This window comes from Aquarana catesbeiana, linkage group LG04, assembly GCF_042186555.1.
Source record: "Aquarana catesbeiana isolate 2022-GZ linkage group LG04, ASM4218655v1, whole genome shotgun sequence".
Classification (NCBI taxonomy): domain Eukaryota; kingdom Metazoa; phylum Chordata; class Amphibia; order Anura; family Ranidae; genus Aquarana; species Aquarana catesbeiana.
In genome coordinates, this window is record NC_133327.1 from 205,568,282 (window position 1) to 205,712,460 (window position 144,179).

The following is a 144,179-nucleotide window of genomic DNA, read 5'->3' on the forward strand; positions in this document are numbered from 1 at the left end:
ATAGCAGCAGTGCGATCTGATGCTCTCGTCTCAAAAAAGGCCCACACCAAAGAACTTTTTGAATAACGCGCAGAGACTGCAGCGCCCTGCACATGTGGAGCTTTGGGGTGTGATGCAGTCAAGGTGCTGCCCTTAGGCTGGCCCCTGGAGGGCATCCTGCCTCGTTGGTGATGTGCCGCCTCCTTCACATCCTCTCTCCTATCAGGCACCCACGTTGAGTCAGTGACCTCATCATCCCCTCCCTCCTCATCACTGGAGCAAACCTGGCAGTATGCTGCAGCAGGGGGAGCATGACTGCCAGATTGCTGTCCTTCTTGGGCACCCCCTCTGTCCTTGCTCATGTTACTGCCTTCATTGAGCTCAGTATCATCATCAGAGCCTTCCAAACGCTGGGCATCCTCCTGTAGCATGTACCCAACACTGTGTTCAAACAGTTCGAGGGACTCCTCAGGAGGACATGATGGGGCTAGGGAAGGAGTCACTGATGACATTGAGCCAAGGGAAGAGGCCGCTGCTTTGCCAGACAAAGTACCCTGGGCATGGGTGAGAGAGGATGAGGAGGATGAGGACGGCTTGGTCATCCACTCGACCAAGTCTTCCGCATGTTGCGGCTCAACACGGCCAGCTGCCGAAAAAAAGGCCAAGCGTGTCCCACGGCCACGTGCTGATGAGGATGCACCGTCTCCACGACCAGCACTAGACACAGAGCCTGCTTGCCCTCTCCTATTGGCTTGTGACTGTCTGCCTCTCCTTCTTCCAGACATACTAATGGCCTCTAGCTGCACTAAGCTGGGATATATATATATATATATATATATATATATATATATATATATATATATATATGTACTGATACTGCAGCTAGCAAAATCAACTGCCTGCCTGTAGTATGAGAACACCACCAACCTTCTACAGGTAGCTTTAGCTGAACACTGTGTAGAGCTCGCAAAAAAATAACTTGTAGCTTTTTTAGCTGCCCGCGGTAGTGATAGGATCAGGAAAACACCACCAACCATCTACAGGTAGCTTTAGTTGAACACTGTGCAGAGCTCGCAAAAAAATAATTTGTAGGTTTAGCTGGACACTGTGAGGAGGACGCACCACACTAACTTGTAGTTTTAGCTGAATACTGTGAGCAGGACGCACAGCACTAACATGTAGGTTTAGCTGTACACTGTGAGCAGAACGCACCGCACTAACTTGTAGGTTTAGCTGAACACTGTGAGGTGGACGCACCACACTAACTTGTAGGTTTAGCTGAACACTGTGAGCAGGATGTACTGCACTAACTGTAAATAGTCTAGCTGCCTGACTGTGGTAGTAATAGGATCAAAATAACACCAGCAATTTTCTTCAGGTAGCTGTAAATACTGTAACAAGACAAGCCTGCCTGTCAGTAAGAAGATAACAGGAACGGATCTAGCTGAACACTGTGAGCAGGACGCACTGCACTAACTTGTAGCTTTAGATGAACACTGTGCAGAGGTCTCACTAGATTAACTTGTAAGTTTAGCTGAACACTGTGAGCAGGACGCACAGCACTAACTTGTAGTTTTAGCTGAACACTGTGAGCAGGACGCACCCCACTAACTTGTAGGTTTAGCTGAACACTGTGAGGTGGACGTACCCCACTAACTTGTAGTTTTAGCTGAACACTGTGAGCAGGACGCACTGCACTAACTGTAAATAGTCTAGCTGCCTGACTGTGGTACTAATAGGATCAAAAGAACACCAGCAATTTTCTTCAGGTAGCTGTAAATACTGTAACAAGACAAGCCTGCCTGTCAGTAAGAAGATAACAGAAACGGATCTAGCTGAACACTGTGAGCAGGGTGCACTGCACTAACTTGTAGCTTTAGATGAACACTGTGCAGAGGTCTCACTACACTAACTTGTAGGTTTAGCTGAACACTGTGAGCAGGACGCACAGCACTAACTTGTAGTTTTAGCTGAACACTGTGAGCAGGACGCACCGCACTAACTTGTAGGTTTAGCTGAACACTGTGAGGTGGACGCACCACACTAATTTGTAGTTTTAGCTGAACACTGTGAGCAGGATGTACTGCACTTTACTGTAAATAGTCTAGCTGCCTGACTGTGGTACTAATAGGATCAAAAGAACACCAGCAATTTTCTTCAGGTAGCTGTAAATACTGTAACAAGACAAGCCTGCCTGTCAGTAAGAAGATAACAGGAATGGATCTAGCTGAACACTGTGAGCAGGATGCACCGTACTAACTTGTAGGTTTAGCTGAACACTGTGAGGTGGATGCACCACACTAACTTGTAGTTTTAGCTGAACACTGTGAGCAGGACTCACTGCACTAACTGTAAATAGTCTAGCTGCCTGACTGTGGTACTAATAGGATCAAAAGAACACCAGCAATTTTCTTCAGGTAGCTGTAAATACTGTAACAAGACAAGCCTGCCTGTCAGTAAGAAGATAACAGGAACAGATCTAGCTGAACACTGTGAGCAGGATGCACTGCACTAACTTGTAGCTTTAGATGAACACTGTGCAGAGGTCTCACTACGCTAACTTGTAGGTTTAGCTGAACACTGTGAGGAGGACGCATAGCACTAACTTGTAGTTTTAGCTGAACATTGTGAGCAGGATGCACCGCACTAACTTCTAGGTTTAGCTGAACACTGTGAGGTGGACGCACCGCACTATCCTGTAGTTTTAGCTGAACACTGTGAGCAGGACGCACCGCACTAACTTGTAGGTTTAGCTGAACACTGTGAGGTGGACACACCACACTAACTTGTAGGTTTAGCTGAACACTGTGAGCAGGACGCACCCCACTAACTTGTAGGTTTAGCTGAACACTGTGAGGTGGACGTACCCCACTAACTTGTAGTTTTAGCTGAACACTGTGAGCAGGACGCACTGCACTAACTGTAAATAGTCTAGCTGCCTGACTGTGGTACTAATAGGATCAAAAGAACACCAGCAATTTTCTTCAGGTAGCTGTAAATACTGTAACAAGACAAGCCTGCCTGTCAGTAAGAAGATAACAGGAACAGATCTAGCTGAACACTGTGAGCAGGACGCACTGCACTAACTTGTAGCTTTAGATGAAGACTGTGCAGAGGTCTCACTACACTAACTTGTAGGTTTAGCTGAACACTGTGAGCAGGATGCACAGCACTAACTTGTAGTTTTAGCTGAACACTGTGAGCAGGACGCACCGCACTAACTTCTAGGTTTAGCTGAACACTGTGAGGTGGACATACCCCACTAACTTGTAGTTTTAGCTGAACACTGTGAGCAGGATGCACTGCACTAACTGTAAATAATCTAGCTGCCTGACTGTGGTACTAATAGGATCAAAAGAACACCAGCAATTTTCTTCAGGTAGCTGTAAATACTGTAACAAGACAAGCCTGCCTGTCAGTAAGAAGATAACAGGAACGGATCTAGCTGAACACGGTGAGCAGGACGCACCGCACTAACTTGTAGGTTTGCTGAACACTGTGAGGTGGACGCACCACACTAACTTGTAGTTTTAGCTGAACTGAGCAGGACGCACTGCACTAACTGTAAATAGTCTAGCTGCCTGACTGTGGTACTAATAGGATCAAAAGAACACCAGCAATTTTCTTCAGGTAGCTGTAAATACTGTAACAAGACAAGCCTGCCTGTTAGTAAGAAGATAACAGGAACGGATCTAGCTGAACACTGTGAGCAGGACGCACTGCACTAACTTGTAGCTTTAGATGAACACTGTGAGCAGGACGCACCACACTAACTTCTAGGTTTAGCTGAACACTGTGAGCAGGACGCACCACACTAACCTGTAGTTTTAGCTGAACACTGTGAGCAGGACGCACTGCACTAACTGTAAATAGTCTAGCTGCCTGACTGTGGTACTAATAGGATCAAAAGAACACCAGCAATTTTCTTCAGGTAGCTGTAAATACTGTAACAAGACAAGCCTGCCTGTCAGTAAGAAGATAACAGGAACGGATCTAGCTAAACTGAATACAGTGTATTATATATATGCAATACCTGGGATGCATATATATACACAATACACTGTAAGTGCAGCTAACTGACTGACTGTTCTGCCTAATCTATCTAACTCAAATCAAATGACGCTGTCTGTCTCTCTCTCTCTCTATCTATGAACGCCGGAACACACACTACACAGGGCCGCCGTGCAGGCGGCCTTATATAGTGTAGGGCGTGTGCTAAATCCCCTGAGCCATAATTGGCCAAAGCCTCCTTGGCTTTGGCCAATTACGGCTCTCTGTTCAGACGGCGCTGTGATTGGCCAAGCATGCGGGTCATAGTGCATGCTTGGCCAATCATCAGCCAGCAATGCACTGCGATGCCGCAGTGAATTATGGGCCATGACGCGCCACACGAATTTGGCGCGAATGGCCCATATCGTTCGCAATTCGGCGAACGGGCGAACATACGATGTTCGAGTCGAACATGGGTTTGACTCGAACACAAAGCTCATCCCTAAAGAACATTTTTGGTTCTGGGCACCGCCAGTCCACCCACCAGTGCCTAAGGCCCAATTTTTCAGCCCCTGTTTAACAGGGGCATGTAATTACAATTTTTGATGCAATTCTTTGCAGCAGGGCTAGTTCCTGCGCTCCAACTAAAGTATCTGTGAGGGGTTGCAGTGTTGTGGCACCAGCACCAGTGCCTAAGGCCCAATTTTTCAGCCCCTGTTCAACAGGGACATGTAATTAGAATTCTTGATCTAATATTTCACAGCAGGGCCCGTTTCTGCACCCACCAAGAGCATCTGTGAGGACTTACAGTGTTGTGGCACCAGCACCACCACCAAAGGCCCAATTTTTCTGCCCCTGTTGAACAGGGGCATGTAATTACAATTCTTGATCTAATATTTCACAACAGGGCCCTGTGAGGGCTTACAGTGTTGTGGCCACAACAACACCTAAGGCCCAAATTTATGCTGAGTATATAGGGAAGGCCCCTACTTTCAAACATCCAACTTACAAATGACTCCTACTTGCAAACAGAAGGAGACAACAGGAAATGAGTTAATATGGGAAAAACTTTTCTCCTTTCCACTGATGCTTTATCACCAATCCTTGTTTCACAAAAAAACCCAAATTTTCAAAAAACATTTGTCATTGGGACAAAAAGTGAGGTGAAATCTTCTGAAGAGGAGCACAGACAGCAAAACAAATGTCACAGGGGTGATAACCCTTCCCTAGGTTTTCCAAAAAGCTTAAAATAGATTTTTTGGTTGGAGCTAAACACGTTAAAAATGTACCACTTCCGGTTCCGGCGCCACATGAGGAGGAGGTAGTAAGCTCCAGCTCCCGCAGCGCTCCTCCATAAACTGCCTTCTAAGCCGGCTACAGCTCTGAGGAGACCCCCCCCCCGCACTACTGACACAAAGTGGGCTCCTATGGATCGCTTTGTGGAGCGATCGTACGCCCGGGCGGTGACATCCACGATCCCCACCGGAGGAGACACAGCGGCAGACACAGCCAAGATGGCGGCCGCTCCAGGCATGGTGGAGCAGACACGCATGCAGCCTCAACAGCAGCCACAGCTCCCCTCAGCTCCAGACTTAACAGGTATGGACCCTACCTCCCCTGCTGGAATCGCACAAGCAGTAGTTACACTGCTGGGTCCCACTCTTACAGCTACTGTTGATGCAGCAGTCCATAGAGGGTTAGAGCAGCTGCACATTGACTTACAAGCACAGGCACAGAGAATTAACCAGGTGGAGGATAGAATTTCCTCCCTGGAAGATGAACTCACAGCCTCATCTGCAGCAGTGGCACGTCTCACAGCTACTAATAGGGACATTTGGGACAAACTCGACGATCTCGAAAATCGTTCGAGGAGAAATAATTTACGCATCATTGGTCTGCCTGAATCTATATCCACACCGCAGCTAACAAACATATGCGCAAAAATCATCCCAGAACAACTGGGCCTTCGCATACCGTGCACTATTGAACGCGCTCACCGCATAGGCCAATTCTCAGAAGCTCGCGCCAAACCCCGCCACGTCATCGTCAAATACCTCAACTACGCGGACAAGAACGCCATAATGCAAAAGTTTCGCAGTTCACGTTCCTTAATGGTCGATGGCGCTAAACTCCTACTCTTTGCAGATTACTCCATTGAGGTGATGAAACAACGTAAAGCGTTCTCACCAATCTGCTCCACCCTTCATCATAACCAAATCCGGTTCTCCTTAGCCTACCCAGCTGTCCTCCGCATCCAAACACATGAAGGAGAAAACCTCACGTTCCACACACCTGAAGAGGCGGAACATTACCTCGCCACCCGTGGAAATGAAATGGAACATAGCAACACTGAAGAAAACCCACTATCGTCCTCGCCATCGGCAGTAAAAGCACCACCCAGGCACCAACGCAGTCCCACTAAACCCCCATACAAGCGCAGCCGCTTTATCAACCAGGAAGATCGATCTCAAATTCGCTGAAGGACTCCAGGAACTTTAAATAATCAATCGTTCTCGCACGGATGGGTAATATTACCCCCCCTTTACCTCTAACCTGGCCTCTCCCTATTATACCTGTTAGCCTGTTTATTTGTACAGTTACATACGGTTGCATTTAATCATTAGCTCAAGGTCTGGTTGTAATGCCTCTCAGCCTGATTTATAACCCCCCAGCTTCCACTTTTTGTATGCTCAAAGGGTCAACCTACTACCTTAGGTGATATCTACGGCTGTTAACCACCCACCAGTTGGGCCCTTTGATTTAGGCCCCTTTTATTTACTTTTATTTTTTCTTCACCGAGCCTATTTTATGGCACGGATACAAGCGGACATTTCCCTGACCCTCCCTCCCTGTCTAACCCCCTTCCACCAACCCCTACATACCCCCCCTCCCCCCCTTCCTTCCCCCCCTTCCCACCTCTTCCTTCCTTCCCCCACTCCTCTTAGCCGAAATCATGCTCATATCTGAGGAGCTAGCGGGTCGCTGAGAGGCATTATGGTTAGTGGAAACTCATGTGGAAAAAAGTGAAGTACACTGTTTGTAGTTTGTTTTGTTTTAACCGAAACGTTGTTTTAATACAGCTCTTCTCTCATTTATTAATAGCTATGCAATTCATGTTTGCCTTCCTAGTACCTTTACTTATATATAACCTACAACATTCGGGTGATTCCAGTATGGTTGACAATGTACTTACCAGGTGGCTCTCGGACAAGCCTCCTACTCATTATCTTTATTATCTCCAGTCATGTCTCTCTCAGCTGACAGGAATCACCTGAAATTTATTTCGTGGAATGTTAAGGGGCTCCGATCCCCAAATAAACGTATGTCCATTCTCAGACACCTACGGCGTCTCCGGGCAGATGTGGCTCTATTGCAGGAGACACACCTGTCCGCAGATGACTTGGTACGCCTTAAGAAAATGTGGGTGGGATCTGTATACGGATCACCTGCCATGGGCCGTAAAGCTGGTGTAGCTATTCTTATACATAAAAACCTACGACACTCCATCAGAGAAGTCAGGGCTGACTCCCTAGGCCGCAAACTGACTATACATATGACTATAGGAGACAAAGCGGTGGCTATCACCAATATCTATGCCCCCAACTCCCCAGACGTTTCCTTCTTCCAAGACATGGTACAATGGATTCTTACTGCCCCTGAGGTTTTACATTTAGTAGGCGGAGACTTTAATGCTGTCATGTCCACACTAGCAGACCGCACATATCGCCCTACACAAAGGACAGGTGCCGATTCCCCTTTGACACCAATCTCTACCCCCTTAACGCACTCCATTGACTCTATGCATTTTCTTGACATCTGGCGACTGAGGCACCCTACAGACAGAGAGTACACTTTTTTCTCGCCCCCACATAATACCTTCTCTCGCATAGATTACTTTTTCGCCTCCCCAGCCCTAGTTTCTGTAATAGACACCCCAGACATTTATGATGCCAGAATTTCAGATCACAGCCCCATTGCAATTCATATGACCCAGACCACGGCCTCAACTCCTTCCCCTACATGGCGTTTCCCTTCATATTTAGCGGACAATGAAGACTTCCAACACATATTGCACCAAACATGGGAAGAATATATCTCCACAAATGGAGCACATATATCTGACCCAAACCTCTTTTGGGAAGCGGGTAAAGCCTTCCTGCGGGGTAAAATTATCTCCTACACCGTTCAATTTAAAAAGCACACCCGACAACATTATATGAAAGCAAGTGAAGACTTGCGTCTAGCCCATGAAAAACTGACACTGAACCGCACTCTAACTAACATACAGGAATGGAGGCAAGCCAAGGGCGCCTTTGATCTCTGGGCAGAGCATCACGAAGCTGCTAAAACTTCATACTCTACTTTACACTTTCACAGGTTTGGCAACAAGGCAGGCAGATTGCTTGCTAGATTATGTTCGGGACCAAGACGTCCTACACATATCCCAAACTTGAAAAATGCCTCCGGCTCGCTAGTAGCCTCGCCTGCCGAGGTCAGCAAACTACTTGCAGACTATTATACAGATTTATACCGAGCTGACCCAGCAGATCAAACTGCCACGGAAGCTCTTTTAGCCAAGATTCCTCTGCCCAGACTTCAAATGTCGCAACTGGAGGCACTAAACGCACCTATCACCCTAGAAGACATACAACACACGATCAAATCTATGGCCTCTGCCAAAGCTCCAGGTCCAGATGGATTCACTGCTGAATTCTTCAAACTCACAACTGACTTTATTCCCCACACCCTGAAGCATGTCTATGCAGCCATGTGGGATGGAGGTCCATACCTCCCCACAGGAACACAGGCCCATATCAAATTAATTGCCAAAAAGGGGAAAGATCCTCTACTCCCAGGCTCCTACCGTCCAATTTCATTAATAAATGTGGATGTAAAAATCCTATCTAAAATAGTAGCGTCACGCTTAGCTCTCCTGCTCCCGTCCCTACTACACCCAGCCCAATCTGGCTTTGTCTCAGGACGATCAGCTACACTAAACATCCGTAAAGTCTTAATGGCTCTAGAATATGCTAAAACCCACCCCGACCAAGACGTCGCAATTATGTCCCTAGATGCCGAAAAAGCCTTTGACAACATTGGGTTCTCATGGCTATTCACGGTAATGGAGAAATTCGGCTTTTCAGGACAAATCACAAAATTCCTATCATCAATGTATGCTTCCCCAACGGCGCGCCTTGTCACTCCGGACTTCATGTCAGACACCATCCCTTTAGCAAAGGGAACACGACAGGGATGCCCACTATCCCCATTGTTATTCAACATCGCGATTGAACCCCTGTCTAGAATCCTCAACTCAACCGAGGGAGTTAGTGGTATCACTATGGGTAACCAAACACTTCGCTCTGCGTTATTTGCGGACGATATTTTATTGTTTTCTACTGACCCCGTATCAGACTTTGACAGACTGAAACAGCTCTTTGCGGCCTTCCGAGTTTGCTCGGGCTTTCGAATAAACTTTGATAAGAGTGAAATCTTAGCATTGCACCCACGCCTCTCTACTAAATGGGCACACATGTCCCCGCTGGCCATTGCATCCCAATATATTACATACTTGGGAATAAACATAGGGCGTGACCCATCCTCATTATATGTACTCAACTACCCTCCCTTGGTTACCAAAATAATCAGGGAATTGGAGGCTTGGGGTGCCCTTCCCCTCTCGCTCTTTGGGAGATGCCACCTTTTTAAAATGGTCTCGTTTGCACGTCTGCTGTATCCCATGCAGACCATACCCCTATTACTGAGGCACTCAGATGTACAGAAACTTCAGAAGGCACTGACAGCCTTCCTATGGTCGGGCAAAAAACCGCGCATTGCGCTTCAAAAATTATGTCTCCCGAAGAGCGAGGGGGGGGCAGGGCTCCCTAACATTCGCTTCTATAACTTAGCTTGTTTACTCAGACAGGGCCTAGATTGGTTAACGGGAAGTTCCAAATATTCTAATCACGACCTGGAAGATTCTATGGCTTGCCCCTACAATCTTACAGGCATCCTCCACTCTAATCCTAACAACCTGCCTTGTCACCTCAAAACTAGCATACTTTTCAGAGATACTGTCATCGCCTGGAGAGAGGTCAGAAAATTACTTGGACTCCCCTCTAGCATTTCTAAACACCTGGCAATACAAGGCAACCCTATGTTCATACCTTCTACTCTACATAAAGCCTATACCCAATGGCAATCCAGAGACCTCATAAAGATAACTTCAATGTACCAAGATAACCCATGTTCATTCAAGCCGTACCAAACCTTGATGCGAGAATTCTCCCTGCCGACAACTCACAGCTTCTACTATCACCAACTTACGGATTTTCTGAGAACATGCTGTGCTCCTGATTCAGACCCCTTTAAACCATCCTTTATTGACAACATAATACAAAGCAAAGAATACTCTATCTCCACCATCTACTCTCATCTCATCCAACACCAATCGCGGAAATATTGCCTCGCACCCTTCCAAAAGTGGTCTCACCTCCTGGGGGATGAAGACCTACCCGACAAAATCCTTGACGGATATAGGCTCACACGTAAGCTTACAATTTCTGAGACCCGGCGTGAGACCCAATTTAAGATCATCCACAGAGCATACTTCCCTTTCCGTTTTAACAAAGAAGACCTGTCTCAAGCGCTTTGCCCATGGTGCTCGCTGCCAAGACCCACACTGCTACACAGGCTCTGGTAATGTCCTGTTGTTACCAACTATTGGAATGATGTGATTGCCTACATCAACAAAATCAGTCATATCAACCTTCACAGAGACTGCCTACTATGCCTATTCAGCATTACGCCTTCAGCCTCCTCCTCGTCCTCACTGGACTCTCCTAACATACCACACTGGGCTCATATCTGTCTTCTTGTAGCCCGCAGGACGATCATGTCCCACTGGATTACGACATCACCGCCTAGTCTACCTGCGGTTATAAAAGCTCTGACATCATTATTTTATTTGGAAAGATTGGATCTCATCACGTCAAGCCTCCGATTTACCCCACGATTTTTCAAACGATGGAGAAGGTTTCTAGAAGCCACATTTCCTCAACGGACTATCCAAGACATAATGCATCCATTTCGTTACACAGAGTGGTACCTGACAAGAGATATTTCTAACTCGCTTGGAAAACTTAAACTACCTCCAGTGTCAGACCCTTCTTCATTTAAACCACCTTAAGCTGTCTAAGCTGTCTACATCCGCCTACAGCTCCTTAACATCCACCAACTTCATATATTCAGCCATGGGACTTTCTTCACCCGAACAAATTGTCTTGACCAAACCATAATGTAGGTTATTTAGTTAGACATGTTTAAAAGTTGCCTCCATTCCCTAAAGGTACAAAAGTTACGATAGACCAGATCTGGCAATTCCTGCCTAATGTTAGTGATAGGCCGGTAAGCGTGACTTGCATTTCCCCTTCCCCCTTCCTTCCCCCTTCCCTCTCCCCCTTCTTCCCTATAATTGTCTTTAGATATAATAGCCAATATGTATCAAGAACAGCTGTATATCTCTGCCTTATACTTGCATTGTAAAATGTTGTCTATGTAAATACTTTGAAAAATTCAATAAATATTTTTCAAAAAAAAAAAAAAATGTACCAGTTCAAAATTACAAACAGATTCTACTTAACAACAAACCTACAGTCCCTGTCTTGTTTGCACCGCCTGTATACTGCTGTTCAGAGTATATAGGGCCTGGGGGCCCCACACCTTTCCTTTTTTAATTTGGGTGCGGGGTTCCCCTTAATATCCATACATGACCCAAAGGGCCTGGTAATGGACTTGGGGGTACCCATGCCGTTTGTCTCACAGATTTTCATCCATATTGCCAGGAACCGACATTACATTAAAGTCGCAAGCAGTTTTAAATTACTTTTTTTCCTTTAAAAATGACATTTTGTGCAGGGAAACATGCGCCACTTTACAGGCATACTATAGACCCCCCCCCCAGGTACAATATTTAAAGGAATATTTCACTTTTTTTTTACTTTAAGCATCATTAAAATCACTGCTCCCGAAAAACGGACGTTTTTAAAAGTTTTTTTTGCATTGATACATGTCCCCTGGGGCAGGACCGAGGTCCCCAAACTCTTTTTAGGACAATACCATGCAAATTAGCCTTTAAAATGAGCACTTTTGATTTTGTACGTTCGAGTCCCATAGACGTCAATGGGGTTCTAACATTCGTGCAAATTTTCGGTCCGTTCGCAGGTTCTGGTGCGAACCGAACCGGGGGTGTTCGGCTCATCCCTAGTCATGGACCTACCTTTTTGATATTCTAGAATGCTGGGGATTTGGAGACAAATTTCTTAACCACTTTAGCCCCAGAAGGAATTACCCCCTTCCCGACCAGAGCACTTTTTACAATTTGGCACTGCATTGCTTTAACTGCTAATTGCGCGGTAATGCAATGCTATACCCAAACGAAATTTGCGTACTTTTTTTTCCCACAAATAGAGCTTTCTTTTGATGGTACTTGATCACCTCTGCGGTTTTTATTTTTTGCGCTATAAATGGAAAAAGACCAAAAATTTGGAAAAAAAATGATATTTTCTACTTTTTGTTATAAAAAAATCCAATAAACTAAATTTTAGTCATACATTTAGGCCAAAATGTATTCGGCCACATGTCTTTGGTAAAAAAAAATGTCAATAAGCGATTGGTTTGTGCAAAAGTTATAGCATCTACAAACTACTACATTTTCTGGAATTTACACAGCTTTTAGTTTATGACTGCCTATCTCATTTCTTGAGGTGCTAAAATGGCAGGGCAGTACAACCCCCCCCCCCCCCAAATTACCCCATTTTGGAAAGTAGACACCCCAAGGAAATTGCTGAGAGGCATGTTGAGCCCATTGAATATTACATTTTTTTGTCCCAAGTGATTGAATAATGATAAAAAAAATGTACAAAAAGTTGTCACTAAATGATATATTGCTCACACATGCCATGGTTATATGTGGAATTGCTCCCCAAAATACATTTAGCTGATTTTCCTGAGTATGGGGACACCACATGTGTAGGACTTTTTGGGAGCCTAGCCGTGTACAAGGCCCCGAAAACCAAACACCGCCTTCAGGATTTCTAAGGGCGTGAATTTTTGTTTTCACTCCTCACTACCTATCACAGTTTTGAAGGCCATAAAATGCCAATATGGCACAAACCCCCCCCAAATGACCCCATTTTGGAAAGTAGACACCCCAAGATATTTTCTGAGAGGCATGTTGAGTCCATGGAATAATTTATATTTTGACACAAGTTGCGGGGAAATTACAAACTTTTTTATTTTTTGCACAAAGTTGTCACTAAATGATATATTGCTCAAACATGCCATGGGCATATGTGCAATTACAACCCAAAATACATTCTGCTGCTTCTCCTGAGTACAGGGATACCACATGTGTGGGACTTTTTGGGAGCCTAGCCACGTACGGAGCCCTGAAAACCAAGCACCACCTTCAGGATTTCTAAGGGCGTAAATTTTTTATTTCACTCCCCACTACCTATCACAGTTTTGAAGGCCATAAAATGCCAATACGGCACAAACCCCCCCAAATTACCCCATTTTGGAAAGTAGGCACCCCAAGCTATTTGCTAAGAGGCAAGTTGAGTCCATGGAATATTTTATATTTTGCCACAAGTTGCAGGAAAATTACAAACTTTTTTTTTGCACAAAGTTGTCACTAAATGATATATTGCTCACACAGGTCCATGGCATATGTGCAATTGCACCCCAAAATACATTCTGCTGATTCTCCCGAGTATGGGGATACCACACTTTTTGGGAGCCTAACCGTGTACGCGGCCCCAAAAACCATTCACCGCCTTCAGGATTTCTAAGGGCGTAAATTTTTGATTTCACTCCTCACTACCTATCACAGTTTTTGAAGGCCATAAAATGCCCAGATGGCACAACCCCCCCCCCCCAAATGACCCCATTTTGGAAAGTAGACACCCCAAGCTATTTGATGAGAGGCATGTTGAGTCCATGGAATATTTTATATTTTGACACAAGTTGCGGGAACGTGACAAACTTTTTTTTTGCACAAAGTTGTCACTAAATGATATATTGCTCAAACTTGCCATGGGCATATGTGGAATTACACCCCAAAATACATTCTGCTGCTTCTCCTGAGTACAGGGATACCACATGTGTGGAACTTTTTGGGAGCCTAGCTGCATACAGGTCCCCAAAAACCAATCACCGCCTTCAGGATTTCTAAGGACATAAATTTTTGATTTCACTCCTCACAAACTATCACAGTTTCGATGGCCATAAAATGCCAAGATAGCACAACCCCCCCCTTTGGAAAGTAGACACCCCAAACTATTTGCTGAGAGGCATGGTGAGTATTTTGCAGCTCTCATTTGTTTTTGAAAAGGAAGAAAGACAAGAAAAATGTATTTTTTTTCTTTTTTCAATTTTCAAAACTTTGTGACAAAAAGTGAGGTCTGCAAAATACTCACCATACCTCTCAGCAAATAGCTTGGGGTGTCTACTTTGCAAAATGGGGTCATTTGGGGGGGGGGTTGTGCCATCTGGGCATTCCATGGCCTCCGAAACTGTGATAGGCAGTAAAGAGTGAAATCAAAAATTTACACCCTTAGAAAGCCTGAAGGCGGTGCTTGGTTTTCGGGGTCCCATATGCGGCTATCCCGCAACTTGTGTCACAATATAAAATATTCCATGCCTCTCAGCAAATAGTTTGGGGTGTCTACTTTCCAAAATGGGGTCATTTGAGGGGGTTTTGAACTTTTCTGGCATTTTATGCACAACATTTAGAAGCTTATGTCACACATCACCCACCCTTCTAATCACTTGAAGACAAAGCCCTTTCTGACACTTTTTGTTTACATGAAAAAAATATTTTTTTTGCAAGAATATTACTTTGAACCCCCAAACATTTTATATTTTTTAAAGCAAAGGCCCTACAGATTAAAATTGTGGGTGTTTCAATTTTTTTTCACACAGTATTTGCGCAGCAATTTTTCAAACGCATTTTTTTGGGAAAAAACACACTTTTTAAAATTTTAATGCACTAAAACACACTATATTGCCCAAATGTTTTATGGAATAAAAAAGATGATCTTAGGCCAAGTACATGGATACCAAATACGACATGCTTTAAAATTGTGCACAAACGTACAGTGGCGACAAACTAAATACATTTTTAAAAGCCTTTAAAAGCCTTTACAGGTTACCACTTTAAATTTACCGAGGAGGTCTACTGCTAAAATTACTGCCCTTGATCTGACCTTCGCGGTGATACCTCACATGCATGGTGCAATTGCTGTTTACATTTGATGCCAGACCGATGCTTGCGTTCGCCTTTGCGCGAGAGCAGGAGGGGACAGGTGGTGCTTTTTTTTTTAATATTATTTTTTGTTTTTTATCTTATTTTTAAACTGTTCCTTTCATTTTTTTTATCATTTTTATTGTTATCTCAGAGAATGTAAATATCCCCTATGATAGCAATAGGTAGTGACAGGTACTCTTTTTAGAAAAAATTGGGGTCTATTAGACCATAGATCTCTCCTCTGCCCTCAAAGCATCTGACCACACCAAGATCAGTGTGATAAAATGCTATCCCAATTTCCCAATGGAGCTGTTTACATCCGGCGAAATCTAAGTCATAAAATGCTCGTAGCTTACGGTTTCTAAGGCCATAGAGATGATTGGAGCCATTCTGGTCTCTGATAGGCTCTATGGTCAGCTGGCTGAATCACTGGCTGCATTCTTAGGTTCCCTGTTGGGACAGGAGAACCAGAAAAAAACATGGAAGATGGTGGGGGGGCATTCCCTCCCACTGCTTGTAAAAGCAGTCTAGAGGCTAATTAGCCGCTAGGATTGCTTTTACATGAAAGCTGACCACTGGCTGAAAAGAATGATACCAAGATGATACCTAAACCTGCAGGCATCATTCTGGTATAACCACTCAAAGTCCAGCAACATACCAGTATGTGGCTGGTTCTTGTTGGGCATATATTGTAAACTTTTTTTTCATGCAGCCTATGGGCTGAACGAAAAAAAGAGATTGATCAGTGGATATGCCCACCATTAGAATACCTCCCTTCATCCACCCACTTCTAATGATGGGCATACATGCACCGTTTATATATGCCGAAGCATGGGGGCATCCGCCTCAAAAGGTAGGAGCAAATCGCTCCTTCACTCCTGTTGCCTCCATGCTTCGGCATATATGCTCTTTTTTTTAACTGTGGTGGTGAAATCACCTCCTACAGCGCTGGAGTCATGGCTTTATGTATCGTGGGAGCAAACGCTGGTGCTGTCAAGATAAATAAATCCACGCTGCCACTGAATGGCGTACCTGTTAAGCAAATGATGGTTAACAATAAAACAAAGTAACATTACAGTATAACAGTAAGACTTACCATACCTGCAAAGCATATAAAAAAAAGCAAAAAATAAAACATTTTTTAACGCAACCTGTGCCTAAAATATATATATGCCGAAGCATGGGGGCATCCACCCGCAAAAGGTAGGAGCAAATCGCTCCTCCGCCCCTGCTACCCCCATGCTTCGGCATATATGCTCTTTTTTTAACTGTGGTGGTAAAATCACCTCCAACAACGCTGGAGTCACGGCTTTATGTATCGTGGGAGCAAACGTTGTTGCTGTCAAGATAAATAAACCACTCTGCAGCTGAATTGCATAGCTGAAAACAAAAAATTGGTTAACAATAAAACACAGTAAACAGTAAAGTATAAAAAAATTGCATACCTGAAAAGCAAATATGATAAAAAATAATAACAATAAAACATTGCAGAATAGAATACAGTAAAAAAGAGCAGAACAATAGAGAGAGAATATAGAGAGAACAATAAAACAACAACTATTTTTGTTTTTTTTTATTTAATATATTTTTTGTGTTTTTTTAAATTTATTTATTTATTTATTTTTTACACTTTTTTTGTAACTGTAACTTTTGTAACTGTAACCAGTTCCAGGTTCGGGTCTCTCAAAATGCGATGGCATCTTGGGAGACCCTGTGAAAGTGTGTCTAGTCTGTGCAGTGCTGTACCCTACGCTAACACTCAACTAGTGTATGGTAGCGTTCAAAACATTCACCAATGCAAAGACCAGGATTGTCAGGACAGGAGGGACAATAATAGCGGGTGTCACGTCTATATCTGCACTTGCTGCAGACACAACATCTTTTTTGGGGGGTTCATTGGGTAGGGGTACTCGGGAGGACATAAAGAAAATGCCTCTCATGAAGCCTGCTTACTGCATTTGGTTGGGGAAGGTGAGGTGGAGCACCGTCTGGAAACAGAAGGGCTCTGATGATCTCTTCCTGGAATTTAAGGAAGGATCCAGTCCATCCTGAAGCTCTGTCTTGCACATGAGTGTTCAGCAAAGCCAATTGAAATAAATAAACAGACACTTTCTTGTACCAGCGTCTGGCCTTACGGGCGATTAGGTACGGCACCAACAACTGGTCGTTGAGGCCCACCCCTCCCATATTATGGTTATATTCGTGGACACAGAGGGGTTTGTCCACAACACCAGTCGCCGTAGTAATTTGGACCATCATGTCTGAATGAAGGGAGGTAAGAATGAAAACATTCTTATTATCCCTCCACTTCATAGCGAGAAAGTTATTACACTTGAAGCAGGCTCTCTCCCCAGCCTAAGATGGGAATCTACAAGCCGCTGGGAAAAAGCACCGGCGATTAGGTCGCACGGTGCCACATTCTCCAATCTGCTGATCAAACAAGTGACTAAAAAGTGGCACGCTCCTGTAATAATTGTCCATGTGCAAGTGGTGTCCCTTTCCGAATAAGGGTGACACCACCAAGTCCCACACAATCTTGCCAGCATTTCCTATGTAGTCAGGGCAGTTTGTCGGCTCTACGTGGCTATCTTTTCCCTCGTAAACCATAAAACTATATGTATAGCCTGTGACCCTGTCACAGAGCTTATACATCTTGACCCCGTATCTGGTACGCTTTCTGGGAAGGCACTGTTTGAATGACAAGTGGCCAGAAAACATAATCAGGGATTTATCAACGTAGACAACTTGATGGGGAGTAAACAAGTCTGAAAAACGTTGGTTGAACTGGTTTACGAGGGGTTGAATTTTGTAGAGCCGATCGTATCCAGGGTCTCCACGAGGACGACAGAGTTCATTGTCAAATGCCTGAACCGCAAGATCTGCTCATATCGTGCCCTAGTCATGGAGGGAGAGAACAAAGGCATATGGTGAATTAGGTCAGTGGACCAATATGACTGCAACTCACTCTTTTTAGTTATGCCCATGTTGAGGGAAAGGCCCAGAAAGAGCTTAAATTCGGAAACCGTATTTGGTCTCCAATCTCTGGCAAGGGAGGACTGGGGAATAGTGGTGATGTGTTGACCTGCGTACAAATTGCTTTGGTCCACAATAGATCTATAGAGATCTTCGGTGAAAAACAGTGAATAAAAATCAAGTGATGTAAAATCAACTGTTTACACCTGAATGCCGGGTTGGCCAGTGAATGGGAGAAGTGCTGCAGAAGTGGTGGGTTCCCAATTAGGATTGGCAAATGCAGCAGGAAGGGCACTATGGGCACGACGGGCCTGTGTTCGTCTTCTTGGTGGCAGCGGGACACTACTTGTGCTTGCCACCTCACCAGCTTGAACTGCACTTATGGGACTCGCCATGTCACCATGTGACACTGTAGTGCTGGATGTATGGCCAGGGTGTACTAGGCCGCTGGTGCTTGCCAGTTCACCAGAAGGAATAGTGGCGCTAGTACTGCTCTGCTCCATACGAGGGACCTGTGGTTCTTGCACATCAAATCTAAATTTAGTGGTACACTAGTGAGACTCACAGGCTCCTGACTGTTAGCGACTGTATCAAAACGCTACCAAAAAAACTCCCCAGACAAATCCAACCACCCTGGCTTGAAATTTAGACAGGACAGATTTTGTAATTGGTATAGGGTTTCAAAAGGGCGGGATTTCCATTATTTATGCCTCCCTGGCGGATAGGACTGACGCCCCGGCATATGCTCGATCCTGGGAGTTAGATCTGGACATCCAGCTAGACCCTGATATGTAGTTCCAAGCCTTCGGCAGATCAGCTATAGGTATCTTAAACATTGCTTTGATAGAAGCTAACATTAAGGTTTTCACTAGGTGGTACTATGTCCCCGCCAGGCTCTCCAAGATATTTTCAGATGCCTCACCCCTCTGCTATAGAGGCTGCGGACATATAGGCACGATGCTTCATATACGGTGGACGTGCCCCCGCATAGGAAGCTACTGGAACAAATTTCTTCACCTTCTACGAAAGGTCACTGGGATTGATGTGCCTCAAGACCCCACATATATCCTACTAAACCACAGAGTGCACAACACGCCTAAGGCCACACAACATCTCATTTTCTTCATGTGTCTGGGTGCCAAGACCACATTAGTAAAAGCCTGGAAAACTCCCACAGTGTCAATCCTAGCTGCCAAGTGGAAAATTTTGTGGATCATGTCACAGGAACAAACAGTGGCGAAACTGCGGGACGCAGGATGCGGTACAGTGCTTTGAGGGGATCTGGGAACCATGGGCCACATATATCAAGATCCCACTTTACCAGGGTCATCTATTAATGTGAAGGATTTCTGGAGATGACACTCCTCTATCCTACTTCCTGCCCCACTCCCTCCTCTTTGCTCCCCACCTGTCTCTCTTTTTCTGCCCTGCCTCTCTCTTCTCTCTTTCTATCAATAGATACTGGATTGACAGAGTGTATACCATTCAGTAGACTCCACACGGATGGACCTCAGGAGTAAGTTAGATAACCCAGCACAGGGAACAGGCAATCACTTTTGGTCGACCCCTCATGGACAGGGACTCGTCTGCTCCATCCCGGAGATGTATTGCCCGGGGAGCTTCCTGGCTGGTGCATCTTCTGGGAGGAGCCGATGGTCTATAGGCAGGTGGCCCTGCCGGGGGTGGTCCTGGACCTCTCTCGCTCCACAGTGTGCACCCATAGGGGTGGGGTGATGATCTCAGGGGCTTGCCTGGGGAGGCATTCCTGTTGAAATTTCTCTAATGCTGACCATTGTCTGTAGTAGCACACTTGGGTAAAACTTCCATCTTGGCAACGGATGCGGAGGGACAGGATGCCTTGCCTTCCCCCAGTCTTACGACTCCTTGACACTAGCAGGAGCCCACTTTCAGTTATGCAACATGAATTTACACTACAAGGCACATTTTTGGGAGCCATTATATTCTGAGATGCACTGTTTTCTCTAGTTCTTGCTGTGTTATCTGCCTTATTATCATTCCCCCCTTACCAGTTATATTTCCTCAGTTACAACATGGGTGGGTATTTTAGGACTATAGCACTATATCTGTAGACATGTCAGTGCCTTACTGCTGTATTACCCATGTTAGAGATAACTATTTTGATTCCATGTATTTTCCTCTTCTGGCTATCTTGGCCAGCGAGAAGTATTTTTTTTTTATGTTTGGAATGTCATTGTTGCCATTGTATTGGAAAATGCTTCAATAAAAATATTGAACAGGAAAAAAAAAATTAAAAAATCTAGAGACAAGTATTAATTTGGTTAAAGCCAAATTAGCTCCCTTTGAAGGTACAGCAGAGTTCAAAGAAAAAATGAAACATCTACAGAACTTTGTTGCTAAAGTCGACAAAGAAACCCAAAAGAAAAAAATGAAAAAATAGTCAACATTAAGAAACATTTTAGAAAAGTAGTACACAAAAAAGGACAGGAACCGTCTGATTATGGTCATACTGATCTGAGGAATAACTCAGTTTTTAATCCCAGGAATGCTAACAGTCACTTTTTAGAGATGCTCAAATCCTTGGTCCAGCAGGACTTAGAAGGTTTGTCAATTAAACCTAGTAGGCGCAAAACAGATATTGAAAGGGGTATAAAATCCCTAAAAGAAAATAAACAGATTGTCATCCCTAGTGCAAATAAAGAACTTAACAGACTTGTCTATGATGCTGAAACATATGAAAAACTGAGAGGTAATCCTACCAACAAATTCAAAGCTAAGCTGAGACATCTGGTTAAAGATGCCCAAGATGAAGGTATTGTCACCAAAAAAGAGGCTAGATATCTGATACTGGATGCCCCTCGAGTGCCAGTTATCTACCAATTACCCAAAATCCACAAGAACCCAGCCAAACCTCCTGACAGGCCCATAGTGAGTGGGGTAGACTCTTTGTTTGCCAGAATTGGTGAATACATCGATTGTTTTCTACAGCCATTGGCACAAAGTTGTCCATGATATCTCAGGGATGGTAGACATCTTATGGAATTACTACAGCAGGTAGAAGTTGGTGATGGTCATATACTAGCTAGTAGGGATGAGCCGAACACCCCCCAGTTCGGTTTGCACCAGAACCTGCAAACGAACTCCATTAAAGTCTATGGGACTCGAAGGTTCAAAATCAAAAGTGCTAATTTTAAAGGCTAATATGCAAGTTATTGTTCTAAAGAGGGCTTAGGGACCCAGGTCCTGCCCCAGGGGACATGTATCAATGCAAAAAAAAGTTTTAAAAACAGCCGTTTTTTTGTGAACAGTGATTGTATTGATGCATAAAGTGAAAAAAAAGTGAAATATTCCTTTAAATATCGTACCTGGGGGGTGTCTATAGTATGCCTGTAAAGTGGTCCCTGCACAAAATGACATTTTTAAAGGAATAAAAGTAATTTAAAACTACTTGCGGCTTTAATGTAATGTCGGGTCCCGGCAATATGGATGAAAATCAGTGAGACAAACTGCATGGGTACCCCCCCCAGTTCATTACCAGGCCCTTTGGGCCTTGTATGGATATTAAGGGGAACCCCGCACCCAAATTAAAAAAAGGAAAGGCGTGGGGCCCTCAGGCCCTATATACTCTAAACAGCAGTATACAGGTGGTGCAAACAAGACAGGGACTGTAGGTTTATTGTTAAGTAGAATCTGTTTGTAATTTTGAACTGATACAATTTTAAAGTGTAGTTCCAGCCAAAAAAAAATCTATTTTTAAGCTTTTTGCAAAACAGAGGGAAGGTTTTCACACTGTGCAGAGGACACAGTACACTAACTGTAAATACTGAAGCTGCCTGCCTGTGGTATTAATATGATCAGAACAACAGCAATTGTCTTCAGGTAGCTTTAGGTGCACACTGTGCAGAGGACACAGTACCCTAACTGTAAATACTGTAGCTGCCTGCCTGAGGTATTAATAGGAGCAGAACAACAGCAATTGTCTTCAGGTAGCTTTAGGTGCACACTGTGCAGAGGATGCAGTACACTAACTGTAAATACTGCAGCTGCCTGCCTGTGGTACTAATAGGATCAGAAGAACACCACCAATTTTCTTCAGGTAGCTTTAGGTGCACACTGTGTAGAGGACACAGTACACTAACTGTAAATACTGTAGCTGCCTGCCTGAGGTATTAATAGGAGCAGAACAACAGCAATTGTCTTCAGATAGCTTTAGGTGCACACTGAGCAGAGGACGCACTACACTAACTTGTAAATACTACAGCTGCCTGCGGTACTAATAGGATCAGAGGAACACCACCAATTTTCTTCAGGTAGCTTTAGGTGCACACTGTGCAGAGGACGCACTACACTAACTTGTAAATACTGCAGCTGCCTGCGGTACTAACAGGATCAGAATAACACCACCAATTTTCTTCAGGTAACTTTTTTTTTTTTGAAAAATATTTATTGATTTTTTCAAAATATATTCATAGAAAACATTGTACAAAACAATTGTAAGGCATGGAAATACAATTATTCTTGGTACAGAATGCATGTTATACCTTAACACAGGTAAAGGGAACACAGGGGAGAGGGGGGGGAAGGAGAGGGGGTAAGCAATTCACATTCACCATCTAGTCATGAACATTTGGCAAGAGATTGCCAGAGAGGGTTTATCTTAAACCTTTGTACCTAGGGCTGCTGCCGGCTCCTCATCTCCAAAGACTCGCCGCCATCTTGCGGCCTACGGACCCTCATCATCCCCAGGCTTAAACACTGCAATTGGCCAAACACAGAACAGCTGAATTGCCCCCATCTGCTGCGGCTGTTACAGGGGAAGGTCAGATGGTGAGCGGTCACTGTGGATGCTAGCAAACACGGAAGGATTAGCTCGGAGCGCTCGCGGCCCGCCGCCATCTTGAGGCCTGTGAAGCCTCCAGCATCCCCGGGCTCGAGTACCGCAATCGGCGGTACGAGCGATAACCAACCCGGCCCAATCCAACACCATCCTACGATTCCCATACCTGGGTGAGCCTCCTAACTTCCCACATAAGTCACTGGACACCTGATACATCTGCCCCTGGGGAAATTACTGAGTCTCGTTGGCCGATTGAGTTGCTATTAGGCCGCGGCCGGCTCCTCACAACAGAGACTCGCCGCCATCTTGCGGCCCACAGGCCTTCACCGTCCCCAGGCTCGAGTGCCGTGATCGGCCGATTTAAGAGACAACGAATCGCCAAAAGCTACTAATATTCTCCCGGGGGAGGATCGGTAGGGGTACAGACACAGTACAAGCTGGTAAATATAGTGAAAAATACCTCAGACCACTCGCGGCCCGCCGCCATCTTGAGGCCTGTGAAGCCTCCAGCGTCCCCGGGCTTGAGTTCCGCAATCGGCGGTACGAGCGATAACCAACCCGGCCCTTCTTATTTCAGACACATCCGGATGATAGATGCATGCTGTAGAGACCCTGAAGGCCGGAAAAGATTAGGAAAAGCTGATCTCGGACACCCACAGCCTGCCACCTTTCCTTCAGACCACCACCTAGGAAAGGCTGAGGCTCTGGCCTACCTATAGCAGACAGTGGCCATCTTCCTAACTCAGGGACACCTTAATTGCTTTTTCTTCCACCCTTCCTAATACCAAGTGGACTTTTCTTCCACTAAACTTGGTGAGCCACTTTCATTAACCTTCATCTTTCGGTGTGGCCTGACCCTACATGAAGATGGCAGCTTAACTCCTCAGCCCCCGCCATCACACGACCTACGACCAGTATAACGGAGGTTAAACTGAGCTACAACCTTCTTAAAACATGGGAACCGCATCCAGGAACACATCCGCATCCCGTTCCAGATCGCCGAGGGAACAGCCTGACAACCCCGGGCACAATATCCCTGACATGTTCCGATCGAGCAGAGGAAACATGGCGTCTTCCCGCCACAGAAGCGCCCAGGCCGCATCTTCCTCACAGGGCACACCACCAGTAGCTCTACCTAACAGCCAAATAGGGGAGAATGCACAGAAGAGCTCCCCCAGCATCATTTAAACATAAGCGACTTACGGATGATCGCCACGGACATAAAAGACGCCCTCGCAGCAGCCGTATCTGAACTCCGTTTAGACATCCGTGCCTTGACGGACAGGGTAGCGCTGACAGAACGAACGGCAGAGCAGCAAGACCTTCAAATCCGCAAAACCACCAGACAAGTAGACACACATACCCTCCAAATGAGGGATATGCAGAGGCATCTCGAAGACCTCGATAACCGGGGCAGAAGACGGAAGGATACGGGGGCTCCCTGAGACGATTGAGGGGGATCAACTCTTGCCCTCAGTAACTAGCCTGTTCAATGGCATAATGCATAGGCCGCAGCAGACACCGGTTGAATTTGAACGGATCCACCGTGCCCTGAGACCCAAAGGAAAAGCCACTGAACCCCCCAGGGACGTGATTTGCTGTCTGGTGAACTACAAGGTTAAGGAAGACATCTTACGCCAGGCCAGGAGCATCCCGCAAATCGTCCATGAAGGAAAGACGGTACAAATCTTTCAGGATCTTTCTGGCATAACCCTTCAGCACCGCAGAGACCTGAAGCCGCTCCTAGACACTTTACGTACCAGAGGCATACCGTACAAGTGGAAATTCCCCTTCTGCCTCGCGGCATCCTCGCAAGGGCGTTCGGCGTTCCTCAGAGTACCTGAGGATCTTCCCCAGTTCTGTGAAACCTTGAACATCCCCGTTGTGGAGGTACCGGAGTGGTATGCGGATTTTCGCTGCTCGGCTGTCCGTAGAGAACGCCAGCCTGAAGAACCTATGGAGACCCTGAATGCAGGACACAGGAGGAGACGGTCGCCTTCTGCCCCGACCTACCATGGCACCTCCCGCTATCATCGTCGGGAATTCAGTGCAGCAACCTCGCCCACCTCGGGAAGGGCCAGACGGGACCGTTAACAGGTCAGAGAAGCGCCTAATGTCACAGATGCCCAGCCACGTAGTTATGCCATGTTAGGCGAACAGTTATCTTTATCTTTATTAAAACTGAATAGTGAGTGCTTGTGCTCAACTGCTGACAACTTTCCTAAAACGGTCATCACAGGGCGAGATTTACTGCGTAAGCGCAGACCGTTAGGCCTTGTATAGAATCTGCCAATGGGACTGTATGCTCCCCCTTAGCGGCCTACCCCATGCCTAGAAGGATTGAGGTATGAGCAGTTGCCTACAACCCCCATAATGCCTTTAGCGCTGATTCCGGAAATGACCACCTGCCTTCCTGTTGGCAGCGGAAAGAACAAGTGCTCCCTGGTCAGCGCACCTCACAGTCCCTGTCTCAACAAAGGTAACAGATCTTCAAGTTCCGGATTCCCACTATGCACTGAAGTCATGTTTCCCCCTGTGAGCCACCACCTTCTAAGAAGTTCGGGATGAGTTCATCCGATATACGGCTCAAATGCAGCATACACCGCAGTACACGTTTGTACCGGACCTAAAAACTAACGGCTAAGAAAAAAATGACCACCATGTCCTACAGCCTTGCTTGCTTAATCTCCTGGGAACCCTGATACCACCAGACCGACCGGCCGATGGTCTGCAGATCCCTAATACTGAAGGACATCCCACCTCACACTTTGATCTCAGAATATCAGCGGATACTCGAGCTATTGTGATCTTCTGGGAAATAAGGACACACAATGTAGCCGAAGATGCCTACTATCAAAGCCGCTGACTAACTACTGATGATTCCGCTAACCCCTTTTTCTTTACAGGTATGCCTCATAGAGTACTTTACCTGAGGCATCCACTACTGGCATGGACTGCATTTTGTCTAAATTCTAAAGTTCAACTAAGGTTTTTCAAAGGTATGTTTAGCCTTATACTGTAACGGTTAGTAGACTTAAGCATAGAATAGGTCTTAAGCTCATTTACTATACTATATAGATTATATCTTATGCTCAGTCTCACACCCTGGAATCTTTGTTGCATATCCCCACAGACAATGCTGCGATTCCAGAGGTCTGAGTGATTCTTAACGAAACAAGAAAACATGACACCCTACCTTGAGCAAAGCACATACTGGTTGTTCTTCAGGGTCACTGAGGTGATTCAACCATCACCTCTTTTGCCCATCCCGTTGAACCCCAACGTCAATAGCTAGTGAACTATTAGTGTACCCCTCCTTCATTTAACTTTCATGGTCACGTGATGGCGGGGCCTACACCCCTCTCACTCACACACCACCTCATTCGTGTAAGGTCTACGCCAACCCCCGCACAGCAACGGTGCAGTATAATAACCCGTTTCCCACGGGATAGGCGCTGCACCCACGCTGTACTTTTCCGATCCCTTTTCTAGACTCGAGAAGGCGGGGTAATCAAGGTATTGATTATCTCCGTAATCTCTTCGGATAATCAAAAAACCCCCTTTTTTTTTTTTTGTGATTGATGGCTATGGATCTTAATCACGCACCAGATGATAAGGAGCTATCTCCCGCTCTTTTAAATCTTCGATCCATCAACATACGCGGTCTAAACACACCAGAAAAACGTTCCCTCTTACTTTCCACTCTACACAAGTCCCGGACCCATATTGCTCTGATCCAAGAAACACATTTCAGAACAGACACAATTCCCAAATTACAGGACCGGCATTTCCCGACAATTTATCATGCATCTAATGATGAGGCCAAATCGAAAGGGGTGTGCATCCTCATATCTAAAAATTGCCCACTTATTGTTTCAGATACCCATAGAGACCCCCTTGGGAGATACATTTTCTTAAAAGGCACTCTACATCAGCAACCAATAACTATAGCAAACCTGTATGCTCCAAATTCGCGACAAGTCTCCTTTTTCCGCGACACTCTTCAGACACTCACGTCCTTTCGATCAGGTTTGTTAATACTTGGAGGTGACTTTAACGTCCCGTTAAACCCTAACCTTGATACATCCAATGGTCACTCTTCCCTCACATACAGAGCCCTTCGGGCCATAAAACAGCAACTGAGAGGCTTACTATTGCACGATACCTGGCGTACTCTGTACCCTAATGAAAAAGATTTTACCTTTTACTCCCCACCACACTCTAAATACTCATGGTTAGACTATTTTTTCATTTCCCAAGACGAACTACCAATGGTCAAAAAATCCACCATTGAACCCTCGGTCCTATCAGATCACAGTCCCATATCATTGACTTTACAACTGCCTGCTAAAAGAATGCACTCCCCGATATGGCGTTTAGACAATTCCCTCCTATCCGACATTGCTGTTACAAACTCGATTTCCCATCAACTCACCAAGTACTTCATGGAAAATGGCGAGGGAGAGTCCACACCTGAAGTGGTATGGGCAGCCCACAAATGTGTGGTACGAGGCATACTCATCTCTGCAGCTGCACAACGCACCAAACTTCGAAAAGCAAAAATAGAGGAACTGACTAAACTTATCGCGCATTTAGAACAAAAACACAAGCAATCTTTAGCTTCTGAGGCACTTACTGGCCTAACGCAAGCCAGAAATGATTTATTAGCAGAACTACACAAACGATTAAAGCGCAAATACATTTTACAAAAACAGAAATGTTTTTATGAATTTGGTGATAAGTCAGGAAAGCTCCTCGCAAGAGCACTGCAGGCCAAGAGAGCAGCACATACCATACACACAATCAAAGACCCTTCTGGTATACGTCATGTTACCTCTGAAGCCATAGCACATCAATTTGTCCAATACTTCACAAAATTATATAACTTACGACCCCCCCATACGCCAAACTCCCTAGAGGATAGACAGGAAGCTATCAACCAATTCCTAGCCCAGTACGCCCCGACCCCACTAACGGCAGAGGACGCAGAGGCACTAGACTCTCCTCTAACGACAAAGGAGCTTACACTAGCTTTACAACAGATGAAACCAGGCAAAAGTCCGGGTCCAGACGGACTTACGGTAGGATACTACAAAGCCTTTACTGACATTTTAATCCCACCTCTAGCTAAAGTGTATAACAACTTCCCACCTTCCAGTATTGCTACCAGAGACACATTAGAAGCACACATCTCCCTTATCCCGAAACCAGGTAAAGATGAAACCATGGTCACCAACTATCGCCCTATCTCACTATTAAACGTAGATATTAAAATGTTTGCCAAAGCCATCGCCAATCGTCTATTACCTCTACTTCCCAAACTAATATCCACAGAACAGGTAGGTTTCGTCCCCGGTCGCGAGGCCCGAGACAACACCATTAAAGCGCTAAACGTACACCATTGGATCACTACCTCTAACTCCAAAGGCTTCCTCTTATCCCTCGACGCGGAGAAGGCGTTCGACAGGGTGGCATGGGACTTCATGGAAGCTACCCTGCGCTCCATAGGAATACCTCCACATTTACTCCAAATGATCATGACACTGTACTCCTCCCCCACAGCAAAAGTGAGGGTGAATGGTCGCCTGTCGGGCGCCTTTTCCGTGTCCAATGGTACTAGACAGGGATGCCCCTTATCCCCACTAATTTTCATTATCACTCTAGAACCATTCCTCCGCAAACTTTGGGACAACCCGAACATGAAAGGGTTGGAAATTGACAATAAACACTTTAAAATAGCTGCTTATGCGGACGATATCCTGCTGTTCCTCACTGACCCGCACACTACCATCCCTAACCTACTTAAAGAATTTACTCACTTCAAATTTCTCTCTAACCTACAAATAAATTTTTCTAAGTCCAAAGCCCTAAACATATCTCTACCTGATGACATAGTCACACAATGTAAACTTAACTTCCCGATTGAATGGGAACCTCATGCGCTTACGTATCTTGGCATCAAAATACCCTCTAAATTGACAGACCTATATAAACTAAACTTTTTACCCATCTTACAAACCGTCCAAGCAGATCTACAAAAATGGAGCTCGGGACCGTTTTCCTGGTTCGGAAAGACGGCGATTCTAAAAATGAACATACTTCCAAGATTGCTCTACTTATTCCAAACCATCCCTATACAACTCCCTCCTTCCTTCTTTGGCATACTTAAGAGAACATGTAGGAATTTCGTATGGTCTTCCAAACAACCCAGACTGAACTGGAACAGATTGACGTCTCCTAAACTCCAAGGAGGCTTACACATACCAGATATACAAAAATATTATTGGGTCTGTCACCTCGCTAGGATAGTCGACTGGCACAATAACAGGCCTAACAAAGACTGGATACATGTAGAAAATGCTTTTACCGCAATACCTCTAAATCTTTTACCTTGGATTAAGCAAAATAAAATACCTGACGGGGCTACACATAATCAATTCATCAATGCAACTCTAAACACTTTTAAAGCAGCCTGCAAACTACTCCAATTGACACCCACACCGGGTCCCTTGACACCTCTGGAAAACAACCCTGACTTCGTACCAGGAATACATACCAAGACCCCAACAACGGATATGAATCGCCCCAACCTTAAACTACACCAACTGTTCCAACAGGGTACTTTCATGTCTTTCCAGACCATGACTCGGACATTTCCAGACTACCACATTCCCTTTTATAAATACCTGCAGATACGCCACTTCGCTAATAGCATCCAACCTATTACAGACTTACACGGAGATCTTACACCCTTTGAAAGCTTTTGCAATAACCCAGAGCCCCAAAGACACCTTATCTCGTCTATATATAAACTCTTATTCACATCACAAGAAATCAAATCTGATAGCCTGATTTTACAATGGGAAAGGGACTTACATCTAGACCTCACTGCTGAAGACTGGCAACACATCCTTACTCACATACACAAGGGTTCTCTCAATATCTCCACACAGGAAAACAGATATAAAATCTTTACAAAATGGTACAGAACTCCAGATAGGATACACAAATTCCACCCAAACCTTCCCCCCCTCTGCTGGCGTTGTCACACATCCAGGGGCACTCTTCTACACATATGGTGGGACTGTCCCCTCATTCAAAACTACTGGATAGACATACATCGACTAATTTCACAGATTACGACTTACTCGCCTGATTTCACCCCGGCCCAATACCTACTTCATCACACCTCACTTCCACAACACACCTACAAGAAATCTCTGGTTCTCCACCTCATCAACGCAGCTACCTTATGCATCCCTGTCCACTGGAGAATGGATCCAGAGAGTAGACAGAATAGCTGAAATGGAACACCTTATCCATCAATCCAATGACACACCATCCAAGTTTGAACATATATGGGCCTGCTGGACCCATTTCAAATCGACCCACGTCCCGCACACTTCCACTGACCCCACCCCTCAAAGGACTGGGGAGACAGTGCAAACACAATCGGCTGCTTAACCCATGGAATTCTCTTTGGGCCTACATTGTTCTTCCATCATTCTTTCCCCCTACCCCCTCCCTCGTAGGACCCTCTCTACCACCCAAGGGATCACTAATGATCTGAAGGATCCCTCGCTGCTGTTCTCAGACCTGATAGGTTTCACAGTAACACCTTTTTTCAAGCTAACTAGGCAGACCCGACATGCTTTTGTCTCATATGTCCGCATATGTCCCACAATGGGCACAGATTGCTCCCAATAGGGGTGCCCAGAGGTGGAACTGAGCAAACAAGGTCGGTTAAGGATAAGGAAAGACTTTAGGAAAGAATGCAGGGGAATAGAGAAGGGTGCAAACGGGATGATAAGGAGAAGAGAAAGGAGAAATTGAAGATATGAATTAATTGAAAACAAAACAATATGCCTTAACAACGATTTTCATTAAAATTGATACTTTAAATTCCAATTATAACGACCTTAGTCACACCCTGATTTGGATGTAAATATAATTGCATTGTACTGACATAATTCACACTTTGCCTTAATTGTAGATGTAAATGCATTACTATCTATAGCATCTGGGATGATAGCGTACTATGGTTTATTTTATGGTTTTTTTTTTTTTGTTTTGTTTTTTTTTTTTTTTTTCCTTACCAAACTGGCAATGTATTTTAACGTCAAGGGAATCTCACACAGATATAGTTTACCATAACTTAAGGCTTATTCCCCCGCTACGTAGGAAACCACCTACAAAATCTCTGAATGTAGCTCCCTTGTTCTTTTGTTCATACTATGTTATTGTACTTATAATGTCGTACAACATTCCGTACTGTTTTACTTGGCTATGGGTCAATATGTGACATTTACTTACATGCTTTCATTTCTGTAACCTATGTGTAAACCCAATAAAATTATACTTAAAAAAAAAAAAAAACCTTTGTACCTTTAGGGAATGGAGGCGACTTATGAACATGTCTAACTAGATAACCTACATTATGATCTGGTTAAAGCAATTTGTTTGGGTGAAGATAGTCCCAGGGTGAGATAAATGAAGTTGGTGGATGTCAAGGAGCCGTAGGTGATTGTAGCCAGCTTATGGTGGTTTAAATGAAGAAGGGTCAGACACGGAGGGCATTTTAAGTTTGCCAAGTGTGTTAGTAATGTCACTCTTCAGGTACCATGCTGTGTACCGAAATGGATGCATTATGTCTTGGATGGTCTGTTGAGGGAATGTGGCTTCCAAAAACTTTCTCCAGTGCTTGAAAAAACGTGGGGTAAAACGGAGATTTGACGTGATGAGGTCCAATCTTTCCAAATAAAATAATGATGTCATAGCTTTTATAACCGCGGGTAGACTAGGCGGTGTTGTCATAATCCAGTGGGACATGATAGTCCTGTGGGCTACAAGAAGACAGATATGAGCCCAGTGTGGTATGTTTGGTAAGTCCAGTGCGGATGAGGAGGAAGCTGAAGGTGGAATGCTAAACAGGCATAGTAGGCAGTCACTATGTAGACGGATACGGCTGATTTTGTTAATATAGGCTATCACATCATTCCAGTAACTGGTAATAGCAGAGCACTCCCAAAGCCTGTGCAGCAGTGTGGGACGAGACAGTGAGCACCATGGGCAGAGCGCTTGAGACGGGTCTGCTTTGTTGAAATGAAATGGGAAGTATGCTCTGTGGATAATCTTAAATTGAGTCTCACGCCATGTTTCAGATATTCTGAGTTTTCGGATAAGCCTATATCCCTCAAGGATTTTGTCAGGTAGATCTTCGTCCCCCAGTAGGTGGGACCATTTTTGGAAAGGAGTAAGGCTGTACTTCCGCGATTGGTGTTGAATGAAGCGGGAATAGATGTTGGAAATAGAGTAATCCTTGCTTTGAAGTATGTTATCAATGAAGGATGGTTTAAAGGGATCAGACTCAGGACCACAGCAGGATCTCAAATAATCCGTGAGTTGGTGATAGAAGAAACTGTGAGTTGGTGGTAGGGAGAATTCCCGCATCAAGGTGTGATAGGGTTTGAATTTACATGGCTTATCTTGATATATCGAAGTTATCTTTATGAGGCCCCTGGATTGCCATTGGGTGAAGGCCTTATGTAAAGTGAAAGGTATGAACATAGGGTTGCCTTGTATTCTTAGATATTTAGAGATGCTAGAGGGCAGTCCAAGTAGTTTTCTGACCTCCCTCCAGGCGATGACAGTATCTCTGAAAAGTACACTATTTTTGAGGTGATGTGGCAGGTTGTTAGGATTAGAGTGGAGGATGCCTGTAAGATCGTATGGGGAAGCCATAGAATCTTCTAAGGCGTAGTTGGAATATTTGGATCCTCCTGTTAACCAATCTAGGCCCTGTCTAAGTAAGCAGGCTAGGTTATAAAAACGAATGTTGGGGAGTCCTGCCCCGCCCTCGCCCTTCGGGAGACATAGTTTTTGAAGCCATAGAATCTTCTAAGGCGAAGCCATATGGGGAAGCCATAGAATCTTCTAAGGCGTAGTTGGAATATTTGGATCCTCCTGTTAACCAATCTAGGCCCTGTCTAAGTAAGCAGGCTAGGTTATAAAAACGAATGTTGGGGAGTCCTGCCCCGCCCTCGCCCTTCGGGAGACATAGTTTTTGAAGCGCAATGCATGGTTTTTTGCTAGACCATAGGAAAGCTGTCAATGCCTTCTGGAGTTTTTGCACATCTGAGTGCCTCAGTAAAAGAGGTATCATCTGCATAGGTTAGAGCAGGCGTGCAAATGAGACCATTTTATAAAGGTGGCATCTACCAAAAAGCGAGAGGGGAAGGGCACCCCAAGCCTCCAATTCCCTAACAATTTTGGCAACCAAGGGAGGATAGTTAAGTGTATATAAAGAGGATGGATCCCATCCTATATGAATACCTAAGTAAGTAATATGTTGAGATGCAATGGTCAGCGGGGACAAATGTTTCCATTTAGTAGATAGGCGTGGATGTAGTGCTAAGATTTCACTCTTATCAAAGTTTATACGAAAGCCAGAGCAGAGTCGAAAGGCCGCAAAGAGTTGTTTAAGTCTGTCAAAGTCTGATACGGGGTCGGTAGAAAATAAAAAAATATCGTCCGCAAATAGTGCAGACCGGAGTGTTTGGTTCCCCATAGTGATGCCACTAACCCCCTTGGTTGAATTGAGGATTCTGGATAAAGGTTCAATCGCTATGTTGAACAACAACGGGGATAGGGGGCAGCCCTGTCGCGTTCCCTTCGCTAAGGAGATAGTGTCTGAAATAAAGTCCAGGGTGACAAGGCGTGCCGTTGGTGAGGAATACATTTGTGAGAGGAATCTTGTGATTTGACCAGAAAAGACAAATTTTTCCATTACCGTGAAAAGCCATGAAAAACCAATGTTGTCAAAGGCTTTTTCCGCGTCTAGGGACATGATAGCGACGTCTTGATCGGGGTGGGTTTTAGCATATTCTAGAGCCATTAGGACCTTACGGATGTTTAGTGTAGCTAATCATCCTGAGACAAAACCAGATTCGGCTGGGTGTAGGAGGGCTGGAAGCAAGAGAGCTAAGCGTGATGCTACTATTTTAGACAGGATTTTTACATCCACATTAATTAATGAAATTGGACGATAGGAGCCTAGATGTAGGGGATCTTTACCTTTCTTGGAAATTAATTTGATATGGGCCTGTGTCCCTGTGGGAAGGTACGGACCTCCGTCCCACATGGCTGCATACACATGCTTCAGGGTGTCAGGAATGAAATCAGTCGTTAGTTTGAAGAATTCCGCAGTGTACTCGTCGGGGCCTGGAGCTTTAGCAGAGGCCATAGATTTGATCGTGTGTCGTATGTCTTCTAAAGTGATAGGCGCATTAAGTGCCTCCAATTGCGCCGTTTGAAGCCTGGGCAGGCGTATCTTGGCTAGCAAAGCTTCCACGGCAAGTTGATCCGCTGGGTCTGCTCGGTATAAATCAGTATAATAGTCTGCAAGTAATTTGCTAACTTCGGCAGGCGAGGCAACTAGCGAACAGGAGGCATTTCTCAAGGTTGAGATATGTGTAGGGCGTCTTGGTCCTGAGCATAATCTGGCAAGCAATCTGCCTGCCTTGTTGCCAAACTTGTGAAAGTGGAGAGTAGAGTACGAAGTTTTAGCAGCTTAGTGATGTTCTGCCCAGAGATCAAAGGCGCACTTGGCTTGTCTCCATTCCTGTATGTTAGCTAATGTGCGGTTTAGTGTTAGCTTCTCGTGGGCTAAGCGTAAGGCTTCACTTGCTTGCATATATTGTTGTCGGGTGTGCTTTTTAAATTGAACGGTGTAGGAAATGATTTTACCCCGTAGGAAGGCTTTACCTGCTTCCCAGAAGAGGTTTGGGTCAGTAATATGTGCTCCATTTGTGGAGACATATTCTTCCCATGTTTGGTTCAACACGTGGCGGAAGTCTTCATTATCCGCCAAGTATGAAGGGAAATGCCAAGTAGGGGAAGGAGTTGAGGGTGTGGTCTGAGTCATGTGGACTGCGATAGGGCTGTGGTCTGAGATTCTGGCATCATTAATGTCTGGGTTATTGATTACAGATATTAGGGCTGGGGAGACAAAGAAGTAGTCTATACGAGAAAAGGTATTATGTGGGGGCGAGAAGAAAGTATACTCTCTGTCTGTTGGAAGCATCAGGCGCCAGATGTCAACAAAATGCATAGAGTCAATGGAATGCGCTAATGGGGTAGAGTCTGGTGTATGGGAGGTATCGGAACGTGACCTTTGCGTAGGGCGATATGTGAGTTCTGCCAGTGTAGACATGACCGAGTTGAAGTCCCCTCCCACTAGATGTAACACCTCAGGGGCAGTGAGAACCCACTGTACCATGTCCTGAAAAAAGGAAGCGTCTGGAGAGTTGGGAGCATATATATTAGTGACAGCCACTGCTTTGTCGCCTATGGTCATATGTAAAGTCAGTTTGCGGCCTAGGGAGTCAGCCCTCACCTCCCCGATAGAGTGTCGTAGGTTCTTGTGTATTAAAATAGCTACACCTGCTTTACAGCCTACTGCAGGGGACCCGTATACAGATCCTACCCACATTTTTTGAAGGCGTGCTAAATCGTCTGCGAAGAGGTGTGTCTCCTGTAATAGAGCCACATCTGCCCGGAGACGTTGCAGATGTCTAAGAATGGACATACGTTTATTCAGGGATCGGAGCCCCTTAACATTCCATGAGATAAATTTCAGGTGACTCCCATTGGTTGAGAGAGACATGACTGGAGATAATAATTGTTTTGAGTGGGAGGCTTGTCAAGAAGCCTCTTAATATGTACAGTGTCAACCATACAGGAATCACCCGAATGTTGTAGGTCACATAAAAGGAAAGGTACTAATAAGGCGAACATGAATTGCATAACTGTTAAGTAATAAAAATTGAGCTGTAACAAGACAAATTTTCGGTTAAAGCGAAACAAACTACAAACATTGTACTTCACTTTTTTCCACATGAGGTTCAACTAACCATAATGGCTCTCAGCGGCCCGCTAGCTCCTCACATATGAGCATGATGTTGGCTAAGAGGAGTGGATGGAGGTAGGAAGAGATGGGGGAAGAGGGGAGGGAAGGGAGGGAGGGGGGTAGGTAAGGGTTGGTAAAGAGGGGTAAACAGGGGAAGGAGGGTCAGGGAAAGGGCTGCTTGCATCTGTGCCATAAAGTAGGCTCAGATAAGATAAGAAAAAGGGCTCAGTCAAAGGGTCCGCCCAGTGAGGGGTCGATAGCTGCGGAAATCACATGCGTCCCTGGGTTGACCCTTTGGGCAAGCAGAATGTGGACGCTGGGGGGGTTGTAACCCAGGCTGGGGAGCATTAGGACAGGGCCTTGAGCTAGCAAGTAACAGCAACAGTGTGAAACATTAAAAATAAACAGACTAACAAATAAAATAAGAAGAGACCAGGTTAGAGACAATGGGGGGTAATATTACCCATCCGTGGAAGTGCGATTGGTTAGATCAAGTTCCTGGAGTCCTTCAGCGATTTTCAGAGCGGTCCTCCTGGTTGGTGAAGCGGCTGCGTTTGTATGGAGGTTTGGTGGGGCTGCGTTGATGTTTGGGTGGTGCCTTTGCTGTCGATGGCGATGACAATGATGAATTCTCTTCAGTGTTGCTATGCTCCATTTCGGTGCCTCGTGTGGTGAGATAATGTTCCGCCTCCTCAGGTGTGTTGAATGTGAGTTGTTCTCCTTCGTGCGTTTGGATGCGGAGAATAGCTGGGTAGGCTAGGGAGAACCGGATTTGGTTGTGATGTAGGGTTGAGCAGATCGGTGAAAAAGCTTTACGTTGTTTCATCACCTCCATTGAATAATCTGCGAAAAGTAGGAGTTTTGCGCCATCAACCATTAAAGAAAGTGAACGGCGAAACTTTTGCATTATAGCATTCTTGTCCGCGTAATTGAGGTACTTTACAATAACGTGGCGAGGTTTGGCGCGGGTTTCTGAAAATTGACCCATGCGGTGCGCGCATTCAATAGTGCAGGGAATGCGAAGGCCCAGTTGTTCTGGGATGATATTTGCACATATATTTGTTAGCTGTGCTGTGGACACTGATTCAGGCAAACCAATGATGTGTAGATTGTTTCTCCTCGAACGATTTTCGAGATCGTCAAGTTTGTCCCAGATGTCTCTGTTGGTAGCTGTGAGACGTGCCACCGCTGCAGATGAGGCTGTGAGTTCATCTTCCAGGGAGGATATCCTATCCTCAACCTGATTGATTCTCTGTGCCTGTGCTTGTAAATCAATGTGCAGCTGTTCTAATCCTCTATGTACTGCGGCATCAACAGTAGCTGTGAGAGTAGGGCCCAGCAGTGTAACTACTGCTTGTGCAATTCCAGCAGGGTAGGTAGGGTCCATACATGTCACGTCTGGAGCTGAGGGGAGCTGTGGCTGAGGCTGTGGCTGCGTGTGTGCCTGCTCCGTTATGCCTGGGGCGGCCGCCATCTTGGCTGTGTCTGCCGCTGTATCTCCTCCGGGGGAGATCGTGGAAGTCACCGCCCAGGCGTGTACGATCGCTCCACAAAGCGATCCATGGGAGCCCGCTATGTGTCAGCAGTGCGAAGGGGGGTCTCCTCAGAGTAGTAGCAGGCTTGAAAAGCAGATTAGTGAGGAGCGCTGCGGGAGCTGGAGCTATCTACCTCCTCCTCATGTGGCGCCGGAACCGGAAGTCACCTCTTCAGGTAGCTTTAGGTGCACACTGTGCAGAGGACGCACTACACTAACTTGTAAATACTACAGCTGCCTGCGGTACTAAAAAGATCAGTAGAACACCACCAATTTTCTTCAGGTAGCTTTAGGTGCAAACTGTGCAGAGGACGCACTACACTAACTTGCAAATACTGCAGCTGCCTGCAGTACTAATAGGATCAGAAGAACATCACCAATATAACAGGAACGGATCTAGCTAAACGGAATACAGTGTATATATATATATATATATATATATATATATATATATATATATATATATAACACCTAGGATGTATACATATATATATATATACACAATACACTGTAAGTGCAGCTGAATGACTCGCCTGCCTACTGTATCTAACTTAAATCAAATGACACTGTCTCTCTCTCTCTCTCAACGCTGGAACACACTACACAGGGCCGATGTGCAGGCAGCCTTATATAGTGTGGGGCGTGTACTAAACCCCCTGAGCCATAATTGGCCAAAGCCACCCTGGCCAAGTGCATGCATAGTGCATGCTTGGCCAATCATCAGCCAACAATGCACTGCAATGCGAGCCATGATGCGCTAGTCGAATTCGGCACAAACGGCCCATATGGTTCGCAATTTGGCGAACGGTCGAACATGCGATGTTGGAGTCGAACATGGGTTCGACTCAAACTTGAAGCTCATCCCTAATGGCCACCTATCGAATGCCTTCTCTATCTCAAACGGTACCAAACAGGGCCGTCCTCTCTCGCCACTTCTATGTGTTCTAACGCAGGAACCTTTATTATGTCCCCTTAGAGAAAATGATAACATAAAAGGAATCAAGGTCACAGAATGCACCTTTAAAATAGCGTTGTTTGCGGACAATATTCTATTGTTCCTATCTGAACCACTGACGTCCATTCCCTCACTACTGACAGATTTCACACATTACAAAAACCTCTCTAACATGCAGATCAATTTTGCTAAATCCTTCACTCTCAATGTGTCGCTAACAACACACAGGGTGAACACATGCAAATCCAGCTTTCCTTTTGTGTGGCAGAAGCAATCAATAACCTACCTTGGGATGCAACTCCCTATGTCCTTATCGAACCTTTACACACTGAACTACCTGCCTTTACTAAGAGAAATCCAAAATGGCTAATGCCCTGTACACGCGCTCGGATTTTCCGACGGAAAATGTGCAATCAGAGCTTGTTGTCGGAAATTCCAACCGTGTGTGGGCTCCATCAGACTTTTTCCATCGGATTTTCCGACACACAAAGTTTGAGAGCAGGCTATAAAATTTTCCGACAACAATATCCGATCGCGTCAATTCCGACCATGTGTGGACAATTCCGACGCACAAAGTGCCACGCATGCTCAGAATAAATTCCAAGACGGAACTGCTCAGTCTGGTAAAATTAGCGTTTGGAATGGATATAGCACTTTCGTCACACTGCAATGTTTTAAATTGTTTAATGCAGCGCACTCTGTTCTTTATAATGCTAGAAGAATTAAGGTGTTTTGCTGCTCATATTCACACAGACTTCTCACAAACTTCTTTCTTTATTATTTACTCCAGAATAGTTTTGGGTGTGTTTTGTGTGTCAAGTTACCACAAAACGATTGTTATCTTGTATTATTTAATCTCAAGGAGATTGCTTGGTGTTGGTGTCTCTTGTTAATTTCACATTTTTGAAATGTACCTGCCTCCTCACAAACAAACTGTCCTTTTTGAAGGAAAACACACATAGGCAAGTATAATAAATCAAAACAAAAATTTATTAAGGAGTCCTAAACAAATAAAGAGGGAGACAACGCTGGAGAAACAGCAGAAATTGGCAAAGCCTTTGGCCACCAGGGCACACATCAACTATTTTACTGCAAAATTGGTGGCCTGAGGAGTCCATATCTAAGGGAGTACAATCTGGTCCAGAAGTCCAAGAGATCATGAGCAGCAGCAGATGACATACATGTCCCCAGGCTGTGGTCATACAAGAGCCTGCATCTTTTGTCAGACCAGACTGAACCCAGGGCCTTCACTCTCTTGTCTTCCTTCCATGCTTCCTTCCACGCTGTGTCTGTGGTGGTGGAGTTGTGGCAGGAGGAGGAGGAGGATGATGCAACTCACTCAGGTGGGTATTGGGTGTGATTTCTCCCCTCAACCCCTTATTTAATGTTTGATAAATGAGGCGTTGGCCCTCCTGCATGTCCTGCAGTTTGGTGGCAGCCATGGAGGCAAAGGCCTCTTCATGAGTGGGGGTGGCTCTGAGGGAAGCAGAAGCCTCCTGAATCAGCCTGAGTGCTGAATCCTGCACGTTACTCCCATTCCTAGGTCTTTTGTTCGGAAGGCGGAGGGGAGGAACCTGTGATTCTGTAAGGCTCCTACTGGGCCTGGCCTTCTCCTGGCTGCCACTTACCCCCGCCTCCTCCTGGCTGCCACTAACCCCTGCCTCCTCCTGTCTGCCACATTCCACAGCCTCCTCCTGGCTGCCACATTCCACAGCCACCTCCTGGCTGAGGTCTTCCTGTGTATGAAAAAGGGACATCGTTTTAGTTTTTTTTTCATCAATCACACACAATTTTCATCTCATGACTGTTGCAAATTGAATGTTAACAAATATAACAGATTATCATTCTGAGCCCAGCATTTTTAATTCTTGTCCCAATTATTTTTGCCCACTACTGTCTATTGATATGTAAAACACTTTATTAAATCAGCAATTAGTGATCAATAAAAACATCTAGTAAACATAATTTATTTATTGCCCAGAAATCTGTAGAACAATGCTATAACTGGCTCAAGCTGGGCTCCTCCACCTCTTCCTGGCTGGAAGTCCCAGGTTGGACATCGGAGGCCTCAGCTGGGGTGGAAGATAGGGTGGAAGGAAGAGTGGAAGGAAGGGTTGAGAGGGATTCCCTGACTTCAGTCTGGTCTGACAGAAATCGAAGTCTCTCATAGTACCAGAGCCTGGGGACTCTGCAGCTCCGGATCTCTGGGAATCCTGGACCTTCTTGCGCTCCCTAAGATAAGTGCTCCTCAGGCCACTAATTTTGGCTTTTAAATAGGGGATGGTTGCCGTGGGGACCACCGGCTTCACCATCTCCAGCAGTTTCTCCAGTGCTGCCTGCCTCTTTTGTTTACGATTATAATGTGGCTGTTTCACCTGCCACAGACAGGGCAGCTCCCTGTACTTGTCTATGAAGAGGGGGAGGAAGTTGTGGTCATTGAAGCCATCCATTTTCTCTGCAAGACACAACACAAGACAAACCATAATGTCAGGCTAAACTCTCCTAATCTTGTCCCAATATAGGCCTCAGTCTATAAGCAGTATAGGCCCAAGTTTAAATGTTACCTTCGTTATCACGATCGGCGCTTCCGATACTCCTTTCTCCGCTCACAGATCGTACGTACTACACACGCGTGTTACGCTTTATATACACTGCGCATGCGTGAAACTCCGCCCGCCCCTGACATTCTTTCTAGTCTATTCCCCGCCCCTTCTCGTTCAGCGTAGTGGGGAAGAGCACATGGCGGAGACAGAGCAAGTGCGTGCTAATTACAGCAACAGCGAGGAGGAGGGAAGCCCGGAGCCAGAAACGTCACGATCCCGGAGGAGACAATTTAAGGCATAAAATATGTCCTTTGTGGAGATGGTGGAGATGGACAACATCCTGAAGAGGGCCGACGATGACGGGAAGTATGGACCTTACCCCAACCCCAATTCCAGAAAAGCCAAGATCATGGCCAAAGTTGTGAAGAGTCTGCACCGTAATTTTGGGGTACGTCGATCCAAGGATCAACTGAGGAAGCGGTGGTCGGACCTCAAGTTAAGGGAGCACGATCAGTATAGAAGGATCAGGAGAGTGCTGCAAAAAAGTAAGTAGTTGTCCTGTGCTCCTATTCATTATTTTTATAACGTTCATGCTGCTCCATGTGCTTTTGTTTACTGTTGTACAGTTTAAAATGTCAACTTTCATGTTCATGGACACATTATTTGTTCGTAGGAAACATTGTTCGTTTGGCCAATAAAACACCATGTTTTGTCCGGATGCATTTCAATACATTTTTTCTGGCCTACTTCTCTTAAAATAATTTTGTTGTCTAGATGGGTTTGTAACTAGAATGAAATGCAAACTAGATTCTGTTTAAGGAGAGGACACTCAGCAGCTGTTTACACATCTGGATACTGGAGCACTAGTGTGGGACACCAGAACACCCTTTTTATTATAGGGCCCACACAGGTACTCCAGTGGATAATATAGGGGTGACTCCATCTGTGAAGCTTGTACAAAACAGGTAAGTGTTCAAGCTGGACAAAGTGACAAAATATTTCTTCATCTTGCCAAAATAGACAATTGTACCCCACTTCCAAGCAATGTTTCATATTCCTATTTCTGTCATCAAATATCTGTGTGCTAAGTATACCTATTTTTTTTACATAGGGGAGAAAAGACTCGGAGGACACCACTCATCAGAGGAGACAACAGACCCCCACCTCATGAAGAAGTGGAAATGCCACAAAGCCAACAGGAGGAGGAGGAGGGAGACGTGGTGGAAATTGTCACCACAACAGGTGAGTGTCTGCAACCACAGGCTCAGGTAAGAGATGGATGCCTGCATATTAATAATACAGGGTGTGTTTTTGTTTCTATATTTTTAGGTGATCGTGATGTTGTGGATGAAGGTCATTTCACCGGTGAAAGTGCCCAGATCCTGATTGGGGAGATCATGGGGTGTAATAGGGACTTGGAAAACATCAAGCAAAACATCAATGATGTTCAAAACAAAATGAAGAACATCATTGATGTTTTAGGGATAGTTTAAAACCCCTCAAAATCCCTAATTTTTTCCGCTTTTTTTCCAGAAAATATATTTCACATTTTTTGACATATTCTCAAAAAGCCAAATTTTGAAGATGCACACAGTGTGTCATCATGTGCTATCTGCCATCACGGGAGATCAATGTATGCGTTTTTGGGGTGCAATCCCTTCCTCAATAAAAAAGTAGCTAAGAGGAAGGGGTTGCACCCACAAAACATGTCCATTGATCCCCCATGATGGCAGATAGCACATGTTGTCATTCGGCAATTTGTGTGCATCTTCAAAATTTGTCTTTTCCAGGGGTGACTTCACCCCATCTGAATGCAATATCAAACACAGTTTATAAATACTCATGTCTGATATTGCCTTCAAGTTCTACAAAAGTTGAACTTTTTAAGTTCCAGATTTGTGTATTTCTTGTTGGCTTTAAACATGCCTGTTTTACCTTAAAAAGACATTTCTTGTTAATTGTTATACAACAAACATGTTGGTTTGTTTTAAAAAACCTTTTTATAAATGCACATGTGATTGTGCTTTGATTAAAAAGATTGGGATTAAACGATGTGTGGCTTCTTCTTTCAATGCTCAAAAGCATTTTTGTGTTGTAAAATTGGTGCTTTCAGTGACAGTGGGTGTTATTTACTAAAGGCAAATCCACTTTGCACTACAAGTGCAGTTTCAGTGCAGTCTTTGCCTTTAGTAAATAACACCCAACAGTGCTTTCTAATTTGACACAATCACACCATTTTCAGGACTCCCAAAATTTCAGTCAGGGTCAGCTAAAAGAAAGACAAGCAGTAAATCTAAGCAAATATTTGTTCAGTTTAAAATATTTTTTTATTTAAAAAATGTCTCAGACATTGTCTGGCATACTGATGGCCCCCCTACCCGCAAAGTATTCCATGTATCTTAGACGGAACTCACGGGCACTCTGGGGGGGGGGGCAAGCCAGGACGGCCATTCTGGAGATACCTGTAGAACTCCGTGTGGGTGATGACTCCACCATCTGACATCTGGCCATTCTTGCCCACGTCCACATACAGGAACTCGTAAGTAGCCGACACCACCGCCAACATCACAATACTATTGAACCCCTTGTAGTTGTAATAGTATGACCCCGAGTTGGGTGGTGAGAAGATGTGGACGTGTCTCCCATCAATTGCCCCTCCGCAGTTAGGAAAGTCCCACCGCTGGGCAAAGTGGGAGACCACAGTATGCCATTCCTGTGGGTTGGAAGGAAACTGTGGAGTCAAACAAGAATAAAAAAAATAATCATTTTGCACATAAACATGGAAAGCAGATTAGACACAAACATTCTTGGCCAACATCAGTATAACATTTATTTTAGGGAGTATTTAAAGACAAAGGTATAAGGTCTACTGATCAGATTCCCCCCCCCCTCTCTTGGGCCATTTAAGACATTTTATGGGGGGAGATGTTTTGGACAGGTAACCCTCTCCACTTCATTGAGAGATGAATGCCTAAATAATGTGTGTTACTTTGGCCAGCCCCTCCTTACTTACACTATTGGCAGCACAATGGACAGATGAGAAGTGTCACAATACAAAGAGATAAATACACACTGTACACATTTTAGCACATTTTTACATTCTGCTATTACCTATCAAGATAATAATAGGATACAAAAACTTTGAACATTACCATTTGAAAGTATTCAGGCAGGCCCTTGCATTAAATGCTTTGGGGAATTCATCCATAACTATGATCACAAAAGAGGTGGGTATAGTGTGTATGTGTTTGGAAAAGTCAGCAGATAGAGGATTCAGGATAGATAGAGGATTGGTATCAGTTGAGTTAGCAGCTGGGGGGAGGGAGAGTTCCAAAGGATTTTGGGACCCAAAAAAAAACCTCTGGCACTCTGTCTGAATTTCAAGCACAAATCACAATTTTACACATTTTAGGGGGTATTTAGGGTAAAGCACTACTATTGAGCTGACAAATTACATTGTTAAGTGACTACACAGGGTGAATATATGCCCAAGAGAGCATGCTGGGGAGGTAAGTGAAGGCAAATATGTATGAAGAACAAAAAAATTACATAAAAATCCAGCATGCATGAGGACAAAGGGGACATTCACAGCATATTACAATCATGTTAATTGGTGAATGATGAAAGGAATACAATACATTAGCAAACATTCTATACAATAAAATGTGATGTTAAAGGATAAAAATCTTACCTTCATATACTCCTTCTGCAGGACCTGGATGATGGCAGAATAGGTTTCTGGGATAATGATCCCAGAGCCTGGGGGGAGATGCCTGTCGAGAACTTGAGGTCCTGCAGGCTTCTCCCCGTCTCCAAGTACCGCAGGGTGGCGACTAGCCTCTGCTCCAGAGTGATGGCTTGCCTCATGCAGGTATCCTGCCTGCTGATATAGGGGGTCAGCAAAGCCAACAAAGTTAAAAATGGGGTCCGTCATCCGGAGAAACTTCCTGAAATCGTCAGGATTATTTTCACAGATCTCACAGAGGAAAGGCATGTGACAGAACAGTTCACGCTGAAGCAACCAATTCTTGGTTCATGAACTCCTCCTCACCCTGTTCATGGACTGGGCTTGTGTCAAAGTAAGAACCCCAACACCAAGCCCCCGCACAGCACGAACTCTACGATGAGTACGTACACGCAACATGGCTAGAAAACGGTCGGCTGCTCAGAAAGGAGTAATAGAACGCACTGAAGAACAGCAAGGCCTGTGAAGAGCAACCTGAAAATCAGTAAGGAACGAACAAGAACACAATGACAAGTCAATGATATCTCGCTGCACGCACTGAAGACCAGATACAAACCCACAAGCACAAACTGAACATCAGAAAAACAAACTGAAAACCACAAGTCTGAAAAAGCGCGAATCGTCTCTCACCAAACTTTTACTAACACGAGATTAGCAAAAGGAGCCCAAAGGGTGCCGCATTTGGTACTGAGCTGCCCTTTTATAGTCTCATCGTACGTGGTGTATGTCACCACTAGGGATGAGCCGAACACCCCCCTGTTCGGTTCGCACCAGAACATGCGAACAGGAAAAAAGTTTGTTCGAACACGCGAACACCATTAAAGTCTATGGGACACGAACATGAATAAACAAAAGTGCTAATTTTAAAGGCTTATATGCAAGTTATTGTCATAAAAAGTGTTTGGGGACCTGGGTCCTGCCCCAGGGGACATGGATCAATGCAAAAAAAAGTTTTAAAAACGGCCGTTTTTTCAGGAGCAGTGATTTTAATAATGCTTAAAGTCAAACAATAAAAGTGTAATATCCCTTTAAATTTCGTACCTGGGGGGTGTCTATAGTATGCCTGTAAAGGGGCGCATGTTTCCCGTGTTTAGAATAGTCTGACAGCAAAATGACATTTTGAAGGAAAAAACTCATTTAAAACTACCCGCGGCTATTGCATTGCCGACAATACACATAGAAGTTCATTGATAAAAATGGCATGGGAATTCCCCAAAGGGGAACCCCGAACCAAAATGAAAAAAAAAAAATGACGTGGGAGTCCCCCTAAATTCCATACCAGGCCCTTCAGGTCTGGTATGGGTATTAAGGGGAACCCCGGCCAAAATTTAAAAAAAAAAATGACGTGGGGTTCCCCCTAAATTCCATACCAGACCCTTCAGGTCTGGTATGGATTTTAAGGGGAACCCCGCGCCAAAAAAAAAAAAAAAAAACGGCGTGGGGTCCCCCCAAAAATCTATACCAGACCCTTATCCGAGCACGCAACCTGGCAGGCCGCAGGAAAAGAGGGGGGGACGAGAGTGCGGCCCCCCCTCCCTCCTGAACCGTACCAGGCCACATGCCCTCAACATTGGGAGGGTGCTTTGGGGTAGCCCCCCAAAACACCTTGTCCCCATGTTGATGAGGACAAAGGCCTCATCCCCACAACCCTGGCCGGTGGTTGTGGGGGTCTGCGGGCGGGGGGCTTATCGGAATCTGGAAGCCCCCTTTAACAAGGTGACCCCCAGATCCCGCCCCCCCCTGTGTGAAATGGTAAGGGGGTACATAAGTACCCCTACCATTTCACGAAAAAAGTGTCAAAAATGTTAAAAATGACAAGAGACAGTTTTTGACAATTCCTTTATTTAAATGCTTCTTCTTTCTTCTACCTTCCTTCATCTTCTGGTTCTTCTGGTTCTTCCTCCGGCGTTCTCGTCCAGCATCTCCTCCGCGGCGTCTTCTATCTTCTTCTCCTCGGGCCGCTCCGCACCCATGGCATGGGGGGGAGGCTCCCGCTCTTCTCTTCTTCTTTTCTTCTCTTCTTCTCTTCTTCTCTTCTTCATTTTCTTCTCCGGGCCGCTCCGCAATCCATGCTGGCATGGAGGGAGGCTCCCGCTGTGTGACGGCGCTCCTCGTCTGACAGTTCTTAAATAACGGGGGGGCGGGGCCACCCGGTGACCCCGCCCCACTCTGATGCACGGTGACTTGACGGGACTTCCCTGTGACGTCACGGGGAATACCACAGGGAAGTCCCGTCATGTCCCGTGCGTCAGAGGGGGGCGGGGTCACCGGGTGGCCCCCGCCCCCCGTTATTTAAGAACTGTCAGACGAGGAGCGCCGTCACACAGCGGGAGCCTCCCTCCATGCCAGCATGGATTGCGGAGCGGCCCGGAGAAGAAAATGAAGAAGAGAAGAAGAGAAGAAAAGAAGAAGAGAAGAGCGGGAGCCTCCCCCCCATGCCATGGGTGCGGAGCGGCCCGAGGAGAAGAAGATAGAAGACGCCGCGGAGGAGATGCTGGACGAGAACGCCGGAGGAAGAACCAGAAGAGCCAGAAGAACCAGAAGAACCAGAAGATGAAGGAAGATAGAAGAAAGAAGAAGCATTTAAATAAAGGAATTGTCAAAAACTGTCTCTTGTCATTTTTAACATTTTTGACACTTTTTTCGTGAAATGGTAGGGGTATAAGTACCCTCTTACCATTTCACACAGGGGGGGGGGCCGGGATCTGGGGGTCACCTTGTTAAAGGGGGCTTCCAGATTCCGATAAGCTCCCCGCCCGCAGACCCCCACAACCACCGGCCAGGGTTGTGGGGATGAGGCCCTTGTCCTCATCAACATGGGGACAAGGTGTTTTGGGGGGCTACCCCAAAGCACCCTCCCAATGTTGAGGGCATGTGGCCTGGTACGGTTCAGGAGGGAGGGGGGGCCGCACTCTCGTCCCCCCCTCTTTTCCTGCGGCCTGCCAGGTTGCGTGCTCGGATAAGGGTCTGGTATGGATTTTTGGGGGGACCCCACGCCGTTTTTTTTTTTTTTTTTGGCGCGGGGTTCCCCTTAAAATGCATACCAGACCTGAAGGGTCTGGTATGGAATTTAGGGGGAACCCCACGTCATTTTTTTTTTAATTTTGGCCGGGGTTCCCCTTAATATCCATATAAGACCTGAAGGGCCTGGTATGGAATTTAGGGGGACTCCCACGTCATTTTTTTTTTTTAATTTTGGTTCGGGGTTCCCCTTTGGGGAATTCCCATGCCGTTTTTATCAATGAACTTCTATGTGTATTGTCGGCAATGCAATAGCCGCGGGTAGTTTTAAATGAGTTTTTTCCTTCAAAATGTCATTTTGCTGTCAGACTGTTCTAAACACCGGAAACATGCGCCCCTTTACAGGCATACTATAGACACCCCCCAGGTACGAAATTTAAAGGGATATTACACTTTTATTGATTGACTTTAAGCATTATTAAAATCACTGCTCCTGAAAAAACGGCCGTTTTTAAAACTTTTTTTTGCATTGATCCATGTCCCCTGGGGCAGGACCCAGGTCCCCAAACACTTTTTATGACAATAACTTGCATATTAGCCTTTAAAATTAGCACTTTTGATTTCTCCCATAGACTTTTAAAGGGTGTTCCGCGGCATTCGAATTTGCCGCGAACACCCCAAATTGTTCGCTGTTCGGCGAACTTGCGAACAGCCAATGTTCGAGTCGAACATGAGTTCGACTCGAACTCGAAGCTCATCCCTAGTCACCACGTTCTTGGCGTTCGGAAATTCCGACAACTTTGTGCGACCGTGTGTATGCAAAAGTCTGAAAAAATCCATGGATTTTGTTGTCGGAATGTCCGATTAATGTCCGACCGTGTGTATGGGGCATTACAGACCTGGAACAAGCAGCTATTCTCATGGTTTGGAAGGGCAGCCATAATATAAATTAATGTACTCCCCTGTCTCCTTTATATACTCCAAACGGTGCCTATCCAACTACAGAAAGCATTCTTTATGGCGTATTGCAGAGCCTGCGCGCTCTTCTTTTGGGGGCGTAAATGTTCTAGACTCAGTTACCCCATGCTTACTTTACCCAAACTAAAAGGAGGCATAGGGCTGCCTGACATCCACAAATATTATGTAGCATGCCATCTACCCAGAATTGTTGACTGGCATCTCCATCAACACATAAAAGCATGGATACGTATAGAACAAGCAAGCTCCTTGATGCCTCTACAAGTGATTCCTTGGCTAGACAAACAACAGACACCTACAGAATGTAACGCACACCCGATGGTAGGCCCATCTCTACACTACTTCTGCACAGCATGCACATCTTACGCTCTCTCGTCTCAGCCAGGCCCACTTACCCCCCTTAGACACAATCTCCAGGTCTCTCTATTCAATTCCTGAAGGACGTTTGGCCCTATGAACAGGTATGCACTGAATACTTTTTTACAGAGTGGCCTTTCTATCCTATGAAGCCCTACAGGCGAAGATGCGAATCTCCACCTTCCCATTATGGATTTCCGTTCAGTTACGGCACTTTTTCAGATACCCGAGATCCTCTCCAGATTGGTTCCGCATCCATACTCTGTTTGAAGCTATCTGCTTGGGAAATTTTACACAACAACACAATATTTATTTTATACTCCCTTCTGTTTTCCAAATGCACCCTGAGTACCAATAAAGTATGTCAGACATGGGAGACACAACTTGACCTCAAACTCTCTGATGAAGATTGGAATAGAATCCTCACCCACACGCACAAAGGGTCAGTACGGGATACAAACGCTTCTCAGGTGGTACAGAACCCCTGTAATCCTCCACAAAATTTTGTTTTTGACAAATCCCTCTGTGTTGGAGATGCGGATCTGCACCTGGATCCTTATTACATATCTGGTGGTCCTGTCCGAAAATACAGGAATTCTGGAAATACACAATGTATTACACAATGACATAATTAAAATAACCACCTTCACCCTTAACCACTTAAGCCCCAGACCATTTGGCTGGCAAAAGACCAGAGCACTTTTTGCGATTCGGCACTGCGTCGATTTAACTGACAATTGCGCGGTCGTGCAACGTGGCTCCCAAACAAAATTGACGTCCTTTTTTTCCCCACAAATAGAGCTTGCTTTTGGTGGTAATTCATCACCTTTGTGGTTTTTATTTTTTGCGCTATAAACAAAAAAAAGCAACAATTTTGAAAAAAACGCATTATTTTTTACTTTTTGCTATAATAAATATCCCCAAAAAATATATAAAAAAACATTTTTTTCTCAGCTTAGGCCGATACATATTCTTCTATATATTTTTGGTAAAAAAAAATCGTATCAAGCATTTATTGATTGGTTTGCGCAAAAGTTATAGCGTCTACAAAATAGGGGATAGTTTTATGGCATTTTTATTAATTTTTTTTACTAGTAATGGCGGAGATCAGCAATTTTTATCATGACTGCAACAATATGGCGGACAGATCAGACACTTCTGGAGCTATTTTGGGACCATTCACATTTATACAGTGATTAGTGCAATTAAAAATGCATTGATTACTGTGTAAATGTGACTGGCAGTGAAGGGGTTAACCACTAGGTGGCACTGTAGGGGTTAAGTGTGTCCTAGGGAATGATTCTAACTGTTGGGGGGAGGGGCTATGTGTGACATGACACTGATCACCGCTCCCTATTACAGGGAGCGGTGATCAGTGTCAGTGTCACTAGGCATAATGGGGAAATGCTTGTTTACATCAGCATTTCCCCATTCTTCCTCTCTGTGAGACAGTCTCGGTTATCCGGACATCGATTCCACGGGACCTGCGATCACACTCACGGAGCTTGCAGCACACCCGCAAACTGCTTCTTAAAGGGCAATGTACAGGTACCTTAATATGCCTGTACATGCCCTTCTGCTGATGTATATCGGCGTGAGCCGATCAGCAAGCGGTTAACTTTACCCTGACACAATAATTGCTACATCATACCTCCCTTCCAAAATCTACATATCACAAATTATTGGCTCTCCATCTAGTGAATGCTGCCAGACGATGTATCCCAGCAATATGGGGCACCACTACCGCTCCAGCGTTAGAAGATTGTTATTGTCAGATTAGTAATATGGCTGAAATGGAGGAGCTGATCAGTGTCACACAAGACAATCCTTTTAAATTTTCCCGCACTTGGGCATGTTGGCTCCACTTTCACAAAACATTAAATGCAGTGACACCTCAACTGGCCTCATTGATAAACTGTCTTGAACACAACACAGTTAGAAGTGGTTTGGGACCCTAACAACTCATGTCCCATCCTATGCTTACCTTCTAGTATATATGATATGCGGTACACTCTTCAGGTTGCTCGAACTGTGGATCTATTCCTCACTCCCTTTGCAGTTTTCCCACTCCTAAACCTTCCCTTTGACTCTTTCTATTCACTCATCATATAGCTGCAAGGTTACATATTTCCATATAGATAACCTCAACTTAATTACAGCCCCTTAAGTTGTTACCTAGACACCAATACCCTAATGAGATGCAATTGCACAAGAGCTGTATCAATTCACTTATATAAACAGATGTAAGACAACGTATGTAACACTCACTAGTCTCTTCCATTCTATGCGACTGGATTTACAGTTAGTCAGCCCGCCCAGTGATGGATGATACTGGAACCAGTTTAAAGTTGTACAAAGTTAACAGTTTTGTTTATTATTCACAATGAATAAGATCATTTTGGCAATATTATACTATTTTATACATGACCATATTGTTTTACCTCTTTATATTTCATTACAAAAACCTAATAAAATTTCTTGGAAAAGAAAAGAAAGAATTCAGATTGGTCAAAAAACTATTGACCAATTTGAATTCTGTGGGAAGAAATAGCTGGTTATTAAGCAGTGGGCCAGGAAGCTGGCTGTCCGCGTCCTTAACAACCATGAGTCATCATCTGTCAGTGGACTTCCCCACTCACAGGTGAATGTAAAGAAAACAATGCCAGCATCCCATGCCAAAATTTAAAAGAAAACAGCATGGGGTTCCCCTGAAAAATCCATACCAGACTCTTATCCAGAGCATGCAGCCCGGCAGGTCAGGAAAGGGGGGAGGATGAGCAAGCGCCACCCACCCTGAACCATACCAGGCCACATGTCCTCAACATGGGGGATGGGTGCTTTGGGGCACCCCAAAGCACCTTGTCCCCATGTTGATGGGGACAAGGGCCTCTTCTCGACAACCCTGGGCTGTGGTTGTCGGGGTCTGCGGGTGGGGGGGCTTATCGGAATCTGGAAGCCCCCTTTAACAAGGGGGCCCCCAGATCCTGCCCCCCCCCATGTAAATGGGTATCGGTTACATAGTACCTGCACCCATTCACCAAAAAGTGTCAAAAAATAATAAAAATACAGAGAAAGTTTTTGACAAATCCTTTATTAAAAAATAAAAAACTGTGCCCCTTGATGTAGATCCATCGTCAGTCATGCCGCCTGCTGAACTGGCATTGTTTTCTTTACATTCATCAGTCAGTGGGGGAAGCCAGCTGACAGATGATGAGTCATGGTTTTTAAGGACGCAGACGGCTGGCTTCCCGGCCCGCTGCTTAACAACCAGCTATTTCTTCACAAATAATTTGAATTGGTCGATCATTTTTCTACTAATCATTCTAAAAAGTTGGAATTTGTAAGAAAATAATAAATTAACTGAATTTTAATAAAAAGGAAATTAAACTAAATGAATTCCAAAATCAAACTAAACAAATTCCATAACAAAATAAAATTAGTAACATAACAAATCTATAGGACACTAAACAAAACAAATTTTTACATTCTGCATATGTCTACTAGCTTCCCTTGACAGCACTTGGTTGACCTTTTCTCCAAGCACTCACAAACATGAAATTGCCACCCAAACTGTTTATTGACCATAATAATTTATTTTTTTCTTACCCAGTCTAGGCAACACCAGTTATTACTAATAAAGCAATAGAATCAATAGAATAGAAGTTACTTCATACTGATCAAGAAAAAAAAAATTATAGTTGTCGATAGTGCTTATGGCAGGTAGTGCAGATCTTTGGATATCACCATACAGTACCATCAAAAAATGTCTGAATTTGTTTAGAAAATATTATACAAAGATACCCTATTAAATGTTATATTGATCGTACTACTTTTTACAGTTTGTAAAAAGTATATCACACAGAAGCATGATTACCTTCCAATATAAATGTATGTGCTGTCTACATTCTTTAGATAAATTGTTATTCTATCTCTATTTAGATTTTGTCTCCTTGCAGAATTGTCCCCACAGACATGAAAAATGTCATCATCCATTCAATACATCAATGACAAGGCTGTAATTTAACCTGCCATACTCCTTGTTACCATTATGATAGATGACACTTTAGTTAGAAAAAAAAAATGAAAGTTTCATCCATAGCACAGGTTTGTCCTTCAGTCTGGCAATAAGTCGCACCCAAACTTCAGAACTCTCAGAAATGACAAACAAATGGTTTGTTTCCTTTTTGCGCCTCTGTGTAAAAACCCGACATACTTGTCATTTAACAAACAGCTTAATCATATATCTGAGACTTTCATTTTTTAAAAGCAGTATAGCCAGACCCCAATCATCGAAGCACAAATTGTCTCTTATTATAATGCCAAAAAAAGACAGTTTTCATGTGATAAACCGGCAGCCTGGCAAAATAATCAGGCATGAAAGGAAGTGTGACCACAGCAAAGAAATGATATCCATCGAGTATTGTAATGCACAAAGGTACAGCAGATCTAAATCATTTGCAGACATAATTATTTGTGATAAGAACAGTCCTTGGTGCTTCTTCACTTATCAAAGCATTTTTGTTGTAGTAAGTATACCCAGAGCTGTTTACTGTTATGTGGTAATCTGTTGCTATGTTTTAACATGTGCTCAATTCAAGATATTTTTGAAAATACAACCAAATGTTAAAATTATGAAAAATCCCTGGGAGATGGCAAGCTTTGTCTGTTCAACACGTATTTATGTGGATGACAAAATATGATACTAACAATGGACAATCTGGAGAATTATACAGTACAGGGCAAAGATTATTTTTCAGAACCTAGATCGGTGCAAATACCCTGCTATTTATATATACAGGAACCGGGGTCTTTTCTAAGTATAGAAAAGTACAATTCACAAAAGTTGTCTTAGAATATTTGTTCATATGAAAGTCTTCTACTTCCAGAATGCAAAACTTTTGGTGAAATACTGTAATTCGGGTAATCAAGAACTATATAAAATATAAAGCCATCCCATTTTGGTCAGAACTGCAACTGTAGTACATATCATAGGGTAGTTTGCCATGGAAGTGTTTGCAGTGGGAGTGGTGACATATCTTTCCAAACCTACCCAGCCCTTTTCCAGCTTATGTTTTATCCAGTTTAACCAATTCCCGACCGCCTCATGTACATATACTTGGACAGGTTGACAGCCCTGCGCAAAATGTCGTAAAGGTATATCGGCTCCTTAAAGAGCCTTAGCAGGTGTGCACGCCTGCTGCACGGTGGGGAACCCGATGCGCGTGGCCGGTGGTGGCGGTGCCTGCCAGCCACCCCTGATCACAGGCACGAGAGCCAGAACAGGGATCTGTGTGTGTAAACACACAAATTCCAGTTCTGTCAGGGGAGGAGACAAATCGTCTGCTCTTAAAGATTAGGAACAGTGATCTGTCTCCTCCTCCAGTGAGTCCCATCCCCCCACAGTTAGAAACACCTAGCAGGGAACACATTTAACCCCTTGATCGCCCCTAGTGTTAACCCCTTCCCTGTCAGTGACATTTACACAGTAATCAGTGCATTTTTATAGTACTGATCGCTGTATTAATGGCAATGGTCCCAAAAAAGTGTCAAAAGTGTCTGATATGTCCGCTGCAATGTCGCAGCCCCGATAAAAATCACTTATTATCACCATTACTAGTAATAAAATAACTAAAAATGCCATAAATCTATCCCCTATTTTGTAGACGCTATAACTTTTGTGCAAACCAATCAATATACTCTTATTGCAATTTTTTTTTGCAAAAATATGGTATGTAGAAGAATATATATCGGCCTAAATGAATACATTTGTTTTAAGAAAAAAAAATTGGGGGATATTTATTATAGCAAAAAGTAAAAAATATTGTTTTTTTTTTAAATTGTCACTCTTTTTTGTTTATAGCACAAAAAATAAAAACTGCAGAGGTGATCAAATAACACCAAAAGAAAGCTCTACTTGTGGGGAAAAAAGGACATAAATTTTGTTTGGGTACAGCATTGCACGACTGCGCAATTGTCAGTTAAAGCAAGACAGTGCCGTATTGCAAAAAATGGCCTGGTCATTAAGGGGAAAATCCTTCCGGGCTGAAGTGGTTAATGTACAGGACATAAGAACCGCATAAGATTTAAAGGGGTCTGGTAAACCAATGTCCCCTCTCCCCTTGGGCAGGACATGAAACCAATGTAAAATACGCTTTGTTTTGTGGTCCCAGGGAACGTTTAGGAACCCCAGTTTTGTTGCGCAGAGAAAAGAACATGGAATGGGTACTGGGAGGGTTTGTAAAAAAAAATATAACATTTTCACAGTGCTGTTACACCAAAATCAGGTGAATGTTTGCTGGTACCACCTTTTCAGGTCCACCCTGATCAAAGCTAGTGATGGCAGAACATTTTTCTTTGAAAATCTCCAACAGGCATGAGGTAAGACGTACAGTACTGTGCACAGGTTTAGGCAGGTGTGAAGAAATGTTGTTAAGTAAGAATGCTGTCAAAACATATATATATTTTAATTGTTTATTTTTATTGATTTACAAAATGCAAAGTGAGCGAACAGAGGAAAGTCTAAATCAAATCAATATTTGGCTTGACTACCCTTTGGCTTCAAACTAGCATCAATTCTTCTAGGTACACTTGCCACAGTTTTTGAAGGAACATTGCAGGTAGGTTGTTTTAAACTTCTTGGAGAACTAACTACAGATCTTTTGTGGATGTAGGCTGCCTCAAATCTTCCTGTCTCTTCATTTAATTGCAGACAAATTTAATGATGTTGAGATTAGGGCTCTGTGGGGGCCAAACCATCACTTCCAGGACTTCTTGTTTTTTCTTACAGTTGGCCAAGGAAACTTAATGCAGCAGATGAAAGACACATCATGCTTACTTCCTTTTCACATCGGAAGATATCCAGCAGAACTGGTGGAAACCAGTGAGACTCAGGTACACACATCTACAGTACTGTCCAGGGAATTCTGGCCAGAAATGATCTTCATGGAAGAATTGTGCCAAAAAAGGCATACCTCCGAAGTGGAAACAAGGCTAAGCAACTCAACTACGAGTAAAAACATAGAAACTGGGGTGCATAAAAATGTCAGCAGGTGCTCTGGACTGATGAGTCAGATATTTGGAAAAACCTACCTGCTGAGTTCCTGCAAAAACTGTGTTCAAGTGTACCTAGAAGAATTGGTGCTGTTTTGAAGGAAAAATGTGGTCACACCAAATATTGATTTGGATTTCTCTTTTGTTAATTAACTTTCCATTATGTTAATTGATAAAAAAATAAACTATTCTGGGCGTGGCCTGGACGGAGACCGAGATGGCAGCATAATCTGATAGCTCCTGCAAACCGGGGACCGAATCCTGCCTAAAGGGGAGCCTACACCTCACCATTATTATGAGCAGAAACACCCGGAGCTCCTCTGCATCCCGTGCTGCTATGGAACCAGGTACACAACTGAGCAGAAACATCCCGCTCACAAAAGCTGTCCGCACATGTGGCATCACAGGCCCAGACCCCGAACTCGCCTAGCGTGATGCCTGACATGCAGACCTCGGGAAGTTCTACTTCTTGCCTCGGACGAGCGCAACCACCTAGTCTATTTGACCTTGAGAAAGTGGCTACAGATATAAAGAATACAGTAACGGCTGCGATCACCGACTTAAAATCAGACATTCACGCGGTTGCCCACCGCATTGATACCGTAGAGCGAACCGCTCAGACTCATGTGCCCGCCATTCGTCAGGTGCAATCCACCTACGACTCTCAACTTTCCCAACTGTTCGACCTCCACAGACATGTGGAAGACCTCGACAATCGAGGCTGGAGGCAAAACATTAGAGTACGAGGGGTCCCTGAAAATGCCGACCGAAGCTCACTACAGCAGGCCCTGTGTACAATATTTAATGACCTGATCGATGGCCGACTCTCCTATTGTCATGGAAAGGGCCCATCATACTTTACGCCCCCAACCCAGGGAGAACAAGCCACCCGGAGACATTATATGTTGTCTGGAGAGAAAGGGGACAAATTCTTTACAACGGTACTGAAGTGAAACTGTTCCAAGACTTGTCTCAGATAGCACTCCAAAATAAAAAAGCTCTGCGCCCCCTGCTGGATGCTCTCCAAGCCAGAAACATTCAATATCGATGGAAATTCCCCTTCACACTATCTGCGTCTGCTAGGGGCCGCTCTGCCCTACTACGCACACCGGAAGACTTAAAAGGCTTTTGTGACCAACTTGATCTTCCTCGGGTTGAACTTCCAGACTGGTATGAGCTCTACTCCCCATCTGAACCATGGCTCCCGGTCACTCTCAACCCATCGCCAAAGGCTCCAAGCCAGAGATCGCGTAGACACGAAATGGATCCGATGTCTCCGAAAGCACACTCATCACGCTGCGACCTTTACCAACGTAGCCCAGAACACTCACCTTTGCCTCCCGTGAGACTGGACCATCCGGAGGCCTAACTCACCTTGCTACAGCTATACACTGCCACTCATGAGTAAACTCCTCTACATATGACTCCTTCTTCCTCCTGCTGTATGATGTACATCCTGTCATGCTTTGCTCTCTCTTGTTGGACTACCTACCGGGCTTTCACCCTGCCTGCTTCACCCTTCATCCCCTAGCTGCAGTCACTTTGCTCTATCTCCTAGATGGATACGGAAGAGGATTTTTTTTGCTCCACACATATTGCCCGGACGCACCTGGACTGCAAAACCCCATTCTGTGATGATTACAGCTATCTCATGATCACCGAACATAATCTGGTTTGCATCCGTAGGTCTTATCCTACATGAGTTAATACTATCCCTTTTATACTCACACTGAAGATGACTCTGCCCACAGGTTAATGATCTTGGTGGATTCAACTGATCTCCTGCACACCAGTTCCCTGCAAATTTCTAGGGGGATTTCCACCTTTATTCACAACCCAATACTACAACATGTTGCCTCATGGGACTACTCTTTTACATCTTCTTTAGAAAGTGTATCTATAGGAGCAATGATACTCAATAATGTTTTACTTTAAACAAAGTTGTGGATTTGTGCACAAGACCATAATTGATACTTACCATCTTGAATACCAGGGATGTATCATTAGGATACTCTCAAAATACTTATAAACCCCTGTCTTACGTTGCTGGCCGGGCATACTAATTTTTGAAAAATATCCACCTAAGGCACCTAAAGGAGGTTATATGCTTTTAGCGATCTGGTATGACATCCCTGGTTTTCAGATACTTATGCAAATGAATCAGAGATAATTACACATTATGCCGCATACTTACTTTGCTACTGTTGCACAATTGATCCCCTAAGGGTCTAGCAGGTAATTTGAACAACATGCTCCCATGTAGTACCCTCCTACAGACCTGCTGAATAGGTCTCCCCTCCTACCCCCTTTTCCTTACCCCTCACCCCTTTTCTATCTCCCGCCCACTGACATATTTTAATAATCATATGGGGGGGGACACTAAATAATGGTGAAAAAAAAAAACGCCCCTTCCTTTCCTCCCCTCCAGACCCCCCTCTCCTTCCCTCCCTATTTCTCTCCCCCTCCACTCCTCCCCTCCTTCCCCTTCCCCCCTCCTCCCCTTCCTCAATCCTCCCCCCTCCTGAGAGAGATCCCTTTTGCCCCACATCTAAATTTGGTTTCGATACACTAGAGGAAACTGAAGGCACAACCTTTTTCTATCTGCTCACTCTTTGCTTCAGCGATGGAACTAGGCAAAAGCAATGTATGGCTGGTCTGCTATAAATGTTATAAATGTTAATACTAATGTTTCTACCTCTCCTATTTTGGTTACTGTGGTAGCATGATTATATTGTTAGTAGGCTCCCCACGTAACTATAATTTTTTACACTTCATGTGTATTTTCACCACAATTTTATGTTTGACCCCCAGTTCGCAAACACCCTGAGGTCACCCCCCCTTTCTTTCACCCTCACACAGCAGTCCCATTGGGATGTTAGCTGACACCCCAAGCTTTTCCTTTCTTCAGGTGGTATAGAGCAACTACTACCACCTCTGGTTTGATCTCATCCCTCTCTCTTCTATCTATCCCTCCCTTTATTCTTGTTTTCTTTCCCTCTATCTTCCATTCTGTCTTTCCTCCCTTTCTCCTCCTCCTACTTCTCTCTCTCCTTACCTTAAACCCTTCCCCTCTTCCCCACTCCTCTCCCCTTCTTTCTCTTGGTTCCGACACCCTTCTCTGGACTGGGTCCACACCCACCCCTCCCGGCTGACTACTTGAGTCATCCAAATTTTTATTAGCACAGTCCGTTCTTGATAAAAGCAGCCACAAAGCAACTCTTTGGTCCCATTATGCAAACCAAATTACCAACTAATTTATCCCTGATGTTGAAATGCATATCCCTTAATGTGAAGGGCCTTAACTTGCCGGAAAAAGGATCTCAGGTCCTGTCCTCCCTCACCAAACACAGAGCTCACTTCATCTTTCTACAAGAAACTCACTTTTGTTCAGATGCCATACCTAAACTCTCCAACCACATATACCAAACAGCCTTTCACACTACCAACCCTGAAGCTAAGACGAAAGGCGTCTGTCTCTAACTTAATTTCCAAACACGCAAATTTTCACCTGTCAGACTCTCTTATTGACCCAGAGGGTATATTTATTTTTCTCAAGGGCTCCTATGCATCTAAATCAATAGCATTAGCAAACATATATTGCCCCAATGATCATCACCAGGTTACCTTCTATAGGAGTATCTGTGACCTTCTGGCTTCCTTTCAGGAAGGCTTAGTCATCCTGGGTGGGGACTTCAATGTTCCCCTGAACCCACTGTTGGACTCCTCTACAGGAACTTCAGCTTTAACATACAAAGCACTGCGCCAGATCAAAATTCAACTGCAAAACCTTACCCTACATGACACATGGCGCACTCTGTCTCCTTCAGTTAAAGATTATACATTCTATTCGGCCCCACACCAAAAATATTCTAGGATTGATTACTTTTTTCTTTCCCAATCAGACCTGCCCTTCCTACAACAGTCCACCATAGAGCCAATGTTCTTGTCCGACCACCACCCAATAATGGTCACAATGTCTTTCCCTGAAACCTGCTCGAGAACAAAGATCTGCTGCTTAAATGCCTCCCTACTCAAAGATCCAGTCTCACTTGAGCGCATACGCACAAGCATACAGCATTACTTTATCGAAAACTTGAGTCCGGACTTTCTCCAATATCCCTTTGGGAAGCGCATAAATGCATGATCCGGGGTAAATTGATATCCCTAGCAGCAAAGGCCAAGAGACTAAACCAGGAAACTATAAATGCCCTTCTTGAGTCAATTAAATCTCTTGAAATAACTCACAAACGAACACAGGCACTCTCCACCTTACAGGACTTGGTCCATACCTGCTCCCTCCTTAGGGAAGAATTAGACAAACACACCAGAAGGTGATACATTCTTGGCCAGCGGATATTCTACGAACATGGTAACAAATGCGGCTGCCTCCTGGCACGCACTGTTCAATCCACTAAACCATCCTCTATTATTCATCATATACGCAATCCAAGGGGAAATCTTCTGGTCAAGAATGAGGATATTGCTAAAGAATTTGAAGACTTCTAATCAAAGCTCTATAACCTCCACTCCAATCATATGACCCAGACTGCCCTAAAAACGTGTACCAACCTCATCAAAGACTTTCTTACCTGATATATCCCGAAGCTGATATCTCCCCAACAAGCATCTGATCTTGATAGCCATTTATCTGCAGCAGAACTGGATGTGGCCATCAAACAAATGAAACTAGGCAAAAGCCTGGGGCCTGACGGCTTCACCCTCCAGTATTATAAAACTTTTGCTGAGATCCTTTCCCCCAAACTTATAGTCAACTTCAATGCCTTATCAGAACCCCAGAACAATCCATCCAGAATGTTAGCTGCCCACATTTTCGTAATACCCAAAGAGGGCAAAGATCCCTCGTTAGTTGTGAATTACAGACCAACATCCCTATTGAATGTGGACATTACATTTTACGCAAAGATTCTAGCTAATAGATTACTCCCCATTGCGGGACCTTGTCTCCTTAGACCAAGTGGGTTTTGTCCCTGGTAGGGAGGCCAGGAACAACACCATTCACACACTAAACCTGCACCACTGGCTAACATCCTCCAAAACACAAGGATTCCTCCTTTCACTTGACACCGAGAGGTCGTTCAACAAGGTGGCCTAGGACTATATGCATGAGGCTCTCCTGGCTATTGGACTCGGAGACCGCATGCTTTCCTGCATAATGGCCTTGTACTCAGGACCTTCAGCCACAGTTAGGGTTAACGGCCACCTGTCGAACGCCTTCTCTAATAGTAACAGCACACGTCAAGGATGCCCACTCTCACTGCTGATTTACATTCTTACTTTAGAACCATTTCTTAATAAGCTACGGCACAACCCAGACATCCAAGGAATTACTGTAAAGGGGAGAGAATTTAAGGTTGCGGCGTGTGCCGATGACATTTTGCTCTCTTTGCAAGCACCCCGTGTCTCCCTTCCAAACCTCCTTCACGATATTGAGGTTTTTGGTAAAATATCCAATCTAAAAATTAACCATGCAAAGTCTCAAGCCCATTGAACCTCCATGCGGCCCTACTCAAAGTCCAAAAACTTCTTAAAGATTGGAAGGCCCTAAATGTCTCATAGTTTGGGCGTGCAGCCCTGGTCAAGATGCTCATTTTATCACGTTTATTATACTTGATACAAGCAATCCCGATAGCCCTGCCATCCGGCTTTTTCTCAACTTATCAAAAGGCCTGTTCAGCTTTTCTATGGAGGGATTCTCCTCCACACATCAAATACTTCCGACTCACCCTATCTAAACCCAGGGGTGGCATTGGGTTGCCGGACTTACGTAAATATTACATGGCCTGTCACCTTACAAGGATCGCAGACTGAAATATCCACGCTTACAAAAAGTCCTGGATATTCCTTAAAAATGCTTTCTCGTTTGGTCCTCTACACCTTCTCCCATGGTTACACCCAAAACATTGGTCACAAACGCTAGCGAAACACCCACTAATTCATCCATCCATCTCGGCTCTCAGGAAAGCGTCAGCTAGTGGGATTCTCGCCCCCATCCCGGGTCCCCTAACTACATTAAGAGGGAATCCTGACTTTCGTCCAGGCGATTCCAACAACTTTTTGCAGAAGGAATGGCCATATGAGGACGTGATAGCCCTTCAATTCTACTCTGATGGAAAACCCATTCCCCTAGACAAACTTAGAGCCACCTCCAAAATGACTTCATTCTCCTTTTGGACATATAGACAAATCCGACACTTCCTCGATACTCATACTTGCCAAACAAACTGGACAAGACAACTTACGCCATTTGAATCTTTATGCCACCGTAAAACGCCACAAAGACATCTTATTTTGCTCCTGTATACCCTGCTCTCAGAACCTGCGACTCTGACTCTTACACCCTCACAAATCTCATGGAACAGGGACTTACAAACACCCTTAACAAATGAGGAATGGACTACGGTCTTTGAGTACACACATAAGGGCTCATTGAATGTCGCTATCCAGGAGAACGGGTACAAGGTAGCTACTAGGTGGAACAGGGCCCCCTCACGGCTCAACAAATTCTTATCCAATATTCCTAATACTTGCTGGAGGTGTGGACTGGAGGTGGGTACAATGCTTCATGTGTGGTGGGACTGTGTGGGTCTCCAACCCTTTTGGAAGGCGGTCCACAGTTTAATCACACATATTACCACATTCACTCTTGAATACACCACGGCCCAATTCCTCTTACACCACACATCCCTATCCAAGCAGAAATACTATAAGTCCTTAGCCATGCATATGGTTAATGCAGCCAGACTCTGCATCCCCAATAATTGGCGCTCCACGTGCATTCCAACAATCAGGGAATGGTTTGAAAGAATCTCTAAAACAAAAGATATGGAGGAACTCATCCATATCTCACAAGATAGAATGCATAAGTTTCCATCGACTTGGGCATGCTGGATGCACTTCACAACCACTGATAGATACTGCCAGTATTTCCCTTAGGTTACCCAGTGGAAAATGCATCTGTAATATGGATCTCTTTGGTGGTGGGGATATGGGTGTGGATCCACTTCTGACCCCTGATCTCCCTGATGAATGTTCCCTGTCTACCCTTCCCCCGTCCTTTTCCCCTTCTCGCTCTTCCCCTCCCTCTTCCTTCCCTCCCTCTTCCCTCCCTCTATTCTCTGTCTTTTTCTTATTTCCCTGCTTCTTCTTTTCTTTGGTCTCCTACATTCCGGTCTTCTTTAATACTATATTCTTATATCTCCATACGCAACAAATAAACATGGACAACGGTATTTGTTGATGACATATTTCTACTTGGATACCATATATGCTATGTTGGGAATTAGTATACCTCGGACCTTGGCCAGGATTGGTTTTATAACCCATCCCCTCCTCTGGGCTCCCAGGGGAGGACTTGGGGGGAGGTGAAAAATGAGAAAGGATCCTCTGCCCTTTGTTGCTGACTCTCATTTTTATTACCTGTTCCTGGCTATCTTTTCTTATGATGAATTCCCATGATGTTTCCTTTAAAGGGTATGGTTATCCTGTCCTGACCATATGTTGTCATGTAATAACTGTTTTGCTTTGAATGTTTATTCTTGTTAATACACTGAATAAAATCTTTATGGGAAAAAAATCAACTATTAGCGCTTCTATTTCTGAAAGCATTCTTAATCTACAGCAGTTTTTCAAACCTGCCTAAAACTTTTGCACAGTATTGTAAACTTAATGCCGCGTACACACGATCAGACATTCCGACAACAAAATCCTGGATTTATTTCTGACAGATGTTAGCTCAAACTTGTCTTGCATACACACGATCGCAGAAATGTTGTCGGAAATTCCGATCGCCAAGAACACGCTGACGTACAACACGTACGATAAAAGGGAAGTTCAATACCAAGTGTGCCACCCTTTGGGCTGCTTCTGCTAATCTTGCGTTTATCTCGTGTTAGTAGAAGTTTGGTGAGAGACGATTCGCGCTTTTCAGCCTCGTGCTTTTCAGTTCGTTACTTCTCTTCATTTTGTGCTTGTGGGTTCGTATCTGGTTTTCAGTGCATGTAGTCAGTTCGCATCTGGTTTTCAGTGTGTGCTATTTATAGTGCGTATTTGTTTCTCAGTGACTTCTTCTCGTTTCTGATTTTCAGGTCGCTTTTCTCAGGCCTTTCTGATTTTCAGTGCATTCTGTTAGTTTGTTCTGACCAGCCGACTGTTTTGAAGCCATGTTGTGGGTACATACTCATCGTAGAGTTCATGCTGTGCAGGGACTTGGTGTTGGGGTTCTTACTTTGACTGAAGCCCAGTCCATGAACAGGGCGGGGAGGAGTTCATATGCCTTTGTTGCGGGAGATCCGTGAGAATAATCCTGATGATTTCAGGAATTATGTCCGGATGACGGACCCTGTTTTTCACCGTTTGTTGGCTTTGCTGTCCCTTTATATTACAAAACAGGACACCTGCATGCGGCAAGCCATCACTTCTGAGCAGAGGCTAGTCGCCACGTTGCGGTACTTGGCGACGGGAAGAAGTCTGCAAGACATCAAGTTCTCGAGAGGCATCTCCCCCCAGGCTCTGGGAATCATTATTCTAGAGACCTGTTCTGCCATCATTCAGGTGCTGCAGAATGACTATATTAAGGTAAGTTTTCTCCTTTAACATCACATTCTATGTATTTAATGTTTGCTAATGTATTGTATTTCTTTCATCATTCCCTAATTACCATGATTGTAATATGCTGTGAATGTCCTCTTTATCCTCATGCATGCTGGAAGTTTTTAAAGTTCCTTTTTTGTCCTTCATGCATATTTGCCTTCACTAACCTCCCCAGCATGCTATCCTGGGCCCATACACACCTAGCCTAGTCACTTAACAATGTATTTTGTCAGCTCCATTGTACTGCTTTACCCTAAACAACCCTAAAATGTGTTTAAATATTATTGTTGTCCTTAAATTCAGGCAGAGTGACAGAGGCTTTTTTTTGGGATCCCAAACTCATTTGGAACCCTCCCTCCCCCCCAACTGCTAAGTCAACTGATACCAATCCTCTATCTGCTGACTTTGCCAAACCCATACAAACTATACCTACCTCTTTTGTGTTCATATTTCTGGATGAATTCACCAAAGCATGTAGTGCAAGGGCCTGCCTAAATACTTTCAAATGGTACTGTTTAAAGTTTTGTTCTCCTATTATCTTGATAGGTAATTGCAGAATGTAAAATTGTGCTTCAATTTGTACAGTGTGTATTTATATTTTTTGTATTATGACACTTCTTACTTGTCCAGTGGGCTGCCAATAGTGTAAGTAAGGAGGGGCTGGCCAAAGTAACACACATTATGTATGCATTCAGCTCTCAATGAAGTGGAGAGGGTTACCTGTCCAAAACATACCCCTGCTAAAATTTATACAATGGGCCATCAGAGGGGGTGAGTAATCTGATAAGTATACCTTATATTTTTGTTGTTAAATACTCCTTAAAATAAATGTTATACTGATGTTGGCCAAGAATGTTTGTGTCTAATCTGCTTGCAATGTTATGTGCAAAATTACTAATTTATTTTTTTCTTGTTTGACTCCACAGTTTTCTTCAATGCCACAGGAATGGCAGACTGTGGCATCCCACTTTGCCCAACGGTGGGACTTTCCCAACTGCGGAGGGGCAATTGATGGGAAACACGTCCACATTGTCCCACCCCCCCGACTCAAGGTCATACTATTGTAACTATATGGTGTTTAACCACTTGCCGCCCGCCATATAGCAGAATGACGTCAGCAAAGTGATTTCAATATCCTGACTGGACGTCATATGACGTCCTCAGGATATTGAGCCGCTGCGCGCCCCCGGGGGGGCGCACATCGCGGCGATCGTTGTTGCAGGGTGTCAGTCTGACACCCCGCAACACCGATCTAGGTAAAGAGTCTCTGACGGAGACTCTTTACCACGTGATCAGCCGTGTCCAATCACGGCTGATCACGATGTAAATAGGAAGAGCCGGTGATCGGCTTTTCCTCACTCGCGTCTGACAGACGCGAGTAGAGGAGAGCCGATCGGCTGCTCTCCTGACAGGGGGGTCTGTGCTGATTGTTTATCAGCACAGCCCCCCCTCGGATCCTACCCAGGACCACCAGGGAAGCCGCCCAGGACCTGATCTGTACAAAGGCAGCTGCCAATCAGTGCCCACTCCCATGCCTACCATTGCCAGTGCCACCAGGGATGCCCTTCAGTGCCGCGTATCAGTGCCCATCAGTGCCACATATCAGTGCCCATCAGTGCCCATCAGTGCCACGTATCAGTGCCCATCAGTGCCGCCTATCAGTGCCCAGCAGTGCCGCCTATCAGTGCCCATCAGTGCCACCCATAAGAACCCATCTGTGCAGCCTTTCAGTGCCCATAGGTGTTGCCTAACAGTGCCCATCAGTGCCACCCAGTGCCACCCATAAGTGCCCATCAGTGCCCCCTATCAATGCCCATCAGTGCTGCATATCAGTGCCACCCATCAGTGCCACCTACCAGTGCCCATCAGTGCCGCATATCAGTGCCCATCGTCAGTGCCCGTCAGTGCCCGCTCATTGGTGCCACCTCATCGCTGCCACCTTATCAGTGCCCGTCAGTGCCGCCTTATCAGTGCCCATCAGTGAAGGAGAAAACTTACTTATTTACAAAATTTTTAAACAAAAACAAAAGCAAAACTTTTATTTTTTTCAGAATTTTTGGTCTTTTTTTATCTGTTTCGCAAAAAATAAAAACCGCAGAGGTGATCAAATACCACCAAAAGAAAGCTCTATTTGTGGGAACAAAATGATAAAAATTTAGCTTGGGTACAGTGTTGGATGACCGCGCAATTGTCATTCAAACTGCGACAGCACTGAAAGCTGAAAATTGGTCTGGGCAGGAAGGTGTCTAAGTGTCCTGTATTGAAGTGGTTAATAGTATTGTGTTGTTGGCAGTGGTGTCGGTGACATATGAGTTTTTGTATGTGCACGTGGAGAAGAATGGCTGGTTGTCAGATGGTGGAGTCATCACCCAGACCGAGTTCTACGGATGGCTCCAGAGTGGTGGCTTGGGATTGCCACCTCCGGAAGACAATGTGGCTGGTCTACCGTTTGTCTTTGTCACTGATGAAGCGTGTGGGTTTGGTGAACACCTGATGCAGAAATTCCCCATGAGGACCCTTACCCCAGACCAGAGGGTTTTTAACTACCGGCTGGCCAGAGCCAGAAGAGTGGTGGAGAATGCTTTCGGGATAATGGCCAGCCGGTTCCGCCTATTCCTGACACCAATCAACATGGTGGAATATAAACTAAACCATATAATACATGTATGCTGCATTCTACACAACTTTCTAAGGAGAAATGCTATGAACCATGTGGCCTCAGTTGGGCCTGAGGCCGGATTTCAAGAACAAACCCTGATGGCACTTGAAGCTGGCTGTCCTGGCTTGCCCCCCCAAAGCGCCCGCGAGGTCCGTCAAAAATATATAAAATACTTTGCGGGTAGGGGGGCCATTGATATGCTAGAAACATTTTTAAAATACATTTTTATTTTAAACTGAAATAATATTTCATTTGATTTACTGCTTGTGTTTCTTTTAGCTGTTTCCTAGGTTCTCCGATGGGCTTTTCTTTTTGGCCATTTTCTTCAATAGTGCAAACGTTATTTATTTGATACATGAGGTGACAATCTCTTCTTTTGGAGTCCTGAAAATGGCATGATTGGGCCACTTTTAGAGCACTTTGGGTGTTATTTACTAAAGGAAAATCCAGATTTACTAAAGGAAAATCCAGTTTGCATTGCAAGTGCACTTGAAACTGCACTGAAAGTGCACTTGTAATGCAAAGTGGATTTAGTAAATAGCCCCCATTGTCACTGTAAACACCAACCTACTCCAAAAACTGCTATTGAGCATTGAAAGAAGAATCCACACATTGTTGAGTAGAAAACATTTTACACTGTGCACATTCACATATGCATTAGAAAAGGGTTTTTTAACAAACCAACATATTTGTTGTATAACATTTTTATGTTTGACAGTAGAAATAGACTTTTTTGGGTTAAACAGGCATGTTTAAAACCATAAAACAATACACAACTCAGGAACTTTCAAAGTTCAACTTTGGCAAAGTGAAGGCAATATCAGACATTAGTATGTCCAAACTGTGTTGATCTTGCCTTCATCAGATGAGGTGATGTCACTCCTGTGAAAGCCAAATTTTGAAGATGCACACAAATTGGGAGTCAAAATGTGGATTTCCCTTCTGAACCCGTGCCTAATGTCAACATGTGCTAGATTCTATCATGGGGGATCAATGGGCGTGTTTTGGGGGTGCAACCCCTTCCTCTCACCTACTTGAGTTGCGAGGAAGGGGTTGCACACACAAAACATCTACATTGATATCCATGATGGCAGGTAGCACATGTTGACACACTGTGTGCCTCTTCAAAAGTTAGCTTTCAAAATACCTTAAAATAGTTTGAAAAATAAGAAAATTAAAAACAAACTTGAATAATTTTGGTGTGTTTTAGATTCCGCCTAAAACATCTATGATGTTTTTGAGTCTTTTTTCTACATCATTGATGTCTTCCTTGATCTTCTGTAAATCACGATTGCCCACCATTATCTCCCCGATGAGGATATGTGCACTTGCACTTGTGAAATGAGTTTCTTCTTCCACATCACCTAAAATAAAAAAACACACCATGTATTATAAATATGGAGGCCTCCATCTATTACCTGAAACTGTGGTTTCAGACACTGACCTGTTGTGGTCACTATTTCGCCCACTTCATAAACCTCTCCTTCCTCCACATCCTCATGTTGTGGTGTGGGGATTTCCCCTTCTTTAAGAGGTGGGGGGTCCCTGGTGTCCTCAGATCTCCCAAGTCTTTTCTCCCCTATATGAATTAAAAAAAGGTATCCTTAGCACACAGATATTTGAGGCCAGAAATAGGAATATGAAACATTGCTTGGAAGTGTTGTACAATTGTCTGTTTTGGCAGAGTTCCAAGCTGAAAACATAATTTTTGTCCGTTTCTAAAGATGGAATACTTACCTGTTTTGTGCAAGTTTCACACATGGAGACACCCCTAGTATCCACTGGAGCACCTGTGTGGGACACCCTAAACAGTATGTTCTGGTGTCCCACACTAGTGCTTCTGCATCCAGATGTGTAAACAGCTGCTGAGTGTCCTCTCTTACACTGAATCAAGTTTGCATTTCATTCTAGTTACAAACCCATCTAGACAACAATGTACTAAACTTATTTTAATACAAATAGGTATGACCAAATGTAGTTAACCTGCATCTGTCAAAAACATAGTATTAGTGAGCGAACAAACAATGTTTTCTACGACCGATTACTGTGCCCACGAACGTGAAAGTTGCCATTTTAAACTGTACAACAGTAAAGAAAAGCACATGGAGCAGCATGCAAGTAATAATAATGTAGCGCTGGTAGATTTACAATCTACCACAGGTTGGGTACATTTAGTAAATTGTGTGTTAGGAAGGTTAGAAGTTCGCCTCTGTTCCAGCTTGGCTGACGTTGTGTGTGCTTCCGTGCTGACCGGTGGGTGTTGCTGTTACCACTGGTCAGTGTTGGAAAGGCAAAGTGTCGAAGTGTATAGATGCTCCTCTGTCTCGGAGACAAGCTCAGTGGAGGTGGTCCTCCGAGTTGCATTCTGGGAAGAGGGTATTTATGGGACAGACGCCATGTTCTAGCGTTTTTTTTACAGCCACCTGCTGGCCCTCCTGGCCGACAGGTATGCGTTCAGGAGCTACCTCGTGGTTCTCCGATCGGGAGACCCACGATACAGCGGTGCAGGGGTGGGTCCAGAGGCTTGTCTGGGGCCTACCACCGCGGCCGAGGAATGGTCCTGAGCTGTCGGTCATGTGTGATGAAGCTGAACGGCTGAGGAGATCCCAGGGGAGGACCCATCTTGGAGAGATCATGCGGCGTGCTGGTCTATAGAGGGGCCGGGTGACTCGGTCGAAGGACGTATCCAAAAGAAGTAACTATACAGCATGGTGTTGCCAGTTCGGCTTAAAGGTTCAGGCACTGTGACTGACCTACACTGCAGAGAAAATCTGATATGTCCTGTGGCAGAGGATTGTACGGATTTACCCTCCAAACGAGTCTGTGGCAGAGACTTTTGATTCATGCTGCGTACTGGCTGCTAGACCGGTGAGAGAGGCCTATCCAGATGAGCAAGGAGTGTGTCCCACAAGGGGAGCGCATTCCACCTAATTATTTGAGTTCTACCAGGACATTTGTTGCTAAGATTCTATAAGAAGATATTTGAGTTTCTCCTGAAAGTTTCCTTTTCCACCTCTTTCCTGCTACTTCCTAAAGTTTGTTTGTTCAATAAAGCATTGAAAACGTACTCCAGTGTTGGTGCGTGTGTCGTCCAGAAGTACACTCAATGGAACCCCTAGACCGGTGCCGGTGAAACCAAGGGAAGCAAGGTGAAGGTAACAGACCCGCTTAAACTAGCAGCTCCACCGTGAGTTAGTGCTACAATAATAATACACACGACAAATACTTACTTTTTAGAAGCAGTTTCCTGATCCTTCTGTACTGATCGTGCTCCCTCAATTTCAGGTCTGACCAGCGTTTCCTCAATTGATCCTTGGATCGTCGTACCCCAAAATTACTGTGCAGATTTTTCACAACTTTAGTCATGATCCTGTTGTTTCTCACATTTGGGTTTGGGTACGGTCCATACTTCCCATCATAGTCGGCCCTCTTCAAGATGTCCACCATCTCCACCATCTCTACAAAGGACATATTTGAGGCCTTAAATCTCCTCCTGGATCACAACGTTTGTGGATCCGGGCTTTTGTCGTTGCTGCTGCTGTCTGCATGCACTTATTCTTTCTCTGCCATGTGCTCTCCCATTGCGCTGAAAGAGAAGGGGCGGGGAATATACTAGAAAGAAGGTCAGGGGCGGGTTGAGTTTCATGCATGCACAGTGTACATAAAGCATAACACGCGTGCATCATACCTACGATCTGTGAGCGGAGGAAGGAGTATCGGAAGCGCCGATCGTGCTAACAAAGGTACAATTTTAACTTGAGGCATCTGTGGCCTATACTGCTTATAGATTGAGGCCTATATTGGGACAATATTATGAAAGTTTAGCCTGACATTAGGGTTTGTTTTGTGTTGTGTCTTGCAGATAAAATGGACTGATTCAAAGATCACCACTTCCTCCCCCAATTCATTGATATGTACAGAGAGCTGCACTGTCTGTGGCAGACAAAACACCCCTTTTATACCAATAGAATAAAGAGGAAGGCAGCGCTCGATCAATTGCTGGAATTTGTGAAGCCACAGATCCCCACGGAAAACATCAACTATTTGAAGTGCAAAATTGGTGGCCTGAAGAGCACTTATAATAGGAAGTGCAAGAAGGCCCAGGATTCCCAGAGATCAGGAGCAGCAGCAGATTACATTTATGTCCCCAGGCTGCCGTACTACGACAGACTGCATTTTTTGTCACACCAGACTAAAATCAGGCCTTCACTCTCAACCCTTCCTTCCACTCTTCCTTCCACCCCAGCTGAGGCTTCCAACGTCCAACCTGGGCCTTCCACCCAGGAAGAAGTGGAGGAGCCCAGCTTGAGTCAGGTATAGCATTGTTCAACATATTTATCAAAATTGTGTGTGATTGATGAACAATAAACTAAAACTATGTCCCATTTTCATACACAGGAAAGTCTCAGTCAGGAGGAGACTGAGGAAAGTGGCAGGCAGGGGGTGGTGGGGGAAAGTGGCAGCCAGGAGGTGGCGGGGGTAAGTGGCAGCCAGGAAGTGGCCAGGCCCAGTAGCCTGACCAAATCCCAGGTCTCTCCCCTCCGCCTTCAACAAAAAAGGCCCAGGAAGGGGAGGAACGTGGAGGAGTCAGCACTTGGGTTAATTTGGCAGGCTTCTGCAGACCTCAGTACCCCCCAGTCTTCTTGAGGCCTACACCTGCATGGCTGCTAACAAAATTCAGGAAATGGAGGTGGGACAACTCCTCATTTGTCAGGAAGTGATCTATATGGCCCTAAATAAGGGGTTGAGGGGCGAACTCACTGGCAAAACCCACCTGTGTGAGTTGGACCAACCTCCTCCACCTCCTCCACCTCTTCCACCTCCTGCCACAACTCCAACACCAGAGCTACAGCCTGGAAGCAAGCATAGAAGGAAGAAAAGAGAGTGATGGCCTAGGTTCAGTCTGGTCTGACAAAAATGCAGGCTGTTGTATGACCACAGCCTCGGGACATATATGTCATCTGCTGCTGTACCTGATCTCTCGGAGTCCTGGACTGGCTTGTGCTCCCTATTAAATGGACTCCTCAGTCTACCAATTTTGCCTGTCAAATAGTTGATGTGTGCCCTGGGGTACAAAGGCTTTGCCATTTTCACCAGTTTATCTAGCATTGCCTTCCTCTTTATTTTGTTACGATCCCTAATAAATGTCTATTTTTTATTCACAAATACTTACCTATGTGTTTGACTTCAAAAAGGACAGTTTTTTGTGAGTAGGCAGATACATTTCAAAAATACAATGTCAAATTAACAAGGAACACCAACACCAACCAATCTCCTTGAGGTTAAAAAATACAAAGATAATAATGGTATTGTGGTAACTTGACACACAAAACACACAATATAAGTGAAATAAACAGAAAAGTAAAAAAAAATGTAGTTGAAGCGTTCGTAAACACAATGAAGTACATGCAAAAAATGCTTCACAAACTTGCAGGAGTAAAGTGACACCCCCATTTGCATCCCCACTCACCGGCAGCCAGTGATAGCATGCGTTCCTGGCCCTTGGAATGCACGCTATCAATGGCTGCTTCCTGTATCTACAGCCTTATATCCATGCCTGTTTTTAATTGTGTCTTGTAAGTACCGATCCCTATGCGCATTAAATCTACTTTTATAACAGTACTTCACTATCAGTCCATCCTCTTTTTATTTCTGGGTGCCTGCATATCCTGAGAGCCTCCTATTGGAAATCTATCTTCTGATGTTTACACCGATCCATCATCTGATGTTTTAACACCAATCCACGTGTGTGGGATACCCTTAACAAGCCTGAAGTGACCCCCGGACTGCAAACCTGGGGGATGTCTGGTTCTGGTTAGTGGGGATGCAAAAGGGGTTGCCACTGTACTCCTGCAAGTTTGTGAAGCATTTTTTGCACCTGCTTCATTGTGAATGAACATTTCAACTACTTTTTTTACTTTTCTGTTTATTTCACTTATATTGTGTGTTGTGAGCGCTGTACATTTTTATCCACATTATTCAAGTGATTAGCACCTTGTTTACAGCAGCTGCATTTTACTATCACCAAATTGTTTCTATCAGCGCGAGTTTATATTTAGTAATATATTTTCACAATTGACACACAAAATGACAACAAATATTATGGAGATCACTACAAAAAAAAAAAAAAATCAGGAGATCTTGATAAAAAAAAGTAGATCACTATAAAAAAAATTATAAACATTATTCTGGAGATCTGGTGAAAAAAAAAGATTATTCAGGAGATCACGAAATAATAAAGAAGTCAGTTTGTCAGAACTTTGTGTGAACATTAGCAGCAAAACAACTTCATTATTCTAGCATTATAAAGGAGAAGAAAATGCGCTGCATTAAAAGATTTAAAAATTTGCAGCATGACGAATGTGCTATCTCCATTACGAATGCTAGTTTTACCAGACCGAGCACTTCCATCTCGTACTTGATTCAGAGCATGCGTGGAATTTTGTGCATCGGAATTGTCTATACACGCTTGGAATTTTTGTTGTCAGAAATTCCGACAACTAATGTCCGATGGAGCCTACACAAGGTTGGAATTTATGACAACAAGCTCACATCGAACATTTGCTGTCAGAAATTCCAACCGTGTGTACGCGACATAAGTATTTCGCTTTCTTCTGGGCCTGAGAGAAGGGGAAGTTAGTTTCAGCCTAGGTTCAAATTGGTGCGATTTGGCATGTGATTTGACATGTCAAATTGCATGCCAAATTGGTGACTATTGCAGGCAATGGCACCGTCCAAATTGGTGCGACACCGACTTTGCGGTGCCGCACCAATTCCAAAAAATTGTTTCTGTACTACTTCTAGCAACTTCGGGTGTGATTTCAATAGACATCTGTGCAGGAACCCGCACAGATGTCTCTGAAATCGCCCCAGAAGTCAGACTGACATGCGGGTATGAAATCGCTTGAGTTCAACTAGACTTGCACAATTTCAATCCCGCAACAGTGTGAACCTAGGCAAAATTTGGCGTAGATCCTCTGGAGTCATGTTAATATTTACAGTAGGGCCTCTGACTCGTGGACATTGATTTTATATTTTGATAGGTCCGCATAATTTTGTAACTCGCGTAGGAGGTTGAGGATGGTTATGTCTGGGCAGGTAACAAGAAAGAGGAGGTCGTCATCATAAGTTGCAACCTTATGGTGTGTGGTCACTCCCTGAAGACCTCTGATATTAGGACTAGACCTGATTCTGCACAAAAGGGGCTCCAAGGCCAATCCAAAATAAGGGGTGACAGAGGACACCCCTGTCTGATACCGTTGCCTAGTAAAAAGGTAGATGACAATGCATTGTTATCGCTTACTGACGCTTTTGGATGAGAATAAATAGCTTCCACCTACAGTGCCTTGAAAAAGTATTCATACTCCTTGAAATTTTCCACATTTTGCGTTGTTACAACCAAAAAACGTAAATGTATTTTATTGTGATTTTATGTGATAGACCAACACAAAGTGGCACATAATGGTGAAGTGGAAGGAAAATGATAAATGTTTTTCAATTTTTTTTACAAATAAATATGTGAAAAGTGTGGTGTGCATTTGTATTCAGCCCCCCCTGAGTCAATACTTTATAGAACCACCTTTCGTTGCAATTACAGCTGCAAGTCTTTTTGGGTATGTCCCTACCAGCTTGGCACATTTAGAGAGTTACATTTGTGTCCATTCTTCTTCGCAAAATAGCTCAAGCTCTGTCAGATTGGATGGAGAGCATCTGTGAAAAGCAAATTTCAAGTCTTGCCACAGATTCTCAATTGGGTTTAGGTCTGGACTTTGACTGGGCCATTCTAACAGATGAATATGCTTTGATCTAAACCATTCCATTGTAGCTCTGGCTGTATGTTTAGGGTAGTTGTCCTGCTGGAAGGTGAACCTCCGCCCCAGTCTTTTGCAGACTCTAAAGCCGTGTACACACGGGCGGACTTTTCGACCGGACTGGTCTGACGGCCTCTCCGACACACTTTTGACAGACTTCCGATGCACTTTTTAACGAATGGCCTTGCCTACACATGATCACACCAAAGTCAGACAGATTCGTACGTGATGACGTACACCGGACTAAAATAAGGAAGTTGATAGTAGCCAATAGCTGCCCTAGCATCGGTTTTTGTCCATCGGACTAGCATATAGACGAGTGGATTTCTGGGTCCAGCGGAGTTACAATGTAAAGATTTGAAGCATGTTCCAAATCTAAAGTCCATCAGATTTTCGACTGGAAAAGTCCGCTGAAGGTCCGATGAAGCCCACACATGATCAGATTGTCTGCCGGACTCGGTCTGTTGGACCAGTCCGGTCGAAAAAAGTCAGACCATGTGTACGCTGCATAACAGGATTTCTTCTAAGATTTCCTATTTGGCTCCATCCATCTTCCGATTAACTCTGACCAGCTTCCCTGTCTATGCTGAAAAAAAGAATCCCCACAACATGACCCTGTCACCACCATGTTTGCGGTGGGGATGGTGTGTTCAGGGTGATGTGCAGTGCTAATTTTCCACCACACATAGCGTTTTGCTTTTAGGCCAAAAATTTCAATTTTTGTCTCATCTGACCAGAGCACCTTCTTCCACATGTTTGCTGTGTCCCCCACGTGGCTTCTCGCAAACTGCAAACTGTACTTCTTTTTGGCTTTCTTTCAACAATGGCTTTGTTCTTGCCACTCTTCCATAAAGGCCAGATTGGTGGAGTGCACGATTAATAGTTGTCCTTTGGACAGATTCTCCCACCTGAGCTGTGGATCTCTGCAGCTCCTCCAGAGTTACCATGGACCTCTTGGCTGCTTCTCTGATTAATGCTCTCCTTGGTATGCCTGTCAGTTTAGGTGGACAGCCATGTCTTGGTAGGTTTGCAGTTGTGCCATACTCTTTTCATTTTCAGATGATGGATTGAACAGTGCTTCCTCTAGGTCAGTTCCCTCCCTCTACAATTATAAACACATCTAGGGAACACAGTTAACCCCTTGATTGCCCCTAGTGTTAACCCCTTCCCTGTCACAGACATTTTTACAGTAATCACTGCATTTTTATAGCACTGATCCCTGTATAAATGCCAATGGTCCCAAAAATGTGTCAAAAGTGTCCGATGTGTCCTCCAAAATGTCGCAGTCCTGATGAAAATTGCAGATCACCACCATTACTAGTAAAAAAAAAAAAATTATAAAAACTCTATAAATCTATCCCCGTTTTGTAGACGCGATAACTTTTGCACAAACCAATCAATATACGCTTAATGCTATTTTTTTTACCAAAAATATGTAGAAGAATACATGTCGGCCTAAACTCCGAAGAAATTTGCTTTAAAAAAAAAGGGGGATATTTATTATATCAAAAAGTACAAAATATTGTGTTTTTTTTTTTTTTTTCAAAATTGTTGCTCTTTTTTTGTTTATAGCAAAAAAAATAAAAACCGCAGAGGTGATAAAATACCAACAAAAGAAAACTCTATTTGTCAGGAAAAAAGATTGTCAATTTTGTTTGGTTGCAACATCACACGACCGTGCAATTGTCAGTTAAAGTGACGCAGTACCGAATCAAAAAAAATGGCCCGGTCATTCAGCAGCCAAATCTTCCGGGGCTGTATTGGTTAACAATGGCCCTAGTTCCCACCAGTGCAGTCAACAAAAGTAGAACATATTGCATTTTTTTCTGTATAGAATGCATCTGCAACAAAATGCATCAAAAATGCATACATCTACAATTGTCCTCAGCTGAGATAAAGAATGAAGAGTGGGGAAAATGTACTGGTACGCATCAAAAACACATCACAAATGCATCAAAAACACACTGAAACGCATCAAAAATGTGCATGCAGAATCACATATGAAACACAGAAATTGTGGTGTGAACTGCCCCTTAGTCTTAGCACACATTGTTGCCTAATTGCTGTTTTTCTGCTGTTTATTATTCTCCTTTTTGGAAATATATTTGAAAGGTTCAAGAAGATTATTCGTGCAAAAATTCTCAGCACATTCTATAACTTGTCAAATGACATTCAAAAATACTTTAAAATTTAAAAAACAAAATACAAACATGTGGCCACTGCCCCACCTATAACTGGTCTATTGCAGCAAGGAGCTCTGGAAGGGCGACAAATGTCAAACAAATACAAGGAGTTTTCCAAGCTCATACTTACCAACCAGCCAGCGACCAACCAAATTGGTCTGTCTAACAATATGCCTTAAGAACAGGTGTTTAGTCTGCACACATTTGAAAATACATGCATAAGCTACAGGCCCCGTCAAGGCACCCTATTTTCTGTAGTCTCTAACCTTGACTTCTGGGTTTCCACAATGGGAGCACATGCATTTTTATGGATATGTGAGGACAAGTGGCCTAGAAGGAGCCCACCCCTCCTTAAAGGTACAGGGGCACACTGAACATCCAGAACATAGCACTATGGCAGCAAAGATGTCAGTGCATTGTCTTACCAATATAATCAAATATAATAAAAATACAAACAAGTGGCCACTACCCCCATCTATAACTGGTCTATTGCAGCAAGGAGCACTGGAAGGGCGACATACTGTATGTCAAACATGTCCTCAATGCATATTGTTAGACAGGTCAATTCAGTTGCTCGCTGGCTAATTGATTGGGTATGTTTCAGCTTGGAAATCTCATTGTATTTGTTTGACTTCAAAATTTAGTTCACTTTTAACAATCAGTTTTGGGATCAATGTAATAACCTGATTGAAAACCACATACACTGTAAGAAATGTGTTTGGGAAAAATCCTGCTCCTTCTAATTTTCTCGTCCATCCATTTGACCCCATTATTGATTAAAAAAATGAAATTAACATTCTTAAAATGAAAAATTTTGAAAAAAAAATGTATTAGTGAATGGCCAGCTTGAGGGATTAATGAGAGGAAAGTTAATGAAAATGAGACATTGATAAGAAAGCGTACAGCTTTCTAAATATACATTTCTTTATAGTACATCATGGAGCCACAGTAATTACTGTATGGGTTATATAGGCACCTTTAGGTGATGGACACTGGCACACCCTAGACAGGAAGTTTAGCTCCCTATATAACCCCTTCCCTTACTGGGAGTACCTCAGTTTTTTCGCCAGTGTCTTAGGTGTTAGTCACGAGTAAAGCCATGCAGCTGGATCCATTTAAAGTGTCTTTTCAGGCCGAATGGTACCTGGGCCTCGTGTCGGAAGAAATGAGGTTCTGCCTGTAACGCTTCTCTTTTTAGATAGCTGGACCCCGGGATCCAGTGTTTGTTTTTTTCAGCCATATTTACTGGTGGGGTGCTTTACAGGCCTAGGAGTGTGGATCCCCTGATAAAAAGGCGCCCCGGTTCCTGAAGGTTTTTTAACGGAGCCCACCATGAGTGGTGAAGATTGGGTCTGTCTGGTTTACCACAGTACCCTGCAGCCGGATAAGGTAAGGGAGATTTCTAAGGAATGTTTCTAATTCTTGTGGGTTTTCTCCTTTAAGTAAATGTTTCTATGCCTAAAGTCACCACCGGGGGCCGTCAAGAGCACGTACCTGATTCCATGGTCATCAGTCTCACTCTGTCTCACCAGCTGCACGCTTCCTAGGTAGGATGTGAGAGGGGGGTTTTCTCTTTGGAGTGTCCCCCCACCTGGATAGCTTCTTTCCAGCAGGCAAAGAGGGCATGGGTCAGTCGGCAGTATGCAGCGCCACTCCAGCCGCCATTACGGCAGATCTCAATCCAGCAGCCCTCCTCCTCTCCTCCATCCCAGCCCTCCCTCCACGTGGATCGGAGCCCCCACTTGCGTGGGAAGTCTTTTTTGAAAAAAGATGAGGGGGGCACAGTGGGAGGTCGAAGGAAGGGGGACGGGGCCTTAGCACGGCATCAGCGTGCTTCAGGGTCAACAACGCAGGGCTGTGTAAAGCTATAAAGGTGCACTTTTTGCAGGTGCATACAGCTGAAGGAGGGACACAGAGCAGATGGATGACATGTGAGTGTTTGATGACACAGGCATTCCCAGGGCACGTTTACTTAGCAGCAGCAGTTGCTGGACTTTTTTCTCAGCAGTGGGTGCATTTTCTGGTAGTACCTCTGCATTTGTGCTTGGCACTATGGGCAGAAGGGGAGGTACAAATAACCCAAAAAACAGGGACTCAAAGGGATCTCACTCAGGCTCTGAGGACCCCCCCCTCTGCAATGCCATCTCCCCCTGAAAGACCTAAGGAGGCTGGTCAGAGTGAGCCATCGGAGTTAGGGGTTGATACTGCTTCTGGCATTTCAGCCCTTGTATATATTACCCAGGGGTTTTTCCCTCAGCCATGAGTGGATTGGAGGAAAGATTAACAGCCCTAATCACATCTTCACAAAGTGGAAGAAAACACATTAGGTCCCCTTCTACCACCCAGGTCCCTCAAACAGAGGAACACTGGGAAAGTGAAGATGAATCCCCCTCAGGGGACCGGGAAGAGACTGATGACTCATCTTCCAAGGAATCAAGTGGGGAAGGACCCTTTTCAGCTTCACAGGCTGAGAAATTGCTGGTGCAATCTCTTACTGAAATGGTCTGATCCACATTTAAGTTACCCGTAACTGAGTCGGTTGAAAAGCCCACTTCTTGCTTGGGTTCACTGAAGCCTCCTCAAGCTGTGCATACTTTTCCTGTCCATTCATTGCTGGAAAAGCTTATATATTCTGAGTGGGATCACCCAGATAAGCATTTTTTCCCTCACAAAATTTTTTCAACACTCTATCCTATGGAGGAAAAAAATTACAAAGATGTGGGGTATACCAGCAATTGACGCTGCTATATCCTTTGTAGATAAAAGTTTGACTTGTCCTGTTGACAATGCTCAAATGCTTAGGGATCCAACCGATAAAAAGTTGGAATTCCTGTTAAAAAAACATTTTTTCTTTGGCAGGTTCAGTAGCTCAACCTGCAGTGGTGGCAATTGGAGTGTGTCAATCTTTGAAAGACCACTTGAAACAGGTGCTCAAGGTTTTCCCTGAACAGCAGGCCCAGGATTTAGCCGAGCTGCCAGCGGCTTTGTGTTTTGCAATTGATGCGATCAGAGATTCTGTCCTTCAGACCTCTCGCCTAAGGCTTTTGTTGGTGCATATGTGTAGAATCTTATGGTTGAAAAATTGGTCAGCCGAAGCGCCATGCAAAAAGCTCCTGGCTGATTTTCCTTTCTGTGGTGAAAGGCTGTTTGGGGATGATTTGGACAATGATATCCAAAAGATATCAAGTGGGAAAAGTACCCTTTTGCCAGTTAAGAAAAGGAGTAAATGTCCCTCATTTAAACGGGCTCTTTCTCCAGTGCCAGGGGCATCAGCCTCCAGTCCGTCACGACGGCCTCCACCGTCAGGTTCAAGAGATAAATCTCAAAGTCAACTCCAGGGACAAAAGAAGTCCTGGGGGAGGAAACTTATAAGACAGAACTCTAAAGCCACTTTATGAAGGGGCGCCCCCGCTCGTTCGAGTGGGGGGAAGACTGCTACAGTTCTCAAGGGTCTGGTAGGAGGATTCTCAGGACAGATGGGTGGTTTCCACAATAGCTCTAGGTTACAGACTAGAGTTCCGAGAATTCCCATCTCCTCGTTTCTTCAAGTCAAATGTTCCCAAAGATCCAGAGAAAAAGAAGTCTCTCCTTCAAGCGTTAGACCAACTTTTGTCGCAAAAAGTGATCATGGTGGCCCCCATGGAAGAGCAGGGGTTGGGGTTTTATTCAAACCTTTTCACGATGCCAAAACCAACCAGAGATGTCAGACCCATTCTAGATCTCAGAGATCTAAACTGGTTCCTGAAAATTTGATCTTTTCGCATGGAATCAATCTGATCAGTAGTCTCCATCCTACAAGGAGGAGAATTTCTGGCATCAATCGACATCAAGGATGCATACCTGCGTGTACCTATTTTCCCCGCTCATCAGAAATATCTGCGTTTGAAGTGGAAAAACTTCATTTTCAGTTTGTAGCTCCACCTTTCGGTCAAGCTACTGCACCTCGGGTGTTTACAAAGGTCCTGCCTCCCCCCTCTGGCCAGATTTAGGGCCCAGGATATAACTAATATAGCATAACTAGATGACCTGCTCTGGATAGACCGGTCGGTAGCCCGCTTAGACCAAAGCTTGGTCACCACAGTTAACAGCCTGGAATACCTAGGTTGGGTCCTCAACCTAGAGAAATCTTCTTTAAAGCCAGTAAGAAGACTAGAGTACTTGGGTCTAGTTATAGATATGTAGCGCTTTCACCCAAAGGAGATTATTTTAATTTGGGTCTTTGCCGTCACTCTCTTACCTGTATTTCTACCAGACACGGGACTTAGAGTCTGTATTAGGCCTTACGCCCACCAATGTATGCACCAGTCACTTTGTTGTATTTCCAATGCTTTATTGCAAAACTTTTGAAGAAGTAGCAGTAAAGAGGTAGAAAGTGAGTTGCAGAAGGGTTCAGATACCTTATGCAGATCACTGAGGAATTTGAGATCCTGAAGACAAACACACCTTCAGTCAACAGATCTTTGCCCACCCGGATAGGCCTCTCTCACTGACCTAGCAGCTGGAATGGCACACGGACGAAAATTATTAGATGATCAGCAAACACACTACCAGAACCTTTAAGCCGACTGTGCAGTACTGTGCTCTAGGTTGGTTAGGTATAGGTGCGTCCTCCAAGTAAGTTACCAGGCCCTCCCGAGAGACCAGGCTCTCTCCAGCAAGGGTCCTCCCCTGGATCTCCTCAGCTTGGCTCGGCTTCTTCCTAACAGGCAAGACAGCCTAAGGACCACCTCTGTGGTGGTAGGCCCCAGACAGGCTTCTGAGCCTACTTGTAGTCACATAGCCTCGGGCCAGCGTGGCCCCAAGGCAGGAGAAAAATCACCACATACCTTAGGCCAGGAGGGCCAGGAGGTAAGAATGGTGAAAAAATGGTGTCTGCCCTTTAAGTACCCTCTCCCAGAATGCATAGCGGTGGACCACCCCCACTGGGTTACTTCTGAGAAACAAGAGCATTCAATACACTATAGCCTGTTGCTTTTCCAACACTGGCCTGTGGTGACAACGACACCTACAGACAACAGTGTGGAACTACACACAACACAGCCAATGCTGGAACAGAAGCTAATTTAGCCACAGATTAAAACTGAACTATATACAGAACAGATAACCCCCTAAATTTACATGCATGCACCTGATCACCAGGAGCAGGGTGCTACAGATACAACCCAGAAGAGGGTGTTTTTACCCCAGGCAAAGATCAGCGTCATAAAGGAGCTGGTTCAGGTGGTCAGGGCGAAGAAGGGTCCTTCGCCTTTGCATGAGGTTGTTGGGAAAGATGGTGGCTTTATTCAAAGCGGTTCCCTATGCTCAGTTTCATTCAAGACTGCTGCAAAACAGTATCCTGTCTGCCTGGAACAAGAAAGTCCAGGCGCTAGATTTTCTGATGCGTTTGTTGCCAAAAGTGTGCCAGAGCCTCAGTTGGTGGAGGATACCCGAGAGTCTGCGGAAGGAGAAATCCCTCTTACCAGTTACCTGGAAGGTGGTAACAACAAATGCCAGCCTTTCGGGTAGGGGAGCAGTCCTGGAAGAGACGACTGTCCAAGGAAAATGGTCCAGAACCGAAAGGACCTTACCCATCAGCATTCTAGAGATTCGGGCAGTGTACCTGGCCCTAAAGGCCTGGACATCCAGGTTGTCCTGTCAGGATCCAACCTGACAATGCCATAGCAGTAACTTATATCAATCACCAAGGGGGCACCAGAAGTTGTGCAGCCCAGGGAGAAGTAAACTAGAACCTAAGCTGGGCAGAAAAGCATGTGCATATCGGCAGTTTTCATTCCAGGGGTAGAGAACTGGCAGACGGTCGACAACTTTGTGTCAAGAACAAGGGATCCACTCACATGCAGAACGGATGAGTTGGTGACCCCGTGGGATCAGTTTTGACTGATTTATGCATTCCCTCCTATTCTGCTACTACCATGACTTCTTCTTGTGGCCCCAGCGTGGCCCAGAAGATCTTGGTATGCAGAAATAGTAAAGATGGTGGTAGGGGCCCCATGGCCCCTACCACAACGTCCAGACCTGCTATCGCAGGGACCAGTGCTCCATCCTACTTTACAAATGCTATATTTGACGATTTGGCTATTGAAACCCACATTCTGAAGAATCGTGGGCTTTCAGGCTGAGTCTTCCTTGATTAATGCAAGAAAGCCAGCTTCCAGAGTTATTTATTACAGAGTCTGGAAGGCATATGTTTCCTGGTGTGAATCCAGGGGTTGGCATCCCAGAAAGTATGTTATAGGTAGAATCCTTGTCTTTCTACAAATGGGGTTAGAGATGAAGCTGGCCTTGAGTACTATCAAAGGCCAGATCTCGGCCTTATCAGTATTGTTTCAACGACCACTTGTTTCGCATTCTTTGGTCCGTAGCTTCATACAGGGGGTAACGCAGCTTAATCCACCGGTTAAGTCACCCCTGAACCCTTGGGACTTGAATTTAGTTTTGTCTGCATTACAGAAACAGCCTTTTGAGCCAATACGACATATCCCCTTGGTCTTTTTGACAAGGAAGCTAGTTTTTCTGGTAGCCATATCTTGTGCAAGAAGGGTATCAGAATTGGCTGCTCTTTCTTGTAAAGAGCCATATTTAATTATTCATAAGGATAGAGTAGTATTGCATCCTCATCCTAGCTTTCTGCCAAAGGTGGTTTCAGGTTTTCATCTAAACCAGGATATTGTTCTGCCTTCATTTTTTCCAGAACCCTGTTCTAAGGAAGAAAAGTCACATTCTCTGGATGTAGTGAGAGCAGTCAAAATCTATTTGGAGGCGACTGCTCAGATTCGGAAAATGGATGTTTTGTTTGTGTTGCCTGAAGGTCCTAAAAAAGGACAGGCAGCATCAAAATCTATTATTGCTAAGTGGATTCGGCAAGTAATTATTCAAGCTTATGGTTTGAAGGGGAAAGTTCCACCTTTTCAAATCAAAGCGTACTCCACCAGGGCTGTTAGTGCTTCGTGGCCAGTGCATCACCAGGCCTCCATGGCTCAAATCTCCAAGGCCGCAACTTGGTCTTCAATCCATACATTCACCAGATTCTATCAGTTGGATGTAAGAAGGCATGAGGATATTGCCTTTGGGCGCAGTGTGCTGCAGGCAGCAGTATTGATCCTCAGGTCTGATTGCACCCTACTTTTGTTTATGTCTCCCTCCCCTCAGATAGCATTGCTCTGGGACATCCCCATTTACGATAAAGAAAATAGGATTTTTATAACAGCGTACCTGTAAAATCCTTTTCTTGGAGTACATCACGGGACACAGAGGTCCCTCCCCTCTTCTAATACACGTATATTGCTTTTCTACAAAACTGAGGTACTCCCAGTAAGGGGAGGGGTTATATAGGGAGCTAAACTTCCTGTCTAGGGTGTGCCAGTGTCCATCACCTAAAGGTGCCTATATAACCCATACAGTAATTACTGTGGCTCTGTGTACCGTGATGTATTCCAAGACAGGTAAGCTGTTATAAAAATCCTATTTTTTAGCAGAAGTGTTACTTAACTATCAATGTGGTTCTAAACACAAAAAAATTTTTGTTTTACTTAATGCATTCTCTGCATTAAGGTAAAAAACCTTCCAACACTTTTCCCAACATCCCTAAACACTTACCTGTGTCCTTGCTCGATCCAGTGCTATGCCTGGCTGCAGTCCTGCTCTCCTTCTCTTCCTCTTTTCACAGGAGACTAATGCCTCGTTTCCACTGAGTGGATCGGTTTGGGTCGGTACAGTTTAGAAGTCCTAGAATGGTCCGGCCTATTCAGTTGAGCGTTTCCACTGCAAGTGGGACCGCCAGGGGCCATACGTGGGTTTAGAAAAAATGCCTAGCATGGCGTCACACGTCCGCCAATCAGTGGAATGTATCGTAGCTCCACCCTAACTGAACCGTATCATTTTCTATGGCCCCACATCTGAAGCAGGACCCAGAATTGTGCGGTTCGGTTGTATGGGCCGCTTTCATAATGGAAACACTCAAAATAGCGTACCAAACCAAACCAAACCAAACCGATCCGCTCAGTGGAAACGAGGCATTAGGCACTAGTAGGAGCCATTGGCCCCTGCTTCTGTCAGTCAAATCCTGTGAGCAAGGAATGGGGTGGTGGCCAAACTATGCTGTGTCTAGGGACACACACAGCCCATTCACACACAGCCTATGCACACCCGTACAGCAGTACAGACACCCACAGCCCATTCCGGAAACTCGTGCTCAACTTATTAAGGGGACTCAGAGTAGATGAGGAGCAGACAGGGGACCTAGAGAGGAGGTGAGCCACCACTCTTTGCAATATTCTTGCACAGAGCAGGTAAGTGTAGCACACCGCATGTAGGAGCTGCAGATGAAAGGGATTCCCCACTCCTGCACAGCCAGACACACCAAATCTTCACAGTCACACAGAGTCAGAGAACATTTCGTAGCTTTGTTTTTTTTTTCATTTATTAAGGGGTTAAAAACTGACTCTCAGGAGATCTCCCAGGGAAAGGAAAGAAGACTTAAGCACACTGCTATCTTCATGGGAGACTGGATAAATGTAGCAGTCTCCCCCCTTTGGTAGCCCCCACAGTATTACACGTGCCTCAGATGACGTCTTGATGACGAAACACGTAAGGCGTGGCCTCGTGATACGCACACGTCAGTACCTCCCTGTTTGAGTTTGTGTTTGTTCCGGTTTCCAGCTGGTGGGCGGTGGAACGCACGCCACACCATGCTGCTCAACAGCTGAGAGCCGGCTTTTGGAGCATTGCTAGCTCCGGTGTTTTTAAACTTTTTACCACGATTGTCATGGACTTTTATCAATAAAAATTTAATTTTTGCGGATTTACGCTATGAAGTTTTCTTTTTCCTCACTTCATATGGATGTTCGTTATTGGGGATACTACAAAGGATAAAATACCCCCAGACGGAGGACCGCTTCCTGGACTCGCCATCGCGGGATTTTCCACATATGCTTTTTACCCTTGCAGGGGTGAGGCAGTCCGGTGAGTGCAAGCACGAGTGGGGGTACAGTGAAGGACGGGGACCATATCAGTTAAAGCTGAGACCACGTTTTTTCACCAAAAGGACACAATTTTGGGGACTTTGATCTTGGACACTTATGTTTCACATACTTTTTTTCTTTTACACAATTTTAAATTCTCGATTTTTATGCACATTTGTTGGGGATTTCTATATATTATTTTTATTTTTTATTTTCAATGCCATAATTGTTTGCTTGTATTGCAAAATACTGTTTCGATTGTCATAATTGTTTGCTCATTTGTGGGCACATTTCTTCATACACACATGGATACTTGATATATTGAGGTTAAGGCACATTTACACACTTTCTAGGAGCACATTGCACTTTACTGCATCATCTGCTAGGGGTATTGTTTGCATTTGATACACCTTAGTCCCTGTCACGTATTGTTTACACGCACAACCTCTTTCACAAGCATTTTTATTTTATTTTATTTATTTATCAATTTTTTATTTATATGTATCCATATATGCGCATATAGCCGGACAGTGCCAATTCCCCTGTTCAGAACATTACCCATTTTGGATTTCACCTAGGTGATTTTCATTCATAGGGGGGCAGCAGTCCTTCTTTCTTGTCTCTTATTCCTAAGCGCGGAATTACTGTCATACATTTATTACACTACTCGCTCTGTCCTCTCTTTCTCCCATGCCTCCAGGAAGACTTCCTCCTCTGTGTTTTAGCAGACTCCAACAGCCTCCTCAATTCTGTATTTTCATCTTTCACCCAACTGCCAGTGCTGGAATGGTCCATGTATATTTATGAGGTGAACTCAGTCTCCTGCCAGCCCACTAATGGGGATTGGATAGGGCCTCATAAATAATCAAGGCAGCTACTCCTAAACCCCACCTTCTAGTTCTAGAGGATTCTGCAACCTTCTAGACCAGGGAGAGGCATTAGAGAGCTGCCAGGATGAGTCATCCAGCCCTGAATTCTAATAAACCTTGACCCTATTAAGACTCACCAATTTAACTGTGAGTGAGAGTATGGTTTGCCTACACTCACTTCTAGCACACTACTAGAGGGTGCTACATGAGTAAAATATTTTTTATCTTAATAAAAAATGGAGACTTTAATATCACTTTAAACTCTGGTTTCTGTAGATAAATGACTCGTAAATTGATAAATAGCAAGACTGTAAGTAATATGCTGCTAGCTAAACTTGATGCTTACCCTCAAAGTTCCTTTTTTGGCTATGTTGGTTATCGGTATGCCTAACTGCCTTTCATTCTTGGCTTGCAGATTCATCATCTTAAAGTATAACTAAAGGCACAGCCTTTTTTTAGTTTTGGATAGAATCTAGAGAGATAGAACACCTGCCCGTTTTTTTTATTGCTGTCTGTGTCCCTGTTAGGGAGATTTAACCTCTGTTTGTAATAGTAACCATTATCAGGAGTGAAAACCCCAAATTTTGAGTTGTAACCAGAACAGAAATAAAGGGGAAATCTCCCAACCGAAACACCAGTTCTGGTAACCTTGGTGACAGCAAGGATTTTTACTCACTTTGGAGGGATTTCCCCTCAATTCTTTTTGTGGCTATGGGACAGGAAGTGAGAGGAAATGTCCCATATGGTGAAAAAAATATATAACTCTCCCTTAATTTATCCTTAATTTGGCTTTAGTTCAATGTTGTTCTTTAAAAGAGTATGTTCTTCCACGGTCACGCCCACAAACCGGATCCCCTTCAACACAGACCCCTCAGTACAGATGGACTCCAGCACAAACCCCTCAGTATAGAGTGACCCCCCAGCAAAGGCTACTCAGCACAGACTGACCCCCCCACCCCCAGCAAAGATCCCTCAGCACAGAAACACCCTCCATCACAGAACCCTCGGTATAGACATACACCCCCAGCACATCTGTGTTGGAAACCAGCACAGATCACTCAGTACGGTGGACCCCCCTCAGCATAGATAGATACTCTAGCACAGATGACTCAGTACAGAAGACCCCCCCCCAGTGCAAACACCTCAGTACAGACTCTCCCAGCACAGACAAACCCCACAGCACATACCCCTATCCTAAATTTTCCCCTCCCAGCCCACTTTCTCAGTATGGACACCCTTCCCCCCAGTACAGATCTCTCACCACACACAATCCCCCTTTCTCTCTCCAGTACAGACATCTCAGTATAGACATTCCCCATCCCCAATACAGCCTCCTCAGTAGAAGAGCCCCCTCCCCCCAGTAAAGACCCCTCAGTACAGACTGGCCCCACTTCTCCACATCACGGAACCTCTCAGTACAGACATCCTGTATTGTCTCCAGATGCAAAACTCCTATTATAGATCCCCCAACCTCACCAGATGACCAGCAGGAGTTCAGTCTACTTTGGACGCCTCTCCCAGCACAGACCAACCCCACAGCACATACCTCTAGCCTAAATCTCCCCCTCCCAGCCCACCTTCTCAGTATAGACACCCTTCCCCCAATAGAGATTTCTTAGCACAGACCCCTCCCCCCTTTTTCTGTCCCCAGTACAGACATCTCAGTATAGGCATGCCACATCCCCTCAGAAGTATAACCCCCCAGTAAAGACCCCTCAGTACAAACAACACCCCTGTCCTCCAAAACACAGAAACTCTCAGTACAGACATGCTGTATTCTCTCCAGATGTAGAACTCCTATTACAGATCTCTCCAACTTACCAGATAACCAGCAGTAGCTCAGCCTGCACCAGATGACTTCCTCTCACCCTGGTCTCCCGCTGTTCCAGGTAATGAATATTAAACAGATACAAATGATGAACACATATCTGCAAGAAATTATGTTTTTTTAGATGCCTGGAGTTCAGCGTTAAATGTTTAGAAGGGGATTATAGTATATAAGTATTTGGTTTATTGTATTTTTTAATATACATTTAAAAAAATGCAAATGTTAATGCTGGCTTGGGTGTACCTAGAAGACTTAAACAGCACAGTTCACTGTGGCCTATACACATTCTATACTTGAGTTTACAACACTACTGGTGTTACACCAGTACATAATGTAAACATTGTATGGTATTACAGGGTTAGCAACATTTTGTAAAATTAGAGTAGGGATTAGCCAAACTACCTTGGGTTCCGTTTGAGCAGGATTCAGTAAACTTTAAAGAAATTTGGATACTGAATCCGAACTAGAGTTGCCACCTCATCCCTTTAAACCCGAACACATAGTAATTACACAGGCTCTGAGACTAATTTAGTGCAGATAAGGCACCAAATGAGTTTAATTACCACCTTAATCAGCCACAGAACCTGTGTAATTAACCACTTGCTTACTAGGCACTTAAACCCCCCTCCTATCCAGACCAATTTTCAGCTTTCAGTGCTCTCACACTTTGAATGACAATTACTCAGTCATGCAACACTGTACCCAAATGATTTTTTTGTCCTTTTTTTTCATACAAATAGAGCTTTATTTTGGTGGTATTTGATTACCTCTGGGTTTTTTATTTTTTGTGCTATAAATGAAAAAAGACCGAAAATTTTGAAAAAAAACACATTTTTCCTAATTTCTGTGATAAAATTTTGCAAATTCGTAATTTTTCTTCATAAATTTTGGCCACAATTTATACTGCTACATATCTTTGGTAAAAATAACCAAAAATTTGTGGAAATTGGTCTGTGTGAAAGTTTTAGAGTCTACAAGCTATGGTGCAAATCATAAAAAAATTATCACATCTGATGTACTGAGGCCTATCTCATTTCCTGAGACCCTAACAAGCCAGGAAAGTACAAATGCCCCCCAAATAACCCCTTTTTGGAAAGTAGACATTTCAATGTATTTAGTTAGAGGCATGGTGAGTTATTTGAAGTTGTATTTTTTTCCCACAATTCTTTGCAAAATTGAGATTTTTTTTTTTTCCCCACAAAATTGTCATTGTAATACCTTATTTCTCTCACATGGCATGTGTATACCACAAATGACACCCCAAAATACATTCTGCTACTCCTCCTGAGTATTACGATACCACATGTGTGGGACTTTTTCACTGCCTGGCCACATACAGAGGCCCAACATGCATGAAGCACCATCAGGTGTTCTAGGAGCATAAATTACACATCACATTTCTCAACCACCTATTGCACTTTTGAAGGCCCTGGAGCACAAGGACAATGGGAACCCCCACAAAATGACCCCATTTTGGAAAGCTAACACCCCAACGTATAATCTATGAGGCATAATGAGTCTTTTGAATGGTTTATTTTTTTCCAGAAGTTTTTGGAAAATGTGGAAAAAAATAAAAACGCATTTTTTTTTTACACAAAGTTGTCCGTTTATAAGATATTTCCAACACATAGCATTTAGATAGCAAAAATGACACCCCAAAATACATTCTGCTACTCCTCCTGAGTATTACGATACCACATGTGTGGGACTTTTTCATTGCCTGGCCACATACAGAGGCCCAACATGCATGGAGCACCATCAGGTGTTCTAGGAGCATAAATTACACATCACATTTCTCAACCACCTATTGCAATTTTGAAGGCCCTGGAGCACCAGGACAATGGAAACACCCACAAAATGACCCCATTTTGGAAAGCTAACACCCCAACGTATAATCTATGAGGCATAATGAGTCTTTTGAACGGTTCATTTTTTTCCAGAAGTTTTTGAAAAATGTGGAAAAAAAATAAAAACGCATTTTTTTTACACAAAGTTGTCCGTTTATAAGATATTTCCAACACATAGCATTTGGATAGCAAAAATGACACCCCAAAATACATTCTGCTACTCACACATGCGATAACACATGTGTGAGACTTCTACACAGCCTGGCCACATACAGAGATCCAACATGCAAGGAACACCGTCAGGTGTTCCAGGGACACATAGCATGCACATACCAAGAATTACACCCCAAAATACATTATGCTGAGCAAAGCGTAAACAAAAAAGATTACCTGTGGTTGTAGTAGCGCAGTTGTACACAGGAGGATAGCACTGGTCCAGGCAGCAGGCAGGGACTTGGTCAGCAGCGGCGAACACAATTGCCCAGGCAGCAGGCAGGGTTACTGTCCATATAAAGTCCAGGGTCAGTGCAGGCAGAGATATTGTCCGCAGTGCCAAAAATATTGGTCCTGGTAGTAGGCAGGTCCATGTGGTGTGGTCAGTGCAACAGGCAGAGGCATGACGGCAGTAAGTCCTACAGGCAGAAGTAGGGCCTCGTTCAGGACAGAATGGGGACAGGGGTAGAGGCTTCTCCCACCCAAATCTCTTTGAAGCCTCCGAGTCTCCAGACCCTAATCTAGGATTGAGAAAACAAAATAAATAGTTTTCTTCATCCAGAAAAACAATTCTGGAGCCCCTCACATATGTGAGACCCCTGTGTTGAATCCCACTAGTCCAGTTGCAGGGTACAAGATCAGTCCAAGAGGCAGGCAAATATCATCGTCAAACAGTCCAAGGTCAGTTCCAGATCAGGCAGAGGTATGTACAGAATCGTTGGGCAGAAGCATGGTCGAATAACAGTCCAGGGTCAGTTCCAGATCAGGCAGAGGTATGTGCAGAATCGTTAGGCAGAAGCATGGTCGAATAACAGTCCAGGGTCAGTTCCAGATCAGGCAGAGGTATGTGCAGAATCGTTAGGCAGAAGCGTGGTCAAATAACAAGCCAGGGTCAGTTACAGAGGAGGCAGTGGCATAAGGGGTGTGAGGGTAAATTGCAGGAACGGAGGCTTACGTTTACCATACTTCACTAATAATTTACTGAAGTATGGTAACGACGAAAACATTCACCTACGCAGAGGCCTGGTTCAGAAGGACATTGTGCACAATAATAAGATGTGTCTCTTCTGAATCCAGCTCTGGTACACACCTTACATTTTTTTTGCCGTCGTTGGCCTGTTGGTTTGGGAGGGAGCTTATCTGGAAAGTGGATAATGGATAAAGATATGTGGCGCTACTCCATCAATCAGTGATAAATAAATAATCCAAAATCACAACTAGAATAAACTATGCTGTCGGATGAAGTACACACAATGGGCTCCACCTTGTATATAGTTATAGGCCTAGAGATGAATATCGCCGTACATAAGTAAATCAAAGAAAAAAAATATATGCAATAAACACAATAAATGGTGAATACCAGTAATCAAAATGCTTAGAATCAAATGTGTGATTATAGTGCTCACATGAGTTGAATAAAAATAATAATATCAACTACCTCTCATCAGGTGGCAAAAATAAACCTGTGAATATAGTGAACTGGCTTCCCAGGCTGAAAAACACACTAGAACTCCATAAACAAACAGTGTCCAATGTATCGCAGGCACCAGCTGAAGATCAAATCATTTCTAGTACTGATGTCAAAAATACGTAAATCATCAGCGTGAGCTAAAAAGTGGATGTATTAGACCAACATACAGTGCAAAGAGTCCCTACGGTCAACAAGAATTCCTATATGATCGACTATCTAAAAAATATTTTTCACAATAATGCAATCATATCATAATAATCTAGTGCATAATGAGTGATAAAAACTGTAATACAATAAATCATAATTATAAATATTATAAATAATTTAAATTGATGAAAAATCAAAATATGATAGGACAGATAATCCCACAAACGAGACACTGTCCCAAACAGTGACAATAGTGCAATTAGTCCATACAGAAAGTGCAGTAGTGATTGGTGACTTCCACACAAAACAGTCTTTGAATATGGTGCAATTTGTGCAGTGACTGGTGCTTTTCTTCTATGCACGTTCTAGTGCATCTCCCAATTGTTTCCCCTAGCCTCTCACCTCCAGCAGCGGCCCCCAATGGGCCAAGTAAAGCGGGTAGATAATCTAGGAGAGGATGTGATTCCTTCAGTGTTTCTTTAGTGTCAGATGAGTCCGTCTCTCTGCAACTCCTCCCGCAGTTCCCAGCACTCCCAGTAATCCCAGCAGTTTGTTTAAAAACAAAGGAGAGGTCTCATGGTGCAGTATTAAATACACGTTTATTGAAAAACATAGCAACTTACATTTAAAATAGCAGCAATCAGTGGATGTCAAAAAGCTTCCGGGTTCGGCCGTCCCCGAGAAGCGTCGGCACCTGACTCCTCCTACCCTGACGCGTTGCGTCACACCACGTGACTTTATCTGGAAAGTGGCGTTCGGAGAGTCGACTTAGAACATCAGATCGGATATTTTCTGGGGGGCCGTTCGGGAATGTAAGGGCAGTGAAAACTTCCTCCTGGTAGCCAAGGAAGCGTTTAGGGTTTTGGGTGGAGTTACGATAAATGACATAAGAATTGTAGATGGCCAAATGAAAAAAATAAATTGCGACTTTCTTATACCAATGGTATGTCCGTCTTGTGGCAAGGTACGGTTCCAGCATCTGGTCATTCAAGTCGACTCCCCCCATAAACAAATTATAGTCAAAGATGCATTTAGGTTTCTGTATGGGGCCATTTCTTCTGTGGATTTCCATAAAGGTATCATCGTGGATTGAAGACAACATGTACACATCTCTTTTGTCTCTCCACTTCACTGCCAAAACCTTGTTGTTTCGTAGACTCGCCGTTTCTCCTTTTCTCAATTTTTTATTGACCAGACTTTGAGGAAAGCCCTTCCGGTTCTTTTTGATGGTACCACATGCAGGCGTCTTCTTCCGATGCAGGTTGTGGAACAGGGGCAGAGATGTGTAGAAGTTATCTACGTACAGGTGGTAGCCTTTCTCCAGTAGGGGGTATGTGAGATCCCAAACAATTTTCCCGCTTGATCCCAAGTAGTCTGGTCAATTAGGGGGTTGCAGCTGGGTGTCCTTCCCTTCGTACACTTTGAAGGCATACAAGTAACCTGTGACTCGGTCACATAATTTGTATAGCGTGCCCTTTTACTGGGAATATATTGCTTTATTTTAAGCCTGCCACTAAACTTAAGAAGGGACTCATCCACACATATGTTTTTGTCTGGGGTAAACAGCAGGGGGAATAGTGCAGAAAAATAATTTAAAAGTGGCCGAATTTTGAAAAGTCTATCATAGTTTGGGTCATTTCAGGGAGGGCACTGGGTATTGTCGTTGAAATGAAGAAACCTCATTATCATGAGGTATCTGTTTCTGGGCATTACCTTGGAGTATATTGGCATGTGTTGGAGGGGGTGGGTTGACCAATAGGACAGCAAAGTGTTTTTTTTCGTGAGTCCCATGTTAAATGTGAGCCCTAAAAAAACCTTCAACTCCTCCACCGTTAGGTCTCTCCATTCGTAGGGACGGGCATAGTAGGACGTTGGATTATTCGCAATGAATTGCTGTGCATAAAGGTTGCACTGGGCCACAATACTTGACAAAATGTCCTCGGTAAAAATTAAATTAAAAAAATCTATTGGGGAAAAATTCTCCGTGTTCACCTGGACTCCTGGCTGGGCAGTGAAAGGGGGAATGTTGGCTTCTCCTGAATTAGAAGGAAGCCACAAGGGGTTCTGCAGGGCATAGGGAAGGCTGGCATGGGTCCTTGGCCTTTCTTGCCGAGGCACTGCGGTGCTGGTGGATGGCACTGCAGTGCTGGTGGATGGCACTGTGGTGCTGGTGGATGGCACTGTGGTGCTGGTAGATGCCACTGCGGTGCTGGTGGACGGGACTGCCGTGCTGGTGGACGGGACTGCCGTGCTGGTGGACTGGACTGCCGTGCTGGTGGACGGGACTGCCGTGCTGGTGGATGGGACTGCGGTGCTGGTAGATGCCACTGCCTCCCCACCAGAACGCCTTCGTTTGGCGGGCCGAATCTCTTCCTCCTCTGATTCACTCAGTGTTTCACTACTGAGGACTGGCTCATAATTTATGTCCGACTCGGAATCGGAAAGGGAATCTGAAAAAGAGAGCTCCCGTTGCTCTCGTCGGCCTGGGACAGTATTTGGTACGCCTCCTCGGCGGAAAAGCTTCTTTTGGCCATGGTTGCTAAGCCTGCACTGATGGGCACTGATGAGGCGGCACTGATGAGCACAGATGGGCACTGAGGTGGCACAGAGGGGCACTGATGAGGTGGAACATATGTGCACTGATGAGGTGGAACAGATGTGCACTAATGAGGTGGAACAGATGTGCAGATGTGCACTGATGAGGTGGCACAGGTGTGCAGATGTGCACTGATGAGGTGGCACAGGTGTGCACTGATGAGGTGGCACAGGTGGGCACTGATGAGGCGGCACAGGTGGGCACTGATGAGGCGGCACAGGTGGGCACTGATGAGGCGGAACAGATGTGCACTGAGATTGCACAGATGTGCACTGAGATTGCACAGATGTGCACTTATGAGGTGGCACAGCTGGGCACTGATGGGACGGCACTGATGGGGCGGCACAGATGGAGCGGCACAGATGGGGCGGCACAGATGGGGCGGCACAGATGGAGCAGTACAGATGGGCACTGATGAGGCACTGAGGCAGCACAGATGTGCACTGATTGGCACAGGTGGGCACTGATGAGGTGGCACAGGTGGGCACTGATGAGGTGGCACAGGTGGGCACTGATTGTGCAGATGTGCAGCTGGACACTGATCACCACTGGGCAGACAGGTGGGCACCGATTGGCACAGGTGGGCACCGATTGGCACAGGTGGGCACCAATTGGCACAGATGGGCACCGATTGGCACACGTGGGCACCAATTGGCACTGTACTGATGGTGCACTGTATTGATGGGGCACTGTATTGATGGGGCACTGTATTGATGGGCACTGTATTGATGGGCACTGTAGGCACAGTAAATGACAAGGACACTCACAGATCGCTGACAGATCTCTCTCTCTCCTCACACGCTGTCTCTGTGTGAGGAGAGAGAGCCGGCAATGAGAGATGATCTCAATTGTTTACATTTTAGATCATCTCTAATTGGAGGCAGCGATCGCGCTGTTAACGGCCGCTGTGATTGGCCGTTTACAGCGATCTGTGATTGGCTGTGTCCAAGGGACACGGCCAACACAGAATTTCCCCGTTGCGCGCTCGTGAGCACGCACGGGGAGCGAGGAAAGGGGAGGACGTCATATGACGTCCTCCCGGGAATTGACATCCGCGCTGAAGCCGTCATTCGGCTACGGCCGGATGTCAGGAGGTTAATATGTGTTCGGGTTTAAAGGGATGAGGTGGCAACTCTAACCCAAATCCTATTGAAATCAATTGGATCTGAGTCTATCAAATGAAAAATGATAATTTTTTGGGTTAATAGGCAAAAGGTTAATAAAAAAAATCTATTTCAGAGGCAGAGGGTTGTGGTGGGCATTGACCTAAGGAACATGTACCAGTGCAAAAAAAAAAGTTTTTAAATTCAGTTTGGCCAAGAGCAGTGATTTTTTAAAGCACTGACATTTACAAAGTAAAACTGGATTTAAATTACCAGCAGATTATATTTAAGTTCTGGTTTATATTTTTTAAAAATGGCACAAAGGCACCTCCAAGGGATCCTGCAATATTTAGGAGACCTTTGGGGGGATCTGTGTGGTTTTGTTTTTAAGAAGTTGGCAATGAAATGTCATTTGTCAAAAAGTAAACTGTATCACTATCACTGTACTAATGATATTGGCTGGGAAGGGGTTAACATCTAGGGGCAATCAAGGGGTTAACTGTGTGCCTTATGCCCCATACACACGGTTGGACATTGATCGGACATTCCGACAACAAAATCCTAGGATTTTTTCCAACGGATGTTGGCTCAATAATAAATGATTCACTTTAAACCCGCCCTCACCAATAGTGAAATCAAATAGCGGCGCTAAAAAAACTTAAATTACCTAAAAAAATGTGTATGGACAATTAAATGTGACAAACTAATTAACAGCTATTTTTAACAGCACAATGTGATCTTGTGTTTATAATAGACAGACATTATGTAAACCATCTGTATAATAAACTTATATCAAAAACTAATAGCAAACATATAAAGTCCAATAATCAGTGAGACGTAGTGATGTAAGTGATGGTACATAACATAATTTTATATGATATAAATCTTCAGTGATAATATCTTCCACCACACCGCTGTGTTTTGTGACTTCCACTCCCCTTCAGCGAGCACACTCACCAGCTCTTTTTGCCTTACACTCTCGTGTTCGGCTCACTGGCTTTTCCCACACAGTAGGGGGCAAAGTAATAACCTCCAATCAATTCCCGTTTAGTATCCAGAGTATATATGCAAGCGCTCTCTCCACATGAAAAAAAGGAAAAGCGATCCAATAGTGCAGTAACGCAATAAACTTTAATAAAAATAACACTCTCCTCCACCATTGAACTCACATTTCACAAATTTCAAGCAAGCAAAAAGGCACAGCAATCATGGTCATCACCAATAAAACTCTCCAAACGATAAAATGGACGTATGGTGGTCACGGCGGACCCAGGTAGCCTGATAGTCGATGACACTCTCATGCGTTCCCTGGAGTCTCCTAAAGCCGCTCCCCGCTTACTCGTATGGCGCTCCCTGTCACAGCGTCCTACATCAAGCACGTTCGATTGCCGTAAAGCCACTTGGCGTAGGACGCTGTGACAGGGAGCGCCATACGAGTAAGCGGGGAGCGGCTTTAGGAGACTCCAGGGAACGGGTGAGGGTGTCATCGACTATCAGGCTACCTGGGTCCGCCGTGACCACCATACGTCCATTTTATCATTTGGAGAGTTTTATTGGTGATGACCATGATTGCTGTGCCTTTTTGCTTGATTGAAATTTGTGAAATGTGAGTTCAATGGTGGAGGAGAGTGTTATTTTTATTAAAGTTTATTGCGTTACTGCACTATTGGATCACTTTTCCTTTTTTTCATGTGGAGAGAGCGCTTGCATATATACTCTGGATACTAAACGGGGATTGATTGGAGGTTATTACTTTGCCCCCTACTGTGTGGGAAAAGCCTGTGAGCCGAACACGAGAGTATAAGGCAAAAAGAGCTGGTGAGTGTGCTCGCTGAAGGGGAGTGGAAGTCACAAAACACAGCGGTGTGGTGGAAGATATTATCAATGAAGATTTATATCATATAATATGATGTTATGTACCATCACTTACATCACTACGTCTCACTGATTATTGGACTTTATATGTTTGCTACTAGTTTTTGATATAAGCTTATTATACAGATGGTTTACATAATGTCTGTCTACTATAAACACAAGATCACATTGTGCTGTTAAAAATAGCTGTTAATTAGTTTGTCACATTTAATTGTCCATACACATTTTTTTAGGTAATTTAAGTTTTTTTAGCGCAGCTATTTGATTTCACTATTGGTGAGGGCGGGTTTATAGTGAATCATTTATTATTTTGCACAGTTTTGAGTATTTAGGTGGCTGCTGAGAGTGAGGCTTTAGTCCTATGAGCGCAGTGTTTGGCACACAGGAAGGGGCGAATTACCTGTGTACCATATTAATAATACATTTTGCATTTTGGCTCAAACTTGTCTTGCATACACACGGTCACACAAAGTTGTCGGAAAATCCGATCGTTCTGAACGCGGTGATGTAAAACACGTACGTTGGGACTATAAATGGGGCAGTAGCCAATAGCTTTCATCTCTTTATTTATTCTGAGCATGCGTGGCACTTTGTGCGTCGGATTTGTGTACACACGATCGAAAATTCCGACAACGGATTTTGTTGTCAGAAAATTTTATAGCCTTCTCACAAACTTTGTGTGTCGGAAAATGTGTGATGGAGCCTACACACGGTCGGAATTTCCGACAACAAGGTCCTATCACACATTTTCCGTCGGAAAATCCGACCGCGTGTACGGGGCATAACAATGTGTAATGTGTACTGCTTTTACTAGTGTGGCTGATTTTTCAACAGCCACAATGCTGCTTCGTGTTCGGAGCCCTATGTTGTTAGTAAACACAGGGCTCTGTACTGTGATTTTCTAAGCCCATCAGCAAGTCCTGACCATAAATCATTGACCAAGATCTGCTTACCAACTTGTGCTGTAACAAATCACAGCATAGATTCGTCAGTGGGCGCCTATAAGTAAATGCTGGATCACGTAGTTAACTAATGGTTAACTAAGAGTTGTGAGTCTAATTCTTGCGTGCTTGCTGAGGTTTACAGAAAGGTATATTGGTGGTGTTAGTGGGGTTGAGGCCTCACACAAGGTTGGAAAAAGGCAGAGGACCCAAATCTTTCAGCAGCTTCTGCGAGGGGTACATTACTGTAGCGCTGTCATTCAGCGAGCAGTATCATTGGAAGCCGTCTTCTGCTTTGCATCCATTCAGTTTTTAATTTCCGTAAGTCAGTGGTTGGCAGGCATCATGACCAATGATGGATTTACAATGAGGGACATTTTTTCAGGATATTAATTTTTAGAAAAAAAAACTTGTCAAACATTTGTGTGACTTTATTTCTAGACTACATTTTTTTTAGTAAACAAGTAGGGGTACTATGCATTCCTTTACTTATTCACAAGGGGTAGGCAATACTTATGGACCCCTTTTTTTAAAGGCAGCTTCCAGATTCTGATAAACCCCCCACCTACAAACCCCCACACCAACAGCCAGAGTTGAGGGGTAGATGCCCTTGTCCTTATCAACATTGGGACAAAGTTCTTTGCCAGGGGGGTTCCCAAGTAGAGGACATGTTGCCTGGTATGGTTTAGGAGGGAGGGCACACTGTCATCCCCTCCTTTTCTCACCACTCAGGCTGCATGCTTGGATTAAGGGTCTGAGATGAATTTTTAGGGGGACCTTGTTCCTTTTTGTTTTTTGTTTTTGCGTGAGGTACTTAAAGGGTATGGTATGAATTTTAAGGGAGACTCTGCACAATTTTTTTTCATTCTTGCTGTAGGATGTGCTACAGCAAAAGTGACATTTAAAAAGAAAACATGTACAGTATTAGCACTAATAATTGTATTGGTGTCACTGCTGATGTCGTTGTCAGTTAGTCAGTTCCCACCCAGTGTCAGTTAGTGTCAGATTGCCACACTATCAAAGTCCCACTATAAATAGGTGTGTACGTATACACATATACCCGCGCTAACAGGTGTAGTGCATCAACCAACTAAAAAGATATATATTAATAACTGTGTACTGAATTGTGAAAATGTGAGGTTGCTGCTCCTTCAAAGGTGTGGTGCCTCTAAATCATGCGTGTATGTAAAAAAGGGTGCTCTCACTGTGAATATTGATAACAAGATACATCACATTAAACATATATATATATATATATATATATATATATATATATATATATATATATATATATATATATATATATATATATATATATATATATATATATATATTTATATTAGGGTGTTTCATTGTTCCAAATGATCCCATGTGATTTTCCTATGACTTTCCTTACGCCCCGAGTCTCAGTGATGTAAAAGATATATATGCCAAATTTCAAGAAGATTGGGTAATATTTAGGGGTTGCACACATTGATCACTTTTATCAAAGCAAAGTCTGTGGGCTTCACTTGATAAGAAGTCATATACAACAATGCTGGATGAAGAAAGTACCGTTCAAGCTTTCTAGAAGAACAACAAGTGAAAATGGTTAACTACATCCAAAATGTCCTAAAAGACGAAAGTCATCCAAGACTCTCACTCCTGTACCTAGGAGGTTGGTCTAAAAATGACTTCAGTTTCAGGATCACAGGGGCACTGCATCAAGCAAGGTGGATGGCAAAGGCAATATATGCACTTAAAATTGTCCTCTTCACTAAACGGTTGAATATTCCTCAACGACAATTGGAAGGAATGAAACGGGTTGCACATTTTGTCAGCCTCATATATGTTCGCTTTTGGCATGAGGTAATTGTAAGTCGATGGGCTCCAAAGAATGATGGATATGCTACAGTTTTTGAGCACTTACCCAGATGCAGACATCAAAAAATGTGCTCTCACAGTTGCTAAGAGACACCTTTGGTATCTGTCACAAACAGGATTGGCTTTTTTGGACGAACGTATTACTCAGGCTGTTAAGGAAAATATGACTAAAAATTTAGAAACCAAACCTGCAAAGAAAAAGGAAGTGAAACTATTAGAGGGTAAAAACATGGTTTTTGAAGGAAAAGACCTGAGCCATTTCGTTACTTATAAAACAAAGACATTCTTTGAATTGTTCGGGATCCACGACGTGACAGAATACTGCAGTGATTCTCTAAGAAGCCATTTGAATGCTCTTAAGGTTGTCAATGATACCGCAGAAAGAGGAATTGCTCTGATAAAAAAAGTATAACGAATCGGTTAGGGATGAACAACAAAAACAATTCTTGTTGAGAGTAGTCGAGCATCACAGAAAAGTCACCAAGCGAACACAACAAGGGATTGCATCATTCAAATTTGATTAATATAACACATGTTTTGCCTATCATATTACCAATAATCTTAGTGTATAGATTTAATAGTATTTTAAGTTTGTGATTTATAGTTTTCCCAATAAAAGTAATTACCATTGAAAAAGCGTATTTTTTTGCCTACTTTTACAAAACAGATCAGTGTGCAACCTCTAAATATTATCCAATCTTCTTGAAATTTAGCATATAAATCTTATACATCACTCAGACTCGGGGCGTAAGCAAAGTCTTCAAAAATGTTACAGTTTATTTTTTTCCATTAGAAAATGAAACACCCTAATATATATATATATATATATATATATAAAAAGAAAAGATATTATATATACATGAAAAGATATTTTATATATATATATATATATATATATATATATATATATATATAAAATATCTTTTCATGTGACAACACTGAAGAAATGACACTTAGCTACAATGTAAAGTAGTGAGTGTACAGCTTGTAGAACAGTGTAAATTTGCTATTACCTCAAAAAAGCTCAACATGCAGCCATTAATTTCTGAACCACTGGCAACAAAAGTGAGTACACCCCTAAGTGGAAATGTCCAAATTGGGCCCTATTAGCCATTTTCCCTCCCCAGTGTCATGTGACTTATTAGTGTTACAAGGTCTCAAGTGTGAATGTGGAGCAGGTGTGTTATCGCTCTCACTCTCTCACACTGGTCACTGGAAGTTCAACATGGCACCTCATGGCAAAGAACTCTCTGAGGATCTAAAAAAAAGAATTGTTGCTCTACATAAAGATGCCTAGGCTATAACAAGATTGCCAAGACCCTGAAGAAGTTGAGTGCACGTACTCAGAGTCATATCCGGAGGTTGTTTTTGGGAAGTAGACATATGAGTGCTGCCAGCATTGCTGCAGAGGTTGAAGGGGTGGGATTTAGCCTGTCAGTGCTCAGACCATACGCCACACACAGCATCAAATTGGTCGGCATGGCTGTCATCCCAGAAGGAAGCCTCTTCTAAAGATGATGCACAAGAAAGCCTGCAAACAGTTTGCTTAAGACAAGCAGACTAAGGACATTGATTACTGGAACCATGTACTATGGTCTGATGAGACCAAGATAAACTTATTTGTTTCAGATGGTGTCAAGCGTGTGTGGCGGCAACCAGGCGGGGTGTACAAAGGCAAGTGTGTCTTGTGTACAGTCAAGCATTGTGGTGGGAGTGTCATGGTCTGGGGCTGCATAAGTGCTGCTCCATCACTGGGGAGCTACAGTTCATTGAGGGAACCATGAATGCCAACATGTACTGTGACATACTGAAGCAGAGCATGATCCCATCTTCAGAGACTGGGCTGCAGAGCAATATTCCAACATGATAACAACCCCAAACATACCTCCAAGATGAACACAAAAGAGAAAGAGGCGCCTCTGGGTGTAGACTTTAAAAAACAGTTTATTAAATAATCTTCTGTCAATCACACTCACGTTTGGAAGATCATAAAAAAGCATATATATGTGGAGTATCCATCAAGGGGGGTGTCATCAGGTCGGTCAGAAACCTTGCCTACTTGCTGCTCTGCCTGCGTGTGGAGGGATATTGCTTGAGATGTAAAAGCCGGCTGCAATACCGATAAGAATCCAAAACCAGGCTCGGAGCGCAGATGGGAGATAGGCAAGGAAAAATGACGTCACTGGCAAGCGACGTGTTATCCGGGCGTACGAGCTGTGGTGACGTGACAGCCGCGCCCCTTCATCAGGCTAGGGATGGATGCAACTGGAGACAATAAGAAGGGAAAGGGGGAGGAGTGAGCGAATAGAGCAGTACTGTGATTGGTCCGAGCAGACTAGATGACAAACAGGAAGGGGGAGTGGCCGCAATAGTACTGAAGGAAAAAGGAAAAAGATGTGTGGCCAAAAGTGTCAGCAAGGGGGTATAAGCAAAAATACGTAATATAGCAATGAATGGTCAGCGGCGGTAATTAGCAGATCATGGATGAAGGAATATTAAAGGAATAATATGGATGTGTATATATATATATATATCGGAACCCGGGGAAGGAAAGGGGGGAGGAGGAAAAATTACGTTATCAAAAGCCTTTTTGTTTTTAGTTTTTTTTTTTCATAAAGTGGTGTTCCTGCCGAAATTATACTTTTTAAATAAAAATACCCCTATAATACACAAGCTTAATGTATTCTAGTAAAGTTAGTCTGTAAACTAAGGTCTGTTTTGTTAGTTTATAGCAGTAGTTTGTTATTTTATAAACTTACAGCAGGCCGTGGCCATCTTAAGTGTGGGCATCTGAAGCCAGACTGTATTTCTTTCTGGATCTCATCCTTGCAGATCTCGCACATGCTCAGTGCAGCACAAGCAGTGTAATAGGTTTCAGGTCAGGTTTCCATAGCAACGGAAGTGTCAGAGGAAGTTGCCGCCCCTGCCATAGCAACGGCAGTGTCAGAGGAAGTTGCCGCCCCTTCCCAGAAGGCATTGCAAACAGGAAATGATGCGATGGGCCACTGCCAGGGAGGAGGAAGTGAAAAATGAATACAGCACAAATACAGTAGGTGCTGAGAATTTTTTTTAAAGTATCCAATTCGTTTACAGTGCACAGTTTAGTGAGGGATGCTGAAGAGTTGTAAAAGTGGGTGGAACTCCACTTTAACTTTTTTGTCTGAGTATAGATCTATGTTTGTCCCAAGCATGTTTGAAGCCATTTACTGTTGACTGTCTCACTACCTCTGGTGGACATTTATTCCAAGCATCAGCTAACCTTTCAGTAAAAAAAAAAAAAAAAAAACTTTCTAAAAGTAGTTTTGAACATTCTTATGCCGCGTACACACGGTCGGACTTTTCGTCTACAAAAGTCCGACAGCCTGTCCGACAGACTTCCTGCGGACTTTCGGCGGACTTGCAGCAGACTTTCTAACGAACGGACTTGCCTACACACGACCACACAAAAGTCCGACGGATTCGTACGTGATGACGTACACCGGACTAAAATAAGGAAGTTCATAGCCAGTAGCCAATAGCTGCCCTAGCATGGGTTTTTGTCCGTCGGACTAGCACACAGACGAGCGGATTTCGGGGTCCGTCGTAGTTACGACGTAAAGATTTGAAGCATGTTTCAAATCTAAAGTCCGTCGGATTTGAGGCTGAAAAAGTCTGCTGAAAGTCCGGAGAAGCCCACACACGATCGGATTACCAGCCAGTTTTAGTCCGTCGGCGTCCGTTGGACTTTTGTAGACGAAAAGTCCGACCGTGTGTACGCGGCATTACAGTTAGTTTGAGGTTACATGCCCATGTTCTTGATTTTGGATACATATTGAAAAAACTGTCCTCCTGAACTTTATTCACCCCCTTGATGTATTTAACCACTTGCCGCCCACCCACCGTCAAATTATAGCGGGGAAGAGCGTCTCTCGTTCTTCATCAGTGCCCTGATTACATTATAGCTCCACCATTGTCAACAATCAGTGCCAGCAATCAATGCTTACTATTGCCCACCAGTGCCAGCAATCAGTACTCACCCCAGTGCCCACCAGTGCCAGCAATCAGTGCCCTCCAGCACCCACAAGTGCCACCAATCAGTGCCCATTAGTGATGCCAGTCAGTGCTGGCTATCAGTGCCACCTATCAGTGCTGCCCATCAATTCCCATCACTGCTGTCCATCAATGCTCATTAGTGTCGCCCATTAGTGCCACCCATCAATGCCCATCAGTGTCCATCAGTGCCAACTATCCGTGCTGCCTATCAGTGCCAATCAGTGCCACCTATCAGTGCCAATCAGTGCCACCTATCAGTGCCCATAAGTGCGGCATATTAGTGACTCCTCATCAGTGCCACCTAATCAGTGCCCATAAGTGCCGCCTCATTAATGCCCACTAGTTTAGTTTATCAGTGTCATCAGTGCTGCCTCATCAGTGCACATCAGTGAATGAGAAAAATCACCTATTTACAAAATTTACTGACAGAAACTAAGTAAAACATTTTTTTTTCAAAATTTTTGGTCTTTTTTTAAGCAAAAAATAAAAAACCCAGCAGTGCTTAAATACCACCAAAAGAAAGCTCTATTTGTGTGAAGAAAATGATAAAAATGTAATTTGAGTAGCATGACCACGCAATTGTCATGCAACGTGCGACAGCACTGGAAGCTGAAAAATGGCCTGCGCAGGAAGGGGTGTAAGTGCCCTGTAGGCAAGTGGTTAAAGGTGTCAATTATGTCTTCCCTTTCCCTTCTTTCCTTCAGACCGTACATATATTGTATTGTATTCTGAACTGACAGGCGGGTGGCAGCTCTCTCGTTCTGGGACGATTTCATATGACGTCGTCCCACTGCATCACCAATCTCGATAAAGATCCGATGATGAGGCTCTTTACCCATGTGATCTGCTGTGTCCAATCACAGCTGATCACATATAAACAAGGAAATGCTAGTTATCAGCATTCCTTTCCTTTCACTGACAGTGTGTGAGGAGAGAACAGTGGCATTTCCTCACAGGGAAGAACTGCACAGATAATCAGGGCACTGATTATCACAAACAGCCACATAGTGTAAAACTGCTTGACAATCTATTAAAAGAAATCAGTGCTAAACACTTACAGAAAGCCGGTATTAAATGAGCATTAATAGATCCAAGACATCCTAGAAGTCGTTCAACCACTATACAGGATTCGCATGCGTGTTGCCTCATGGACATGGACTCCATCCGATGCGTTTTGTTAGAATTAACGTCCTCTGGGGCCATTCTGTGTTTAGCACTGATTTCATTTAATAAACTATTAAGCAGTTTTTACACTATGTGGCTGTTTATCTTTCCTTCATTGGCCCTACTATGGAGTAAACTTTACCATCAGCCATGACAGTACTGCCACATGCAATATAATAGAGGAAGCTGATTGGATCTTCTATACTTATCACGCCTGTCTAGACTCTTATAATTTGGCATTTGGCATTTTATAAGAATATCGGTGGACATGCACTTGGGTGATCAAAACGCACATCAATTATACTCATTGCTACTGGATGTTCATCAAGGAATTCATCTGCACTATTTAAAACAGCACCAGTTGTTCATACTTTATGGACACTTGTTTATTTAATATCTATGTTTAGCATGGCAACATTTTTTAGTTTGATATCTGGATCGAGGTTTGGTTTTAGCTAAGCTGATCCTTGCATCCAAGAATTATGCATAGGGAATAATCGATTTGGAAACTAAAGTGAGGCTTGGTCTTGGCTCCTGAATGGAAATGAGGCTTGCCTACTATGACCATAAAGATAGGCCAGAAGGAGGCTTGGTCCAAACTAGGAACTGAGGCTTGGTGAAAATTTTGAAAAAAAACACTTATTTTTAGTTTCTATTATAACATTTTTCAAATAAGTAATTTTTCTTTATAAATCTTGGCCCAGATTTATACTGCCTGGCAAAAATAACCCAAATTAGTGTATATTATTTAGTCTGTGTGAACCTTATAGAGACTACAAGCTATGCTACGCTTCATTGAAAATTGATCAATCCAGATGTACTGACTGTCTATCTCATTTCTTGAGGCCCTCAAATGTCAGGACAGTACAAATACCCCCCCCCCACCCCCAATTGACCATTTTTTGGAAAGTAGACAATCCAAGGTATTTAGTAAGAGGCATGGTGAGTTTTTTTAAGTTGAAATTTTTTCCGACAATTCTTGGAAAAATTAGGAAATTATTTATTTTTATTATTTTTACACAAAATTTTGCATTAACAAGTTATTTCTAACACACAACATAGGTGTACTTGTAGTTACACCCCAAAACACATTTTGCTACTCATCCTGAGTATGGTGATACCACATGTGTGAGACTTTCGAGGCCTTCTAGGGACATAAATTACACATCTAGTTTCCTGATTACCTATCCCACTTTAGAAAGCGCTACAGCACCAGGACAATGGAAAAGCCCACAAAATAACCCCATTTTGGAAAGAAAACACCCCAATGTATATTATATTAGGCAATATGAGACTTTTGAACATACAATTTTTCCACAAGTTTTTGGAAAAAAAATAAATCCTTTTTTTTTTTTTTTTTTTTTTTACACAAAGTTGTCAATTTATACGATATTTCTAGCACATAACATGTACATAGCAAAAGTTACACCCTAAAATAAATTCTGCTTTTCCTCCTGAGTATGGCTATATCACATGAGTGAAACTTTTACACAGCCTAATCACATACAAAGGCAAAACATCCAAGTAGCACCTTCAGGTGCTCTAGGAGCATAAATTACACATCTAATTTCCTGACTATCTATTACACTTTTGAAGGCTCTGGAGAACCAGGGCAATGGAAATGGAGTCTTTTGAGTATGCCATTGTTTTCCACAAGTTTTTGGAAAACGTGGAAAGAAAATGAAAACATATTTGTATATGTGAAGAGCAATCTAATAGTCAATATGAGGGATAACATTGCTAACATGGCTGGGGAGGAGGTAGAGTCTTTGTGGTTTCAAAGCTTCAAAGGGACACAACAAACAGAACATTAATTGTGAGTGTATGCTATCGGCTCCCTAAAATAAGGGAGGGGGAGGAGATCCATCTACTTTCACAGTTAGTGATGGTGGGGAGGCAGGGCAATGTCAAATGGTGTAAGGCCACAACTAGAGATAATGCTCTACTGCACCTACTAGTTACCAACACAAGACTTATTGCAGATGTAGATGTAAGGGATAATTTATGTAAAAGTGATCCAACTATAATAAGCTACACTCCATATTATATGTTACTTAGCCACTTGACAACTGGGCACCTAAACCCCTTCGTGACCAGGCCAATTTTCAGCTTTTAGTGCTCTCACAATTTGAAAGACAATTGCTCAGTCATGTAATACTTTACCCAAATGAATTTTTTGTCCTTTTTTTCATACAAATAGAGCTTTATTTTGGTGGTATTTGATCACCTCTGGGTTTTTTATTTTTTGCGCTATAAATGAAAAAAGACCGAAAATTTTGAAAAAAAACGCATTTTTCTTAGTTTCTGTGATAAAATTTTGCAAATTATTAATTTTTCTTCATAAATTTTGGCCAAAATTTATACTGCTACATAACTTTGGTAAAAATAACCCAAATTAGTGGATATTATTTGGTCTGTGTGAAAGTTATAGAGTCTACAAGTTGTGGTGCCAGCCAGGTTGCATGCTCGGATAAGGGTCTGGTATGGGTTTTTGGGGGGACCCCATGCGTTTTTTTTTTTACATTTTGGCGTGGAGTTAACCTTAAAATCCGTACCAGACCTGAAGGGTCTGGTATGGATTTTGAGGGGGACCCCCACGCCTTTTTTTTTTTTTTGGCGCGGGGTTCCCCTTAATATCCATACCAGACCTGAAGGGCCTGGTATGGAATTTAGGGGGACCCCCATGCCATTTTTTTTAAATTATGGTTCGGGGTTCCCCTGTGGGGAAATCCCATGCCATTTTTATCAATTAACTTTTATGTGTATTGTCAGACCGACAATTCATATAGCCGCGAGTATTTTTAAATGACTTTTTTTCCTTTGAAATGTCATTTTGCTGTCAGACTGTTCTAAACACTGTAAACATGCGCCCCTTTACAGGCATACTATAGACACCCCCAGGTATGAAATTTAAAGGAATATTACACTTTTATTGTTTCACTTTAAGCATTATTAATATCACTGCTCCCGAAAAAACAGCCGTTTTTAAAACTTTTTTTGCATTGATCCATGTCCCCTGGGGCAGGACCCTGGTCCTCAAATACTTTTTATGACAATACCATGCATATAAGCCTTTAAAATTAGCACTTTTGATTTCTCCCATAGGCTTTTAAAGGGTGTTCTGAGGCTTTCGAATTTGCTGCAAACACCCCAAATTGTTCGCTGTTCGGCAAACTTGCGAACAGCCGATGTTCGAGTCGAACATGAGTTTGACTCGAACTCAAAGCTCATCCCTACTAGAAAGCAAGGGGAGAAGTTCAATTCACTATGTAGGAGATGGTGTCCTAGGCTGCTTCTGACAATGTGCCTTATACCACAATGTGGCATCAAGAGAGGATGTAGGCAAAGGGTCTCAACCTTCAGATAGCCAGACATAGTATATTAAGATCCTTGCAGAAACATTGGAGTTCTTCTATAAAGCAAAAAGTAAATAATTGTGAACAAATTATTCATGTATGCACTATTCAAATATATTCACATTTTATGAATACAGATCCGTAAATATATAGCAGAATACCTCTAGCAAAAACTATATAATTTTTTTTTTTTTTTTTTGGTTGGGGTAGAGAATGGTTAAAACCTATGTCTACCTCCTTTTTTGGAAATTCCCTACACACTTAGTTTCAGAAACACAGCAGAAGATGAGTGGAAAATCTCTCCAAAGTGAGGAGAAATGCCTTTGTTCCAGTTGGTGCTGTTTATTGAAGTTCAATAACCTTTATCTACAACCTTCTCAATTCTTGATTGTATGCATAAATATATTGTCATGATAATTATGAATGTAATTAGCATGGATTTTTGGTTTAAGGTGATTCAACATTACATAAACAACAAGATTGGTAAGCTATATGATGCAGAGCTACTGAACAATAAGACACTGCAATCTAGTGTTGACAAATCATTACGTGTCGAAGTATATGAGCAAAATTATAATTGAAAAATGAAATTAATATTAAAGTCTCTTGTGTATATTTATTCCACCGCCGTGCTCCTCTAAATTCTTCTTATACTAATGAACATGTGCCATAACCACCAGGTGAATTGTATGCTCAACTCGCTCCTGCTAATCACAGGCTTTTCATTACAACTCCCGCCAATCCCTCTGGAATGGATACCTTTCTTTCCTCTTTAGATCTAGATCTCCCTTCTGAGTGAATATTCCTCACACAAACCACATGTAACATAAAGGCAACTGCATAGTGCTCTTCGTATAAACTGTTTATTTAAAATCCTCCCATTTAAAAAAAACTTACAAGAAGTATGTTTTAAAACAGCATATTTCAATATCAGTATCCCTACAGTTAGCTCACCACACTGCCCCCTTGAATGCTTACAGAGCACTGCTGGTTTAGAGGGCAAATCTGCAGAAGAGGCCATAGAGGAAGACGAAGAGGAGGGGTGGAGGAGAGAGCTGTGGCAAGATCACCACTAGCATTTTGGATTTGTGATGGCGGAACAAGCTCCAACAACACTGAACCCTGTCCTGCATCCTTCCCAGCTGCCAGCAGAGTTACCCAGTGCATCGTGAAGGAAATGTAACATCCCTGTCCATGCCTGACTCATGCTGGACCATGAGTCAGTGGTAATATGAACCTTACTGCTGACCGCCCTGTCCAACGAGGCCAAACATTGCTTTCCACATGAATGTAGAGAGCTGGAATGAAAAGAAATGGCGTTTTGGAACCTGCCACTGTGGTACAGCACATTCCACAAATTCACCAAAGGGGGCAGAGTCTACCAGCTGAAAAAGCAGCAGTTGCAGTGCTAGCAATTTGGCCAAGCTAGCATTTAGAAGCTGAGCATGTGGATGGCTGCGACCGAATTTCTTTTTACGGTTCAGCAACTGGGGTAGGGAAATTTGCCTGCTAAAATTAATTGGTGGTGTACTGCTAGCAGATTGGCTGCAAGTACTTGGGACACCTATTGCTATACCTTCATTCCTCTCAGTGCAGATTTTTGAGAGGACTGAAGGTATAGTAGGGTGGGAGATCCCAGATGAGGAGGAAGGTGAAGTCTGCCTTTTCCTATGATGTGGGTCTTTCAAGTGCTGTTGCCAACAGACTGCATGGCAGGTTGTCATATGTCTGGTCAAGCACGTGGTGCACAAGTGGCTGCTGTTTTGGCCATGCTTGATCTGCTTCAGACATAGGTTGCAAACAGCAATGGTCCCATCTGCTGAACACGTGTCAAAAAAGCCCACAGGAAGGAACTTTTAACAATCAACGGGGATTAACCAGCACCCTGCACCTGTGGAGCTCTGCGGTGTGATGCAATAGGGTGGCTGCCCTTAAGCTGCCCCCCAGAGAACATCCTGCCTCATTGGAGCCTGCTCCTCTTCCTCCCTTCTCTCAGGTACCCAAGTACAGTCAGTGACCTCATCATCCCCTCCCTCCTCATCACTGGAGCAAACTTGGCAGTATGCTGCAGCTGGGGGAACATGACTGCCAGTTTCTTGTCCTTCAGTGGCATCCCCTCTCTTTAGGCTCACATTACTCCCTTCCTAAACCTGTGAACCAACATTGGAGCCTTCAAATCACTGTGCATCCTCCAGCAGCATATAACCGACACTGTAGTCGAATAATTCTGGGGACTCCTCAGTGCATGATGGTGGGGCTATGGAAGGAGTGACTGTGGACAAGAAGCTGATGGAATAGGCCTCTTTGGCAGCTACGTTGGAAGGCAAACTACTCTGAGCTTGGGTGACAGAGGGTGAGGAGGATGAGAATGGCTTTGTTATCCACTCCACCAACTCTTCTGCAAAAAAGGACACGCATGCCACTTGAAGAGGATGCACCATGTCCATGACCACCACTGTTGACTGTAGACACAGAGGCGTCTTACTCTCTTGTAGTGGCTTGTGAGTGTCTGCTTCTCCTTAGTGGCCTTTTGAACATGATGTATTATTTGTTTTGCAACACCGCACTACACTGTATTATATAATGTGTACACCGCCTGAAGTGTATTAGAAACTATACACCACCAAATGTAATATATATATATATATATATATATATATATATATATATATATATATATATATATATATATATATATGTATATATATATATATTAATTAGGGATGAGCCGAACATCTTCCCGGTTCGGTTCCCACCACAACTTGCGAACAGACCAAAACTTTGCACGAACTTTAGAACCCCATTGAAGTCTATGGGACTCGAACGTTCAAAATCAAAAGTGCTCATTTTAAAGGCTAATTTGCATGGTATTGTCCTAAAAAGGGTTTGGGGACCCGGGTCCTGCCCCAGGGCACATGTATCAATGCAAAAAAAAGTTTTAAAAACTAACGTTTTTTCGGGAGCAGTGATTTTAATAATGCTTAAAGTCAAACAATAAAAGTGTAATATCCCTTAAAATTTCATACCTGGGGGGGTGTCTATAGTATGCCTGTAAAGGGGCGCATGTTTCCCGTGTTTAGAACAGTCTGACAGCAAAATTAAATTTCAAAGGAAAAAAGTCATTTAAAACTACTCGCAGCTATTAAAGTGGTGTTCCGGTCAAAATTATACTTTTTAAATAAAAATACCCCTATAATACACAAGCTTAATGTATTCTAGTAAAGTTAGTCTGTAAACTAAGGTCTGTTTTGTTAGTTTATAGCAGTAGTTTGTTATTTTATAAATTTACAGCAGGCCGTGGCCATCTTAAGTGTGGGCATCTGAAGCCACACTGTATTTCTTCCTGGATCTCATCCTTGCAGATCTCGTACATGCTCAGTGCAGCACAAGCAGTATAATAGGTTTCAGGTCAGGTTTCCATAGCAACGGCAGTGTCAGAGGAAGTTGCTGCCCCTTCCCAGAAGGCACTGCAAACAGGAAATGATGCGATGGGAAGTGAAAAATGAATACAGCAGATATACAGTAGGTGCTGAGAATTTTTTTTTTTAAATATCCAATTCGTTTACAGTACGCAGTTTAGTGAGGGATGCTGAAGAGTTGTAAAAGTGGGTGGAACTCCACTTTAATTAATTGCCAGTCCGACAATACACATAAAAGTTTATTGATAAAAACTGCATGGGATTTCCCCATAGGGGAACCCCGAAACAAAATTTAAAAAAAAACTGGCGTGGGGTTCCCCTAAATTCCATACCAGGCCCTTCAGGTCTGGTATGGATATTAAGGGGAACCCCGCACCAAAATTAAAAACAAAAATGACGTAAGGGTCCCCCTCAAAATTAATACCAGACCCTTCAGGTCTGGTATGGATTTTAAGGGGAACCCCACGCCAAAATTTTAAAAACAATTGGTCCCCCCAAAAAGCCATACCAGAAAAAAAAATCCCTTATCCGAGCATGCAACAGCAGCAGGCCGCAGGAAAAGAGGGGGGCGAGAGAGCGCCCCCCCTCCTGAACCATACCAGGCCACATGCCCTCAACATTGGGAGGGTGCTTTGGGGTAGCCCACCAAAGCACCTTGTCCCCATGTGATGAGGACAAGGGCCTCATCCCCACAACCCTTGGCCGGTGGTTGTGGGGGTCTGCGGGCGGGAGGCTTATCAGAATCTGGAAGCCCCCTTTAACAAGGGGACCCCCAGATCGAGGCCCCCCTGTGTGAAATGGTAAGGGGGTACAAAAGTACCCCTACCATTTCACAAACTGTCAAAAACGTTAAAAATTACAAGAGACAGTTTTTGACAATTCCTTTATTTAAAGTCTTCTTTTTTCCATCTTCTATCTTCTTTTTTCTTTCTTCTATCTTCCTTCGGTTTCTTCCTCCATCTTCTTCTTCCTCTGATCCTCTGCTTCTTTCTCCGGTGTTCTCGTCCGGCATCTCCCTCCACGGCATCTTCTTCTCTTCATCTTCTTCTCTTCATCTTCTTCTGTTCATCTTCTTATCTTCATCTTCTTCTCTTCATCTTCTTTTCGGGCCACTCCGCATCCATGATTGGATGGGAGGCTCCCGCTGTGTGACGCTTCTCTCTTCATCTTTTTCTCTTCATATTCTTCTCTTCATCTTCTTGTCTTCATCTTCTTTTCAGGATGCTCTACATCCATGATGACATGGAGGGAGGCTCCCGCTGTGTGACGCTTCTCCTCTGCTGACGGTTCTTAAATAATGGGGGCGGAGCCACCCAGTGACCCTGCCCCCCTCTGATGCATGGGGACTTGACGGGGACTTCCCTTAGGCATTCCCCGTAACGTCAGAGGGGGCTCCGCTCCCCGTTATTTAAGAACCGTCAGAAGAGGAGAAGCGTCACACAGCAGGAGCCTCCCTCCATGCCATCCATGCCTCCCTCCTTGCCCCACTGTAGATGTATGGGTGTTCCCAGCATTTCTACAGAGGTTGAAGGGGAGGGGGGTCAGCCTGTCAGTGCTCAGATCATACGCCGCACACTGCATCAAATTGGTCTGCATGGCTGTCATCCCATAAGGAAGCCCCTTCTAAAGATGATGCACAAGAAAGCCTGCAAACAGTTTGCTGAAGACAGGATTACTGGAACCATGTCCTGTGGTCTGATGAGACCAAGATAAACTTATTTGGTTCAGATAGTGTCAAGAGTGTGTGGCGGCAACCAGGTGAGGAGTACAAAGACAGGTGTGTCTTGTTTACAGTCAAGCATGGTAGTGGGAGTGTCATGGTTTGAATGCTAGCATGTACTGTGACATACTGAAGCAGAGTATGATCCCCTCCCTTCTAAGACTGGGCTGCAGGGCAGTATTCCAACAAGATAACAACCTCATACACACCTCATACACACCTCCAAGACGACCACTAGCTTGCTAAAGAAGCTGAGGGTAAAGGTGATGGACTGGCCAAGCATGTCTCCAGACCTAAACCCTATTGAGCATCTGTGGGGCATTCTCAAACAGAAGGTGGAGGAGCGCAAGTTCTCTAACATCAACCAGCTCCATGATGTAAACATGGAAGTGTGGAAAAGGACTCCAGTGGCAACCTGTGAAGCTCTGGTGAACTCCATACCCAAAAGGGTTAAGGCAGTGCTGGAAAATAATGGTGGCCACACAAAATATGGACTCTTTGGGCATTGTCACTTAGGGGTGTACTCACTTTTGTTGCCAGCAGTTTGGGCATTAATGGTTGTGTGTTGAGTTATTTTGAGGGGGCAGCAAATTTACACTGTTATACAAGCTGTACACTTACTACTTCACATAGAAGCAGATTGTCATTTCTTCAATGTTGTCACATGAAAATATATAATAAAATATTTACAAACTTGTGAGGGGTGTACTCACTTTTGTGAGATACTGTATATATATATATATATATATATATAAATATATATATATATATATATATATATATATATATATATATATATATATATATATATATATATATATATATATATATCTCAAATACCAAATACACTGCCACTAACTGAATAGCCTGCCTGCTTTATCTAACTGAAGATATCTCACTGTCAACGACAACAACACTACACATGGCCACTATGTAAGCAGCCTTATATAGTTTGGGGCGTGGGCTTAGTCCCCCTGAGCCATGATTGGCCAAAGGCACCCTGCCTTTGGCCAATTATAGCTCTCTCAGCAGAGTGTGCTGTGATTGGCCAAAGCATGCAGGTCAGGTGCATGCTTTGGCCAGTCATCATACAGCAATGCACTGCGATCTCAGAGTGCATTATAGGGCATTCTGCGGTGCTCAAATTTCCCGAGAACGCCCCATATGTTTGGTTCATTTTAGAACAAACAAACACCCTATGTTCAAGTCGAACTTATGTTTGACTCAAAATGCTGGCTCATCCCTAATTGTGACACATAATGATATGTTAACACTAGATTCCAGTGTGTTATTGTTCAGTAACACTGCACCATATAGCTTACCATTATTGTTCACTTTAGTGTAGTGGAATCACTGAATCACTAAAAGGTGTACAGCGGCAACTGATTAGTTGTCACGATAGAAGATTTGGTGATCATCTGATGTTTGTCAAATATTTATTCAGAAAGTTTACACATATTTATTTTGATTGCCGCTGTATTGTTTTTGGATTGGGTTAGTTGGTTAAAAAGTATGTACTCACAGGTGGCGCTGATTGTACACACTTGATATAAACAACACAATGTTACCTTTTAAGAAAATTTTTTTTTAAATATTTATTGAGATTTTCACAGTACAATAAGAGATGCATGTACATAACAAAGTGCTTAATACTCCTGCTGCAAGATCAAACAAAAAATGAAAGTAAAATTTGAACATGGATAAGGGAGGGGAAACATGGGGGGGATATGTGACAAGGGAAGCATATTTACCCACAAACAAAATATGGCATAGAATTTCAAAACAAAACAACATAGTGAACATTAGTACCTTCAGGAGTTGAAGCAACGTTTGGTGTATCTAAGTAATGTTCTCAGAGGACAGCATAATAATATCAATGGAAAAAGCTACCTGTCTCGAGAAAATTAAAGAATCTTTAATTCGGATATTCGGACATTCCGACAACAAAATCCTAGGATTTTTTCCGACGAATGTTGGCTCAAACTTGTCTTGCATACACACGGTCACACAAAGTTGTCGGAAAATCCGATCGTTCTAAACGCGGTGACGTAAAACACGTACGTCGGGACTATAAACGGGGCAGTGGCCAATAGCTTTCATCTCTGTATTTATTCTGAGCATGCGTGGCACTTTGTCCGTCGGATTTGTGTACACACGATTGGAATTTCCGACAACTGATTTTCAAAGTTGTCGGAAAATTTTATATCCTGCTCTCAAACTTTGTGTTTCGGAAAATCCGATGGAAAACGTGTGATGGAGCCTACACATGGTCGGAATTTCCGACAACAAGGTCCTATCACACATTTTCCGTCGGAAAATCTGACCGTGTGTACGGGGCATCACAGTTTAAACATAAGAAAATTGAGACTTTTACTTAAAATATATGCAAAAGGAAAACTTTTTTTTTTTTTCATTTTGGATGGAAATTCACTCTCTCTGTTTGTCATGTTTACCATTATCATCAAAAGTGAAAGTAAAAGAAAATCCCTAAATTTGGGCTGCCTCCAGAAAAGAAATAGTGGGGAAATCTTCCAATGGGGACGCTAGTTCTGGCGACCCTGGTGACAACCAGGAATTCCCTCAGTTTGGAGCATAGGTGTGCATAGCCTATTGCATTAGGGTGTGCACCCCAAAGCTCAAACACACATGCGTGTGTGTGCATGTGTATAGATACTGACAGTGTCAGTAGGGCAGAGATTGGTGTCAGTAGATTTTATTTTTATTATTTTTTAACAATCTTTTTAGGATCCCCATTAGGGGGCTTTGGTGAAATATCAGGGATCCAAACAGAGGGTATCTATGCCACAGGGGCAGGAAATTGAGAGAAATCTCCCCATGGAACACAAATGGCAAAAAAAAACTTGCCAGTGGTTATAACTCTCCCTTATTCTATCCAAAAAAAAAAAATGTTTTGCCTTTAGTTTTACTTTTAGGAAAATTAGTAAATATGTATCCTTCACATACTATACATGTTACAAGTATTATAATTATATTTATAGCAGTAGTTTAGTTTTTTCTAGAATTCATCACTTTGTCATCTTGACTGGTATATGATATTGGTTCCTGGTAGGAATACTAATGCCCCGTACACACGGTCGGATTTTCCAACGGAAATTGTGCGATCGGAGCGTGTTGTCGGAAATTCCGACCGTGTGTGGGCTCCATCGGACATTTTCCATTGGATTTTCCGACTCACAAAGTTTGAGAGCAGGCTATAAAGTTTTCCGACAGCAAAATCCGATCACGTCAATTCCGACCATGTGTGGCCTATTCCGACGCACAAAGTGCCACGCATGCTCAGAAGAAATTCTGAGACGGAACAGCTCGGTCTGGTAAAATTAGGAATAGATACAGCACTTTCGTCATGCTGCAATGTTTTAAATTGTTTAATACAGCACACTCTCTTCTTCTTTATAATGTGAGAAGAATGAAGTAGGTTTGCTGCTCATATTCACACAGACTTCTCACAAACTTCTTTCTTTATTATTTATCGTGATTCCCTCAATATATTTTGATTTGTCACATCTGACCAAATTTCTTTTTTGTTGTTTTATTTTTGTTTTTTGTTTTTTTCAAGGCTGATTTTTTTTTTGGGTTTGTATTTTTTTCAAGGCTGATGTTTTTTATTTTTTATTTTTTGAGTTTTACTCCATAATATTTTTGTGTGTGTTTTGTGTGTCACAACACCATTGATATCTTGTATTATTTAATCTCAAGGAGATTGCTTGGTGTTGGTGTCCCTTGTTAATTTCACATTGTATTTTTGAAATGTACCTGCCTCCTCACAAACAAACTGTCCTTTTTGAAGGAAAACACACATAGGCGACTATAATTGAACCAAAAATTCCTTTATTAAGGGCTCAGAACCAAACAAAGAGGAAGGCAACGCTGGAGAAACAGCAGAAATTGGCGAAGCCTTTGACCCCCAGGGCACACATCAATTCTTTTCCTGCAAAATTGGTGGCCTGAGGAGTCCATATCTAAGGGAGTGCAGTCTGGTCCAGAAGTCCCAGAGATCATAAAAGCAGCAAATGACATCTTTGTTCCCATGCTGTGGTAAGACAATGGCCTGCATATTTTGCCAGACCAGACTGAGCCCAGGGCCATCACTCTCTGGTCTTCTTTCCACATTTCCTTCCCAGCTGTGGCTCTGGTGTTGGAGATGTGGCAGGAGGAGGAGTAGGACCTGGAGGAGGAGGACTATGTGTGAGGTCACAAATGTGGGTAGCACATGTTATTTGGCCCCTCAACACCTTATTGCGAGCTTCCAAAATTAAGAACTCACACAGGAGTCATTGGCCCTCCTGCATCATTCTGCAGGAAGTTATGCCAACAAAGTCCTCCTCCACACTGTGTGGGGTTCTCAGGGCCTCTGTAGCCTTCCAAAATAGGCCTATGGCAGCCTCCTCCAGGTTACTCCTCTTCCTGCCACTTTGTCTTTGAAGGTGTAGGGGAGGGACCTGGATATCAGGCAGCCTGCTTGGCCCAGCCACCTCCTGCTGAGACTTCCCTGTGTATGAAAAAGGGACATGGTTTTAGTTTTTGCATCATCAATCACAATCATAAATTAGTACTCCAAACTAACATCTATTTAACATTATTGATTGGACAACCATGAAGATTTAGAGGAATGCTATACCTGGCTCAACCTGGGCTCCTCCACATGTTGCTGCCTGGAAGGCCCAGGTTGGGTATCAGAAGCTTAAGCTGGGGGGAAGGAAGCGTGGAAGGAAGAGTGGAGAGTGCTGGCCTGGGTTCAGTCTGACCTGACAGAAAATGCAGTCTCTCATAGTACCACAGCCTGGGGACATAAATGTCATCTGTAGCTCCTGATCTCTGGGAATCCTGGACCTTCTTGTGCTCCCTAAGATAAGTGCTCCTCAGGCCACCAATTAGGATCTTCAAATAGGTGATGTCTGCCATGGGGATCACCGTCTTCACAAATTCCAACAAATTATCCAGCGCTGCCTTCCTCTTTGTTTGCTTCTTATATTCAGGGTGGTTTATCTCCCATAGACAGGGCAGCTGCCTAGACATATCAATGAAGATTGCCATAAAGTCCTTATCTTTCAAGATATCCATTTTCACTGCAAGACACAACACAAGGCAAACCCTAATGTCAGCCTAAAGTCTTCTAAACTTGTGCAAATACAGGTCTCAATCTAGAAGCAGTATAGGCCCAATGTTAAATCTTACCTTCGCAATCACGATCGGCGCCTCCGTTACTCCTTCCTCCGCTCACAGATCGTACATACTACGCACGCGTGTTACGCTTTATAGACACTGCGCATGCGTGAAACTCCGCCCCTAACGTTCTTTCTAGTCTATTCCCCGCCCCTTCTCGTTCTTCACAGTGGGGAAGAGCACATGGCGGAGACACAGCAGGTGTCTGATAATTACACCGAGGAGGAGGAAGAAAGTCCGGAGCCTGAAACGTCCCGATCCAGAAGGAGACGATTTAAGGCATCAAATATGTCCTTTGGGGAGATGTTGGAGATGGTCGACATCCTGAAGAAGGCCGACTATGATGGGAAGTATGGACCTTACCCCAACCTCAATGTCAGAAAGGCCAAGATCATGGCAAAAGTGGTCAGGAGTCTGCACCGGAATTTCGGGGTACAATGATCAAAAGATCAGCTCAGGAAACGGTGGTCAGACCTCAAATTAAGAGAGCACGAGCAGTACAGAAAGATCCGGAGAGTGCTGCAAAAAAGTAAGTAGTTGTGCTGTGTTCCTATTCTGTTTTATGTTTATTAAGTTCGTGGTGCTCCATGTACTTTTCTTAACTGTTATCCAGTTTAAAATGTCAACTTTCATGTTCATGGGCACATTATTCGTTCGTATCAAACATTTTTCGTTTGGCCTAGAAAACACCATTGTTTTGGCCATATGCATTTTCCCACATTTTTTAGGGCCTACTTGTCTGAAAATAATTTGGTTGTGTAGATGGGTTTGTTACTAGAATGAAATGCAAACTAGATTCTGTGTAAGGAGAGGACACTCAGCAGCTGTTTACACATCTGGACGCTGGAGCACTAGTGTGGGACACAAGAACACCCTTTTTATTAGGGGGTCCACACAGGTGCTCCAGTGTATACTATAGGGGTGTCTCCATCGGTGAAGCTTGTACAAAACAGGTAAAGTATTGAAGCTTGACAAAGGACAAGAAAAATGAAACATCTTGGAACTCTGCCAAAACAGACAATTGTACCCCACTTCCAAGCAATGTTTCATATTTATAGTTCTACCATCAAATATCTGTGTGCTAAGTATACCTATTTTTTTTTAACATAGGGGATAGAAGACTCGGAGGACACCCCTCATCCGAGGAGACCAGAGACTCCCCACCTCTGGAAGAAGGGGAAATTCACCCAAGCCAAGCAGAGCAGGAGGAGGAAGACGTGGTGGAAATTGGCACCACAACAGGTGAGTGTCTGTGACAACAGGCTCAGATAAGAGATGGATGCCGGCATATTTATAATACATGGTGTTTTTTAGTTTCTATCTTTTTAGGTGATCGTGATGTTGTGGATCCAGATCCTTTCACCTCGGAAAGTGCACAGATCCTGATCGGGGAGATCATGGGGTGTAATAGGGACTTGGAAAACATCCAGAAAAACATCAATGATGTTCAACAAAAAAAGAAGAACATCATTGATGTTTTAGGGAGAGTTTAAATCCCCTCCAAATTCCTTTGTTTTTTTTGTGATAAAAATTATTGACATTTTTTGACAAATTTGAGAAAAGCCAAATTTTGAAGATGCACACAGTGTGTCAACATGTGCTATCTGCCATCACGGGAGATCAATGTAGGCGTTTTGGTAGCTGCGAGGAAGGGGTTGCACCCCCAAAACACATCCCTTGATCCCCCATGATTGCAGGTAGCACATGTTGACATTCATAAATTTGTGTGCATCTTCAAAATTTGGCTTTTCCTGGGGTGACTTCACCCCATCTGAACGCAATATCAAACACAGTTTGTAAATACTCATGTCTGATATTGCCTTCAAGTTCTACCAAATGTGAACTTTGTAAGTTCAAGATTTGTGTTTTCTTGTTGGTTTTAAACATGCCTGTTTTTTCTTAAATGGACATTTCTACTTTTTCTAATGTGACCCCAAAAATTGTTATACAACAAACATGTTGGTTTGTTTTAAAAACCTTTTCTAAATGCACATGTGATTGTGCTGGTATTAAAAAGATTGTTAATCAAGAATGTGTGGATTATTGTTTCAACGCTCCAACACTTTTGTGGTGCTCTAATTGGTGTTTTCGGTGACAATGGGGGTTATTTCCTAAGGGCAAATCCACTTTGCACTACAAGTGCAGTTTCAAGTGCACTTGTAGTGCAAAGTGTCTTTGCTTTTAGTAAATAACACCCAACAGTGCTTTGTAAGGTTACACAATCACGCCATTTTCAGGACTCACCACATTTCTGTCAGGGTCAGCTAAAACAAACACAAGCAGTAAATGTCACCAAAGATTTGAGTAGTTATTTGTTTTTTTTTTTAATTTGAAAAAGGTTTCAGACATTGTCTGGCATATTGATAGCCCCCCTACCCGCAAAGAATTCAAGGTATCTTAGCTGGACATCACGGGCACTCGGGGGGGCAAGCCAGGACGGCCACTTTCAAGCGTTTCAGTGTTGTTTATATTTGAGTTCCAGTCTCAGGCCCAACTGAGCCAGCATAGTTGGCAGAATGTTGCCGTAAAAAGTTGTGTAGAACACAGCACGCCAGGATGATATTATTCAGTTTGTACTCCGCCATGTGTATGGGTGTAAGAAATAGGCGGAACTGGCTGGCCATGATTCGAAATATGTTCTTCACCACTCTTCTGGCTCTGGCCAGCCGGTAATTAAAAACCCTCTGGTCGGGGGTGAGGGTCCTCATCGGGAATGGCCGCATAAGATGGTCCCCCAGTGCAAACGCTTCATCCGCAACGAAGACGAATGGGAGTCCTTCCACATTGTCTTCTGGAGGTGGCAAGTCCAAGCTGCCATTCTGGAAATGCCTGTAGAACTCCGTCTGGGCGATGACTCCACCATCGGACATCCGGCCATTCTTCCTCACGTCCACATACAGGAACTCATAAGTAGCCGACACCACCGCCAACATCACAATACTATTGAACCCCTTATAATTATAATAGTACGACCCCGAGTTGGGTGGTGGGATGATGTGGACGTGTTTCCCATTAATTGCCCTTCCGCAGTTAGGAAAGTCCCACCGCTGGGCAAAGTGGGAGGCCACAGTCTGCCATTCCTGTGGCGTGGAAGGGAACTGTGGAGTCAAACAAAAAAATGTAGTCATTTTGCACATAAACAGGGAAAGCTGATTAGACACAAACATTCTTGGCCAACATCAGTATAACATTTATTTTAGGGAGTATTTAAAGACAAAGGTATAAGGTACACCTATCAGATTCCCCCCCTCTCATGGGCCATTTCTAACATTATAGGGGGGGAACTCTTGGACAGGTAACCCTCTCCACTTCATTGAGAGATGAATGCCTAAATAATGGGTATTACTTTGAACAGCCCCTCCTTAGTTATACTATTGGCAGCCCACTGGACAGGTAAGAAGTGTCATAATACAAAGATATAAATACACACTGTACACATTTGAACACATTTGGACATTCTGCTATTACCGATCAAGATAATACTAGTATATTAATTAAGTGTAACAGTAATACTATTATCTAACGATAATAAGTGTCTTAATATTCTGGTTTGGCTCTCTAGTTTTAAAGCACATATTTTAATCTTATGTAGTTAATATTTCTCTTCTCTCAATGTGCACAAATTGTGAGTATAGCCTCAAATAATAAGAGTAGTAAAATTTAAACCGTACCATCATCCAAATTAATATGTACAAGGAAAAGAGAGTGGGACATAGGGGACAGTGGCTGATGTTGGCCCCATAATGTTCACACCCTAAAATGGCTGGACTATACCGGTACAGGTAAACGATGATAGACAGAATGTATAAAAGGAATTTATTACAAACAGGAAATACATGGTATACAGATTAAAATGCAAAAACAGAAATTCAAAGATCACCAAAGAATATCTGTAAATTACAAAATATTGACTGGTCTGGTTCTCGACTAGTTTCGCGATATTATCGCTTCCTCAGGAGGACCAATCTATAAGACAAATAATATAATGCAATACAAGCAAAAAAACAATATACAGTACACTACAAGTAGTGATCTTAAAAACAGCATGTAGAAAGGGGAAAGAATAAAACATAATTACTAGTTCGGCTTACCCTATAATTGGGTGATCGTGTGCGGCCCCGGGCCACCCAAACAACTCTCCCCCGCGGCGGACAAGGGGGATAGTTTAGAGCCCTCTAAGTAAAAAGCATAGCGTAAGTGGGGGGCTACAAAGATAGCTGGTGAAAGGATACAATGGATTAGCCAACCACATATTAAGGGAGCGGAAAGAAAGGGGAGGGAGGGCCAAGGGAAAAAGGGGGAGGAAACTGGGGGGAGGGGGAGGGGGAGGGAGGGAAAGGGGAGGGGGGGAAAAGGAGGGAAAAAGGGGGAACGGAAAGGGAAGAGGGAGGGAGGGTAAGGGTAATGGAACATGGGAAGGGGAAGGGGGGGGAGAAAGGGAGGGGGGAAGGGGGGGGGGAGACTGGGAGGGACAACAGGGGATGGGGTAGTGGAGGGAGGGGCAAAAAAGGGGGGGGGGGGGAGGTAGGGGACAGGGTGGGGAGGAGCAGACAATGCGCAGGAACAGGGAGGGTAGAGGGGGGAAGGGAAGGGGAACAAAACAAGAGGGATTACACTGGGCTAATAAACAATAGAAGCGTGTGATGTGGCTTACCATAATGGTTGGGACGAAGGGTAATACATATGCTAGCCACAAAAAGACTTGCGATGGCGTGGGGGTCGGGTGGCCCGTAATGAGCAGGAGAACCAACCAATTCCAAGCGCTGGGGCATCATGAAGGGTACAATGTGTGGAAGTCCACCACTAAGGGTAGATAACCACAGGGTTGCATGGCAGTCTGTCAATAAATAGTATCAAATGTAACATGAGATACAGGATAAAATCCAAGTGAAGGTATCTAAAATAGATAGCGTCGGGTAGAGGATAGTATCCAAGGTAAGAGAACATAACGTACCTATAGATGTACACCAGTGAGGTGTTGAAGGCCTCCGTTCCATCCCAGCCCCACGTCAGCAGTCTATCATGGGGAGAGCTCAGATGCTCACTCACAGGCCCGAGGGCCCATTAAGTGAGCTCCCCAACCCGGAGACGCCCACGACGCCGCCAACCGGCAAGCGTCTGACGTCACCGGGTCAGTTTCTCCGCACTGCGCAGGTGCGCGGACCGCGCTACTGCGCAAGCGCGTTCAAGGCGAGCCCGTGGGCAGGAAACCCTGGGCTCCACAAGGACAAGCAGGAGACGAACACCAGGGCGTCTTCTCCTGCCAGGAGAAACACATGTCCGCCGCTCGGAAAGGCACAGGCAGCCACGGACCACACAGGGCACCTAGGGTCAGCCGAACAAAATAAACAAAAACATTGAACATCATAACAAAAATTGTAATAATTAAATAGCAGTATGTGTAAAAGAAATAAGAGTGGCAGTAAAATGCCACTCAATCCATTAAGGTGTTGGTAAACACAAACGGGACTTGGTCCCCATAGATGGCACTACAAACAGAGGGGGGCAGCATTGGCTACTGAGAGACCTGGTTGAGAGATGAGAGCATTAATCAGTTGGGGCTACCTGTTGGTGAGTGATAGGAGTGAGAATAAGGACAGGGAACAAGGAGGGGGGGAAAGGGGTGTGGGGGGAGGGGGTGTAGGGGGAGGGGGGGGTTGTTTGGATGTGCAAATGAAAGATGAAGTGTGTGTTGTAAATGAATGGAGGTGATGCGGTGAAAAGTGGTAAGGGAATGAATGAAAATTATACATGGTTGATTGGTAGTGACAGATAATGAAATAAAAAACGTGAGCATGTGTGAAACAGTGGATGTGAGTACAACGTAGTAGGGATAGAAATCTGAAGGTAATGGTGACAACCAACAGCGAGGAAGCCATGGTAGATGGGTGGGAAAAATAGAATAAATCCTAACAATAATTAGATTAGAGGTTAGATGACATGAAGGCAGGGAACTCCATAGAGTGTCAAACTACATAATATAATATTCTAGGCTAGAAAGGGGTAATCGCAGACGGGCGATGATGTAGCAATGATAGGATTAGGTTACAAAGGGCCAACATGGGTAAGGGTCAGCTACGGATTAGGGGTATGAATAACACAATAATCACACTGGACCGGAAATTAAACGGTCCATAGTAGCACATACTCTTGGGTAAAGGGTAGTGAATATAGACTGACCAAACCCCATTCATGGCAATAATAGATGTAATGTTAAAAATTTGAGTTGAAACATGGTATAGTGGGGTAAATGTGAAGAAACGTCTGACTGTATGGAAATTAACCTGCGTGGTCAGTGATAAGGCTGCTCCTATGTAAGGTCCATCTAAAAGAGGGGGCTCAAACTCCGACGTAATGGGATAATTAGTAAACAAAAAAGTAATCTAAGTTAGGAATTAGAGGCACTCAAGGGGAAAAAAGAAAACGGGTGTGTTATCCACCCAATGAATATGCACAAATTGTGAGTATAGCCTCAAATAATAAGAGTAGTAAAATTTAAACCGTACCATCATCCAAATTAATATGTACAAGGAAAAGAGAGTGGGACATAGGGGACAGTGGCTGATGTTGGCCCCATAATGTTCACACCCTAAAATGGCTGGACTATACCGGTACAGGTAAACGATGATAGACAGAATGTATAAAAGGAATTTATTACAAACAGGAAATACATGGTATACAGATTAAAATGCAAAAACAGAAATTCAAAGATCACCAAAGAATATCTGTAAATTACAAAATATTGACTGGTCTGGTTCTCGACTAGTTTCGCGATATTATCGCTTCCTCAGGAGGACCAATCTATAAGACAAATAATATAATGCAATACAAGCAAAAAAACAATATACAGTACACTACAAGTAGTGATCTTAAAAACAGCATGTAGAAAGGGGAAAGAATAAAACATAATTACTAGTTCGGCTTACCCTATAATTGGGTGATCGTGTGCGGCCCCGGGCCACCCAAACAACTCTCCCCCGCGGCGGACAAGGGGGATAGTTTAGAGCCCTCTAAGTAAAAAGCATAGCGTAAGTGGGGGGCTACAAAGATAGCTGGTGAAAGGATACAATGGATTAGCCAACCACATATTAAGGGAGCGGAAAGAAAGGGGAGGGAGGGCCAAGGGAAAAAGGGGGAGGAAACTGGGGGGAGGGGGAGGGGGAGGGAGGGAAAGGGGAGGGGGGGAAAAGGAGGGAAAAAGGGGGAACGGAAAGGGAAGAGGGAGGGAGGGTAAGGGTAATGGAACATGGGAAGGGGAAGGGGGGGGGAGAAAGGGAGGGGGGAAGGGGGGGGGAGACTGGGAGGGACAACAGGGGATGGGGTAGTGGAGGGAGGGGCAAAAAAGGGGGGGGGGGGGAGGTAGGGGACAGGGTGGGGAGGAGCAGACAATGCGCAGGAACAGGGAGGGTAGAGGGGGGAAGGGAAGGGGAACAAAACAAGAGGGATTACACTGGGCTAATAAACAATAGAAGCGTGTGATGTGGCTTACCATAATGGTTGGGACGAAGGGTAATACATATGCTAGCCACAAAAAGACTTGCGATGGCGTGGGGGTCGGGTGGCCCGTAATAAGCAGGAGAACCAACCAATTCCAAGCGCTGGGGCATCATGAAGGGTACAATGTGTGGAAGTCCACCACTAAGGGTAGATTACCACAGGGTTGCATGGCAGTCTGTCAATAAATAGTATCAAATGTAACATGAGATACAGGATAAAATCCAAGTGAAGGTATCTAAAATAGATAGCGTCGGGTAGAGGATAGTATCCAAGGTAAGAGAACATAACGTACCTATAGATGTACACCAGTGAGGTGTTGAAGGCCTCCGTTCCATCCCAGCCCCACGTCAGCAGTCTATCATGGGGAGAGCTCAGATGCTCACTCACAGGCCCGAGGGCCCATTAAGTGAGCTCCCCAACCCGGAGACGCCCACGACGCCGCCAGCCGGCAAGCGTCTGACGTCACCGGGTCAGTTTCTCCGCACTGCGCAGGTGCGCGGACCGCGCTACTGCGCAAGCGCGTTCAAGGCGAGCCCGTGGGCAGGAAACCCTGGGCTCCACAAGGACAAGCAGGAGACGAACACCAGGGCGTCTTCTCCTGCCAGGAGAAACACATGTCCGCCGCTTGGAAAGGCACAGGCAGCCACGGACCACACAGGGCACCTAGGGTCAGCCGAACAAAATAAACAAAAACATTGAACATCATAACAAAAATTGTAATAATTAAATAGCAGTATGTGTAAAAGAAATAAGAGTGGCAGTAAAATGCCACTCAATCCATTAAGGTGTTGGTAAACACAAACGGGACTTGGTCCCCATAGATGGCACTACAAACAGAGGGGGGCAGCATTGGCTACTGAGAGACCTGGTTGAGAGATGAGAGCATTAATCAGTTGGGGCTACCTGTTGGTGAGTGATAGGAGTGAGAATAAGGACAGGGAACAAGGAGGGGGGGAAAGGGGTGTGGGGGGAGGGGGTGTAGGGGGAGGGGGGGGTTGTTTGGATGTGCAAATGAAAGATGAAGTGTGTGTTGTAAATGAATGGAGGTGATGCGGTGAAAAGTGGTAAGGGAATGAATGAAAATTATACATGGTTGATTGGTAGTGACAGATAATGAAATAAAAAACGTGAGCATGTGTGAAACAGTGGATGTGAGTACAACGTAGTAGGGATAGAAATCTGAAGGTAATGGTGACAACCAACAGCGAGGAAGCCATGGTAGATGGGTGGGAAAAATAGAATAAATCCTAACAATAATTAGATTAGAGGTTAGATGACATGAAGGCAGGGAACTCCATAGAGTGTCAAACTACATAATATAATATTCTAGGCTAGAAAGGGGTAATCGCAGACGGGCGATGATGTAGCAATGATAGGATTAGGTTACAAAGGGCCAACATGGGTAAGGGTCAGCTACGGATTAGGGGTATGAATAACACAATAATCACACTGGACCGGAAATTAAACGGTCCATAGTAGCACATACTCTTGGGTAAAGGGTAGTGAATATAGACTGACCAAACCCCATTCATGGCAATAATAGATGTAATGTTAAAAATTTGAGTTGAAACATGGTATAGTGGGGTAAATGTGAAGAAACGTCTGACTGTATGGAAATTAACCTGCGTGGTCAGTGATAAGGCTGCTCCTATGTAAGGTCCATCTAAAAGAGGGGGCTCAAACTCCGACGTAATGGGATAATTAGTAAACAAAAAAGTAATCTAAGTTAGGAATTAGAGGCACTCAAGGGGAAAAAAGAAAACGGGTGTGTTATCCACCCAATGAATATGCACAAATTGTGAGTATAGCCTCAAATAATAAGAGTAGTAAAATTTAAACCGTACCATCATCCAAATTAATATGTACAAGGAAAAGAGAGTGGGACATAGGGGACAGTGGCTGATGTTGGCCCCATAATGTTCACACCCTAAAATGGCTGGACTATACCGGTACAGGTAAACGATGATAGACAGAATGTATAAAAGGAATTTATTACAAACAGGAAATACATGGTATACAGATTAAAATGCAAAAACAGAAATTCAAAGATCACCAAAGAATATCTGTAAATTACAAAATATTGACTGGTCTGGTTCTCGACTAGTTTCGCGATATTATCGCTTCCTCAGGAGGACCAATCTATAAGACAAATAATATAATGCAATACAAGCAAAAAAACAATATACAGTACACTACAAGTAGTGATCTTAAAAACAGCATGTAGAAAGGGGAAAGAATAAAACATAATTACTAGTTCGGCTTACCCTATAATTGGGTGATCGTGTGCGGCCCCGGGCCACCCAAACAACTCTCCCCCGCGGCGGACAAGGGGGATAGTTTAGAGCCCTCTAAGTAAAAAGCATAGCGTAAGTGGGGGGCTACAAAGATAGCTGGTGAAAGGATACAATGGATTAGCCAACCACATATTAAGGGAGCGGAAAGAAAGGGGAGGGAGGGCCAAGGGAAAAAGGGGGAGGAAACTGGGGGGAGGGGGAGGGGGAGGGAGGGAAAGGGGAGGGGGGGAAAAGGAGGGAAAAAGGGGGAACGGAAAGGGAAGAGGGAGGGAGGGTAAGGGTAATGGAACATGGGAAGGGGAAGGGGGGGGGGAGAAAGGGAGGGGGGGAAGGGGGGGGGAGACTGGGAGGGACAACAGGGGATGGGTAGTGGAGGGAGGGGCAAAAAAGGGGGGGGGGAGGTAGGGGACAGGGTGGGGAGGAGCAGACAATGCGCAGGAACAGGGAGGGTAGAGGGGGGAAGGGAAGGGGAACAAAACAAGAGGGATTACACTGGGCTAATAAACAATAGAAGCGTGTGATGTGGCTTACCATAATGGTTGGGACGAAGGGTAATACATATGCTAGCCACAAAAAGACTTGCGATGGCGTGGGGGTCGGGTGGCCCGTAATGAGCAGGAGAACCAACCAATTCCAAGCGCTGGGGCATCATGAAGGGTACAATGTGTGGAAGTCCACCACTAAGGTAGATAACCACAGGGTTGCATGGCAGTCTGTCAATAAATAGTATCAAATGTAACATGAGATACAGGATAAAATCCAAGTGAAGGTATCTAAAATAGATAGCGTCGGGTAGAGGATAGTATCCAAGGTAAGAGAACATAACGTACCTATAGATGTACACCAGTGAGGTGTTGAAGGCCTCCGTTCCATCCCAGCCCCACGTCAGCAGTCTATCATGGGGAGAGCTCAGATGCTCACTCACAGGCCCGAGGCCCATTAAGTGAGCTCCCCAACCCGGAGACGCCCACGACGCCGCCAGCCGGCAAGCGTCTGACGTCACCGGGTCAGTTTCTCCGCACTGCGCAGGTGCGCGGACCGCGCTACTGCGCAAGCGCGTTCAAGGCGAGCCCGTGGGCAGGAAACCCTGGGCTCCACAAGGACAAGCAGGAGACGAACACCAGGGCGTCTTCTCCTGCCAGGAGAAACACATGTCCGCCGCTCGGAAAGGCACAGGCAGCCACGGACCACACAGGGCACCTAGGGTCAGCCGAACAAAATAAACAAAAACATTGAACATCATAACAAAAATTGTAATAATTAAATAGCAGTATGTGTAAAAGAAATAAGAGTGGCAGTAAAATGCCACTCAATCCATTAAGGTGTTGGTAAACACAAACGGGACTTGGTCCCCATAGATGGCACTACAAACAGAGGGGGGCAGCATTGGCTACTGAGAGACCTGGTTGAGAGATGAGAGCATTAATCAGTTGGGGCTACCTGTTGGTGAGTGATAGGAGTGAGAATAAGGACAGGGAACAAGGAGGGGGGGAAAGGGGTGTGGGGGGAGGGGGTGTAGGGGGAGGGGGGGTTGTTTGGATGTGCAAATGAAAGATGAAGTGTGTGTTGTAAATGAATGGAGGTGATGCGGTGAAAAGTGGTAAGGGAATGAATGAAAATTATACATGGTTGATTGGTAGTGACAGATAATGAAAAAAAAAAGGTACGTTATGTTCTCTTACCTTGGATACTATCCTCTACCCGACGCTATCTATTTTAGATACCTTCACTTGGATTTTATCCTGTATCTCATGTTACATTTGATACTATTTATTGACAGACTGCCATGCAACCCTGTGGTTATCTACCCTTAGTGGTGGACTTCCACACATTGTACCCTTCATGATGCCCCAGCGCTTGGAATTGGTTGGTTCTCCTGCTCATTACGGGCCACCCGACCCCCACGCCATCGCAAGTCTTTTTGTGGCTAGCATATGTATTACCCTTCGTCCCAACCATTATGGTAAGCCACATCACACGCTTCTATTGTTTATTAGCCCAGTGTAATCCCTCTTGTTTTGTTCCCCTTCCCTTCCCCCCTCTACCCTCCCTGTTCCTGCGCATTGTCTGCTCCTCCCCACCCTGTCCCCTACCCCCCCCCCCCCTTTTTTGCCCCTCCCTCCACTACCCCATCCCCTGTTGTCCCTCCCAGTCTCCCCCCCCCCTTCCCCCCTCCCTTTCTCCCCCCCCTTCCCCTTCCCATGTTCCATTACCCTTACCCTCCCTCCCTCTTCCCTTTCCGTTCCCCCTTTTTCCCTCCTTTTCCCCCCCTCCCCTTTCCCTCCCTCCCCCTCCCCCTCCCCCAGTTTCCTCCCCCTTTTTCCCTTGGCCCTCCCTCCCCTTTCTTTCCGCTCCCTTAATATGTGGTTGGCTAATCCATTGTATCCTTTCACCAGCTATCTTTGTAGCCCCCCACTTACGCTATGCTTTTTACTTAGAGGGCTCTAAACTATCCCCCTTGTCCGCCGCGGGGGAGAGTTGTTTGGGTGGCCCGGGGCCGCACACGATCACCCAATTATAGGGTAAGCCGAACTAGTAATTATGTTTTATTCTTTCCCCTGTTCTACATGCTGTTTTTAAGATCACTACTTGTAGTGTACTGTATATTGTTTTTTTGCTTGTATTGCATTATATTATTTGTCTTATAGATTGATCCTCCTGAGGAAGCGATAATATCGCGAAACTAGTCGAGAACCAGACCAGTCAATATTTTGTAATTTACAGATATTCTTTGGTGATCTTTGAATTTCTGTTTTTGCATTTAATCTGTATACCATGTATTTCCTGTTTGTAATAAATTCCTTTTATACATTCTGTCTATCATCGTTTACACTGTACCGGTATAGTCCAGCCATTTTAGGGTGTGAACATTATGGGGCCAACATCAGCCACTGTCCCCTATGTCCCACTCTCTTTTCCTTCTCTCAATGTGGTTTTTGTTCAATTAGCTGTATGTGCATTGTTACCTATGTAATATGTCGTTACCACGATTGATTTAGAGCAAGACTGAACCATAATTCAATATCTCTTTATTTAAATTATCAGTATAATGAAATAACAACTTTAAAAGTGTATATATATATATATATATATATATATATATATATATATATATATATATATATATGGATGCACCACTAGAGGGAGTATGTGGATTAAATAGTATTTCCTTGTTTTAATGTAGATATATATAAATAAGTGCTTGATGAACAGTGTTTTTCAAATTCTAATGTAGTGTTTAATAAAGTTTATATGTAGTCAAGTTTTGATGTAAGAACAAAATGATGATCCGATGATACCGCTGTTTCTATAGTAACGCTGACGCTAGCACCAATATATAAATGGAAACTCGAGCGTCACATGACTAACCTTGAAAAAAGTCACGTGTCGGGTGACGCAACACGTAGGAGGAGTCAGTGAGGCATAGTATTGAGGCTGGTCAGCAGCTTGTAATGAGCGGTGTGAGATTCACTGCGCCCCAAGCGGCTGATTGTCTTCTTCCATCCAGGCACTTGAATATCCAGGCTTATTTGAGTGCACTTGTTGAAGTGCTGCTGTTTTAAGTAATTGCTTACTGCACAATGATGTCTCTTCTTTTTTTCATATATTCATGATACCTGAGAATATCCTTCTGGAAGCCCTTATATTATAAAGCAGTATTGGGGGAATTCTTGAATAGATTTGGTTTTCATCACATATGGGACTCTGCCTAATAACATCCATGAGTGAAATGCATACGTAACACAACTAAGAATGGCTATCAACAATCCTGAGTCGGGAATTTTTTAACTCTTTAACTATATGTATTTCCTATATTAGTATCAATACTGGACAATATATATAGCAACTTAATTTTATTCATATTTTATTCATGTGTTATTATAGACGGCATCCTGGGTTTTACTTATATTTATTTTTATTTTGTGGAGCACAATACTGCAGCTCATAGGTTTTAATGTTCCTGACCCAATCAGACCCACATTAATTCTAATTAATTGGTTATTATTTGGAGGGATTTATATATATATATACAGTGATTGTTATATACACTGAGCACGGATTGACTGGAAGGTTAATATTAGCGCAACACATTATTTCTATCTGGAGTGTTTGAAGCACCTCTACAGGCTGATTTTTGTAAGAGATACAGCATGATTTTTTCACTGGGAAATCCAATTCATTCACTGGACCGTGTTATAATATAGCTTTATGAATTTATATACTACAATATGTTGGACAGACTACAGTAAGTGGTTCTTACAAAACCATATAAAAGAGCATGTATACAATATTAGTGTGGGTTTTAGGAAGGAACATATTTCTAAACAATTCTTATGGATTCATGACAAGGATCCGCGCACCCTACAATTTTAGGGTATAAGAAGATATAGAAAAAAAAATGGTGGTGGATATATGAGCTTAAAACCTTGGCCCCAAATGGATTAAATGTAGATTTTTACCTGAATTGCTTTAGTAATGATTTTTTATGTTGTTTTTTATTAATGATTTTAGTTGATTCTATAGGGAGGTATGCAAATTTAACACTAAGAGGCGTTATGAAGTTTACATATTTATTTATATTATTATTGATGTGATTGTTTTTATACAAGGTAATTCGGATTGTATTATTTTAACTTAGATTTTGACAGATTTTTATCAAAGAAGATTTTAGATATAATAAAGAGTGGGGAATACAATTTGTGAGGGTGCAATACATTTGAATGTGATACCCTATAGACTTTGCAATGAGAAATTACAATTTAATAATCATGTATAGTAATCATATATCATGTATAATCATGTATAATCAGCCATTAATCATGACTTAATAAATTAAGCCAAGGCACCTAATTTTACCACAAAAACCTGAGGAATGTATTGACTCGATTATAAGCCTAGCGTGGGAAATGCAGCAGCTACTGGTAAATTACACAGGCACACACATGTACACAGGCACACACACACATGTACACAGACACACACATGTAAACAGACACACACATGTACATAGACACACACACATGTACACACACACGCATGTACACACACACACATGTACACAGACACATGTACACAGACACACACAACCCCCCCTTACTCGTAAGAACAGCCCTTACTTGGTTAGGTGATGTTCCTTGTCCCACTCCAGCTCTTGTGCAGGACACACAAGGGGTGCACATGCAGGAATTTACCAGAGGGGCAGCAAAGAGCCCAATGTCAGCTCAATAAAAACTTGCACACATTCCAAAAGCCAGCGCAGCCACTGAGCTCTCTTGCACCCGCCACTGCCTTCTCCCATCATGCCAGCCCTGCCTCACTTCAGTATAAGCCGAGGGGGGCTTTTTTAGCATAAAAAATGTGCTGAAAAACTCAGCTTATACACAAGTATATACGGTATATAGATTTACAAAGTGTTATTTAATAGTAAACATTTTTTTCTAAAGAAAAAAAAAAAAGAAAAGAGGAAGAGAAACTAATTGAATACCCACAGAATTTCAGCAACTGGCTACTAACACATGGAAGTGTGGAAAACATAAAGATAAAAAATCTAATAACAATAAGGAGATAAGGGATCCATGTTTGGAAGAAAAGAAGAACAAAGTTATCTGTCCAGCAGGCAGGGTGGTCAGGGTGTATTGTAATACTTAACAAAACAGACTATGATTATGAGGGAATGAGAGTACCTATGCAAAACTAGCAGGTAATCCTATCAAAAAGTCATTGAAACGCAAACAGAAGAAGTTGGTAAAAAAAGGGGGGCTAAAGAAAAAATAGCAAATAAAAAGGAGGCCGGATACTTGGTACATGATGCCACAAAGATCCCAATAAACTACCAGTTTCCTAAGGTTCACAAAAATAAAGACAACCCCCTGGGTAAAATGGTAGTGAGGTTGAGTCATTATACTCAAGACTGGGAGAATACCTGAACACTATATTTACAATCATTGGCCAGTCGGGGACCTTTATACCTTAAGGAAAGTAAAGATCTGGTATACCAATTAAAATAAATTACTGTTAATAAAAATCATATTCTTATAATGGTGGATGTAGAACCATTATGCTGGGTTGGTTGGATGCAATGTAGTGGGCTCTAAGCCATCAAAAAAATTAAATCAGATTAAATGATACCAATATAATAGCAACACACTTCCATATTACATAGTCCATGCTACACTTAAATAAGAAAAAAATGGGTGGGTGATATTTCTTACAGCCAACATACATCCCAGGCATCAACGCACATCCACTTAGGCCACTTATCACATGACAGAGAGAGTGAGCCAACAGGGATTCTCACCAATCACTTGGATAAAACACAGAAATTAGAGGAGAGCTTGAGGTAAGAAAAAATATAAAAATCTATTCAATTAGGTAGGGATGGGCAAATGGTTAGGCCCGAGCAAAAGTTTGGGCCGAACTTTCTTTGGTTGTTAAGTGAACAGCCAAACAAACGGGTCGTGCATTGTGGCACTGAACAATGCATTGCAAGCCCTGATTGGCTGAAGCAGTCAAAGCTTCAGCCAATCAGGGCACAGAGCACTGTCAGAGTCATGACTGGACACTGTCATCATGACTTTATCCAATCATGGCTCATTCCTGCCCCACAGTATAAAAGTATTCTTTCAATGACAGCCATTTTCAGTGTGATTTTGGTGTGGAGAGAGGTAGAACAGGGCTCTGTTCAGTGCTATCAGTTAGTTAATGTTCTATACTGTGCTATTTTGCTTCAATTGTCAGTGTAGAATATTAGTTTAGAGTCAGTCTAGGGATAGTGTGAGTGTAGTGAGGAGGACCATCATTCAGCTTTGCATAGTGTGCAGCTAGAGTAGGGACAGCTCAGATAGTTTGACTATAGTTTAGTGAGACCGTGTCAGTAATCTTGACATTAGTGTATAGCTAGAGTAGGGACAGTTCAGATAGCGTCATGGGCGGTGCGTTGTGCTGACGTCATCACACCACATGTGACCCCGACACACGGGTGTTTTTAACTTTGTCTAGCCGGCTTTTTACTGTTCGTTTTGTTTGTACTGTCATTTGCGGATATCCGCACGTTTTTTAATAAACTCGCTTCCCACTACACTATCAGCGTCCCCTACTCTCTCGTTTATACACCCGTGGCTTGGAGCCCAAGTGTGTCTCTTTTTCAGAGCCTGAGAGACCAGTATATCAGATTTTGTTCCGCTTGATATCTCTATCAACCAGAGAAAATCGGAGATCGGAGACACTGGATATCTACACATCTGCAACTCCTTACAGAGGGCAATCTGTCTGCTTACATGACCCTGCGCTGGGGGGTCCACCTTTTCTGGTAAGGGTCCACACACACAGATTGCCGCTCTGTCACTGTGATTCATTCATCCATCTTTCAAGTTCTTGGGAGTTCCCTATCTTTCACTATATTGCTCTCCACCTTGGAACTATTACACACTGGTGGTGTGCAATCATTTATGACTTACATTTTTGGACTTTATTCATTGCATGCTGTGATTATTATTGTTTCATGTATTTTGCTCACGTCATGCTTCATATCCATGCATATGTAATTTCAGATATTTTCACATATGTTTTTTAGCACAACTTTATTTATTTAAGCTGACTTTTTCACCATGGAGATATTATATGGTTTTTAGTTGCTGCTCCATACACTATTTAGCGCAGTATTTTTTTCTTTTATTTTATTTAACGTCCAACCGCTCAGCCCGTTGACAAGAGCACCTAAAAGCCACACAAAAGGGGCACAAACCTGTCCCTCCTCCCTCCTCCTTCTTACCCACTTCAGTCTGCCTTTGCGATACTGAGTCATTACCTTTCAGCAGCCTCCACTGACAGGGATGATGGTATAGCACAGGGTGTCCCAGGTCCTAGCAGCACATCTGCCAGCAGCACACCACCAGTTGTAGACTGTAGCTGGCAAATTTCGATGCCCCATCTGCTGCAGCGTAAAAAAAATACAGTCCCTGCCACCCACATGCCCAGCGTCTGAATGCAAGCTTGTCAAAGCTGTTGGCTCTCCAACTTTTGCCTTTCAGCCTGGTGGATTCTGCCCCTTTGGTGAATTTGCACAATGTACTGTACCACAATGGCAGGTTCCCAGTCGCCACTACATTTCATGTAAGGCTGTTCCATCTCTCTACCATAATGTGGAAGGGAATGTTCTGGCATCATTGGGCAAGGCAGTCAGCCATAAAATCCACCTTACTGCTGACATGTGGTCCAGCAAGCATGGGCAGGGACGATATATTTTGTTCACAGCCCACTGGGGAACGCTGCTTGCAACTAGAAAGGATGCAGGACAGGGCTTGGTGTTGCAGCTTGTTGTACCCCCATGTCTCCATACAGCTGGTGGGGGTGATGCCAAACCTGGGAGCTCTACCACACCACGCCAGCAGGAATGGTGGTGTCCGATAATGGCTCAAACTTCTTGTCCACCGTTTGACAGGGAAAGTTGACACATGTATGTACCCAGGGTTGCAAGGTGTACTAAAACAGGCCAGAAGAGTCTGTAGCCATTTCAGACGGTCATACACAGCCAGTACTCAGTTGGCTGAAATTCAGCTGGAATTCCGCCTGCCCGTAAACCGCCTGATTTGTGACATGCCCACCAGGTGGAACTCAACTTTGGGAATGCTGCAGCGGCTATACATGCAGCAGAAGGACATCAATGAGTATCTGTGCCAGTACACAATGACAGGCTCAGGCCGCCTCTGCTTTTTTTCCCCACGCCAATGGATGCATGCACTGTATGGTCACCATTTGAGCAGTGACAGTGCATGCATCAGTGACACAATCCCTGTTGTGTTCCTGCTGGAACAAACTCTGTGTGCCATAATGGACAGGGCACTGGAGGCAGAGCAGCAGGAGGAAGAGGAGGACTTCTTTCCTCTCAAGACCCACTTTATCCAGACACCATCATTCCTATGTCACAGAACACACAGGAGGGGGATGAGGAGGAGGATTCTGGCACTTTTATAGGCTTCAAGGAAGACATACGTCAATCTGTAAGCGATGGCTTTCCAACCCCAGGACCCTTGGGAGTAGTATGTGGCTGGGAGGAGGAAGTTCTAGATGCTGTCATCCTGAGTGACCCCGAGGAGTCTGCTTCTCAAGCCTCGGCAAGGGTCCTGCCTCAGCAACCTCAGGCTTCAAAGCCTGTGAAAGGATCTAATAATACATGGCATAAAGGAGAAATATGATTACTGGTTGGCAACCCTCCTTGACCACAATTATAAGGGGAAGGTCTCAGAACTCACCCCATCCCCACAGAGAGTGCAGAAGATAAAACCTCTTGAAGACAAGTTAAAGAGGATTTTGTTGAACATTGTTTTGAGTCTTCTGTTGGTCAAGATAGTAGCGTTGGAGAAGGAGTCCCTTAAATAAATAATAATATAATAGATGCGCATCTTAATGAGACACAATGTACAGGGATAGGGACAATTGTAGACATGCACCCACACTCACTCAGAATGGACTGGTGTCATTATTTAACCTTACTAACTATCTAACTATGTTTGGAATGCACCCTGTATTGTGAAGCACGAGCGTTTCCTACTATCAATAGGCTGGTCATTTCCAGTTGCAGAGTGCAATACTTTGGTATATTGGCAATTTCCTTAATAAATATATGTTTTGCTATGATGACCCGTGGTCTGTCTCCCCTCTTGAGTGGTATCTCAGAAGGTGTTGGGCATGTTCATTCCTGCAACCTTTTGGAGGGTGATCCAGCAACATATGAGGAATCAGGCACTCTTGCATTGATTCATAAAAAAAACAAAGGAGTATGGAAACCTGCTTCTGTGAATGAACAGCTGGCACTCATCTACTCACCCTAATACATTGCCAAAGATACATGGAAAAATATATACATCTATACCATAAGCAGGCATAGAGAAAGATGCCACATATAGAGCCACAGAGTGTCAAAAAAGTATACATTTATTTAAATGCTAGATAAAATATCCAAATATGCAAGAACATAAATACATGAAAAAATCTCCATTGTGTACCATCTGATGACAACGTTGTCAGTGAACAAACAAATACGTACAGACAAACAAGCAAACAGATATGAAAATGTCTGCACTAAACATGCATCATATTGTGGATCATTAGGAGCACTGTGAAATCACTAGGTAGTGTGATAGCAAGCACCGTGGGGCTGGGCAACCCAGACGGAAGTGAGAGGCAAGTGACTACACTTGACAAAATCCAGCACATCAAAAATTAAAAAAAATAAAATAAAATCAGAAAAAAATAATTTTTAGAGAAATCCAACGGTCAAGGTAAGTAGTCTAAAATGCTAGGGACAAACAGCAGGAAGAAAATGAGGAGCTGGATACAAGCTGGTAAAGTTCCACCTCAAAAATCCTGATCAGAATCGATCCGAATAACAGGAAAAAAATAGGCATAATATCAATCAAACATGGAGTCAACCCAAATTCCAGCAGGGAGCACAATTGGCAATACATGTACCTATAGTCTGATCTACCTTATCCGGGTATGAGGGTGCATGCTCTGCAGACAGTGGACATGACTGTGATCTGTCATATTTCATTTTCTGTTATCCATTAGGCTGAAGAGATCAAACTGTGTCCAGGCAGCTAAGCAAGAGATCACTCTATTATCCTGCTATTACCTGTGGGATATGTCGTCGTATACACCACATCAGACTAGAGTCTCATCCCCCAGGGTGGATAGGGAGTGATAAAGTAACTGCATACACCTTGTATAGTCATGTGGATAGCCGCTGGATACAATAACCTGAATAGCCGTGTCCTGCACTCTTGTGCCAAACCAACCTCTTCCCGCCCACCAGATATCAAATGATGGCTGGGTGGCACGGCTCTGGTTGGACGTCATATGATGGCCCTTCTGAACGACCATTCTTACGCGCCCCCGGGGGCACTCAGCATGGCAATCATGGCCGTGCCATGTTGCTAAGACACGGCACGACCCCGACCTGTGTAAAGAGCTGCAGCTGTGGCTCTTTAACCATGTGATTATCTGTGTCCAATCACAGCCGGTCACATGTAAACACGAAGATGCCAGTAATCAGCGCTTCTCACCTCTCACTGACAGAGTGTAAGGAGAGGAGAGCCGATCAGCGGCATCTCCTCACAGAGGAAATGTAGGGATGCAATCAGGGCACTGATAATCAGTACCGTGATTACAATAAAGTGCCAGAAATGCCAGCGATGCCAGCAATGACACTGCCAGCAATAAGTGCCAACCAGTGCCCACAATTGGCATAAATCTGTGCCCACAAGTGCCAGCAATCAGTGCCCACAAGTGCCAGCAATCAGTGGCCATTAGTGATGCCAGTCAGTGCTGGCTATCTGTGTTGCCCATCAATGCCCATCACTAGTGCCCATCAATGCTCATCACTGCTCCCCATCAATGCCACCCATAAATGTCCATCAGTGCCCATCAGTGCCGCCCACCAGTGCCGCCTATCTGTGCTCACCAGTGCCGCCTATCTGTGCCCAGTGCCACCCATCAGTGCCGCCTATTAGTGCTCATCAGTGCTACATATCAGTGCCCATAAGTGCGGCATATTCATGCCTTCTCATCAGTGCTGTCTCATCAGCACCCATCAGTGCTGCCTCATCAGTGCCCATCAGTGAATTGAGAAAAATGACTTGCTTACAAAATTTACTGACAGAAACTAAGAAATACTTTTTTTTAGGAAAAAATAAAAAACCCAGGAGTGATTAAATACCACCAAAAGAAAACTCTATTTGTGTGAATAAAATGATAAAAATTTCACATGTTTACAGTGTAGCATGACCGCGCAATTGTCATTCAAAGTGTGACAGCGCTGAAAGATGAAAAATGGCCTGGGAAGGAAGGGGTGCAAGTGCCCTGTATTGAGGTGGTTAAGTAAAATCATGGGTGACAGCACATAAATCCAAAAATGCACAGGGTAAATAAATTGGCACAAAATAGATAAAACAAAACAAAAAAATGGGACAAATAAAATGGGGCAAATAAAATATGAATGGACAGATTACACACATATACATACATACATACATATATATATATATATATATATATATATATATATATATATATATATATATATATATCTGTATCAAATGCTGGCAAAATTATTCCATCTGATATCTTACCATGTAAACAGTGACACCAACAAAAATACAGAATAAGACATATGTAATGCAATTCACGATACAATGAAGTAAGATGCAGTTGCCACATGGAAACACAACAGCTAGTCTAAGAAGACCTGTAAATTTAGCTCCTTGTTGAGTCCGTGTGGCACCAAAGTATTTAATTTATAAATCCAGAATGTTTCTTTCTGGAGCAATTTCCTTAATAAATATATGTTTTGCTATGATGACCCATGGTCTGTCTCCCCTCTTAAATGGTATCTCAGAAAGTGTTGAGCATGTTTGCTCCTGCAACCTTTTGGAGGGTGATCCAGTAACAGATGAGGAATCAGGCACTCTTGCATTGATTACCCATTAAAGCTTTTTCAAACAAGTGCATGTAGTCCCACTTATGTTACATGGGGGGGGGGGGGTAAAAGGCACTCCTGTAGCACATTGTGTTGAACAACATAGGTGGTGATTAAGTGGCATAGTATTGTATCAGCTTTGGACTGTATCAGCTTTTGGAATTTGTTGCACTTTATTCATATTGAAAGGTCATTTTTTGTGCACTAGCTAGCTTTTGTTGCACAATATAGTTTAAGCGCTTCACAGTCTATATTGCACATTTATTTTGATTTGTTTATACCTTTTGTGGCATGGTTGCACTTTATATCTTTTGACGCATTTTTGCACAGTGATTTTTTTTTTTGCACAATTTTTGATGTTTAATAACACTTATTGCATTTAGCGTTTAGCTTTTGGTGCTGCTCCTGCTGTTTTTTAATGCTATTTGATTTCTTCTTCAGACACCTGGCAAACTGCAATAAACCTGTCAGATTTACAGGTAGATAGAGGATGAGGAATAATATATGGTAAAAGTAATTGCATTCTTCACTGTGATTTTGCAATACTTACCCAATACTTCAAACTTTTTTCCTCCAAAGTCTATGTATGCATCTTTATAAATATAGTGTGCGTTAATAAGTAAGATTTTTTTAGGATCAAAAAAACTGAAGAGGGTTGTAAAATTGTAAGTAAAAGAGAAGCTAGTAAACTGGCAAATTCTACTGATAAGTTATAGGGGGGTTGAGGGTGGCTGCTACACACAGAAGGTTTTTTATCTTAATGCATAATAGAATGCATTAGGATAAAAAAAAACCTTCTGCCTTAACAACCACTTTAAGGTGTGCCTGTGTCCAAACTTTGGACATTTACATTTTTAAAAATTGCTAACAAGCAGTAAAAGAGATATAAAGGAAGCCATCACTTACCTTACTAGCTGCATGTACTGTAAAATAATTTATCCTCAAGGATAGCAGCAAGCACAATAGACTCTAAAGATAGGTATCAGTTGGTCTCTAACAACAACAAAACACCTACTGGTTGTTTGAATTGGAAGGCTGACAGGTTGCCGTGATTTTACTTCCATAAAAAGTGAGGAAAAGAATTGTGATTGCAGTGCCTTTGTTGTGGATTCTTTGACAATGCATACAGCTAGAGAGGTAAGTAAGAGCTTGTTTTAAACATTGTTCAATGATTGTTTAGAATATGTACATTGTAAACACTTTAATGTGCATAGTCTGGTAACAAGTTCACTTTAATTATGTATTAGCTGCCCCCAATGCAAGGAACAGACGGAAATGTAGTAAATTGTTATATTTAAGAATTCAACAATTACTAGTTTAACAAAAAACTAATCAGTCTAAATCAGATTGGAGTTCTGATTATTGCTGATAAATGCACTTTTTAATGGATGTCATCACAAAATGCTCAAATTACCTTTGATAAATGATAGGAACCATATGTATCTTGGGAAAGGGTCATGCTGTTTTATTCCTTTATATACCAAAGTTGATCTATGGGAGCATTACTGCACAGTGCCTTCAATTAAAGTAAATTGAATATAGACCTTTGAGCTCATGTTCTAAATGCTTCTCTTAGGGACTCTTATAATAAGCGATGAAACTCTGAATTTTGCAATTTGCAAGTAATGTATTTTATAGGAGGAAAAGAACAAAGCAGTGTGTCTCTCTGCTTCAGAAGAAACATTCTCATCAGTGGCAGGAACAAAGTACATGTTAACCAACTCTAAGTGGCCTTCACAAGACATACATTTCATTAAAAAGTAAAGAAATATTAGAACCCCTTAAGGAAGTGATTGAAAAAATGAGTAACGGGGTGCGTATGAACAGAAATCGCCTGGAAGGGGACTCTTCTATAAATGTAGGCATTTTATAGTTATTGTTTTCATTAAATATATCCTCTGTGGATTTGAGTACCATATTTCTTAATGTATATTATATTATGAAGGTATCTGAGAGTCTTGTG